Source organism: Actinia tenebrosa, unplaced genomic scaffold, assembly GCF_029948245.1.
Source record: "Actinia tenebrosa isolate PJP-AT-01 unplaced genomic scaffold, QUT_ActTen_1.0 PGA_scaffold3__52_contigs__length_22856419, whole genome shotgun sequence".
NCBI classification, from domain to species: Eukaryota; Metazoa; Cnidaria; class Anthozoa; order Actiniaria; family Actiniidae; genus Actinia; species Actinia tenebrosa.
The window spans coordinates 9,311,084-9,455,262 of NW_028292580.1; the positions used below are offsets into that span (position 1 = coordinate 9,311,084).

The 144,179-nt window shown below is 38.3% G+C and overlaps 10 protein-coding genes, 1 long non-coding RNA gene, 1 other non-coding gene and 2 pseudogenes across 14 annotated transcripts; 5 read left to right on the forward strand and 9 right to left on the reverse strand.

The window, feature by feature from the left end:
• Positions 1-1,318: 1,318 nt before the first annotated feature.
• Positions 1,319-2,398, reverse strand: LOC116288552 (uncharacterized). The gene has a single exon (XM_031695353.2). It carries the CDS (start codon positions 2,396-2,398, stop codon positions 1,319-1,321), a length of 1,080 nt encoding a protein of 359 aa, XP_031551213.2.
• A 2,210-nt stretch (positions 2,399-4,608) lies between these two features.
• LOC116288553 (uncharacterized) lies at positions 4,609-14,136 on the forward strand. Of its 3 annotated transcripts, XR_004196200.2 has the most exons (5): positions 4,609-4,916; positions 5,551-5,735; positions 6,011-6,132; positions 6,584-6,739; positions 13,341-14,136. It is a non-coding gene; the product is annotated as an uncharacterized LOC116288553 (long non-coding RNA). The 3 variants fall into 3 exon arrangements; XR_016120798.1 differs by having other exon boundaries at positions 6,011-6,739; XR_016120799.1 differs by lacking the exon at positions 4,609-4,916 and having other exon boundaries at positions 5,543-5,735; positions 6,011-6,739.
• LOC148908447 (uncharacterized) lies at positions 9,203-9,987 on the reverse strand. The gene is made up of 3 exons (XM_089035208.1): positions 9,953-9,987; positions 9,702-9,850; positions 9,203-9,462 (listed from the first exon to the last, which is right to left on the reverse strand). Exons 1-3 carry the CDS (start codon positions 9,985-9,987, stop codon positions 9,203-9,205), a joined length of 444 nt encoding a protein of 147 aa, XP_088891334.1.
• Positions 14,137-24,098: 9,962 nt separating the features above from the next.
• On the forward strand, positions 24,099-26,487 carry LOC148908448 (uncharacterized; annotated as a pseudogene).
• A 5,403-nt stretch (positions 26,488-31,890) lies between these two features.
• LOC116304504 (uncharacterized) lies at positions 31,891-35,034 on the reverse strand. Its single transcript, XM_089035875.1, has 5 exons — positions 34,597-35,034; positions 34,191-34,282; positions 33,439-33,530; positions 33,082-33,191; positions 31,891-32,452 (listed from the first exon to the last, which is right to left on the reverse strand). The coding sequence occupies exons 1-5, from the start codon at positions 35,032-35,034 to the stop codon at positions 32,423-32,425; spliced, it is 762 nt and encodes a 253-aa protein (XP_088892001.1). The 3' UTR covers positions 31,891-32,422.
• Positions 35,035-35,221: 187 nt separating this feature from the next.
• LOC116296474 (uncharacterized) lies at positions 35,222-39,124 on the forward strand. The gene is made up of 2 exons (XM_089035547.1): positions 35,222-35,507; positions 36,285-39,124. The coding sequence occupies exons 1-2, from the start codon at positions 35,270-35,272 to the stop codon at positions 38,996-38,998; spliced, it is 2,952 nt and encodes a 983-aa protein (XP_088891673.1). The 5' UTR covers positions 35,222-35,269; the 3' UTR covers positions 38,999-39,124.
• A 7,103-nt stretch (positions 39,125-46,227) lies between these two features.
• On the reverse strand, positions 46,228-47,067 carry LOC116289121 (uncharacterized). The gene has a single exon (XM_031696001.2). It carries the CDS (start codon positions 46,957-46,959, stop codon positions 46,228-46,230), a length of 732 nt encoding a protein of 243 aa, XP_031551861.2. The 5' UTR covers positions 46,960-47,067.
• A 2,017-nt stretch (positions 47,068-49,084) lies between these two features.
• On the forward strand, positions 49,085-52,313 carry LOC148908449 (uncharacterized). The gene is made up of 4 exons (XM_089035876.1): positions 49,085-49,204; positions 51,539-51,736; positions 51,974-52,160; positions 52,249-52,313. Exons 1-4 carry the CDS (start codon positions 49,085-49,087, stop codon positions 52,311-52,313), a joined length of 570 nt encoding a protein of 189 aa, XP_088892002.1.
• A 4,613-nt stretch (positions 52,314-56,926) lies between these two features.
• LOC116289108 (uncharacterized) lies at positions 56,927-59,703 on the forward strand. The gene is made up of 7 exons (XR_016120831.1): positions 56,927-57,102; positions 57,578-57,984; positions 58,302-58,465; positions 58,534-58,613; positions 58,744-59,215; positions 59,292-59,363; positions 59,473-59,703. It is a non-coding gene; the product is annotated as an uncharacterized LOC116289108 (transcript).
• Positions 59,704-63,686: 3,983 nt separating this feature from the next.
• Positions 63,687-70,356, reverse strand: LOC116289096 (uncharacterized). Its single transcript, XM_089035877.1, has 7 exons — positions 70,301-70,356; positions 68,758-68,863; positions 68,380-68,713; positions 67,547-67,585; positions 65,104-65,172; positions 64,711-64,776; positions 63,687-64,001 (listed from the first exon to the last, which is right to left on the reverse strand). The coding sequence occupies exons 1-7, from the start codon at positions 70,354-70,356 to the stop codon at positions 63,760-63,762; spliced, it is 912 nt and encodes a 303-aa protein (XP_088892003.1). The 3' UTR covers positions 63,687-63,759.
• A 3,804-nt stretch (positions 70,357-74,160) lies between these two features.
• LOC148908450 (uncharacterized) lies at positions 74,161-75,303 on the reverse strand. Its single transcript, XM_089035878.1, has one exon. It carries the CDS (start codon positions 75,301-75,303, stop codon positions 74,161-74,163), a length of 1,143 nt encoding a protein of 380 aa, XP_088892004.1.
• Positions 75,304-114,978: 39,675 nt separating this feature from the next.
• Positions 114,979-116,475, reverse strand: LOC148908451 (uncharacterized). The gene has a single exon (XM_089035880.1). The coding sequence runs from the start codon at positions 116,473-116,475 to the stop codon at positions 114,979-114,981; it is 1,497 nt and encodes a 498-aa protein (XP_088892006.1).
• A 5,130-nt stretch (positions 116,476-121,605) lies between these two features.
• On the reverse strand, positions 121,606-122,560 carry LOC148908452 (uncharacterized; annotated as a pseudogene).
• Positions 122,561-124,331: 1,771 nt separating this feature from the next.
• On the reverse strand, positions 124,332-124,715 carry LOC116291681 (uncharacterized). The gene has a single exon (XM_031698882.1). The coding sequence runs from the start codon at positions 124,713-124,715 to the stop codon at positions 124,332-124,334; it is 384 nt and encodes a 127-aa protein (XP_031554742.1).
• Between the last annotated feature and the right edge of the window lie 19,464 nt (positions 124,716-144,179).

Here is a 144,179-nt window from a genome sequence, read left to right on the forward strand (position 1 = left end):
AAAGTTAGACACTCTCAAAGGATGAACGATCCCCTCGTAAACATCTGGATTATAGCTGGAAAAGATGGAGCTATATTGTCTTCACACTGCCTTGGGTGTAAAGCTGGTCTGTGTGAGGTATGCTCCCATGTCGCTTGCATATTATTTTATATTGAAGCATATATACGCATACATGGCAAACTAGCTTGCACGCAAGTGAAATGTACATGGATTCTTCCGACCTTCGTGAAGGAAGTCAGTTATGAAAGAGTTGAGGACAAACTTTTCATCAGCTGAAAAGCTGAAAAGAGAGCTTGATGAAAAGATTGAAAAGCTTGGTCACGAGGAGTCAAAGAATCAGCTTAAAAGTGACTCAAAGTCAGCAGTGAAAAGAGTAATTCCTACTGCATCTGCAATGAATGAGTTCTACATAGAACTTAGTAAATGTGAAATTAAACCTGCGATCCTGTCATTGATTAAACCCTTCTCTGCTTCCTTTATAACTGCAAGTGCTAACATTGAAACAATTACAAAACTGTTCGACAAAAAGTATCTTGATTATAATTACCCTGATTTACTCACTGCCTGTAATAATGTAAAGCTCAATCTAACTAAGCAAGAAATCAACCAAATCGAAATGGACACTGTCAAGCAAGCAAAATGCAGGGGCTTCTTCCGTCACAGAGCAGGACGAATAGGTGCTTCTCAAAGTGGAGCGGCATGCAAGACCAACCCTCACTCACCCTCGCAATCATTAATTAAATCAACATGTTACCCTGATTTATTCAAGATCTCAAATGAAGCTGTTATTCATGGTTGCACTTATGAAAAGGAGGCTTTGCTACATTACGAAAACGAAATGGAAAAGCACCACAAAGATTTTAAGATAACTCAGTGTGGCCTAGTCATCAATGAAGAGCACCAATTTCTGCATGCAACCCCTGATTTCCTCTGCTCATGCTCTTGCTGTGGAGAAGGGTGTGGGGAAATCAAGTGCCCCATATCTATCGAGGGCCATAACTTTGATGACTATGCTTTAACTAAGTCATCATGTCTAGAGAAAGTTGATGGGACATTGAAGTTAAAGAGAAACCACAATTACTACTATCAAATTCAACAGCAGCTGTTTACGGTGAATAGAAAGTATTGTGATTTTGTTGTCTATGCTGTAAATGATGAAAAGCAAGGCGCCTTTGTTCAAGAGAGGATTGTTCAAGACACAAATCACTGGGAAACATGTCTACCAATCCTTACCAAGTTTTAGTACACATGTATTTTGCCTGAAATGCTTAAGAGACAAATGACACTGTACCCTGAGGGGTAATGCCAATGAGCACTTTTATGGTGTTATGGTGCTTGTAGTTAGAGAATGTTTGTGCTCTGGCCAGGTAATTGCTTGGCTTGTTAATGAATACTTCATAGCAATCAATAATGCATGTTGCCCTCTTTCGCACTGAGGCATAGTGCTTTGCAAGGCTTCTCTGTCTGGCCAGTAGATAAGAGGGGAAAGCCTCTCATCCATGATTATCATCCAGGCATGAAATATTCTATTCACAGTTCTCCTAGATACTTCAAACCGATATGCCAGGTCTTGCATAAACACATTCAGTCTGAGTCTTATCAGGACCAGCACAAACTCTTGAAACTGACTGAGCCTTTTGCTCTTGTATGTCACATGGGGTGAGACATGGTGGAATGTTTTCTTTAAAATAGAGAAGCAAGGCAAACCTGTGTAGAATCTAACTCTTTCGTCACAATCATCAGATTCGAGAAAGTACCTTTCGCTGAAACATTTGGGTCGTCTCTGTTCGAAAAGGTACTCAAACTCCTCTGTTTGGGACGCTTTATCAACTAGTTTTAGTGATTGTGCAGCTGATGCTAAAATGTCATCTGTACAGTTTGCTGGTGAATCAGAGGCTGCTTCGTTACCGTCTTGCTCAATTCCTTCGACAGATTCTGTTAAATCTACCGTCTCAAAGTCAATATTTGAAACACAAAGTCCTGGTTCATTAATTCTTTTAACTTTTTCGGCGACTTCCATAGCCTGCCATTCTAAGCTTCGCTTCCTTCTTTCATTCGCACGATCTGCTCTTGCTTTCGTCGCTTCGGCGCTCAAAGCGTTTGAAGCAGTTTTTGAGTGTCCCAAGTTTAAAGTGGGCACCCAGTCAACATTATGTCTATCCCATAGACTAGCAGCTTTGCCAGAAACAAAATGTCGGCTACAAACACGTTGGGAATCTAGGATTTTTTCCGTCAAGTTATCCCGACTTATGGCGGATATCCAGCGTGTTCGGCGTTCTCGAGAAAGCTCCTCTTCTAATTCTCCTCTATTTGTGACCACACAAGGCACTCGAAAGAAGGAAAAATCTTTGTCTCGACCAGATCTAGCCGAACAACCAACAATAATACACAAAACCATTGAAAATAGAGTAAAAATGATGATTCGCAAGGTTCACACACGTCTTCGTTCTACTCAAAGCTGTACACCAGTATGGTAACCAGGAATCATATTACAGAAAATTGATCACGTGAGCGCCCACGAAGAGTATCTTTATATGATTTTCAATCAGTCAATCAAATCTTTATTTAGCACCTTATTTACAATTGTTTAACTTAACATAAAATACAAATATGACATCTGTTAAGGTGCCATACTAGCTACAGTAACCAAAGGTTAATCGAGGTAGCTAGTAGGCTTGTAAAAACATTTGCAGAATGTAGTCAGGTAGTGTTCTTAATAGAAAGAATAGTTAACAAAGTATTGTAGGAATTAAATAAAATATAGGGAATAAAAAAGAGTTAAAGTATAGAAGAAAGAAATAATTATATCAAATATTACAAAAATACAGAAAATGTATACTTTGTTGAGGTTTCGATTAAAAGGTTTTGTGCTATTAGGAGTTGAATGCACAATGGTCGCTAGGGGTACCCTGATACCTTAACCTACAAGTCAATAAGTGGTCTTGGACCATCGTACCTAGAGGAGATGATGAAAAAAAGACCCATAAAAGGAACGAGAGCTGATGGAAATAACGATCTTATAGTACCCAAAATCAAACACAAGACCTTTCGTGGAAGATCTTTTGCATTTGCGGGAGCCACTCTATGGAACACTTTACCAAGAGAAATTAAAACGTACTAATTTTGATCACTTTAAAAACTGAACATTTTATATGTAATATGCTATTAATTATAGTTCATAATTTTTCAACTTCTTTTTTTTATTTTTTTTATTGAAATTTTATTTGTATATATTTATTATTATTATTATTTCCTAGTTGTTAAGCGCTATAGAGATCGAGAGTCATTTTACTCGTTTAGAGCGCGACTCCTTCTTTCGCACAGCCGGATTTTTGTTAGCTTCCTCTGCTCTTTGGGTATACACTTCCATTTCCCCGGCGCCCAACGTTTTCCACATGGCGTTTGCCGTCTGCTGCAGTCCACTTTTGCCATCCTCCTGCCCTATTGACTTGCCCACTAGTGGTCAAAAATCGTGTATTAGTTAATTCCTATCACAACCTGCAAACCTAATTCTAGTATAATGAATAGCCTTTGGCTAAGGTAATACGAGCAAAAAAATACGCAAATTGCAGAACAAATGTTGCTCGTTTTACCACCCCAAACGCAAAGAGTTTTCTTTGGTACACAGAATAGTAAAGAGAGCTTCTACTCTTTGCAACAAAATGGCGCAACAAGAATCGGGGTGGTAAGGATGTTGTGCGACAAGTTGCACGATTTTGTTGTTCGTATTATGCCGCACCTTTTACACTGATATCTGACTGAAAATCAAGACATTCCGGTTTCGTGTTGGGGATGTCCAATGCTTTGCTTTTTAAACAAAATATTAAAAAATTGAAATTTTTATGATGATGTATATAAAACGAATTTACAACCTAAACCGTAACGTTGTAGTTTCCACTCTGAATTTATACTTATAAAAATGAAGTTACAAAATGCCCTTACGAGAAGATTTAAAAAAATCAGGTTTAAGCATCTGTTATGCACTGGTTTTTCGGGTTTTGCATGGAACCGAAGGCTGAGCCTTTCTTGTCGAGGTCCTTGTTCTAGATTGGCCCCAACGCTTCCTCTCGTTGCCGATCCATTGCTATACAGTAATAGAAAAAAACAAAAACAAAAAACGTAAGATGCCATTAATTCTCATAGGCTGAACATATCATGAAATCATAAAAAAATTATTTTTACCCACCTTGACTTTTGTTGGGCTTAAAAGCGTATCTTTCGCTGCCTTTTCAATTGTCTTTTTTTGGGAGATAAAAGTCATTCCATCTTCCCAATATTTATTCAAAATATCTTGCTTTTGCTTATAGAGAGCTTTAGGCATCTATCGATGTATCAATAAGATACGAATACATCTCGTAATCCAAATAAACAGTAGTAAGCCAGTAGTTACTGTAGTATATGACGTGTCTTGTGCTGTGTTGTAAGCCAGTAGTTACTGCAGTAAATAACTTGTCTTGTACTGTGGTGTAAGCCAGTAGTTACTGTAGTATATAACGTGTTTTGTACTGTGTTGTAAGCCAGTAGTTACTGCAGTATATAACGTGTCTTGTACTGTGTTGTAAGCCAGTAGTTACTGTAGTATATTACGTGCCTCGTACTGTGTTGTAAGCCAGTAGTTACTGTAGTATATTACGTGTCTTGTACTGTGTTGTAAGCCAGTAGTTAATGTGGAAATGTTGAACAAACATGGAGTACTATACCTTGATATATATAGCTGCGATCAAAATATGTTTGAAAATAAGTTTAGGTAGTTCCAGTTTGTGGCGTTATTGAGAGAAACACGAACTATTTGGGATGATTTCAGCAATACAGGCTGTGTAAAAAGTTAGGGAATACACTATTTGCAGTGGTCAACAGGCGTTCCATTCGGCAAACCCAGAAGAGATTGGGCGCTAGCATTATCGCCTTTTACAAAGGTCAGTAACATCTGGTTACAAAGACTTTACAACTTTCAGTAAGCATTGCGTCACAACGTACGGGACGGGTGGCCTTGTGGCCTTGGGACTTGGCAAAATCCTCAAAATCCATGAGGCAGGTTTCATACCGACGGAGGGTTTCCTCATCTAATGATCTGCCTTGGTTTTTAGCAGCTAATCGCAGAGAGATTGTTTGAGAGGAAAGAATATATGTATTCGTCCCTCCCCGACGATCTTTCGTAACGCTCGACATTAGGACTACGTCCTTTAAAATTGCTTTTTTTCTTAGCTTTTGACATTTCGCTTTAGTACTACACGTGAACAACGTTAGCAGCAGCGCACGCCACCAGTGCTTCTTAGAAGTGATCCCGAAAAATGGATTTCTGTGCGCAGTTCTCCTAATATTTATCCGATTGAAGTAAAACAACAGTTACAACAGTTATAGCTCACTAAGGCCTACATTTTGACAAACAGCGATTTCGATTTTTCGCATTCTGCACGCTTAAGGTGATATATACGAACTACCCCTCTTAAAGCTGCTGCCTTTTATTTTAATTTCAAACTACAGTAAAATTGGCAATTTCAAGACAAAATTGTGTTACTAAGGATTGGGTTTCCTTTTCTTGATCGCTAGATATCCGATTCCTGAAGAAATTTGACTAATGCACTGTTCGGGATGGAGATGAGGCTTTCTTGGTTCTTTTCTTTCTGACACCATGTAAAGACGTTTACTTATTGATGAGGATTGGCGTGGATTGTATGCACAAAGATCCTAGTTTCATCACGATCAAAACACGGGTTCTCCAGTCCCTACCTCAGGTAGCCCATACATGTTTACAAGTAATACCGCTGATCATTACGAGCTTTGCATTTTGTTTGGTGAATATCTTGCTCTTTTCTTAAGATCGTCGTTAGACATTTCAACAATCTGTGGTTTGTCAACAGGTTGTTCCTACATACCCAATTTGAGCATCAAATGAACAACACACTATTAATCACATTTCTCTTAACAATGATTAAAGCTTTAATTAGCTTTAATTTAGATTAATGTTACTTTTCTTTTGAATCACTTTCTGAATCAATCTCGTACCCAGAGCCCACGTTCCTCATGGTCAGCACCGAGAAGTGAGAGGCTCTGGTTGTAACCGATTTTAAGTTGGCGTCCGGTCCGTGAATTTCGGACCGGAAGTTTCAACTGTGCATGCCTAAATCACAGGTAAGCTAATGTTTGGGTTAACTTTCGTCTTCAGGTAATCAATTTTTAACCTTTTTAGTTTGAATATAGTAGTTAAATTATTCATCCTTTGCCTTCTTAAAGTCTATTTAGTAATTTGTTCCCCCGTGTGATTGTTTGTGCTTTTTTGTGAGTTTTTAACACGTTTTTGAATTTCAAATATATCACGACAAATGCAAGAGGGATCGGCCGTTATCGAATGTTATCAAGGAACTAACAAGCGACTACCCATTGCAGTGGAGGTGTTTAAATCATGCCAAAACTACACAGGTGTTCACAAAGAAGCAGATATTCTTACAAAGATTCCAAGTCATCCTCATGTTGCTATGTTATTGTGTGTTTTGACAAAGAAAAAGCCTTTTATTTTGGCTACAAAATTGTACACTGTTGATGGAAGTATGCTATGACATATTTATCAATTCCTTTGTTCCAGTTATGTGTGACATAGTAAGTGCTATAAGCGTTCACAAGCAAGGCATCCTTCATAATGACAGCAAGGGCAACAACATAGATATTCAGGAAAATCAAGAAAGCACGTGTCCTGTTCTTATTGATTTGGGCAAAGCTACCTACATAAACAAATCTAGAGGTATGTAGCGGAGTGTGGTTGTACTAAATTAAAATTACTGATAACAATTGTTTGTTATCATCATAACATGGCCGTGGAGAGCATTTCAATGTTTAGCTTAGTTTATTGGAATTTTGCCACAAACATAATACAATTAAATGCACAACATACAAAGCGAAGAGCGGCCGGAGAAGAAAACAGGGCGATAGCCCCAATTGAAATTCAACTCCTTACGTTAATTAGGAAAATATAAAATATGTCTGTTTAAGGCCCAGGTAAAATGCTGCACCCCACATGAGCCGAACCCAAAGCGGAACGTACAGTCCCAAAAATAATGCTTTTCAGTTCAACCTGCCGTGAAGTATGGTGCCTGACCCGGGCCTAAAACTTAAAGTGCCTATAACCTTTATAGGATTATGATCAATTTTGATTTTCTGTGTGTTGGAGATGAATAAACGAAAAAAATTTTTTCGATTGACTAAATATTCTCGGAGATATAACGCCCTAAAGTACGCAGTTTTGCCACGCCCTACCGATTTGGACGGGATCGCGAGGTCTGGTACCTAGTTTGCGTCGAATGACATCACAACAAGAACGACTTGGCTTCCAATAAGTAAAACAAAGTAGAGCTTGGATGTTCCTTCCAGTGTTTTTACCTGTTTTGGGTCGTTTTATTTGCCTCTTTGTATCTTTGGAATTAACCAGTTGTCAAAGAAAGGCTGTGAGATGGAATCCATTGATAATTCTGATGAATACTTTGATTCAAGCGACGAGAATGAGAGTATTTACGACCTCGAGGATGAAGAACTAGACGAAGCCGTTCATGGATATCCCGAACAGAAATATTCTGACGAAGAAGTTTATGACGGTAAACCATTAGATGATAATGAATGACTAGAAGAATATAACCCCGAAAGAGAAAGTTGTTTGTTTAAATACATGGTCATTGCGTTCGTCCGCTGTGAAATACAGGACTATCGATAGGACAAGATACCGTCAAACAGGCACAGAAAACGAGTAAGTTTTCATGTAAAGCAAACTGAAATCATTTGCCGAATACCATTACTAGTATCGTGCATGTATTTAATGCTTTTATCACTATCCAGATTAATCCTTCTTCCTCCACCTGCTCTTTTATTCTACAAATTTTGGTAACTTAAATAATAACTGTTATCATTTGATTTATTTTATAGATTTCTTCGAGCCACTGCGTTCAGAGAATTTACCCAGCTTAATCATGGTTATTTGGGGTCAGGCAAGAGATATGCACTGCCAGCTTGTGCATATAACGCCATACGAAAAATGTTTCCAGGGGAAGATAACGATTTCACTGGGTTCGAGGATGATGAATAACTGACATTTGCTGAACTGTATTTATTTATTATTCCCCCTTTGTATTGAGAGTGTAACTATGAAGCTGTGGCCACCTATAAGACACAAACACACAAATTAAAATCAGACAAGAATCAGGACAAATATAGCACATTTTTCCATACAATATGACACTTGGGTTTTATCCTGTCAAATAGTTCCATGCTAGTTTCTTTCATTGTTTATAGCTGGCCCCAGTTTTATAGTTACTTAAAAGTAGGACTTACTCCAAAACAAAAACAAAAGCAAAAAACAAACAAACCTCAAAGTAGAAATTTGGGTTATAAAGTTTGACTTTACTATCATCATTCTATGTATTACGAAAGATGCATGCAATAATAAAACTAGTCAATATTTTGCTCAATAAATAGAGGATATTACATGGGCGCGCGGAGATACGAAATTTTTCTTCGAGTGTTGAAAAAATCTCTCACAAGTGAGCGCAGCGAGAAGATACATTTCGTATCTCCAAGCGCCCATGTAATATTCTGTTTATTATATAATTATCCATAAAATCAACTTAACAAGCTTTTTATTATTACAAAAAGTATTTCTTTATAAACTAATAGCTTAAATACATACGGTAACGATATTTTCACATGTGAAAATATCAGTTTTTCGAAAAGGAGAAATATAGGTATTTTATGAATCATTATATGATAATACCTTTTACTTACACAATTTCAGTACAATAATTAAAGTATATGTTATGTTTTTCCTATAAGTTTAAATAAAGAACACTTTTTCCTACAACTATCCACCAATATGTTGTATTAGTTTAAAATTATTACATGGTTTTCAAAACATAATAGTTTAATTTTCACGAAGCTTTGCTAAATTAACAGGGCAGTCTGTAACTCTTGCATGTCCCTTCATAGGTTTCTTGCATACTCTACAGCAGGGTTGGGCCTTTTTTCCTTTTTCTACTTTCTTCAGCCAGGACTTCAGACACTATGGAAAAAGTAACACAACACTAGCTTGAATTTTTAATTTACCACATTAGTCTTAAAATTGTGACTTTTTATAATGTATTTACATTCTTTTGTCACTTGATAGCACATTACTGCAATGATGACTGTGTAACAGCCCAGACAAAAGTTTGCAAATACATTACTACTGGTCACAAATTTGAGTGTCACACTCTACAATATTTAATTGAGGCTCCAGCTTACATGGCGTTGTTGGTGGAACATCTTTCACAACCATACTATCCCTTCTAAGTTTCTTTTCTAAGGCTTTCTCTCTGGATTCTTTGTCAAGCATTGAGTTCATTGGTGGGGGAGCCATTTCTTTCAGCTCTTTTCTTGCATCCTCAAGAGAACCTGGTTGACCAAATGCCTTTAAGTATGTGTTCAAAATATCTTCCACATAATCTGCAGGACAAAAACGAAATAATTGAAGCAACATGCAAAATATATATATATATATATACATATTAAGGTCTATGCTGTGCAGAATGCACGCACTAAACCTGTGAATAATAAATAGTACTGATTGATACAAAATCCTCTGTTCTATTGTTACATTTGGTACTAAAAGTTGATATTGGTTTCACTGGTTTAGTGTGAACACTCTATCACTCCAGTCTAACAAAACACAGTAAATGCATTACCAAAATTTGGTTTTACTCTGCCATCTTTGACTGTTGCTTCTCCATTCTTAAACTTTGGATACACAATTTTAACTTGGTTAAGACCATTTGGCTTTTTCTTGACTTCACGCACAAGGTTGGAATTGAAATGTATGGTAGCAAGTATGTGTCTACAAAAAGAGAAGAAAAAGAGAGGTAGAGGGAGGTGTAGGAAAAGCAAGGTGATTGTCAGGCTACAACATAACCCATAATTCATGCATTATTATACATACCTGTATAACATTCCTGGATGTGAATAGGAAAGCATTTTTGGAGGGAAGTGGTTTAGAACGGAGTGAAACCCTTCTAAACAGCTGGTCTGGTCTATAGGTGAAGCTTGCTGAATGCCTTTGACAAGACTTTTTTTGTTAAGGGCAGAAGTCAGTTTGTCATACACTTCAGAATCTATATTGAAGTAATAAAATAACAAGAGATACATAAATCTTCAAAGACACACAGTAATAAAAAACATGCTATCATAATATATTGGACAATAAAATGATGTAAAATAATAATTAAAAAGTAGTGCAACAAAATATCGTATAGGTCCTATATTTTGCACTGTGGCCCATGCTATCAAATCTTCCATCACCAGAGATTATCAGTGGTTCTTCAGTCCCCTTTAGCTTCTCCATGATCTGTGTCTGATACTTCTTCCAGTGCACATATATAGCAAGGAATAGTCTCCTAATTGATAAATGGTTATATATGTATAAGAACACAATAGAGGCATATCAAAAGGTAATCAAGGTAATGAGAATAAAACTCATTTGGAAGTGCTTTGCATCTTTGTTTGGTTTGCCCACTAGACAATATATTGAAAGTAAATACTGACGCAGTTGGATGCTGAGAGCCATGCAAGGGAATGCCAATCTCTATACAGGTATTAAAGGTTTTAAAAATAAAATAATGTCTTGTTTATGTTAAGGAACTTACCCTCTGATGTTTAAAGTAACTTTTTAGAGAGATGCATGCTAAGCCCATGTGTGAAAACATCTGGAGCACTTTACTAGCACAGCCACCTGACAGTAGTATCGCAAATGAAAGAAGGAAATTTCCTGCAGGAATCCTGGAGCCAGGCATAAGGGGTTGACTGTTCCACACAAACTCTTTTTTGTGGCATTTTGGGTTTTGGCAAACCGTTGTGACTGTCATCATTGTACCACGCTCACGATACTCAACTAATGGGTTGTCAGATTTACACAAGTGACAAAATTGAAACAACAGTAACAACTTTGACACGAACACAATATATTTCCTTTCTGTTCTCAAATTTGTAAACCTGAAAATACACCAATGAAAAGATCATTTGAGCCATATTTATTTCTAGATATTCCTTGATAATTTTTCTAAACCTTACCCATCGTCTTGTTGGCAGGTGTCATCTTGACCATCCTCTTCCCCAGCTGTGTCTGGTTCACTGTCTGGCTGGTAATCATCACTCAACATTCCATCATCTGACATAAAACAATCTTCATCTTCTTCATTTTCAACTCTTTCAACATCATCATCATCGTCCTCCTCGATATCACTCATTTCTGAAGCCACTTCCTCTGTCATCTCATCATTGCCATCATAATCAATTATATCATCATAAGCAACTGCACACTGGATACCTGTGGAGAAAATGTAGGGCTCATATTATTATGATACCTGCACAGAAAGTGTTGCAGTGGATGTTGCAGATTTTGGTTCAATGCATTGGATTTCGAAAGGCACTGAACTGCCCTTTACTTTTAAAACATCATCACTTTTATTTTTAATACTCTAGATAACATATCAAACAAGAAAGTAACATATAAATATAAGCTAAAATCTACGAATATCCAACCTACCGATGGAAGCTGTCGTTTTTTCTTGTTTTAATTTTTCAATCTTTTCCTTGTAGCCTTTGATGACATTTTGAAGCTGACGAGTCTTGTCTTGTAAACGAAGACAACCAATGCAAGCTTTCGTCTGACAGCTGCTATCTTTCGTCTTTTCCTGTAAAACGAGTACACTATCAGCTGTCCAGTTGCCATAACGATAGAAAATACACAACTCCAGTGATCGAGCATTTTTCAGGCAAAATGTAAAAATTATCGCTGAGAATACAAATTGCATACGAATACTTACAAGATGTATGTGATCAGAGTGTTGAGGTTGCTGGGTGTCTGTTGTATTCGTAAAAGAACTCGACTCTTCGTCAGCCGATGGCGGATCACACACCTGTTGTCGTTCGAAACCTTGTTGTTGTTCGACTACTTCTCGCACCGGCAACTCAACTTCTTTCGGTGAAGACACGGAGGCAATGGCATCTTTTAAAACCTTTGGAAAATAGATAGTAAAAACAGTTTGAAAACCAAAATCAGAGGATTGGTACTATCAAACAAGTATTAAACATTCCTGGAGATTTACGATCAATTACGATCCGACAGTTTGGTTTCCTCTTCATGGTTGCTGACATAAATCCTTGGGATGGCAACAGTCCCAACCCCATCTCTAGCTAACTGAGGACGATTTTTTGAGACAAAATCGAATCTCTGATTGTAATCCTCTGGTAGAAAGTGTGAAGAACATATGACGGAGGTAGTCGAGGGGTTGAAATTAGCTCGCTTTCTCTTCACGAAATCAATCCATTGCTTCTTCCTGGACTTTGCTTTTGAGCGATTGTCGTTATGAAATGGTATCTTATGCAGGTATATAGCTTGCGTAAAATCTGGGGTGTTTGAGCACCCAGCAACAACACATCTAGTCGGCATTTTCTCATATTCTGACAGAAGAAACTAGTAAGAATCTTTGCTTATCAAAAAATTCGTTCTTGTTGTGACGTCACCACTCAGTGAGACTCTGCTCGGTCCCAGTTTCCCTTTATCCCGTCCAAATCGATGGGGCGTGGCAAAACTGCGTACTTTAGGGCGTTATATCTCCGAAAATATTTTATCAATCGAAAAAAATTTTTTTAAGTTTATTGATCTCCAACACACAGAAAATCAAAATTGATCATAATCCTATAAAGGTTATAGGCACTTTAAGAATACTTATATAAACAAACTTATAAACTATTACATGAGCATCACACTATGGCGGTCTGTAAGTACTAAGCTAGTTTTGTAGTGCTTGAAAAGTAGACTTTTGAATTGTGAAACAGTTGATACATATTTAAAGGAATGTGGGAGGTTATTCCATAACTTAACAGATCTAGGAAAATAGGAGTCAGTAAAATAATTCTTAGAGTGTTTAAAATGAAAACGGAAGTTGGCGGGATCGTATTTACGAGTAGCATAACTACTTGTTTGAGGAAGAAAAAAGAGTTTAAAATTAGCGAAAATGAGCCCAACCTTAAATTTAAACAAGAGTACTAAGTCATGTATATCTCTGCGGAATTCTAGAGGAAGTAAGTTTAGCTGTATCAGCCTGTCTATGTACGTTACGTCTTTTACTGGATAAAAAAGTATAAATTTAGTTGAAATGTGTTAGGGCTAAAATTCATCCAAGACAAACAAGCATTAAGGGTCACTGTTCCACCATTAGTCATGCATCTTGAACCCTAATAATCCCAACAGAGCACAAGCGAAAAATGATAAGTTCAAATCTACATTCCCAATGTCTTATCAAATGTTTTGTATTAAATTTTCCCAGGATCGATTGTAAACAGCTTTCCAACCATATTGAAAGAGAAGACTACAGACAAAATTATCCCCATATTGCTCCAGATGTAGTACTTGGTGGACCTCAAAGTGTGAGAAGTGATACATATTCCTTTGTTTTTATTTTATTTTGTTCTACCATTAAAGTATTCAAAGAAAGGAAAGAACTTGGGGATAAGAAATAGGATCTGCTAGAGATTGGAAAAAAAGTTACCCACTTCTATTCAAATAATAGGCCTGGTTTAAGTGAGGTGCTTGATGCTTTGAAGGGAATCATATTGTCATCTACATAGTATTTTTTGGTCTACTTATACAGTAACTTGAATATAATTTCAAGCCCTTTGGTCGCAACATGTGAGTTCACAGACTTTGGTGTGTTCTCTTCTTTGGAAGAATTTATCTCTGGGTTCTCAAGTTTTTCTTCCTCTTAAAAAATCAAATGAGTTGAGAGTTGTGTATAGAGAATATTCAAATGTTTTTTTAGTATGGGTATGCGTGTGTGTTAGTAGACTTCTAAATATTAGCAATCCCTGCTACTTACAATTCTAGGTATTTTTATTTACATTAATGTACAAAAGGCAGAAACACAATGCAGTGTGATGTAGGGTATGGACATTTTTTTCGGGAGCTACACTATATATTTTCTTAATTTCATGTACAGTAAATCCAACTACTCATGGTAGTCTTAAGTTAAGGAACTGTAATACGATACCCACTAAATGCTTTTTTACACTGCACAAACTAATAATTGAAGAAAAAGGTATTGTATCCTCATGATTCATTAAACTCCAAACATTTGATCTCCTTGTTTCTTTGTACCACTGCACCATGACTCTACTTTCACCTCTTTCCACTTCTTTCACCAAGCAAAAGCACTGTTGATTCTGTGTTCCCTTCACACAAAGATTGTCATGGGCTCTTGGGAACACTGGTACATGAATTTCTGTTGTAAGGTTCAGATAGTTGACATTGTTTTAATTCTGTTTATGGGTTGGATGCTGTCACGGGTTTAGTTGCAAGGAATAAATTTCGCGGGTTTGTCCATTCTTGATAAATTATCTGGCCATTGTTTATTGTGGGGATATAATATCCACAGGTCCAACCATAAATATGTCAGAAAATTCCATAATCCATTCATTTCATCATCATAATCATCACCATCATCATTAGTATCTGTGGCAGAATTTACAACAATGGCAGTGTTGACATTAGCAGTTTCAGAAATTCCAGAAAAGGGAGAGACATTTTGATCCAAAAGATCCATAATTCCTACTACATACCGGGACCACGTTGTATATGCTGGTTTGTACGGCAGAGTGGACATTTGGATGAGGATAACGATGACTCAATCCATTGCTCTATGCATTGTATACACCCAATAAATGCAAAACATGCAGAGCAACTTGCAGCAGGGAAGTGTGTGCTGTTTGGAGGCATATCGTACACTTCATTATCTCAGCAGCGCTATATTTGGAAGAAGGTCGATCAATCATTCTTCGTATTTCTTCAATGATTTTATCTCTTCCTCTACCAATGCTCTGTCTGACAATGAGACTAGTCAGTACCGAGATTCTAAGATGGGGTGAGATTCTATCGCCAAGAGAAGCACTGAGAATATGTTTTTTCATTTAGCACAATTTTTGAATCCATTATAGCGTACTACTTCAAGGCAAATTCTTTATAAACAATACTGACTAGCCTTGTTTTCAGACAAATTCGTGCCCAGGAAATATTGGTTATCCATGCCTAGTATAATTGCAAAATTTGCTTGGTTAGCTCATGATTTTGTCCACTAGTGTTTTGTACACTAGGTTCATTATTCAGCTGGATATTTTGTCTAGGTATAGTTGTTTTTAAATAATAAAATATGCAAAACTTACAAAACATTTATATAAACAACCTTTCTATATATACTTCATCTAAAAATAAATTCATGAGTCTTATACATTTTGGTCTCATCCTTTCTATGTTTTCCTTTTCAATTTATCAATTCAGAAATCCTGATAGACAAAAATCCACTCTGTGTATACGAAATGAAGTAAGGAATAAATAAAATGTATATAATAACTCCATGTAACTTTAGGTCAAGCTAATCATCTACAAAGTGAAAACCTTCAAAGTCCTCCTCTAGTCCAGGGGGAGGGATGTGTGCTTTGATGCACATGACAGCGCAAGATGGCGATACGACCCGAACTTCCTTTCCAAGAACTCCACAGCACCATCTAGCTAGTTGCCTATATGCAGTGTGTCTGTACTGCTTATGCTCTGGGCCTTCGTACGCATTACTGTACTGCTGTTTGTACTGAGCCAATTCTGTGCGAAATTGCCTATATGCAATGTGTCTGTACTGCTTGTGCTCTGGGCCTTCTTACGAATTACTGTACTGCTGTTTGTACTGAGCCCATACTGTGCGAAGAACATACTTATTGGCACAAACAGGTAAGAATCCAGGCAGGATATTGAGTAATGAGAAATAAAACAATTCTTTGTATTTTTGAACACTCAATGATTGTCCCAAGTGCGAGTATACATTCACAACTTGTGACACAACTATATCCATGTATCTATATTCTACCGTATATAACTTATTGACTATCAAGCGATGTTTTTAAACATGTTTTAAAATTGTAAAAGTTGGTATTGCTTTTGGTTGCAAACTGGATTCATGCATACCAATATCTAAAGTACAAGAACGGCAAGATACGAGTGGCAAGATACGATTTTATATTTGTGTTAAGACAGAAGTACGACTTACCTATCAGAATTTGTAAGTCGATTGTTCTCTTGTTCATTGTCTTTGATGTCTATTTCAGAGACTTCTCTGAACTCTTCATCTGAGGAGATTTCTATCTCTGGTTCGAATTGATATGGCCGTAAACCAAACTTGTCGTCCATTCCTAAAAATTCTTGAGCAAAATCGTCTCCCGAGCTGTCCGAGCCTTAGGAAGAAGAATTAGATTCTGACTTTCCTTTAATTTGAAGACCAAGTCGTAATATTGGGTAAAACGTATAAGAAACTGAGAAAGAAGTCAGGCAAACGCTTCCAAACAACTGGAAGCTTGAACTCTTTGGACGTTGTGACGTCATTACGCTATAAAAGCGCAAGATGGCGGCCACCAGAGAGATATATGCGATGTTTTCAAAAATTCTTTTTAGAAAAATGGACGCTCTATCCCCTTTAAAAACTGGATTTTTAGACTTCTCAAATGATTTAGTTTCTCTTAAAAATGGGTCATTTTGGAGGGTCAGTCGTCCTTTAAGGTGGCTAAAATCAGTAACGGAAAGCTCCGACCAGTAGAATTCAAAGCGTGCTAAAACAGACTTCATCTTTTTCCAGCCATTTGATTTTTAAATATAAATCGTTCAATTGATTGAAGTTTAACATATTGGGTGTGTCATGTCGATCGTCTTTATTATGCAAAAGTTATGGGGAATTCCCGAAAAACAGTTTTTCGGATCGGTCTCAAAAAATCCCTCATGGATTTTGTCCAAACTTAAGGATGTTGTATTTTGAGTCATGCCCTTGGTGATGAGTGAGTTTCAAGGAATTATATCAAGCCGTTTTAGAATTATGAAGCCCCAAAGTTGGTTGTGGATTTTTCAAATTCAATTCCACATCACTCACAGAGAGAGCTCTAAAACAAGATCTGTTCAATATTTCGCCCTGGAATTTCGCATGAGAAATTTTAAATAGGTTCTTTTTTATGGTGTTGAGTTTCGAGGCATTTGCTTATATCTATTTGAAACTACAGTTCGGCAAAGGTAGAGCATTTTCATGACAACATTTCTACATCGTGTCTTCCCGGTAGATATTTATGAGGGATGACTCAAAAGGACCTTATTAAAAATTCAAAATGACGCCTTTTTCCGACCTCATCCGAGAGTAACAAACCGTTTCCGGTTATACTCGACTGGCACTTTAAAAATGGCGGATATTTCGAGGGCTATTTAAAGACGATTCTGAAAGTCAATCATAGCATTTCAGGAGAAATTGACTTTTTCTTTCATAAAAGTAGCTCTTGGTGATGATTCTAATAATTAACTTATCCTCTTGTGTTAGAATATGAATGCTGGATATCCCTACTTGTGTATGTTCTGCATGTACTTGTGTATGTTCTCAACAATACTCTTGATGTTTACCTTTGAACTGTTACAGCCTGAGCTGTACAGTTTTTTGGTATCTTGTTGAAATGAGTACTTAAGCCTGGTTCTCATTAGCAATGCAAGCGCAGTTAGTCTGTCAGTTAGCCCTTATATTCAGTTAGAACAAAACATTCAGTCATCCCTAAAGTACTATCTGCACTTGAGTTGCTAGTGAGAACCAGGCTATATATCAGCAATATTATAAACACAGTGTGCTCCATATTTCTTACTTTTCTTGATATGCCACAAGTCGAAATAATGCTTGATGTCTGGGAGTCTCTCCCTCATGTGCTTTGCGATGCGAATGCACCCAAAAGAAAGTCCATACATTGCTGAAATCCCATGTATTCCATGGCAGGACTATTGCCAGCTTCATTTCTCTATGTAAGAAAATAAAATAAAAATTGCTCACTTCAAATGTCACAAGTTGAAGAAAAAAATAACACAGGCAATGTATGCATCATATTAGACAACAATCTTTTATACACCTAATTAAAAAACTTGCCAGGTTGAATAGATTAAATCATCAAAGCTGAGACCAATGGGTGTTAAAGGTAGTTTATATCCTAGTCATTTGGAGTATGTTTACATATACAACAATTTTTTGTTGGTTAACATGAATCAGATTTCAAGAGCAAAATTCAAATGAATATGCAGGATATCAGCCTCATTTACTGTTTTGATTATTTAACATTCTTGCAACACAATAAGGTTTTTCAATTAAGTGTACAGTATATGAAAACTACATACAACATACCTGAACAAGAGCAAAGTGAATGATTGCTGCAGCACAACAGCAGTAGATTGTATAGGCCCCGTACTTGGCACTATGACCCATGCTATCATGCCTTGCATCACTACCTATGACAACAGGGTCCCCCTCTCCACCAACATGTCCAACAACTGTTTTGATATTTCTTCCAATGAAGAAAAATTGCAGGAAACAGCTTTTTCTGTTGATAAACAAGAAATACTGTTAGTGATTTGTGATTTAAAAGTAATAATACACTATTAATAATACCTACTCTCTGATGTAAAAAGTAGGTTATCAAAGAAAAACAGCAAATGCCCATGTGGGAAAACATCTGGAGTACTTTACTTGCTGTGCTACCAGCAACAAGATGGCAAAACACAACAGAAAGTTTCCAGCAGGCATCTTTGTCCCTGGCATTATGGGCTGGCTATTCCAGGTACTGTCTCTCTTTGGGCACTTGGGGTTTGAACAAACAGTTCGTACTTTAGCCATCGTTCCCAACGCCTCTGCCTCTACCAAGGGATCATCAGATTTGCATACTGGGCAGAATTTAAAAAGGAGCAGCAGCTGACTAAGGAAAACAATAAACTTTGGCTCCAGTCTCAGATTGTCACTTGTGCTGGTCCTAAAATCAAACATGAAACATTTTCCTTAGCAACAGTCTTGAGAAATATGTCAACCCCAACCCCCCTTAATAGTGAACCAATTATGTCAACAGCCTTCAATAATTTTATCATATTTTGTCTCTCCTCAATCACACACACATGGTTCAACCACCCACAGGAAAACACACTTACTTGTTTTCGCTTTCTTCTTCATCTTCTGTGTCAGATTCCATCTTGGCTTTCTTAGGAGTTGGAAAAAACTCACTTCCACTCTCTGCTCCTGGTTCCACTTCAATACTTGTGTAGCTCACATTCATAAACTCCATCTCATCTTCACTGTCAACATCAATTTCGTCATCACTTTCACTTCTTTCTTCTGCTGGCTGTAATTTAAGATCTGAAATGTTCTTGGACACTCTTCGAAAAATATAGCAGGACGTCGTGAGCTAGGATGAAGTGTACAAGGTAAAATATACAGAATACTTACCTTCCTTCGACTGTTGGGAGACATGGCAGCAGGTTCTGTCATCACGGAATCGACGAAGACTGATGGCCATACTGCAATTCCTATATCGTCCATCCTTAGGTTTTTGCGCAAGTTATTGCTGGTACCATCAAGTACATCGTACCGTTTCACAAAATCGGTAGACGTAGTGCCGGCAGCATATTCTACGACTTTGTTGGCTGCCAGTTGGCCATTCTTTTTGAGGTAATGACAAAATTTACCCATCTTTTCCTCCTTTCTATGGCTTCAGGCCTCGGGTCATTTTCAAAGGGTATCTTAAATAATGTTTGCCCTAAAACTTTCGAACTTCTATTAGAGCAATGTTCCACAGAACAGCGATAAACCATACCGAAAAACACGTCAAAAATCACCTTGAAAGCTTGTAAATTATCGTAGAAATAAAGTGTTAGAAACTAGGGCCAACTACGCATGCTCCGAAACGAAGTACCCAATGCGCATGTACAGGTACCCTTCCTGACGTCACGGGTTACTCTCGTTCCTAGATCACTTCTTCACGTTCATCCCTGCACATGAAGCCCAAAATGGCAACTTTAAGCCTCAATATCTCCCCCCGGAATCGCCAGATCGACCTCATATGTATATCATTCGAAATCTGATGATGTCTAGAATCTTTTAAAATTGGTTCATTTTTAGGGGTAATATGCACTTTAAGCTTATATCTCTTAATAGGAATTCACAAATGAACACTGTATTATAAATAATCAATGAACAAAGCACAATAGAAAATCTTAATCATGTTCAAGTCTGTAAATCAGATACAGTCTCACCCTTATTTGCATTCCACTTAATAAACATAGATATTTTGGCACTACGCTGATATGGCTAGCCGTTATAAATGCCCATGAAGGTCTCCTACTTGCATACTATATATATATATTACTCATACATGTCTTATTTTTTCTTGGTTCGTTTGGCATCCCCCCCCCCCCCCCCCCCCCCCCCCCCCCCCCCTTTCTTGAATACACAACTTGCTTTCTTTTTGCTCTATTATTTTGCTTGGGAGGTGGCTCCGCCATTACAGGAGGTACTTCATTTGGCAAAACTTCAGGGACCTTGTCATTGCTGATTCTCTTGCGTGCTTTGCGTTTTGCTTTGATGTTGGTTTGCCAGTATTCTGAATTTTTTGGTATATTTTCTGGGCTTTCTCTCCCTATGCTTCAAAGCATGGATTCTGAACTCAGCACGCAGGATTTCAGCGGGGTCATCAGTGTGATTGCTTTTTCTTTGTATTATTTTCCGAGCATCATCATTGTTTTTTTCCACACCTGCAAGTTTATATATCAGCATTATATTACTTGTGCTTAAAAATTTAATGTAGTTATGTTTAAGAACATAATTATGTTATAAAACATTATGTTCTTATTTGATATCCGAGCCCATCCCACACGGCGCGCTGCCACATCTATCTAGTAGTTATGTTTAAGTTATTTGTACCTTGGCCACTGAACTGTTTTATATTTTTGTGCAACTTCACCATTTGTGGGATGTGGTATGCTGCTGAATGCATATAGCATGTCACACGTTCTCTGGCATATCCAATCCTCTTATGCCCCACTTCAGCAAAGGCGTCAATCCCTTTTTTCATCTAAAAAGAAATTTCCTTTGGCATTAGGATAGCAGACAAATTTTAAATCTTGTAATTTGCAAATTACATTTTGACGGTATTCATCAATGTTAGTTCGTTCATGGGAAGAAATGAAGTCAAAATACATATTGGCAAATTCCTATAAAAAATACAACAAATAACTTTATATCATATTTTGTTAGCTTCAACTGTTTGGATTAAACTTGGATTTAAATTGAAATTTGAATTAACATGGGTACCTTCCACAATTCTACTACTGTTTTTGCAGTATCCTGTTGTATTACAGTCTCCAATTTGCTGGGAAGATCTTTCATAAGTTTCTTCCTGTCATCCCCCATTAAACTTGTCCAATCCCAAGTACCTGATCCTTTTCCATTTGCATTTCTTTTTTCCCAGATTGAGAAAGAAACCCCACAGCTATTGATGGTATTGATGAGCTTGTCAAGATGGATTTTTTGCTTTCCACTCAAATGGCTGAGGAAACTCTCCTTATCATCCCACTGCATTGCATCTTCAATAAGGTTACCAATTGAAATATCTGTTATGCGGAGCATTAAATGTAGTTCATCCAATATTATGTGATCCAGTTGGATGTTAAGGAGAGGTGGAAACACAACAGTAGTTTTCTCCCTTTGATTTGCAGGCACATTCATGCAGTTACTCCAGTGTTCGCTTGAGAGGTGCCTCATTTTAGTAGTTGTCTGGCTTGGTCATGTCACCCCTTAAGAAAACAATACTGTAACTATTATTTACTTTTTTAAAGTTATAATTTTTATTTTTTTTATCAGCATGTGGTTACATTTACTTGTTGTTATCCTAACAACAATGAATAAAATATGAAGGGCAAGCTAGGGTACTTAAGCATATACCTGTCTTTCTTAAAAACTTTGCACCACAAACAAGCATAGTTGGAATTAGCTGCAGTGAGGCCCATAACCAGCAGCAGGAACTGAAAAGATAAACGACTTACACAGATAAGGAAATACAACTTTTTATGCTTAATACCTAGTCCATAAATATAATATTTTATTGCATGGAATATGACTGTATATATGAAGTGTACCTTGTAATTACCTCCAAGAAACATCTCTATCTCTAATTGTTTGTTATCCACAGTTATGTAGCCATACTTTATTATATCATTGACCTCATCAAGAATGTTCTTAAAGCTGCTCTCTATAGTTTCTCTGCTTTCAGGGCCATTTACTACAGCTATGGTGTGAGTACCTATGAGATAATTTGCAATTGTTTAATGAAATTCCTATGAAAAACACTTTAGTTCATCTTATAAATTGTACAAATCTAATAATATTTACCTTTTGATGATAATAGATCATCTGTACTCTGAAGAATTGAAAAGTTGAGCAATATAAAATTACTCGCCCTACTCATTCTGGCACCATCACCACTCAATTTAACTTTCACCTTCTCACCTTCTTGAATCACATTTGACTTTCTCTGTAAAGACAATGATTTACTGATGTAAGTAAATTAGAAGCCTTCTAAAGAGAGCATTTCAAGTACGGCCTCCACAATCTGAAAATAAAAACAAGATACAAATATGTACATACCATTTGTTGAACTTGATCAGTTAGTAATTCTTTGAAATGATGCTGTGCACCTGGGGCCTTGCCTGGGGTAGAAGTAATTATGCAGTTCTTGTTGAGTTCACTTCTACATTGTTTAATCAAGTAGGACTTGGGCAATCCATCTATGGTCATGGACAATTCATCTCCAACCCCAAATTTATCAAGGAGGTAGAGAATACTCTCGACCCCGGCTTTATCGTCCTCATTAAGTTTAGAGAATTGTGTTTGTGGTGAAGACTGATCATTCATATTAGGAGAGCTGGATGTTGATGACGTTTCAGAGCTAGAGGGTGGTGTAGCATGTAAAGTTTTGTCCTGTGTCAGTGATGCATTTGGGGAAGCAGAGGAAACTATATATTTCTTTTCAATGTCAGAATATTTTTCTTTTAATTCCTCTATTTGGCTCTCTGCTATCTGCAATTTTTGTTGGAGGTCGCTGAGTTTTGATTTCCATTTTTCCACTGTTATAATATCATTGTTCAAAATTGAAATTTTTTTCCAGCTTTCCAAAAATTGTTTTCTCTTTTTCAGATTTCCCATTTTGTTGAGGGCATTCCTTTTGTTTTCCGAATCAATAGCAATCCTCGAAAACTGTTTTTCTAGTCGAACACTTTCCTTATTTAGTTGAAAAGCATCTCCAGGAATGGTTAAATTTATGAGTTCGATGTACTTCAGACTTTGAGAAGAACAAACCATGGTTCGTCTCCAAGCAGAAAGGGCCTCCATTTTTATTTTTAACCAGAAAACTACTTCATTGCCGCTTTCGCGTTGCTCCAAGATATAGTGGAGCTTTGCATTGGGGCATTCAGTAAGAGAAATCAACTCTTTTCCTTTTTATACATCAGACATTTCAAAACTTTTCCTGAAGTTATTAGGTTAGTACGCACTTATAGGGATAGAAAATTTAAATGTAGTGCAGGTATATTCATCGCTTCCACTCAGTGACACCCTATACATGGCGTCAAAAACTGTTGGTTTACAAAATTCGTAAAACCGAACCGAAAATACTATGTTAAGTCCCATAAGTAGCTTCTAAATAAACTTTACGTTTATGAGAACTTATCCAGATACACGGTAGCTTGTGTAAATACATATATTTTAATTCACGAAGAGATACAAAATTATTTGCCATACATTTTCTACAAGGAGGGAGTGAAATCCAAGTGCCATGCTTCAACTGCGCATGTCGATTAGAGCTTTCTGGCGAGGTATAACTACTGATATAACGTAGGGATAACTTATGATGTGCCTAACATTAGCTCGTATTGGGACCGTTTTTCCCTGTCATGGAATATCAGGGGACGTGATACGCAAGTGATATGTCTAGTATCCACTTCCTATTCTCAATGATTTTCCATGCTATTTCAAGTATTCACGAATCACGATGTTGTATATTTTCTGATTCCCCTAGTTTATTTTCCGTATTGTCAACGATTTTTCATGCCATATTTCAAGTATTCACGAATCATGTTATCGTATATCGTATTTTAATACTTTTTGTGCCATGAGTCGCGGTCCTAACTCACTAACCTTCAACATTTTTAGTGAACCTGCAGCAGAAGTCTGAAGAAGGAACACACTAGCGACGAACAACGAACTCTACATACTGGAAGATCTGGAAGACCAAAGGTTGAAATTCGAAAAGAAACTCTGAGCTTTTTGCTTGATTTTTGATTAAAAATTTAAATAGCGCGAATGTTCTCTGTCAATGTACGCACTATACTTCGGAAAATGGAAGTGTTCAATCTTCTGGCAAATCTCAAACGCTACTCCTTCATTTCAGATGACCAACTTGACGAAGCATGCCGAGATATTCTTCAACAATTTCCTAGCAGTGGGGCCAGAAGAATGAGAGGATTTTTAGCTGCCAAAAACATTCACACCACTTGGGAAAGAACAATGGCATCCACGAGGAGTCGATCCAGAGGGTGTATCATTACGATCAATACAATTAAATTTTACTCATCGTAGAGTATGTTCTGTTAGAGTTCCTCTAGCATTATGGCATACAGATGGCAACCACAAACTAATAAGGCGAGTTATTATCCAAATCTAGCTGTTGCAATCTGTAGCTAGTGGTTTGTATTGATGCATTGCCCATACCTTTCTGTCTTATGGCATACCTGTTGGATGTTTTATTTTGATTTTTCAAAATGTACCAAGTATCATGTAGTTTAGCTAAGTGCTGATCCAACTAGGTTAGTGGAGCATCAGAAGGTAAAAGTAAATGCCTTTATTGTACAGTAGTACAAAGTAGATGTACTGATAATGTAACAGTAACTGTAACAATAATGATTATGGATTTTATATTTAGCAGGCCCTTCTGACTACAACCTACTGAAAGTAGAACTTAGTATCGTATATGTTAAAATATTTTAACAGTGAGGACACACAATCCATGAACACTTGGATTTATTTAAGTTATTTTTTTGACCTTTCTACTAAAAACAGTAATATTAAACTCGTATACACTGGATGATCAAAATATAACTTATTTCCAATCAATTTACACCAGGCATGTAGGTCAGAAAAGTATTAAAAAGCACAATTAGTGTTCATGGCTAGTGTCCTCACTGTAAGTATAAATGACACATTTTTTGAAGTAAAGTTCTCCTTACGATAAAAATTATTTTTAATTCACTATTATTACGTAGAACTTGGTGATCCATTGTTGCATTGGTGGTGCATGAAGGAGGATAATGTATCTTCATTGCAGTGAGGAAGCAAGCACCGTATTTGTCCTTGTACCTTCCGGCCATTTGATTTTTGAAAATAAAATTGAATTTCGTTCACCAATTTTTTTTGTCGTTTTTCAGTCGATTAAACACGGGGTACAACCTAGGATAGTGTTGCAGCATCTTGCTGCAACAATAGGCGGGGCCACACTTAAGCAAATTTTGCTTTTAAATCCAACTGGTAAAGACATTGTTTTGTTGACAGTTGTGAGATATTTGACCATTTCAATACAGTTTGACAGGTCATATCCCACATCAAATCATCAAATCATCCCATCAAATCATCCCTGAGACCCCCAATACTTGTATTTAATCTTGAAAGTTGGGTTGATATGCTGTATCTCGCTGGCCAATGACATAAATATTACATAGTAAGCTTAATCTGTTTACCAAGCCATTTCCTTTTACCGAACCATCGACGATTATAACGTTTGGCAGAATATTCAGGTTCCAGTGCTGAATTACATTGTGCCAACGTTTTTGGTTCCAGCTGCGTTTAAAATCCACGAAAAACTTTCCAAGATGAATGCCAAATTGTAAAAAATATGAACTGATATGAAACTTCTCTGTTTGATAACAGTGCGGCCATTTTTAGTGAGAATGCACATTATGCGTTGTCAGATAAGGTCCTGGGACCGAGTCACGACTTGTCTTGTTGTACGATTCAATTTTTGTTCTTTCGAAAATTGAAAATTGATTTCAGTTTTTAGATTTCAATCCAAAAAAGCTAATTTTTCATTTTGAAAAAAATTCTATTTTTGGTAATTTCTTATTCTCGAAACAACAAAATCAAAAAAACTGGTGAACGAAATTCAATTTTCTTTTTTCTCAAAAATCAAATGGCCAGAAGGTACACAGACCTATTTACCTTGTTTGAAGGTGCTGTTCAAAGATTCGGATTACCATCCAGAGTGCGTGCTGACTAGTGTGGTGAGAATGTTGAAGTTGCTTGGTATATATTCACCCACCCACTTAGAGGCCCTTATCGGGGTAGTTTTATTTCTGGCAAAAGCTGTCATAACAGCAGAATTGAACGCCTTTTGAGAAGTCTTTTTCTTGGGCGCACATTATTTTGCCATGTGTTTATGTTTTTAGAAGATGAGGGCTATTTGGACATTTCTAATGAAAAGCATTTATTTGCATTGCACTATGTGTACCTCCCTAGAATAAACTGGCATCTTCAAAGATTCACAAATGAATGAGAAAGACATGTGGCAACGTACAGTTTTTCTTGGAATCTTTGAGAAATAGGGCGATAGTTAAGATCTGTATGAGATCCTTTGTTAAAAATAGGTATTACCTTAGCTACCTTCAGACACTTGGGTACAATACCACAAGCATGAGATGAGTTGAAAATTATTTCCAAAGGCTTTGAGATACATGGCTGGAGCATTTTCAGTATCTTCACAGGGACACTAAAGGGTCCTACTGATTTGTCTACTTTGAGACTAGATATTTCTTTAGCTATCTCTTCAGCATCAGTTGGAAAGAGAAAGAAGCTATCATAATAAGAAGGTAAATCTGTTAAATAATCTAGAGCAGAAATACTAGAATGTGGTATTTTATCAGCCAATTGCTTGCCAATGTTGGCAAAGTAATCATTGAATGCATCAGAAATTGATTTTGGATTAGTTAAATCATTATCATTAATGCAAATTTTGCTAATTTGTTGGTAAGATTTATTGGATTTGGTGTTAACTATTTCTTTGATTCCTTTCCAGACTTGTTTGCTGTTAGATGCATTTGCATTGAAATAATCATTATAATATTTTCTCTTGCTAATTCTTGTCAGATGGTTAATTTTATTTCTATCAAGTTTAAATTTAGTTTGATAGACAGCAGATTTAGTTTTGATAAATTTTTTGTATAATTTGTTTTTTTGTTGTATGGAAGTCATAATACCTTTTGTAATCCAAGGTTTACTTTGAAGTTTTGATTTCTTTTTTGAAACTTTTTTTAAGGGAATATGTTTATCTATTATGCACAAAAGTTTATCATGAAATAGATTAAACGTGATCAGGGTCACTGTGTTTAGTTAATGTTTCCTCCCAGTTAATTAGATTAAATTCATCTATTAGGTTTTGTTTATTAAGATGAGAAAAATCTCTTCTATAGATTCTTTCATTGTTTAAGTTATTATTGGGTTTTTTAATTATCATAAAATTTGGAAGGTGATCACTAAGGTCAAATATGAAATTTCCACTTAATGCTGAATAATCTAAAGTATTTATAAAAACATTATATATTAGTGTTGCTGTTTGATCCGTGATTCTTGTTGGTTGTAATGAACTGCACTGATGTGTTAATTTACCTGTCATTTTCCTTCGAGTTTGCACTCATCAGGATACTGCCTATCGGCTGTTAAAGGCCAGGTCACAGAGATCCCTGTGGAAGGCCCCTCTGTACTTGAAGCAGGAACTCGGAGAGGGAAGATGTCATTTGGGGATCATTCACTAAAGTTGGCAATGAACTAAATATTTGTAAATTGTTCTCCTTTGTAAGCAGTATTCATTCTTATAATACTAGATTATCTTCCTCTAATAATTTATATGCAAAATACTTTCGAACTAATCTTTAAAAGAGCTCTTTTTTTTTGGTGTTCAATTGTGGAATCGAATTCCTAATTCTATACGAAACTTATCAAAATCGGCTTTCAAAAAGAAAATTAGACAGCTTTTTCTTTGGTTATTTGAATAAATATAGTCTATATTATCTAAGTCATTAATTTGTTGTATGCATATGAAGGTGAATTCACTGAGTTGATGAGGACTACTATTATAGGGAATAGTTTTCTCACAGTTGTGTTGGTGATCATAGTTTAATTGTGGTTTTGGAAGCGAACTTTAAATTGGTTAGATGCTGAACCAACATATTGAAGCTTACACTTATCACAAGAAATAACATAAATTATATTTGTGGAAGTACACTATTGATAGGCTGTTTGATCTTATAAGTGTGACCAGTGGAAAAACTTCTAAAATTATCCGATTGTTTCAAGAAGTTCTTACAAAGATCACATTTATTGCTGCATTTAGAACAACCAACCCTTTGGTGCCTGCCCCTAAAATGGCCATTTTCTTAGTCACAAAAATATTGCTTTTCCACTATTTAGTCAATTTGCCATATTATACCTCATTTTAAGGCTAACGAACTGAATTATACACACATACTATAATCTTCATGGCATACTCAATAAGTTTATTATTAACAGTTATTAATGACTATATTAACATACCGTAATACATGCAGAATCTGAATACAACTCAGCATAACTCACACCGAGCAGTCATAAATCAAAGATGTTCAAAGCAAAATGATAGCATATTATGTAATGTATTTTCTCTGAAAGTTTCAAACCAATATATAATATAAACACTTATGAATTTATTGACCATGAAATTCGATACACCTAAAATGGCATTTTACAAGAAATATTAGTGTCCTATTGTGATTTTTATATTATTGTATCTAATGCTGTACTCTAAAAAGAACATATTCCTATGACAGCAGTACGATTTATCAAATATCTGCTAATTCACCTAATAGCCGCTCGCTTCTGTCGACCCTATTCCCCTTCCCCTCAACTCCTTCTTGGTCGTATTGTGGACCTTACAGTTTCTCTTGGTATTTCCATATACAGGAAGGTGTGATGTTTCATAGGAGCCGGGTTCCTTCTTTGGAGGCTTGTGGATGGTGGTTGACCAAATTCTTCCAATCCTGCTAGCTGGCGTACAATTTCTTCTTTGAATTCCGAAATCGAAAACTTCTTATTTCTTCGTAGAGATTCATCTTGAGGATGTTCAGAGCGATGCAGTTGAAATAAAATATAACTGTTCACAATTGCAATGTCAATCATGTGGGGAAAAAAGAACCTTCCATGTCATGCATTTTTGCAAAGACTTGTTTTTAGCAATCAATTGTTCAGAACGATCTACTCCATTCATAATATTATTATATCTTTCAATGCTTTTGGGCTTCTTCATGTTATCTTTATTTTGCCATTGACCATTTACCTTCACTTTTCTTGAGACTGTCGCAAACTTGTCAGCTCTTTCGATGGATGTCAGAATTGTAACAGGACGATTGTCCTTCCATTGCTGTGCCAGATACGCATCTCTGGCCCATCTAACACTTCCTCTTTCGATAGGTGTCGCCCATTTCTTACCTTTTATGATCTCTAGGAAACCTTTTCTGTTTTCTGCAGCTGTACCAGTTTCAGGGATACCACGAAGAAACAGATCCTTGATCAGCTGTACAGAAGTATAGAAGTTATGAAAATATAAGTGGTACCCTTGATTCATCAATCCAGCAATAAGTTTCATAACTATATCATCACATCAAAGTTATAAGTATATCCATAAGCATTGTCTGCCAGCACCCACAGTTTGATACCCCATTTAGTTGATTTATTCTTGATGTACTGCCTTAGGCCAGATCTATGTTTTTATCTTATTATACGTTAGTCAATTGAAATATTTTGAAGTGGCTGGTACAGGGCTTTACATTTGCTCTTGATATATTCTATAAATCCACTGACTTTGCGTAAGTAATCGCCGCCAGGATTCTCTGTTAGTGGGTCAACCACATGCAACATAGCCATCATGGCCTTGAACAGTTCACTGCTCATAATGGATCATAACGGAGAGTTCTGGAAGGAACCAGGTCTCAGTAAAAGCAACAATATCAGGCTTATGATCACAGATGAAATCTGTAAATTCTGCGGCTTTGTTATTTAATGATTGCGTATTCATAAGAAAAAAGCTCAGCTCGTTCATACGATTATAGACAAGACAGTCCATTATTATTGATGTTGATGCAGTTCAGTGGATCCCGGAACACGTGCCTATGCGTATTCATCCTTTCAGAAATATGCACGGGAATGCTTAAAGGGCCACTTGGACGAAAATCGTTCCAAAATTAAAACTCTTTTATTCGAGCTGGAACTTTGCTGAAATAATCTTGAACACATTAAGAACCTCTCACTGAAATATCTTTCTAATATTCGAAAGGGAAGGGCCAAAATTTTACGATTTATTTTCGTCCGCCATTAATTTTTTGACTCACGGCCAACGAGTCATTATGTACAGCAGTTTTACGCTGTGACGTCATTTACTCAACACCGTCATGTTAGCGTCGTTTTGACTATACATTTCTTGTTAGCACTGCATGAAATATCGGATTCACTATAGGATTAATATGATGTAAATATTAAGCAAATACCATATTTGCTTGTATTTGCCCATATTTGCGACAGTGCAAATACGATGTTCACTTTATATTTGCTATAGGTTGTGAAGATGGTGAATACCACATTTGCTACACATTTCCCTTAGGGAGAAAATGTGAGGGAAATAATATATTAGCACTATATTTAACATCCATAGAAATATGTAGCAAATGTCATATTCACTTCAGATTTGATGAGCCTCATAATGCAGCAAATGTCATATTCACTTCAGATTTGATGAGCCTCATAATGCAGCAAATGTCATATTCACTTCAGATTTGATGAGCCTAATAATGCATCAAATGTCATATTCACTTCAGATTTGATGAGCCTCATAATGCAGCAAATGTCATATTCACTATAGATTTAATGAGCCTCGTAATGCAGCAAATGTCATATTCACTTCAGATTTGATGAGCCTAATAATGCATCAAATGTCATATTCACTTAAGATTTGATGAGCCTCATAATGCAGCAAATGTCATATTAACTTAAGATTTGAAGAGCCTCATAATGCAGCAAATATCATATTCACTTCAGATTTGATGAGCCTCATAATGCAGCAAATGTCATATTCACTCTAGATTTGATGAGCCTCGTAATGCAGCAAATGTCATATTCACTTCAGATTTGATGAGCCTCATAATGCAGCAAATGTCATATTCACTTCAGATTTGATGAGCCTCATAATGCAGCAAATGTCATATTCACTCTAGATTTGATGAGCCTCGTAATGCAGCAAATGTCATATTCACTTCAGATTTGATGAGCCTAATAATGCAGCAAATGTCATATTCACTCTAGATTTGATAAGCCTTATAATGCAGCAAATTTCATATTCACTTTAGATTTGATGAGCCTCATAATGCAGCAAATTTCATATTAACCTTTGATTTGATGAGCCATGTATTGGAGCAAAAATCATATTTTTTCAAATTTGAAATAACATTGATAACTGATAAGGATTGAAAAAAATTTATTTAAACTTCTATGATAAAATGTTTCAGAACTCAATGAAATTCCATGTTAAACTAACTGTATTATCATAACTAAGTTTAAACTTTCGTTCATTACATAAATCCAGTTTCAGAATTCTTCTAAAATCATAAAATATTTATTATATTTATAAATATTTATATAGTATTTTATTTTTCACAGCGCCTAGAGCAGAACTGTATAAGCGCTTTATAAATTGTAAAAAATATTATTATTATTATTATTATAAAAATACCTACATTGGAACCAGCCCATTTTTTAAACCTCAAAAATTTGAAATGCCTTAAAAATTTAAATTTTAGGGAAAAAATACTATTAAAATATCAGGTACTCATTTACTGAGTGGGATAACCAGAGAGGGAAATATTTGGCTTGAGGCCAAGTCAGGTAAATGACAGATATAAATATTTTCCTTCTCTGGCCATCGTAATTTGTCATACATTAAGTATGAACTCTATTATATATAATATAGAAACCCACATCTGAACAGGGCTGTACAGGTCATATCATATGATATAATCACTTTTGTTAATTTTTTCTTTAAAAATGTTTAAAAAATCACTCCACATTTTCATTGTTTAAGACCCAAGCTGGGGCATTTTCTGGGGCTTTTCTGGAGGAGGTTGGGCCTTGCTTCCTTTGCATCAACATAGATTTCCCCTTTGGGGTTCTTTTCTTTGCAATTCTCCTATCCATTTTATGAAAAATATTAGAGAGCTCTGTGCTTCTCCAGTTTAATTTTTTAACTATGAGCACTTTAGATTTGGAGTGCTCATGTGGCTCATCATCTTCACTGCCAGAAGAATTTTCTACATCAGATGGATCTGACATTGATTCTTCTGATGACATATAGTCATTTGATAAAACAACTCTTATTCTGTTCTTTTCTTCCTCTGGTATGGACGTGGAAGAATTCAAAAAGCCTTTTGCCGTTGCAGCCGTTTCTGAAAGGTAAAAGACATTTTTTCTTCATTAAAAGAGATCAACTGAGGGAGATGGGATGGGGAACACATGTGAACTAACATATCAGGGTTCCTGATCATCCAGTAAAATAAAATTTCCTGACTTTTCTCTGACCAAACACCATTTTTCAATGACCACAGTGGACACTTATTTTATGAAAAATAATATACCGTAATTAATATCTTCTTATGGTAGCTAGACCAAAGGAAGCCCAACTAAAAATTCTCAATTTAAAATGATTTCATGAAATTCCTGACTTTTCACTGACTTTGGGTAAAATGCAAAAATTCACTTATCAGAGTCAAATTTACCTGACTTTGAACAATTTTTTTTTGGATTTCACTGACTTTTCCCTGACAGTGGAAACCCTGCATATCTAGTTATATAGACTGAAGACATTACACCCATAAAAAAAATAGTGTCATAGTCAAATAGACACAAAAGAAAATGATTAGTGTCCACTAAGGGCAGGCAGTCTGATATCTTTTGCAAAGGTTTAATGGATTCACTCTAAATCAGGGACAATATATATAAAACCTTGAATTTACAATTATCCAGGATAAAACTCCATGAAAAATGTGTCAAGCATGAACTAAGCAGATACACTTACTGTGTTGAGTCTGCTTCGTGTTCTTTGGGCCTTTAAATATTGCTGTGAAAGCTTCTTTTTCTCCATTCCGTACCTCCGTTTTTTTGTTTTAAAATGTGTCCTTATTGCAGCTGAAATCCAAAAGGAATCATTGGAGATTACTCAATCCCTGAAAGGTGCTCTTTCTGTGGGGTTTGCTTGAACAGCACTGGTTTTGAAGGAGGTATCTAAAGAAACCAGTGAAAACCTCTTGTGGCAAGGGAGTTATAAGTAATCTAAATTTAAATTACATGCTTGAGACAGTTCTGTAGCAGCACATGCTAGTCAGAAAATGCAACACCAGCCTCCCCCCCCCCCCCCCAATGAAATCAAACAAACCTCTTAACTGTGCTGATGGATAGTTTTTCTCTGTGCTTTGAACACCTCTTGAAATGGCATCATTCACAGATGCATTTTCTTTGGAGTCAAAGCTGAAAGATACAATTATATAAGAGAATTTATAAAACCCAGTTACTAAAAGTCCACTTTCAATAATAACAAAATCAATGGGGATTTTGCACACCTTGTGTGACATTTCAAATATAGCTTCTCTGGTCATCAAAATATCATAGCTGGAAAGAGCATCCTAAAATTAGTAAATTTTGAAATTTTGAAGGAAATCCAATAAATACGGATGAAGTTATGAATTTTTAAAATTGACCTTTTTCATAAGGAAATGTATGTGGTGGGCAACAGCTTGTACACCAAGACGATTTTCCATACATTTCTTTATAGAAAAGGTTATCTTTAAAGATTCATAACTTCATCCGTATTTATTGGATTTCCCTCAAAATTTCAAAAATTTACTAATTTTAGGATGCTCTTTCCAGCTATAATATTTTCGAGACCAGAGAAGCAGTATTTGAAATGTCACGCAAGGTGTGAAAAATCCCCATTGCCTCTCTCTTTTATCTCGCATTGTGTGTCCAAAGCAAAGTCAAAGTCAAAAATTCTCAAAGTCAAAAAGGCATATCGCAGCTAGCAAGCTAGTAATACCATTGTATTATCAAAAAAAAACTTTTTTCTGAAAAAGGGATGAATGATCAATGATATTACACAATGAAAACTATAAAAAAAAATTATTCCTCTACCGTTTTTCAAAATCCCAAAGTTTTACGCTGCCATTTCCGTTCTCCACTGACGTAGCTTCCTCCATGCTCTTGTAAACTGATCTTACAGATTCCTAAAAGGCGGGAAACAAAACAAACAACCCTAAGCACGATTACAGAAGTTTGATTTAATTTATTAACATGCATACAATAAAGGAAAACCATTGAAAGACATTTGTGGTGATACATTTTTCAAGAATAATTTCAACTAGCTGTTTTCAGCTTGCAACTCAAGTTTCATAATCTCAAATACATAATCTACGTCATGTAGCTTGGTACTAGAAGGCGGGAAATAAAACAAACAGACCCTCTTTGTATAAGCCAGCGATACCACATGGCTAATTGAGAAGCGAAAACTTAACTTTGAGGTTATATATCATTAACTTACCGTCAGTTTTAGAGGCAAACGCTGTTTTTTAGCCTTTTCCTGTTCGTTGCAATTGTTTGCTAAGTTGTTCGATAGCAATCTTAGAACACGTTCATTAAATGCCCGTTGCTCCGTGATGAAGGAATCCATGGCCATTGCATTCGTAGCGCTGGTGCTCCTGGATTCCTCCATGTCTTGTTCTTCATTCCGCTCTCTTTCCTCTTCCTGGTTCTCTACAACTTGCCCACTTCTGTTCGGCGTTTCTATTGGAATCGGGGAAGAACTATTCGAGCTACTGGGACTGGTCTGGTTAGAAGGCGGTGTGATTCCAAACGGTACCGGTAGCCTTCTACGAACCGACTGCGGTGTTTCTTGGTTCACACCCCCTGTAGTAGCATTTTCTCGTGCTACTGAAGCATCTCTGATTCTTCGTTGAGATTTATTCAATCCTCGAGCCATAATTTTTCTTTGATGTAGAGTTGCATACACACCAACTGTAACAGCATCCAAAGAGAATTCTATGTGAGCCTACTTTTTAAAATCGCCTCTGTTTACTTTTTATCACATGATTACACCTTATAAGGATTGCCCATCCTCAGTAAGGCCTGGGACGAGCTCAAAGGTCGACATTCCAATGTAGGCAAAATGTAGGCTCTGCTTAGTATTAAATTTTGAAGCGTAAATAATTCTTATTATGAACAGAAAGCGACGATTTTGTGGTCATTGTAATGAATATGTGACTCAAAGAACATATAGGTTACATATTTCATTATATTACGACGAAAAGAATGAAGAATGGCGTAGCCAAGGGCATCAAAGTTCTTCGGACGACGACTCCAGCACTTGTTATGACGTTGGTGAATTTCAAAGGTGTGATGATGTTCCACCCGGTGTTCCAGAAGTTCAAGACCCTAATCAAGAAAGCAATAAAGGTTTGTTTTTCGAATAAGCTTATATCGAGTGGCTAGCAACCGAAAACCATGTAAACCATGCTTCACGTTAAAATCGTTGTAAACAATTAAATATATTTTTATTTACTTATCTTTATTTATGATTATTATTATTATTATTATTATTTCCTCTGTATATATATTAATTTATAGGTTTTTACATATCTCCCTGTTTATTTTTATTTGCCCAAGTCTTGCAGTGATGGGTACCCCCCTTGCAGGACCCCCCATATGTAGATGTAGAAACAATAATCACCCAGAAAAGACATAAACTAACACACGAAACACGCTACGTGGGCCGAGGGACCTGCAATATGCACTTGTGTGTGGTGTAATCTTTGTTTGTTTTGACTGTGTCTATGTCTACTATCTCGCCATTAAAAAAATGGTTCTTTGCTGTTGCTGTCTGAGGATACGTTGACTTCTCATTCAGCTTTGCGTGCTGTGGTCTTGCTTAGACTGCAAGCTATAGCCCAATGTCCTTTCTTGGAATATTTTGAATCCTTGTGGTGGGGGGAGGGAGTGGGGGCGATTATTTGAGTAAGGGCTGTACATAATAAAATGTTTGATAAATCTTCCATTTGGTCTACCAAATAAAATTAATTGAAATTCAGCAATATTTTTTCTATAGGAGTAGTTATCAATGGGGAGTGGGGGCGATTATTTGAGTAAGGGCTGTACATAATAAAATGTTTGATAAATCTTCCATTTGGTCTACCAAATAAAATTAATTGAAAGTCAGCAATATTTTTTCTATAGGAGCAGTTATCAATGAGCTTGAAGATGAAGACAAAAGTCTAACAGGATGTATTTTTGAAAAAGATCATAGTGAAGATTGGATGTACATGGAAAGACCTCCTGATTTTGACCTACAACCTGAGTTATGGAACTTGAATGAGCAAGATATGAATCAAGACTTTACAGAGGAGTCAAGTGTCAGATCTCCCACCTTTTATCATGATGTCAGAGAGGGAAGTTCAATGCAGATCATCAAATGGATGATGATATTCTTATGCATCTGGTCATCATACTGCTGTATTTCAGATAATGCCCTGGATCTTCTGATTAGCTTCATAAGTGTTGTTCTAAAGTCCATTGGTTCACTTTTCCCAGCAGCGGCTGGTTTGGCTTGCCTTTTCCCAAAATCACTGAATTTACTAAGAAGTAGCCTTGGTTTAAACAATGATCAATTTGTAAAGTATGTTGTTTGTACAAAATGTGAAACTCTTTACAAATTTGAGGAATGTTATAAAGAAAGACTTGGAAGAACTGAAATAACGAAATGTTCATTTCAACGTCAAGAAAATCATAGACAGTTGTTTCGCCGAACTCCCTGTGGTCAACCTCTCTTAAAAGAAGTGATTCTAACAAATGGTAAAAAAAGATTTTATCCATTCAAAGTGTTTTGCTACAATAGTGTCATTGAAAACTTGAAAAGGTTAATTGACAGGACAATTTTTTTAGCTAACTGTGAGCTTTGGCGAAACAGAAATGTACCTCAAGGATTTTTGGCTGACATTTTTGATGGTCAAATCTGGAAAGACTTTATGTACGTTGTTGGAGAACCATTTTTGGCAGCACTAAATAACTTTGCCTTTATGTTAAATGTTGATTGGTTTCAGCCATTTAAACATTCTATCTATAGTGTTGGAGCTATTTACATGGTTTTTATGAATTTACCGAGAGAAATAAGATTTAAACCTGAAAATGTAATGCTGGTGGGTGTCATACCTGGTCCACATGAACCAAGATTGACAATAAACACTTATCTCAAGCCACTTGTGGAAGAACTTAATATATTGTGGAAAGGCATACAATATAAACCCTCAGGAAGTGATGTTTCACACACATTCCGAGCTGCATTGTTATGTGTAGGTTGTGATGTACCTGCTGCTAGAAAAGTATGTGGATTCACAGGTCATGCATCAAATAATGGTTGCTCAAAGTGCAAGAAATTTTTTAGTGGTAATGTATCTGAGAGAATTAACTTTTCAGGCTTTGATCCTTGCCCACTTCGAACCAATGAGGAACATCGACAACAGGCAGAGGAGATTCTTAATCAAACATCATTAACTGACAGGGCTTCAAAGGAACAGCAGTATGGCACTAGATTTACAGAACTAATGATGCTACCATATTTCGATTGTGTAAGGTTTCACATCATTGATCCTATGCACAATCTCTTTACTGGAACAGCCAAACACATTATGAAAAATATTTGGTTGGATAACTCTTCTCCACTGATTGAACGAAAAACACTAGAAGAACTACAGAAGAAAATTGACAAAGTGACAGTCCCTTCTACTGTTGGCAGATTACCCAAGAAAATTCTCAACAGCTATGGTGGTTTTACAGCAGATCAATGGAAAGCATGGACAATCATTTACTCCATCTTTGCTCTTTGGGATGTTTTGCCTGAGGATGATTTAGAAGTGTGGCGGCATTTTGTTTTAGCTTGTAGCATTTTGTGTACTCCTGTCATAACTGAAACCAAAGCAAAATTGGGACACCTCTACCTCATGAATTTTTGCACAGAATATGAAAAGTTGTATGGTAAGGACAAGGTAACTCCTAATATGCATTTACATACACATATACTTCAGTGCATATTAGACTATGGTCCAGTATATTCATTTTGGCTTTTTAGTTTTGAAAGATATAATGGTATTCTTGGAGAATTTTCGACCAATCAGCGATCCGTTGAAATCCAGATAATGAGGAAGTTTTTATCTGAACAATTTGTGAAAGCCATACCACTACCAACATTATACAGTGATCTCTTCAAACCAATTATGAGTAAAATGAATCCCATTAATACAGGAACTCTCTATTCAGCAACATGTGGTAACTCCTCAAGTTTGATCATTGAGGAAAGTCTTCTTTCACTTGGCCCAGTAAGGAAGGGATTATCTTGGACAATTGTACAACAGAAACAACATATCACTTGCTTGCCACCCATGTTTAAACACAGTATTGACATACACTCTCTTCCTTATCTCAAAAAATCCTACAGCACATTTCTAGATAAAGTGAATGAATCTTCTATCACAGTCCATTGTGAAAGGATTTCTGGTATAAATGTAGCTGGTGAGCTATTTGGGTCAAGTGGAACAAGAAAGAGCAGGTCTGGGTTTATTTTAGCAGCATGGTGTGGAGTAAATGGAAGGATAGATACCTCTGGTACTAAAGTCCGACCTGGAGTAGTAACACACTTTATAAGACAGAATGTAGAGGTTGATGGTTGTATGGAAACCTGTATCTTGGCTGAAGTCAGATGGTTCCAAGTACACCCAAGAAGAGATGCTTTGGGAGCACCATTGCAAGTGTGGTTCAATAACCACTATGAAATAGAAGGCCCTGCAGATTTTATACCATTGCAAAGAATTCATGCTAAATTTGTACCTGCGATTCAGGTGCTTAATAATGAAAATGTTTTAGTTGTTTGCCCCTTGCCACGCAAATTGCAATGCTGATATTTTCATATCTTGTTTTAGTTACCATTAAATTTAAACATAAGGGGCAGTTTATTTTACTACTGGGGAGGACATGTGCAGGTGAGATTTTGAGGGTTCATAAAAAAATCATGCCTAATGTCAATAGATCCAATGCGGCACTTTGGGGGGAAGCTTATTGTGGGGGACAAAACAATAGAGTTCCAAATGTCATGAGATTTAATTTTTTTTCTTTTCCTTCATATTGAATTGCTTTGACTTGGCATAAAGGGGTTCACTATAACACCTAAGAATAGAGTACTTGGTGTGATGTACCATTCAGTTTTGAAATATTCATATTAGAGGAGAACACAACAATGTCTCCCTTTCTGCCAGTTTTAGGCTGTTTTGAGCAGCAGAAATGAAGGTATTTGATATTATAGCTTGGAAAAGACATACTTTGAATTAATGATTCATTATTCTGAAAGGTATAAGAACAGTTTAGACACTTTCCTAATGTTCTTCTTTTTTCTCTTCATATTTTTGTACTCAAATTGCTAGACCATATCTGACATTGATAGGAGCTTAATCAATAGTCGTCATTATTATACCAAAAAAACAAGCATCACCATTAGAAAGAACTAACAAATTTTCATAACACTGGAAAAATTTAGTACTATCAACAGTATTCCAATATAGTTTATTAGCAATCAATATGTGTTCAGTCTGTGATGTCTGACTAGCCCAATTCAAACTTTGTAAACATATGATTGTGTAATCTACAGTATTATAACCATTATCTTTGAAGTGTGACCCTTAAATTTCAAGTGCCATTCGCGCCGACTAGCATTTCACCGACCGTGAATTCAATAACTGAAATTGAAAAGCAACAATAAATTCTCATTCTGAGGGAGATTTTAATTTTTCTTCTAATATTCTAAAGTCTTTATTATTGTTATCATTTTTATTAAAAAATAATATTATTCTAAAATTATTAATTCAGTTTCATATTTTGTATCAAGCAAGGAATGTATTGTTTATTTTTAATTTCAGTTCAATGATTGACTATTGTTGAAACTAGTCAGCGAACGACACTTCAAAGTTTGAGGGTTGCACTTCAACGATAATGGTTGCAACATACTGTTCAATAAAGCTAATAACAACCAACATTTAAAATCATTGGAGCACCAACAAGCCCCCACTTAATATCTGCTCGATATTTATATTATATAGCTGAAAAAAGATAATTATGAGAAAAGCATCAAAAATATTCTTTTCATGTCTTAACTTTCAAATTGGAGGGTGTTGTCCAGTCCCTCTTTTCCTAGTCTCCATTACCTAAGTTGTGCACAACAAAGGAAAAACAGTCTCAGCAGTTTGAAGGAACAAGTTAAAAGTTAAAAATTGAGTAAAGAAGGGTTGTTGACAGTCTATTGTTATGTCCAAGGACTTAATTGTTTGGTGGTATTTTTTAGGAAATTCTTAGTAGCGGCCCTACATGTGACCCAGGTGTAATAGGATTTGAGAGGTATTTTTTAGCCAGGGAAGCATTGGGTGGTGTAGTGCATGATAAAAGCACTCACTACTTTCTAATGCAACTCAGCTTCAGATCTCATAGGATTGGTTCTTCCACACCTAAAACAACAGCCAAAACTTAATACATCTTTTAAATTTACATTATATTTTATGACTCCAGTATCAAGAAAACCTTGGCAAATGAAGCACGATAATTCCATCCCTTTACTTTATAGCATTCTTTGGCTATTCTCTTCAGTTTGAATGAAGTCTTGCATGTGGTTTTGTATATGTTATACACTAAATAACCAAAAGAGTATATATCACTGTAAATTGACTGCTTATGGCTTCCATTAACAATTTCTGGGGCAATGTGCTTGTGCCGCTGTAGATATATATTTTGTTCTTCAGTTTTAAGGTGCTTTGCACTTCCTTGTTCTCGTTTACAACTCTTTCCAAAATCAATCAAAACTGGCAAAAATTGACAGTTGTTTTCATACAAAACGACATTGTCAGTTTTAATGTCATTATGTATATAACCACAGTTGTGAACATGATCAACTGCTTTAGCAAGACGATATAAAAGAGTATGCCACTGTTCCTCACTTAACATCAATTTGTCATCACATTTGCATAGTGACAGCAATGAGATGGATTGACCTTGAATACCATAAAACTGCATGACAATTTTAAATGGCTTCTCATCAACACTGACACCAAGAGGTGTAGGAATGCTTTCATGACTTTTCAAGTTGAGCACTACTTTGGCTTCATGTAATATGGCTTTAAGTGCAGCCTCTTTGGAGATATGCTCTGATTCTTCTGTTTTCAAGCATTTAACTGCTACACAGCTGCCTTTGTACTGACACAGTTTCACTGTTCCAAAAACACCAGAGCCAATGATACTATTAGTATTCGATTCAAAATTAAGAAGTTCATTCTTTATGTAGAAAGAATCTGGGAGATGAGATGTGGTAATAAAATCTTGTTTTTCAAGAGCTTTGTCCTTTGCCTTTCGCTCAGCTTTCCATTCTTCGTAGTAATTATTAGCAACATGTTCTGCAAATTTCCTTTTTTTGATTTCTCTTTCGTGATATCTTCGATTCTGTCTTCCAATTCTTGTTTTGATTTACTAGTATCCTTTATTCGAACTCCACAGTATATACTTTTTCGTCCTTTTCCTTTTCGTTTTCGTACTGATCGCTTGAAAACGTTACTTACTGTAAATCCTTGTTCATTGTAGCTGACATTACCAAACGAAGAAACTAGCTCGTCACGAACCAAGTCAGTAAAAACACAATCTTTGTGGTGGATATCAGTGCATTTAAACTCTTCAATCTTCAAAGATAACCTGAAGATAATCATGAACAAAAATATAAAAGGGGATTATACATATGAACAGCATATTTTTCGAAAATATTCCATTGAAGTGCAAAGAATAACCTATATATTATAAGTTACATAATCTTTTATACCATGGTATGGCATGCATGTTAGCTTACATGTTTTAATAATATTTTCTGATATCCATTTTAAATATAGATCAACTTACCGTTCAGTTATTAATTCAGAACGTCTCAAACCTTACGTGTCATTAGAGGAATTCATTTATTTTCGTAAAAAGACACTCCGCGTGCTAGTTGTAGTCGACTCGGGATCGGACAATATAAAAACGATCGCAAAGGACCATGGGCAGTGGACAAACGTACCCGGACCAGGATGCTTTGCCGGCTTAGAAGCTTAAAACCTCTTGGCAGAAAGATTCAGTAAGATTTTTAACGAAAACATATCCACCAGTACGTGCTTGTGGTCCCTAAAATGTCTTGTGATATTCCTATTATATAACTTCACCTTCAGTGAATAATTGTTTTAAAATATATAATTATGCACACAAGATCGTAAAAACGTCTTTGGGTGGTTTTTTGGGTGGTGGTGGGGGGGGGGGGGGGGGGATACTAGATCAATTATGCTTTTCATTACTATTTACATCAAATATCATAATATTCTCTTCCTTTTCTTTTAAAAAATAAGTGCGAATTTGGAGCGAAGTTATGTATAGCTGTGTGGCAAAGGTTACGAAACATAATGGATACATATGCAAAGACATCAATTTGCATCAGTTTTACATTAAATTCACAGCGACATCAAATATCATATTCAAGCCATTTTTTCAAAGAGCGCGAATTTAAAGCAAAGTTGTGTGAAACTGTGAAAAACATGATACTAGCAAAGGCTATGAAACATGACGAAAATATGATGCAAAGATATATATTTGCATCAGTTTTTCCTTAAATTCACATTCACATCAAACATCATTTTTGAGTCACTTTTTCGATGAGCGCGAATTTGAGGCAAAGTTATGTGAAACTGTGAAAAACATAATCTTGGCAAAAGCTATGAAACATGATGCAAAGATATATATTTGCATCAGTTTTAAATTAAATTCACATCGACATCAAATATCATATTTAAGCCACTTTTTCAAAGAGCGCGAATTTAGAGCAAAGTTGTGTGAAACTGTGAAAAACATGATATTAGCAAAGGCTATGAAACATGACGAAAAATGATGCAAAGATATATATTTGCATCAGTTTTTCCTTAAATTCACATCAAACATCATTTTTGAGTCACTTTTTCGATGAGCGCGAATTTGAAGCAAATATAGACCGCGAAATTCACTTCATATTTGCACCTATGGTGAATCCATTATTTCATGCAGTGTAGATTACCTGAAGTTTATTTGATGTTTTAAACGCGTTATCGTGAAAAGAATCTCTAAACAGACTTTTTTTAAACCTTTGATACCTCTTCAAATATGATGGAAACTCCTTTCGACGCTCGCTTTGTCAATCCTGAAGAGTTAGAACCATAAGTTATAATGTATGAAGATGAAGCCGAACTAGAAGAAGAAGCAATGCTTGGGAAGAGGTTTTCATAAAAATTCCTTACGTTCATTTCATTATTTGTATTTGCTACATACTGTCCATGATATAAAGATCTTTTGAGATCTAAAAATTTGAAGTTTCAATTTAATCTAATAGTGATTGATGTTATGAAAACAACCGATTGCCTTTTGAATTCTGCGTTGTGATATAAAGATTTGTGACAATATACTTAGATCTATGTGCCGAATAATTTAGAATGTGAGCTCGTAATTCTCCTAGCTGATTTACTACAGTTATTATTTGCTTCAAAATGTTTATTATGCATTGAATAGGTATAAACATACGATTATCTAATATCATCTTTGTAATAGAACATGTCAAAGGTTTCTTATTTATTACTCGCGCGACAGCGGCGTCTGTCACTCGGCTCGTAGATTTTTCTTATATTGTGTCGGATGTCTCGCGGACCCAAATTGTGGGGTTGCTCTTTGCCCTTGTATGTAAATATACCTTGAAAAATTGTTATCCTTAAAATGATTCGAATAAATCCCGAATATCTCAGTCACTTCGCGCGATGGAACCGCTAGAATCTCGTCCATGCGTCCTACTTTGTTTTGATTCTTGGCGTGCCGAGATGTATTGAAATTTTCGAATTATGATCGTTAGTATTATTGAAACTGAAAAATTTCAGCGCCTAGACATTGTTTGGTCATATAGTAGTTAGGAAACCGAATAAAACATTATATATTTTCTGAATAAACCAAATAAACCGAGTTTTACGAACATGGCACATACATTACCCACCAATGTTTTGGTTTGGGTTGAGTAAATGACGTCAAAAGTACTCGTGCCAGTCTTCTTGAGTCGAATTCTGTGATTCAAAGAAATTAATGGCGGACGAAAATAAATCGTAAAATTTTGGCCCTTTCCTTTCGAATATCAGAAAGATATTCCAGTGGGTGGTTCTTAATGTATTCAAGATTATTTCAGTAAAGTTCCAGCTCGAATGAAAGAGTTTTAATAGTCCATTTCACGGTTACCTGGACGCCATCTTGGATTTGCACGAAAGCGAGGCTGACCTTGAGTCGTCTGGAAAGGTGTAGCAAGAACGTGTTCGCCAAAATTGATACTTTTAAGTATCATTTACTTAAAAGAGAATTATTATCTGAAACAAGGTTAATTATGCCGATCACCTTTAGGGGAAAACAACTTCTTTCGCTAGAAGATATCCAAGCTCTAAAGGTCAACGAATTGAAAGAGATTCTGCGGTCATATTCAGAGTCATGCTCTGGCGTTAAGGCAGATTTAATTTTGAGAGTTTACGGCAGGGCTGGGCGGGGAAGGCAGAGGTAAATGCAATCATATAGGAGGACTTATTTTTGCGATAGAGGACTTCTCCCGAAAAGACCTACAAAAGCACGAAGAGCCATTGTCCTGTACTTCCCGTCTTTCAACGTGGGTGGTACCGAGGAATCAAAGTGTTGCTGCAAAGCCAGCTGATCAAGTTCTGATCCGAAAAATCCAGTTTGGAAAGAAAAACATTCGTACTACCACAAAAGTTATTCGTCATGACCCCCGAGCAATGCATCAAAGACAGATAAACCAAGAAAGTTTTAATGCTCTTTGTTATGATTTACAAAACTGCCTTCAATCAAGTTCTTTTTTCTTATTTCATGATATCACTTCTTTGTGTCCTTCCAGTGACAGTACTGTACCACCTGAGAGAGAGGATTTCTTAAATTTACCCTTTGGTGATAGCTATGATATCTCAAGCAATGCATTTAAAGAGATGATTGACATACATGTGTCAAATATGACTTTAAATGATAAAGAAATTGAAGAAATAGAAGCTAATACTAGAGGTCAGTCTCAAAATGAAAATTGGAAAAAGAAAAGAAAAGAGTTTTTAACTTCATCAAACTTTGGATCAGCAGCTAAAACACAAGTTGAGCCATCAAAGAAACTTAAAAGCATGAGCTATTCTGATATAAAAACTGAGTCCATGCAATATGGTTTGGAAAATGAAGCTAAAGTAGTATCCACTTACCTTAAAGTAAAAAGTGAACAGGGTCTTGGTCTTGAATCTAAAGAAGCAGGACTTATGATATCAAAAGAAAAGCCATACCTTGGATCAAGCATTGATAGACTGATCATCAACAAAGACACTAGGGAAATATGGGGACTTGAAGTTAAATGTCCAGTGAGTAAGATGGGTAAAACTTTGGATGAAGTCACAAAAGACAAGACATTTTGCTTGCAAAATCATGAAGGTAACGTTCAGTTGAAAAGGAAACATAATTATTATCATCAGGTACAAGGACAAATGTTTGTTCTCAAGCTAGAATATGTTGACTTTGTTATGTACTTTGGAGAGAACATTCCTCTTTATATTGAAAGGATTTATAAAGAAAAGGAATGGGAAGCACACACACTTCCAAAAATAGAATATTTTTACAAGCAAGCATACCTCCCAGAACTACTTACCAGGCGAGTTCAAAGAAACAGCATCCTGTATCAACATGGGGGATGGGAACCCTATAGCACTAAATAATAGAAAAGAGAGATTTTCCTTTGCTTTCAAAAGTAAAAATGACTATTTGGCTTCAGTTAATCAAGACCAAAAACCAATGGGTTTCAGACGTGCTAATAGTTAGCCCATTCTTTCATAATAAAAGGAAAACCACTCTAGCTGTGCCCTAAAACAAGCACAATTATAGTAAACATATAAATGTTTTTGTACATTGTACATACATCTCATAGCTTCTTTTTTCTGCAACAGAACACTCAAACAAGTGTTATCTTAATACTTATATACATGTACATTACATTAATGTTAAATGTTAATAAAGAGTTACTTTTCAGGTATTAATATCAGCTCTTTCTTAAGTTAGCTGGGGGAAGAAGGGGTGGCCAAAAATTTGTCAGTCTGGCACAAACACTGAAGATGTGGTTGATCCATGGTGCCATAGTGTTAGGTAATGTTCCATCCAAAATATGAAATGACTTGATCCTTTGAATAACCCTCTCAACATGAATGCGAACAGATGCAATACGCATTGTTTGTTCTGTCTCACTTGCCGCCATCTGACTTCTACTCCCAAGAAATGGTGGCATGTTTACTTTTACTCCCAAGGGGACAATGTCATCTATCTCAAAGCCACGATCCACCATGAGGTTGTCTCCTGCCTCTACTAAATTAAGAATACCACATTCTTTGGTGATTTGTTTATCGCTAGCTTTACCACCCCAAGCCTCACTTACAAAGGTCACCTGTCCATTTGGGGATACTCCTACCAACAGTTTCCAGGTATTATGATGTTTGTACTGGGACCAAGTTTGGGACTGCGCAATCATTGCTGATGGTTTTTCTATAAAAACTTCTGTACAGTCTAACACTACTCTGGTGGTGGGATATTTGTTAAACTCTGCAGGCATATTTCTTCTCACAAGGTCTTGAGAAGGGAAAGGAAACAAAAGTTTCAGTTCATGACTTAAAAAGACAATCCAAGTATTACATATGCTTGAAGCTAATGACTGACTAACTCCGAATCTATCAGCAAGATCAGATAAAAACAATCCAACTCTTAATCTGACAAGTACCATGAATAGTTCATTCAAACCATCAAGTTTTCTGGTAGGACCAGGTTTCTTTTTTACATTATTTTCATGATATCTTGTAGACAGCTTTAAATTTTTTTCACCTTTCCAATACTGCAAATTCTGTACTTTAGGCTCAAGATATCTGTAGAAGGCTACTAGTGCATTATGATTTTCAAATCCTGTGTAAAACGAGATGGCGTTATCATCATCTTTATATTTTTCGAGAGAAAAATATTTGCTCTTGTGATACTGACATTCATCGTTTAATGACTGTACTTGTTTCTGAAGTCTATCTACTTGCATCCTCAGCTCTTTTATAAGTTCATCCTGAGAGTTTTCTTGGTAGCTCTAAAGGTAAATTGGAACACTAGTTATTAATCTCCAAAGCTCACAAAGTAAAGTGTGTAAAATTTATTGAGATGTAAGTTACATTGCCATAACACATTTACCTCCATATTATCGATGTTTTCCACTGGAACTTCAACATCCTCTTCGATATTACAACTAGTTACAATATCTTCAGTTCTTTTGTCCAGTGTCTCGACTTCTCTTGATTTAGGAAGTGCTCTTTTGTTGGTATCTTTAGGTTTACTCCATTGATGACCAAGCGATGGTTCCGCGTCTGCATGATGTAGATTTCAAAAGCAATAATAAATCTTTTGCTTGATCCGGTTTGCTTATATCACCAAGAAAAAACGCAAGTTTAGTTCTAAGCTTACCTTTTTTTAGTTTCTTGATCCCAGTTAATGTTTTATAAATATCATTTTCCGAAAAATGACTACTGCAAACCACTGTTGACCTCATGATATAGAAACCATCATGGCCGTGCCGTCTCTTCATAAGATTACACCATCGATTTTGCTTTGATTTGTCACTCGGGAAAGAGCAAAAAATTCAAGTCTGGATTCTTATAAAAAGCGTTCGTACAGCCATAGGCAGCACATTGCGGACCTACGCTTTTTCTCTCGTTTTTCAAACGTTTTGAGCTCATTTTTACTTGAACAGTTACCGGAACTACAGTATAAACTTTTCAAGCCTTTCCAGACTACTCAAGGTCAGCCTCGCTTTCGTGCAAATCCAAGATGGCGTCCAGGTAACCGTGAAATGGACTATTTTGGAGCGATTTTCGTCCAAGTGGCCCTTTAAATTAGAGGTAGAGCTTCTCGTATACTCAACCTTCGTTTGTAAAGTTTTGGATCGATTACCTTGCCATCCAGGGTTTAGCTCGATATTACCAGATAGCAACAACAATCTCCTAGCTGCAAACGTATTAAGATAGTACAGAACTTGGGATTTTGATAGTTTTCGCTTCATAGAATGGACAAACCATGTCGCTCTAGAAGGCACAAAAACCATTGTTTCGGCTCCATTGGACAATAGTAGATAAGTACAGATCTTTGTCTTTCAAATTTCATCAAGTCGTATATGGTGAAGTCATCGAATATGGGCGACCAGCGATGCAAACAAAACGTCCCTGAATAAGTGAAGTTTCTATACTTTTCCAATATTTGAGACGATGTCGTCTGTCTCCAGGACATTAAATGTCTATGGGAGACCGCTGGATGCGCTGGACCACCTCCAAAATGACAGAAAGCGAGAAATGCAAGAGCGCTCAAAAGAGCGTGACTTCTTCCCATGACAGCTTGCTCTATCTTGCTCTTGCTCATCTTAAAGATGGCATACAACTTAAAAACATGGGACATCCCTACCACTTTTGTATGGTTTTTCTGTTTTTGACTTTATTCGACTGAATTTCCTCTACGAAATGTCCAAATATAGAAATCACATTGTATTAAACTGTGAAGGTTTTCTTGACAACAAGAAAATTGGTCCCCCCCCTCCCCCATTCCCCACTTATTTGATATTTACAATTCATGCGTTAACTGCAGTAATGACAAATTCACTATGTTACATCAGTGACAAAACCCACCTTGTGTCACCCATACAATATCTTGGTCAAAAGCAGTGTTGACTGTGGGTGTTATATACGGAACATTAAATGTAGCCTCTGTGATTGCAACGAAAGTTTAGTCCTCATTAAGAGGGCATATTTGTACCCATTTAGGCTCATTCGAGTTACGACAATTTTCAGACAAAATGAATTTCCTCTCTTCAAGCACTGAAGAATATGCATGTGGCTGATGAATGGCTGGTTACTGCAAATCTGTTTGGCTGGCTGATGGGTGCTTGTGGGCTTGTCATTTGCTCTGTTATTATTATTCTCATGACATGTCCTCAACATATGCATGTAGGATATATACAAAAATGCAATAAGTTACCATTTTACAAAGCCTTTTGCAATTGTTAATTTTATGAATATGTGACGCTGTTCAGAACGGTACTGTTTTTTACTAAGTATTGCGCCTTCCTTCCCAGGGAAAATAAGGGAAACACAGAAGTAATATTCTAATGACAGCATTTATTATGAAAACGAACCTTAACGATAAACGATAAACTTAAAGCGCTAAACTAGAAACGTATTATACTAACTTATTGTACTAACTTATTATACTTGATTCCGAGTTCTGGTTCGATGCTCAATGTTCAATGTTCAATAACTCGGGGAGGAAAGCATAACTTTTTCTTTGTAAAACTGGCTTAACAACCCAGCGCTTGTACATCTTAGAAAGCCCTTGCAACAGCGAGGTTCTCTACTCATTGGGCCTTTTTGAACAACTGCTTGAATTCTGTGTTGAAATTGTTGTCAGTGGCAGCAAGTTGATTACGAGCAACCATTCCCCTTAAGAGAAGTGCTCTCTTTTTGAGCAACACTGGAGTATCATCGAATGGTACACTTCCCGGCCTCCTGTGTGGCAAAAGTCAGTCAATCTTGCCAAGCATTAAGTAGCTTTGGTTGAAAGACAACTTCTTCTTAGGCCACATGAGCTGGTGACCATGGCTTGATCCAACATGTGATAGGCACAATTGTGATGGGTTAGGCGAGGATGGGCACACTTTTTGGAAATCTCTGCATCGTTACAGGAATGCTTTTTCACGCAATGGTGAAGAACAGATTTCCACTTTTCTCTCAAAAGTTGCACATCCCCATTGCACGTAGCAGCACACCACCAAAGATGGACGAAAATGAAATGGAATGAGTGCCAGTTCTTAGTATTTTAATTTTGCTAATTGTAGTGGGAACTTTTTTTCGAAAATAAAACAGTATCTCGATGAGAAAAATCCAAATTGAACAGCTCTGGTCTTCATCGTGCTTAGTTTAAAACCATCCATAACAATAAGTCAGGCCTCATGTCTCCATCTGACAATATTGCGTTATTGGTCACAGGAAACGCAGTTCTTGAGTTTGAAACTTAACTAAGGCGGTAGCCAAGTAAGATAATTATTTTCATGTACTAGTGCACGAGCATTCTGGCACTAAACCAGCAACTAATTTGATGTAAGGTGCCTATCGTCTTTCTGGAAGCTTTTCAACATCGAGATCGAAATTGCTACAAATCAACCGCAGCATAGCAATATTTAAATTGTTGATCCTATTTTTGCGTACATTTCACAACTATCATGAGTATAATATGTCATTGGGTGAATAAGCTGGCATTCTTGTACAACAACGGAACGTTTGTCGTAGTAGGAGACCTGGTCCTCAACCGCGTCGTCATCGTCAAATACGACTGAATTTGTTGAGATGTAAGGATTTCGTTGATGGTGAATTTTCCAAGACCAAATTCATTCTTGGCATGTCTTATATCTTGATAAACTTGCTAAGGATCTGCTTTGTGGCCTGTTTCCTTACCAATTTTGAATTTTTCGTCGAGGTACTTTTTTTTGGGCTCCCTGAATCAAGAACATTTCTTTGTTGTCTTTAACGCCCATCCCATAGTCATGTTCCTCTGCATCTTGTTTGGGTACTGCTGGGCCAGCAATCGAGGATTGTGTTCCTGATCCCTCTTGAAGCTTTTCCGCATAAAGTATTTTTGCTTCGTCTAAAAGATTAAATCTTCCTTTGTAATTGTATCACGAGTGTCAAAAAAAATTTCCATTGGAAAGGGGAATTTCGGAAAGACACGGTTTCAAGACCCTTTCAACTGAAACATATAAGTAAAAAATCATTTTAATCTATGAAATTAATATAAGCATTTTGGTCGTCATCCTTCTTTGCTAAACCAAATAGAACGTCAAATGTCTAGAATGTCTTAAGTTGAGATCTGTGATGCGAATAAAAATAGATCAGCTACCTTAACCCTCTCCCTCCCTACTTTAAAAGTGGCAACTTTCTTCAAACATCAAAATGTGAGTACCAGTATGATATTCAATGTGATGCCTATACTTCTATTGTGTTAATGATTGCAAGCCATTTATCGTAACTAATTTCCAATGACCTTCATGCACTGGGAAATCAGGAGTAAATAACTATTACTAATGCTTCTTAATAATTGTACTGGAAGTATAATTCTTCATATCTATAAGTAGAACACATCGTTCATTGTTTGATGCATTGTGCCATAAAAAATCAAACCGTTGTAAATATACTGTAATAAGTAAGACTCTTGTCTTACTGTTACATGATATTTTATTCCATAACAATATTACTAACAATATTAACAATATTACTTTTTCTTTTAAGGAAAAGCTCTTTCCAGCAATTCATCTGTTTTGGAAATCATACCAAGAAAATGTTTTGGAGAAATTGAAATCACTTGCTACCCCTCTTGTGATTGCTGGTGACGCTCGCCATGACAGCATGGGCCACAGTGCCAAATATGGAGCTTACACCGTGTTTTCTTGTACTATTCCTCTGATCATCGCCTTTTCACTTGTTCAGGTAGGTAGCATTAGCAAATCAGCAATATACAGTGTTTTAATGCCCTTGATTTTTAGCACTTAATGGCCTGTGGCTGACAAACTTGTGCCCCTCATTCCATTACTGAATTGGAATTTAGAGGTTGATTTTTGCCCTTCCAAGTCATAAAATTTAGACAAAGCTTTCTCTTGTTGCCAATATACTGGCAATAATCATGTTTTATTTTTGAAACATCACTTTACCACTTTGTTTTTATAGAGAAATGTTGCTGGTAGCAGCACGGCTATGGAGTTCCTAGGCTTCAAGAACTGCATGGGCTATCTCCTTGGTAGTGGTCTTGCTATTGGCACAATAATAACAGACCGGCATGTGTCTATCAGAAAGTACATGAGGGAACAGCTATCACACATCACACACTATTTTGACCTTTGGCATTTAAAGAAAAGTAAGCTCATTTTTATTCATTGGTTCAATATAACAACAAGGCATAGGAAAAACAGTCTCATTAATTACCATCACTTTTAATATTGCAGAAATCCACAAAGTTCTAACAAAAATAAGTAAAGAAAGTGGGTGTTCTGGTTTGGTTGAGATATAACAGATTGCCCTAGAAATCAGAAAAATGCTAACTAGTAAAGTTTTTAAATCATTCAATAAAGTTAGTCAAAGTTGAGACCAACAATGATTATGGGTAGATTCAATACATCTCATATGTTTCAAGTGCTCGATAACTATCTATTAATGACTTACTGTATTGAAATAAACTTGTATATATTGAAACCAATTTTTTAACACTAACCTTATACAGTACTATACAGTTCTTACGAATTAGTGTCAAATAGAAATGATAAAAATGAAAGAAAGATACTTGCACTGATTTTTTGCTACAACATCTATTTCACATATTAGTGTTTCTGTCCTAGTATACTTTTACAAATATTGTCTCAATGATAGAGATGATTATAATTGACATGTAATATTTATTCATCATTCTCCTCAACTTCAAATCCAATGTATTCATTGTCATTAAATTTTATGGAGAAAAATGGAATTTTTCAAACACTCCCGAAAACGCCGTTCGCGACAGTAAATTTTGACTCAACTTTCGCGGCTGCTGGACACAAAATAAGCAACACTGGGAATTAAAACAACTCATATTCTTGAAGAACAATCTATTGAGTACGATATGCGTGACTTTGGGATCAATTGTACAATTTTAAGATAACAAAATAATTTTATTCGCTAGACGTGTGTTTAGAGTATCAAAAAGTAGGTCTTACAAAAATATTCATTCTGAATGTGCTTAACCTCTCAGTCGCGTGAAACTTCGCTGGTTGATTATTCAGATGTTGGTCTTTCTAGTGATGTAGAGAAATCTTTGGGCAAATGATTGTGTGTCACGCAGTATGTCTTCAAACTTTGGTCAAATTACTCATTTCTGACCTCTGGCCGCTTTCTATAACAGACAAGATACTAGTGTTTATAAGTAAAATATAAACTCAAAAACAAGCCTAAAACACTTTTAAAGCCTTAAATAATGTAGCTGTTTAAGAATTCTTACCTGGCAAACTCTGAAACCTGGATTTTTATGAATGTTTTTAGACACAACATCGATCTGGTTTCTTTCATTACCGACTCGAACTTGTCAACGGCCGAGTGCCACAGGGAGCCCAACCTTTCTTGTTGTCGCGCATGATAAACTATAGTTTTGCTATGCGCGGAAACTCCAGCCTCGGCTAGAGACTATTATTCGTGGTCACTGAATGGAACTGTAAAATGGACTGTCTGTAACCATCGAGCAAGGCGTAAGCCTTGACAATGATGTTATCTTCAAAAAGCGTAACATTGTGGTTTGGAGAGCATACGGCGTTGGAAAAGGAAAAAAGATACCCAACACGAAATTTGAAACAACGAAGAAATCGTCAGCTCTAGCCTTACCCACCCTTAGGAAGATGGAGTATTCTGATGACCAGGTTCCAGATTTCTGCGTTATCATACCTAGACAAAGTAGGAAATACAAACCAAAGACCACTACAGATTCCAGCAAGGAAAACAGCGATACCGATGATGACACGCTGTTCACCTGTTCCGAAGAAGGATGCGTAAAAACTTTCCAAAGATTTTCATGTTCTGCATCTACTCCAATAGAATCGTGGGTGCCTCTGTCACATACATTTGTTCGGTACTAATTATGAACCTTAGAGGCCGGTGATCATTTATGATGACACGCCGAGCAGAAAAATTGCATGTAGTGTATACGGTTCAACTTCTTTAAAATCAATTTAGAACTGTTACCATTAGTAAGGTTCTACTGCAGGTTTTCCCCCTCTTTATTAGTCATTCATATTATAGATTATCATGTAATTCAGTAAGTGTTACTGGAATAGTTGTGAAATTTTTTATTGTGTGTGTTTGCATCATCATTAAAACAAATTAAAACGATTTTTTAATCAATCTGGGTTTCCTGAGTTTTGCACCACAACAAGAAAGGTTGGGCTCCCTGTGGCACTCGGCCGTTGACAAGTTCGAGTCGGTAATGAAAGAAACCAGATCGATGTTGTGTCTAAAAACATTCATAAAAATCCAGGTTTCAGAGTTTGCCAGGTAAGGATTCTTAAACAGCTACATTATTTAAGGCTATAAAAGTGTTTTAGGCTTGTTTTTGAGTTTATATTTTACTTATAAACACTAGTATCTTGTCTGTTATAGAAAGCGGCCAGAGGTCAGAAATGAGTAATTTGACCAAAGTTTGAAGACATACTGCGTGACACACAATCATTTGCCCAAAGATTTCTCTACATCACTAGAAAGACCAACATCTGAATAATCAACCAGCGAAGTTTCACGCGACTGAGAGGTTAAGCACATTCAGAATGAATATTTTTGTAAGACCTACTTTTTGATACTCTAAACACACGTCTAGCGAATAAAATTATTTTGTTATCTTAAAATTGTACAATTGATCCCAAAGTCACGCATATCGTACTCAATAGATTGTTCTTCAAGAATATGAGTTGTTTTAATTCCCAGTGTTGCTTATTTTGTGTCCAGCAGCCGCGAAAGTTGAGTCAAAATTTACTGTCGCGAACGGCGTTTTCGGGAGTGTTTGAAAAATTCCATTTTTCTCCATAATAAAACGTTATTTGATCAAACCAACTATACAGCGATTCTTAGGATACATTACCCTAACTAACTTCAAAGTATGAGCGAAATCGATTTTTCGAAGTTTGCCACGTTTTGCTCGATGGTTACAGACAGTCACTCTTAAACATCATTATTGCTTTATGCTCCTTTCTTCTTCTTTGTAAGCTTTTCCAGCCTAAAGAAGTTAAAATATCACTAGCTCTGACATCGTAGCTGCTTTTTGTTATTATTCTTGCAGCTCTATTTTGCATTTTTTGCAATCTTTCAGCAGACGTTACTGGTAAATTATCCCATACCACGTCACAATAGTCAGACCAAGGTAAAACGAGAGCCTCATATATGGTAATAGCTGTCTCCAAGGGGATGTAATCGCGGACTCGTCTTATGCCACTCAATCCAGAAGATATTTTTTTACAAATGTAATCAATATGAGCAGCCCAAGACACCCGTTCGTCAATCACAACACCCAGAGTTTTTGCTGTAGAGACTCTAGTAATTGGTTTGCTATTTAAATATATGTGTGGTTCGGAGGTAATTTTTTTCAATTTATCGTCAGAAGCAATAAACATATGCTCTGTTTTAGCTGAATTTAAGCTAAGTTTGTTAGCTTTCAACCAGTTATGAATATTGGAAATATCAGCGTTCACCTCGTCAAATAGAGTCTTTTGTGATGTGCCACAAGTGGTGAGACTTGTGTCATCAGCATACATTCTAGCATTTGAAAATTTGACACTATTTGGCAGATCGTTTATGTAAATAATAATGGCCCAAGGATTGAGCCTTGAGGGATGCCGCAATCGAGTGTTCTAGAGCTAGATAAGGTATGGTTTATGTAGCATCTCTGACTACGATCTGTGAGGTAAGATTTGAACCACTTTATCGACTTTTCTGCAATCCCATAATAGTATAATTTTTGGAGAAGTATAGAGTGATTTACTGTGTCAAAAGCTTTTTTAAAATCTAGGAAAGTGACACAGTTCAATTTACGTTCATCCATATTGGTAAGCCACTCCGTTGTGGCTTCTAGGAGTGCAGTAGTAGTCGAATGAAGCGGTCTAAATCCCGACTGCTTTTGAGAAAGTAAATTATTTGAGTTTAGATACTCATATAACTGGTTAAAAACCATTCTCTCGAAAATCTTAGCAATAGTAGGTAAGACCGAAATGGGACGGTAATTATTCAAATCATCTTTGTCATTAGCTATATGAATTGGCGTAAAGAGGGAAAGAGAGAAAGAAAGGAAAGTAGAGAGAGAATGAGAGAAAGAGAGGAGAAAGAAAGAGAAGAAGAAAGAAGGTAAGAAGAGAGAGTGAGTGAGTGAGTGAGTGATACTTTATTTATACTCGAAAAAAAATTCTATCAATATAAAAATTGCTTTACAAGAATGTCGAGTTAAATAAGAATACAATTTAGACAGCTAAAAAAGTTTATGAAGAGAAAAGTTTAAGAGAAAGAACGAAAGAGAGAAAGAAACGAAGAAACAAAGAAAAATAATTTGAAAACAAAACAAAAAAAAACAAAGAAAAAAGGCTTTCTTTCTCTATTTTCTCTCTCTCTCTCTCAGATAGAAAAAACTTTTTATTGCTGGTCGTGAACTTCTGAGCTTTAAATAAACGAGCAGAGGTGTGTTATCAGGATTTAAAAACACGAGGCGTAGCCGAGTGTTTTTAGACCTGATAAAACACGATCTGCGAGCTTATTGAACTGCTTCATAAACGCGTGAACAATTAACGAACTTTGAACGGCTTAGAAATCACAGCTTAGAAAGATCAACATATTTTTGGCTGGAACTTATTGCGTTAGCATCAATTTTGTCAACACTCTTCCTACTTGAAAAAACTGAAAATGCCTCCAAAGCGGGTGTTTCGGAAATCAAAAACTGCTTCAGAAGAACAATCCTTTTTACAGAAATCTGTACCTAGGTCGACACGTTACGTAACGAAATGGTCATTCAAAATTTTTGTCTCTTGGCAAACAGCAAGGTCAAATGAAAATCCCGTTTTGGAAGAGATTGGATTCATAGCCGACGTCGAGAAAATCCAAAGTCTCGAAACTAATATTGTAAACATGACGGCGGATTCATTGAATTTCTGGCTAACAAAATTTGTACAAGAAATTTGCAAAGAGGATGGACAGAGATACCCCCCGAGATCTTTGTACAGCATCATATGTGGTCTCCAACGTCATTTGGACGAGGGTAATGGAGCTGAAGCGGTACGATTGTTAAATATAGAGGACAGAAGGTAAAACATTTTTACACTTGGTTTCACTACATATTGGTACATGTGCACTATTCATGATCAGTTATCATGACATGTAAAAATGTTCGTTTCCTTGATTTTAACTCTAGACTGAGTATATTTCGACGCGCACTCGATGCAGAAATGATGAGACAGTCTTCGGAGGATGGAGCTATGAAGAATCAGTATCCAAAACATACCACGGTGGTCTAAAAGACCTAAAATATAAAGCACGTGTTGTAAAGCATGTTTGCTGCGAAGATAATAAGAAACATTTTCTATGTCTACTTAGTTGCTATTCCAAATACCTAGAGAATATTAGAAACTTAGACAAGAACTTGGATGCATTCTATTTCAAACAATCCAGATTCGGCAGTATTTAGTTACCTAAATGTACCTTTGGGAATAAATACTTTAAATAAGATTTTACCGGAAATGTTTGCGGTGAAGCAGGTTTGCCGAAAAAAACTTCTCACAGCTTAAGGGTTACCTGTGCAACTCGACTATTCCAAGAAGCGGTTGATGAGAAATTGATTAGGGAGCGCACTGGTCATCGCTCTAGCGCATTGTTTACATATGAAAAGGCAAGTGTACAGCAGGAAGTGCATGTTAGCAAAATTTTAGGTCCTCCGAAAGATATACAGCCTGTAACAGATACGACAATTGAAGATTTAAGTTTAATATCCGATATAGTCGATTTGGAGATTTCGGATGCATTCCTAAGTAACATGACTCTTCCAAATGCAACTATTACTTCATCTAACCAAGACAAAGATGAGAGTTTAAGCTTAATGCCTGATTTTGATATTTCTGATGATTTGTTAAGCAGCATTACTTTACCAAATGAAACCGTAACTTCAAATGTATCATCTACAATAACCAACCGTGTGTTTAATAATTGTACTTTCAATTTCAAGTAATAATATCTTCGTAAATTCGTATGTTAAATTAAAGTTCTGAATGTTTATGTTTTTTAATTGTAATTCAAGGTTATATCATTGAATGAGTTATCTAGGTACCTTATAACATGTGTACAGTTCGTCTATGGGTTAGGATTGATTAGCATTATATTACAATCTATAAAAAACATACATATGAATCATATATAATTTAGTGATAAGAAAAGTAAATGTATAAGCTTCTATATTGTTTAAGTGATATTTCATAACCAAACAAAGTTTATTTAAACAATTTGCTGTTAGGAACACATACAATTGCTGTAGTTAATGGGTCTGAATCCAGGGGAACATTGGAGAATAGCTTTAGAGATGTATTCAATGAAATAAACTTGGTAAAGGAAAATGGATACATTATGGTGGATGGTTCAAAGGTAGAGGTGGATTTCTTTCTTGGTGGTGATTACAAGGTAAGTGAGCATGCAATTTTTCTTTATTGACAAAAATAAAATAGTATTAATAATATTCCTTTTTTTAGTTTTTACTGCTTGTCATGGGTCTCAGTGCTGCTAATTCAATTTATGCATGCATATGGTGCAAGGTTCACAAGAATGAGAGGTAGCTAATGCATCCACAATTGCATTTCCTTTATTTTTTAAACCAATAACAGTAAATCACATACAAACAGTCACATGAAACTTCCCTACCCTACACAAATGTCACTTTATTTTACTTTTCATAATGCTAGAGGTGATATGACCAAACCTGACAACTACTACGACAGTGGTACTATGCAGCGAACGCTAGATGAACTTAAAAAAATGGCAGAGACTGGAGACTTCTGCTGCACCTCTAAACCTCTCCTGTCGATAGCTCTAAACAAAATCATCCCAGATGAGCTCCATCTTATGCTCAGAGTGTCTGACATCCTGATTGGCAATCTGATCGAGGATGCATTACAGTGGGATGAAAAAGATCAATTTAGAAACTGAGGGAAAAACTTAGGAACCCACCTAAAGAAACTTGTAGAGACCATATGTAGTTGTGGAGTCTCCTTTTCTGTGTGGGAAAAGAACAATGCAGATGGGAGGGGTAGTGGGACCATGGACTGGACTAGTCTAATGGGAGACGACAGAAAGAAACTACTCAATGAGCTCCCCCAAAAGCTTGGTGAAGCTATTCAGCCAGACACTGCTCAGGCAGTGGCAGATTTGTGGAAGGTGTGTATTTTTTGTTAATTTGTTATTGCCAAGAAACAATGTCATTTACTTCTTTATTTTTTGTTTTGTTTTGTAGAAATTTGCTGACATGTACTTTGGCTTCATTTCATCTCTCAAACCTTACAATATTGATCAATACCGTGCTCAGGTAAATATTGTTAAATGCTGCTTACATTTATATATTACAAATGCCAGAGAAAATGATCAAATCCCATCTATACACTCAGTATTTTTTTTTTCTTTTGTACAAAATTCAGATTAAACAGTGGATAGATGATTTTACATCATTAGGACATAAAAGGGTTGGATACAAAACTGAGCGTGTTACTTGCTATATGCACATGGCGGCCTATCACATCCCTAATATGGTTAAGACGCACGACAATCTGAAGCAATTTAGTGGACAAGGTAATTTAATAATTGATATTGAGAATACAGTATCTTGTCAACAAGAATACCCTTCTGAAGTTGAATATCCTAGCTTATAAAAATATATAGGTTAAAAGGTGTTCGATAAGCAAATTCTATGAATAAGATAACTGGATTGTAGCTTAATATGGTTCTTGACTTCTCCTTACATTACCTGCACAATCCGCTTCGTATTCCTCAACTTTTTGCTTCAGCTCATCTAATCCAATCTTCATAGCTAACACTTTTAATAACTTCACATCGTTTGCTCCGATAACACCTTGTTTGTCCAATGCTTCTACAAACTTTTTTACATTATCGATTTCTTCTAGTTCGTTTTCAGTGAGTTCAGAGAGATATGTATGAAAACGATCTTTGAGCTCAGCTAGAGTGCGATTTCCATCTTTGATATAAACATCAAGTTGATGGATAGTTTCTACCTTAAGATTGTCATACAAGAAACGCTTTGTCGAGTCTTAAATTTCCATGGTTGCTAAACTTCTCGTGACATTACCTGAACAATCCGGATCAAATTTCTCAACTTTTTGCTTCAGTTCTGGTAGTTGAAGCTGCTCAGCCAATATCTTTAATAACTTCACATCCTTAGGTCCTATAACATTTCGTTCTTCCAAAGCTTCTACAAGTTTTTTTACATTTCTGACTTTACTTAGTCCTTCTTCAGGTAGCAATCCACGAAAGCAATCTTTGAGGTCAGCCAGAGTGCCTCTTTCACTTGTGATATAATCACACAGGTGATGGATAGTTTCCTGCCTAAGGCGGTTATAGAGTAAAACCACTGTCGGGTCTTGAGCTGCCATGGTTGCAGATCAGAGGCTTCACAACCACCAACTTTCAAATGTCACTCTCCATTGTGTTTAGTTTTGCAAGGTTTTTTCTTGTTGGAAGGGTGTTGTTTATATAACGAATCGTGAAGTTATAGATAGTTTTAGGTAATTTAGACTGCACAGATGACCAGATACTGTTTAGTTTTGGCAAGGAATCATTTACTTGTTTGAAGAAGAAGCCTTGTGAAACCAGATTGGGACATAGTTTATGTTCTTGATCGGCATGGAAATTTTTGATCACGTCTTTAGTTGTTTTGAAGACATCGTATTGGACATTTGTGTGCGAACTAGTGGAGGACCAGAGATCTTTGATGTCTGCATTCGGGGATGACTTGAGAGCTTTACGGAGGACGGTTTGGCATTGAGTAAATTTAACAGAGGGAGGACAGATATTTAAGCCAAATTTGTAATAATTTATAATAATAATAATAATAATAACAATAATAATAATAATAACTTTATTAATGTCTCTATTTCTTCTAGCCGGGCACGACTGCCCTCCTAATCATGAGTTTATGAAGGCTAATGAATATGTTTCTCAGAACTCGATATCCCTAAAAATCACATTCTCAGCATTATCAAGTCTTTATCACTACCATTCCACAATTCTTGGAGAATATTGTGGTAGTTTATGTAGTATCATAAAGAACGGTCAGGGGGAGATCCAGGAGGTGCCCCTAGGTGAACCCTAATATCATAATTACTTTTGAACTTTTATTATATAATGATTCTACAGAATGGGAACGTTTCACCCGATCCCGCACTGGTTCAAGTCGGGGTTCAAGTTCACTGAAGCCAGAATGTATGAGATGTACATATGTAAAGAACTTTGGTTGCGCGTCAGTTCAACCTCACAGTGTGGGATCAGTTGAAACGTTCCCATGATGTACCCGATGTATGTATATACCGATAATCAAGAAATTAGTAGTATGCATTTATACATTTATAAAAATATCTAATGTACGAAAACCGAGAAGGGACTTCAGACTTCAGAGATAATAATTTCAGAGGTAATAATTTCAGAGGTAATAATTTCAGAGGTAATAATTTCAGAGGTAATAATTTCAGAGGTAATAATTTCAGAGGTAATAATTTCAGAGGTAATAATTTCAGAGGTAATAATTTCAGAGGTAATAATTTCAGAGGTAATAATTTCAGAGATAATAATTTCAGAGATAATAATGTAAAACTTGTTATGCAATGACATCAAATCTTTGCTTCGTCTCCATTAGATCGATGTATGCATTACGAACTCCGTTATAACCCTATGTTTCGGGAAGGAGCTATATTATCGGGTGTTCTGCATTTAGATCATACTTTACTATACTCGTTTAGAGTGGATGCCAGTGGATACTCGATAATATAGCCCATATGATATAATTAAAATTCATTGAATGGTTTTTGCTTACCAAAACATAGGGGCTGAACAAGCTCGTGAATAAGGGATTAAAAAAGTTCAAAGTGAAATATTAAGAACAAAGCAAGGACGAGATGTTTAATAAATGTCCCGAGAGATTCAAATAATTTATTCCCTTTATACAAGTTAGTTGGTTACCAACATAGTAACTTTGTTAACTCAGTTAACTATGGTTACCAAGAAGCGTGAAAGCGAACAAGTTAAAGAAATAAAATTTTAACTGACTCGAAGAAAAAGGTTTCAAGTTATGACTTTATGACCCCGAACAGGGGCTATAACGGAGCTCGTAATGCATACGAATCGATCTAAAGGAGACGAAGCAAAGACTTGATCAGTGCAATTGCATAAATAGAGAATATTACATGGGCGCGCAGAAATACGAATTTTATCTTCGAGTGTTGAAAAGATCTCTCACGAGTGAGCGTAGAAATAGAGAAAAATAGATATTTCATTGGTAATTATATAATAAGTTTTATCTCTGAAATTATTATCTCTGAAATTATCATCTCTGAAATCGTTATCTCTGAAATTATTATCTCTGAAATTATTATCTCTGAAATTATTATCTCTGAAATCGTTATCTCTGAAATTATCATATCTGAAATTATTATCTCTGAAATCATTATCTCCGAAATTATCTCTGAAATTGTTATCTCTGAAATCGTTATCTCTGAAATTATTATCTCTGAAATTATTATCTCTGAAATCGTTATCTCTGAAATTATTATCTCGGAAATTATTATCTCTGAATAGTTATCTCTGATATTATTATCTCTGAAATTATTATCTCTGAAATTATTATCTCTGAAATCGTTATCTCTGAAATCGTTATCTCTGAAATCGTTATCTCCGAAATCATTATCTCTGAAATCATTATCTCTGAAATCGTTATCTCCGAAATTATTATCTCCGAAATTATTATCTCTGAAATTATTATCTCTTAAATTATTATCTCTGAAATTATTATCTCTGAAATTATTATCTCTGAAATTATTATCTCTGAAGTCTGAAGTCCCTTCTCGGCTTTCGTACATTAGATATTTGTATAAATGTATAAATGTATACTACAACGTTTCTGCAATCCAGTATATATATATATATATATAGAAAGATTCATGATTAGGCTTTAAATTGGTCAAATAAACATTTTCTGAAAATTGACCAAGGAATAATGTATTTTCCGCCATTTTGGAATAAGGTGTATTCAATCACAAAACAAATGTTTACTGGTGTTGCGTCGTTTAATTCGTTAACGCAATAGAGGGGTACAATAGACCTAAACAAGTAGTAAACAAATTACTTATTTTATTGAATCCACTAAAAAAGGGCATCAGCTCTCATGCTTAGTGCTAAATTTGGTATACATTCTTAGACTAGTTTCATGGAAAACAGTATAATTGAAAGCCAACGGCAATTAGATTCGACGGGCAAGATTATGACCATATTTAATAGAGGGGAGGACCAGAAAAGAAGACCCGGCCTGAGCATTGGGCACGTATTACTGAAATATTTATTTTTATGTTTTTGAAGCCCATCGTTTTAAATTTCGAATCTTTTTTTTTTTGTTACTTTTAGTTATCTAGTTTAGTCAATTAGTTTCTTGAGTTTTTTGTCCTCCTGACCGACTAGGCATCGCAATGATTTTTCATCTTTTTCGCCATCTTCATGACTATGAAATAAACATGATATGGTTTGAAAACATTGATTTTAATTCAAAATTATCAGAATAATCTCAATCAACCATACAAATGCTTTGCATGTAGAGTCTTTTCTATAGCAAGACAGAGTTTGTGTGCACCACGTCACCGCTCATAAACCACAACAATAACATGGCTCTTTGAAGTTTGCCGTCCCCTCTATTAACTATGTTATAATTATGACTTGCTACTTTTTCCTATTTTTCTTTTAGCTCTGTTTCTAATATTGTACAGGCAGTACTTAACTGCAGACCAGTCCCGATGAGCTAAGACGCCACGGCTTTTCGAAATACACTTGAGGCAGTCCTCTTTCCCAGGGAGGCGGTCTATCTTCAGAAACTTGTCAAGGTGTTTCATGACGGCAGCTTTCTCCTCCTTCGTCCATGAAACATGGTTGTTTTTTTGGCGGTTTCCTTTACCTGGAGTTGAAAGAAATATGCCAGTCATCGTCACCAGTAGCAGTAGCGGTAGCAGTAGCGGTAGCAGTAGCAGTAGCAGTAGCAGTAGCAGTAGCAGTAGCAGTAGCAGATAAAGTGTGTTTCACGGGTTTATGAAAACCATTCTAATGCACAGCAAAAGGTGTAGTAACTTGACAGTCGCAGTAGCAATAGTTAAAAGAAAATCTTACCTTTTTGAATACTTGTATTATCGTCATCATCGTAGTCATCATCATCATCATCATCATAGTCATAATCATCACCATCGACAGCTTCATCAGTCTCATTTGCGGATGAGTCACTCAACCCTGAGAGAGACAACGACAGAGAAACAGATCTAGGTTTATTTAACATGTTTACCAATAAACTAAAAAAATCAAAAAAGCTTATATAGAAATTATTTTTTTGTAGATATCACCCCTGATTTATACGTACCTTGTTGCCTGTTGCGTCGTTTTGAGGATTTTGGGCAATCTGGACAATTTAAAGAGATGAATATAATCATGGTATAAATTCTACAAGTATCACAGTGTATTTACTTTGTACACACATGATACGTACAGTAACTTTATGTCCACCCTTCACAAATAATGTTTTCAAAATCATTTGCCCTGTCCTTGAATTGGGGTGGGATTTTTCAAATCTGAAACATAAACACTGATCTTAGTTGGCCTTCTTCGATATCACTGACCTTGGCTCTTGTGAATACCTCGTTCAGTCGTTCTGTTTCTCTTTTCTTTGCTCGCCATCTTGCAGTCTATTGAAATAGGGAAGTGTAATTTTATTATACGTAGGTTTCTTTCAAACTAAAAAATTTGAATCATTTTCATTTTCATTTTAGGAAAAGGATAGGGTTTTAAATGGAGAAGAGACCATAAGAGGGAGAAGGAAATTCAAAATTAAGAGAAAAGAGGTACAGGGACAGGTGTAATGATGTTTAACCCCGATTCTCCAATAATGTTGTGGTATTACATTGCAAAAATATGAATACGACAATACTTCCAAATATTGGCGGCGTTACAAGAAAATATATTCTTGTAAGTCAAAATCGCATTTAATATAAGACATGTATTATATTATTTACCTGGTACAGGGTTTTGCTTTCTCTTCCTCACGCCGACTTTCCCATTTCCTTCTTTGGTTTTAATGTTATCTAGAAATAAGTTCCATTATACAATTTAAGCCGATATGGAGAACAGAGCCGGGTGTCCGAGTTGTTAATTGTTGTGCATTGTAATTTGTCTCTTCAGAGACCGTTTACGTGATGAATTAAATGCTAATACACGCCAATACTATAATCAAACGCCCTTTGGCGAACTCGTGGATACTTGTTGCACTTTTCGAAGATTGGTCTTCCTGTGCCCTCCTTATGCTTGTTGACATTCTCAAAGGATTCCAAATACTTCGCTCGATTTAACATTTTAAATACTCAATTTATCTAGTACGATGAGTAATCGTCCTTTTTATTTTCCTTTTAACACCCAGTTCTTCGCCATTTTGTTTAGTTTGGAAGCGAATTCTGTGATGAATTAATTGTCTGAACTTCAATTTAAATACGAAAGACGACTTCGCGACTTCGATTGAGTCAACTGAGTCAAGTATAGAGTACAATTGGAAGATCTATTTGAAAACGCTTTCTCTGTTTTCAATTTCAAAGACGGGCTGTGTGTTTTATTCCAGGAATCATTTGACCTACGAGCTCAAAACTGAATATACAAGATACTCGGCCGTTTATGATACAATCGGGAAGATCAACATAAAGCGTTGCGTTATGCGTGTTGTTTACATTACTACTTATCTTGACCTTCAAGAGTCACGGCTCCTACATTTGTTTCGAATTAAACTATTTATTTACACCGTGAACTGAGCAAATATCTTATAGAAATTCGTTTAAAACTGCTATTTATTTTGTCTTTATCAAAGTGTGTAAATTAATGATTATTTATTGGAGCGAATTCTCGTTAGACCTTCGCACATTTCAACATACAATCTGAGCATTGCTTCGGCTGTTTGTAATGCGTAAATAATCAATCTACTTTTTATTCAGAACGGCTTATTCAAATGACAAAACTTGCCGCACTTCCTTCAAAACTCCATTGGAATTGTTCTTTTTTTCGTCTTTTGCTAAGTTTTCTACGATCTACGTACATCTACAGTGATTATTTTCTTAAGAAGTCACATCGTAAACAAAACTGCTGATCAGTAGTAAAACTTCCCTCCATCGAGTTTATGAGATTTTTTTGCTGAATACCGCCGTGACTTTGAGATGTCTCTATGGAGAATAAAGTCCTCCAGAGCTTGAAATCAGACTCTTTCTTGAGTTCTAATTAAATAAAATAGCTTTTTTAGATATCCGGCTCGATCTAATCTACGAGTCTTCTGAAAAATCGAAATGTTGACGTTGTACATAAGCGTTTTTGTTTACTTAAATACATCAGAAAAAAAGGTTAACTCATTGGAATTTTATTTCAGGCGTTAATTGTATAATTTTACTTCAATTTGCATCTTTCCTTGATTCTTTTAATATGAATAATTCGAAGATAAAACTATGTGCGAGTATGCGCATGCACAGTGGGCCCCCACGGCGTCTACAAGTGCTAGAAATACGTCCCACATGGAACATCAGCATCTCGTTTCCTCATATAAATATCATAAGTAATCTATATTGTATAAGAGCTTTGTGCTTGTTAGAGTCGTGTAACATTCGTAATCTGATGACGTAAGACGATCGACAAACGTTTAATTATCGATCTGCTAACATCTTATTGAGTGAGTGAGTGAGCGAGTGAGTGAGTGACACATTTGCATATTCAGACCCCTCACAATAACTCGTTTCTACGCTTCGCGTATCCACGAGTTAAAAATATTGGTATTTATATTCGCCCCCTGCCAAAATGGCCGCCGTATCGTCGAATAGTACATTATAGTCACAGGGAGCCCGGCTATATATTTTTTGCTTATTTTAGAAAATTAACTTTGCTCTTTGTGGGTTTCCTGTTTTGTGATCTGTTTCCTTTTACATAAGCTGTAATCAGATCTGCGCTGTAAACTGATAGCTGATTAAATTCAAATCAATAACCGTTGGTAACGCACTCTCTAGTAAACACTCAAAGGAGTGTTTACTAGAAAGTGCGTTACACACCACAGGCAACCCATAAGAAACAAAACACCAAAGGTTATTGAATCGGCTATCAGTTTTCAGCGCCGATCTAACTTTTACAGCACGCAGATCTGATTACAGGTTATGTAATAGGAAACTGATCACAACACAGGAAACCCACAAAGAGCAAAGTTATTTTTTCTAAAAGAAGCAAAAATATATATATAGCCGGGTTCCCTGTGTTATAGTGTGCAATAATATCTTTAACTTTACATCAAAAATTGCAGTTCAAAATACCGTTGCCAAGGAAACGTCAACTTCTATGATAACATTATTGACAAAGAAGTAATCCCTGATAAATTTTAGGAAGTCCACAAGTGACAATACAAGCTTGAGATAAGAAAGAAAAAAGATCCCATAAAATCACCTGAACAATCCTTGGCCTCAGTTTCTGAATCAGAATCATCTACAAGAAAAAAAAGAAATATTATTATCAGTTTAAAAGCGCCAAACTGACGTTTTCTTCATTTTGAGAAAGATTTATGTGAACAGGAAGATAATTGCCTGTTAAATTTTTTTTTTTTCCAAATAATTATGTAAACATATGAACTCTAATTCTATTACGAATTATAAACATACTAATGGTCCATCATCAATCCAGCACTCTGGTTGGCTGAGCTAATAGGGGTCTAGTTTTAAGGGTCGGTTTTAAGAACCAAAACAAAATTATTTAATGCAAATGTTAAAATTTTTTCATTCCTTTTGGACCGATTACTGGGTTTGCACTAAAACAATTACAACTCTCGCCCTCATGGTCTATTAACTCGTAGACCATTCGGATTTGAGGACTAATTGTTAAATAGCAAATGTGGAAGTTAATCACATCAAATAAAAGAAATTCCTGCTCACTATCCATTGTTTTTAATGAGTAACATCTCTGATTGACTTTCAAATCCCCATTCTTCTCTCTCTGTTTTTAGTTGATCATGAATACAAAGCTAATACTTTCAAATCCAAATCCAAATTTCCTAATCACAGCTTCTCGTGCTGCAGTCTCAATCCCATTCCTATTTTTCTATTGTTTTTGCGCTCATGTACTAAATGCATAAAATCCCATTTCCCAGCTTCTAAAAAAAGGGCAAATCCTAGCTTCCATTCTACCGTTTCAGAACCCTTTTCAGAAGTGAAAAAACAAATGATGTTAATTACCAAGGGCTTGTACCATATTCCCTTCAAAATGAATGGTTAGTTCTCACTTACCGTCGCCTTCAATACTGAGTTCTAGTTCATCCAGTGCTTTTCCTGAAAAATTTGCCAATTCACCCTGGTCGACAGCGGAAAGCAGCTTGCTGATTTTGGCTGATTCTATCGTAGAGTCATGTAGGCGATAAAATTCCTTGTGAATATCTATGTTGTGGCCCATGTGACGTGCAAGCCATCCAAGCTCTTGGTCGTTCAGATCTAACACCTGGGACACTGTGCCTGTGTACTTCCTTAGGCGAGTACTGGTTATCAATTCAGGCTTTTCCAGACCTGAACTTTCAGAATATTTCTTCAGGCATTCCCAACCCCTTATGTAGGTTGTCGGCCATTTCTTGCCATTGAGAAAAGGTACTTATTGTCTTTATTGATGCCCACTTTCTCTCTTGTGGCCACAAGCACATCTAGGGCTTGTTTGGTATCTTTGGTTATAATTACAGGTACCTTCCTCCCTCGCTTTCCTTTGATCTCTACCATGTCAAGCCTGTAGACGAAATATACCAATAATATATACCATATGATTTGTCAAAATTAGAAGTTAGTTCTACACGTTCGTGCGCAAGGGGATGTGCAGGGTTATTACATGGGTTTTTTTTTTGGTTTTTGTTGTTGTTTTTTTTTTTTACGAGCGCCCGCTTTGTTAGGCGATAAGCGGTTTTGAAAGAGCGCGCGCTTAAAATTCGTCTGTCATTTCAAACTTTTTTCCTTGATATTTTTCAATTTGTTTTGGTTCCAGAACCTGTTCCTGATTTCGTGTCCTCTAATAAAATAAAAAAAATTAAAATTACAGTGCTAGTTTTTAGTTTTTGTGTTACAACCGGACAATTTTACTCGTGAGCTGCAGGGCTGGGAGAGCTGGGGGAAAAAAACAACTAAAAAACAAAAAAAAACAACAACAACAACAAAAAAAAGCAAAAAACGCCGCTTTCACTCACTCGTAAAATTATTCGGCGGTAACACACAAGTAGCAGCGTAATGACTTCTACATTGTATCCAGGTTCGTACCGGAACCAACTTGTGGGGACCTCTGTAGGTTACATACCTATCTTGTGGGGAGGTTTCAAAGCTGTGGGGACATCTTTAGGTCCCCCCAACTTTTAACTCTCTAAAATCCTCTTTTCGTTGAAAAATACATTTTGCCACCCTAAATCTCGAGGTCCCCAAGCAGCAGGTAGGGGGACTCGCGGAGGGGGTACCGGGGGAGCCGGGTATTACCCCCGCCAAGTACCATTGGTCCGCAGCGGGTATTACCCATAAGGTCGCTATGTGTATTGCCTGTGTAATTCGAATCGAAAAGCTCTCTACGGGTTTTACTGGTGCCCCGCATTACTAAGTTAAAATATTTGTCTTATATACGATGCACGAATGTAAAGAGTTTGTTTATGACTTTTGTGTAAAGTGCTTAAAACCCAAGTTTGTACCTACTAAGCCAAATAAGTATATTTGTTGTGACAAAAAAATGCGAATAGAAGATGACACGTCAGCACAGTGTTACGAGTGTGGTAAGAATATTCGTAATGTCGTACCAAATGCTACCAGAGAGCAATATTACGCCAATGGAGGTCGTTAGAAGAGTGTACGAATGTACATTGTTTCGGCAACCATTTTCGGCTACCTTTCCTACTCTGGTAGACACATTTTTGCACTATAGAGTATTTTTTGTGTCCGCTGTTTTGGTAGCAAGCCCCAGAATTCCCCGTGGGATAGTAGGCAGAGGCGAAACAGCGCCCTCGCAGCAAGGGAGGCGATTCGCTCCCCTTCTACTATCTACGTCGCGGTAGTTGCGCCAAAGTGGCTACGTAGCCTGGTATGCGAAGTCTGTAGAGTCCTTCCAAGATCTCCAAAAGTATTTGTGTTGTCCTTTGTTTTCCTAGCATGTATGCGACCATACCCGCAGCTATGTAGAGACACATCTATATACCTATGGACCCACGGAATACCCCTATGGATCCATAGTGTTTGTCCATGGAATACCATGTTTCTAGATATATATGGCAACACCCAAAATACTATCCGAGGAAGAAATAGCAGGATTGTTGGAAGATCGACGAAATGGCGTAGGGCTGCAGAAGGTAGCCAAAAAGTACGGCATAGGCATACCAAAGATACGCAGGATAGAGAGAGAGAATGGTCTGGAGGTAGCAATCCCCGAAAAGCCACCTACTACAGATTTGCAGAAACATTTCCTAGAAGTGCAGGATTCCTTTGCTATAGTCTTGGACGATCTCCAGAAAGCCAGGGAAGAACTACAGAACGCAAAGGAGGAATTGCTCGCTAGGATGGACCAAAAAGATGTGGAAATAAATCCCGAGTTGGAAAATGCGGTAGAGGACTTGTCCGACGAAGTAGAAGGGGTGGACAAAAAGATAGCCGGCAATGTGCTATTTGCGCTAGTGGGCGTGGCTGCTGTCGTTTGGGCGCGCATGCAACCACCCAAAATTGTCTACTACAGACATCCGGCGGAGGATACGAAACCGCAGAGAAATTCTAGGATTCCGCAGATGGAGTAGAGACGTGCACCAGTCGGTCTTTCTTCTTTGCTTTGGTAGTCTTCTCTCTACCAATTTTGCAGTACAGCGGCGGCTGCTGCGTCCAGTCTATCTTTTGCTCGTCCAGAAAGTGTCCCCAGACTGGAGTAGTAGCATGTTCTACCGTGCAGCCCTCCAAAACGCACTCTGGACATTTCTCCGAAAGGAACAGAATAGTCCTTTCTTTTTTTCTGTAGGTGGTTTTGGCGTATCTCCAGCATTGGTATTCGCCCTCCTGCATGTGCAGTGCCTGCACGCATTCTTTGTTGGGCGGCGCAGGCACTTCCAGTAGTTTTCCTGGATTTTTGGGTATCGAATGGTCTATTTTCCCAGCCAATTCGTAGTACGTGTCCAAACCGGGTCCTTCCGGTACGAAGACAGTTGCTACGTTGTTTTTCCACTCCACCAATATTTCTTCCCCGGGTATAGCAGTGCGTATTCCGCATTCGTCTTCGAACTTTCCAGCTGCGCAGGCATCTAGGATAGCTTCCGTGGCCCACGCAACGCAGGTTTCTTTGCCTTTTCGCAATGCTACGCAGTGTCCTCTCGCAGGCCAAACGGCATCTATTTGCCTTGGTACTGCGTAGCCTAGTATTTTGTAGTCTCCTGGGGGCATTTCTTGCATTCGATGCACTTTGGGTCTCTCGTATCCCTCCACGTAGTACTCGGGGCCTCCAAAGAACAACTTTCGCAGATTGTTTGTTCTTCTTTGCATCCTTTCTACGACTTTCGTATGCTTCGCCAATGCTTCTTCCAAGGCCTTTCTGTCTTCTTCTTTTTGCCGCAGTATGGACTGCTTTTGTTCCAATAGTTCTGCGTGGTATCTTTTCGTAGCTTCGACCCACTCGTCTCCTTCCAAATCGTCCCGTATGTCTTCCAATTGTTGCTGTCGTTTTCTTTTGGACAGGAAGGATATTCTGCTGGAGGAAGGCACTTCCAAAATGCCGAACGGACTCTTTTCTTCTCCGATCCTTTGTGCCTTCTTTGTGCGCCAAACCCACTCCACGTGTTCCGTTGGGGGTAGCATCGTGGCAATGGTGGGGGCATTTGCATGCACTAGAGTTGGAAACTTGGACTCCGCTAGTATGGTTGGGGAGTCCTTCGTGTAGCAGCGTAGTGGAGCTATTTCCACCGGGTCTGTTCCTAGAATATCCACGCGGAATATAGGACATTTTCGGAACCCAAACTCTGCTATCGTCCAAAGTACGCATTGCTCCCACTTTTCGTTGCCTCGAATTCGCACGCCGGCTATGCGTCTTGTTCCCAAATTGCAGTACCACGCTAGGAATACTTCTCCCGTCTCTTCGCAGCAAATGCAGCAGCATCTATCCAAGTGTTCTGCGAGAGCCAACCACATATTCTTTGGCGGCTGTACTACGAATATGTCCTGCAAAGGTTCTAGCGTCTCCGCAATAGCGTTGGTGTGGGATTTGGAGAAGTCTTTGCCGTAGATGGATATTTCCACTCTGGTACATCCTCTCGCCTGCACATCTGGGTGCAGGAATGTCCTACGCAGGTGTTCGTTTGGACAATCCACGTACTCTGCCAACTTTGCGCCTACTGGATTTTGTACTTCTCCGGCTTCGAAGTTGGATACTATTTTGTTGTATATCTTCGTCCGTTTGCCGTCTTCCATCCAAGTGCAAACATGTTCTCCCACAGCATGCGTGTTCTCCAAAATCGTACCGTTGCGCCAACCGCCACTATGCTGCGACACGTATCCCAACTCCCGCAAACGACGTACCAATGCGACTCTATCCAAAGTTCCGGAGAAATCCTGCGTGTAGTCTATGGAGTATATTCCATATCCGTGCGCGCGTAGCAGTCTGGCAAACGTGGAAATCTTCTCGTCTACGACTTCTATAGGCAATTCGGAGGTATCTACTTTGGCTACGAAGACAGCAGCGGGCTCCGTCCCATACAAACTGGACCACTTGCCCCCGGAATCCATGCTGGAAACGCGGTCTACTATGTTTCCCTGTCTGCATGTGTGTACTATGCTGGTTGGCAGGAACGTCCCAAACGTCTCCGCGGCCGCAATGGATATTCTCGACACTATTGACTTTGCGTTCCTGCAAAGTAGTTTCTTCCCATACAAATTCTCTTCTGCTACAAAACCATAGACAAACACGTCGTCTACGAAAGGTGGCAATCCGGATAGCGGCTGCAAACTCGTAGTACCTTCGTTCCCGCGCAAATAGTTGCATTTGGATATGTCGGGCAATAGGTTCCCGTCGCAGGCATTGTCCAACAGCAAATGCGCTAGTAGCCTACTTTTTGCTCGTATGCCCATCTCTTGCAATGTTGTCGAAATACTCTTTTGCTCTTCCATCTTCTATATATAGGGGTCGAAGGTTTTGGGCTACTGGCAAGGGGAACGAATCGTTCCTCTCTATCCACGTCGGCGCTTCTCCATGCAAAGGTAGCAGTGTGTTGCCGCTCCCTTGCTACCAAGAGCGGTGGTTCGCATCCCTTGGAAATGGGAACGGACATTTCTGGGGCTTGTTCCCAGCGCAGTGGACGGAAAAATGGGTCTACCAGAGTAGGAAAGGTAGCCGAAAATGGTTGCCGAAACAAGGGAAAAAAATACACTCTTCTAACACAAAAGTCATAAACAAACTCTTTACATTCGTGCATCGTATATAAGACAAATATTTTAACTTAGTAATGCGGGGCACCAGTAAAACCCGTAGAGAGCTTTTCGATTCGAATTACACAGGCAATACACATAGCGACCTTACGGGTAATACCCGCTGCGGACCAATGGTACTTGGCGGGGGTAATTCCCGGCTCCCCCGGTACCCCCTCCGCGAGTCCCCCTAACTGCTGCTCCCCACTAGTCAAAATTGTGTAACTTTTTTTACATACCGTCCCCACAAGTATTTTTTTTGTGTAACCTTTTTTCTAGGGCAAAACCTTCGATTACAGCCGGACAATTTTACTCGTGAGCTGCAGGGATGGGAGAGCTGGGGAAAAAAACAACTAAAAAAAACAAACAAAAAAAAAAACGCCGCTTTCACTCACTCGTAAAATTATTCGGCGGTAACACACAAGTAGCAGTGTAATGACTTCTACATTGTATCCAGGTTGTTTCGGAAAATGCGGGCAATTTGTTCAAGTTCAAGTTATATTTGAAATTTTTAAGCAGACGTTTTATCCTGATGAAAGCTGTGACAAACCGCCGATGGCTTCTTAAATTTCTCTCGAAAAATGCAAACAAATAAAAACAAATGAAAACGTATATGAAATTCTTTTACCTTTTAAGAAGCTGCTTTTCAATTGGCTTTAATGTGGAAGTTATAACTTCTAGGACCTGGCTTTCCCACTTGGGGCGATTCCTATACGATTCCAGTGGAATTTTAGAAGTTTCCCCTCCCCTTCTTTTGTTGAAAATGATCAGACTACACAGGACTACTTCTGCTAACGCACTCCAAGTTTGTAAGGCTGGTTCTTTTTGCAGCTTTTCTGTAAGTTCTTCTATGTCCTTGGTCATCCTGTTTCTCAACTTTACGAGGTCTTCAGTTATTGGAAGCAGTTGAACCTTATTGAATTTTGCCTTTGACAGTGTTTCTAGGGAATGGTGTGAAATCTTGTCTTCCCATTCTGCCTCCATTAACTTGATCATGTTCTCTGCATCTTGTAAGAGGCATTCATCTTTTCTCCGGAGGGCTTGCCCTCTGATAATGTAAAGGCATTTCTTGATCTGCGGTCCGAGTTGTAAGCCTAGTGATGGTACAGATGCACAAATTTGTTCAGTGGCCGTCACGACATCATCAAAGAACTCTGGTGTTAAATACCCAGAGAGTGGACTGCTGGTTTTGACTTTGTTTAAGTTTAGCTGCATCAATAGACGAGCCAACTGACGCATTCCTTGAGAGACTTCATTCCTTCTTTCAGACCCAATACGGTCAAGCAAGATCGAACCATATTCCTTTATGAGAGGATCATTTCTCGCGTTGATAGTGATTTCGTCGCTCTTCATTTTCGAAAAAACGTCGACAAGATCTTTCTTATCTGAAAAATTGGACAAGAGCAAAATCTTGCTCTGTTCCTGGATTTTTATGTGGTCTTCGTCCTTACCATTTTTAGTTAAATGTGCTGCAGGCTTAAACGGACAGTTATGGGAGTGTTTCCATAAATCTTTCTTTCGAAAAAATCCTAGACAGTGTGGGCACGGCAGAAAGTCACTGTACTGGCATTTTTCATCTTTGCCTGGCCTTCGAACTACAATGAGCTGACCCGATTTTTGCTCAAGCACTTTAACATTGTGGTAGTAGTTGCCTTTCAGCCTCAACTTTTCCAAATGATGATGTCTTTCTTTTCCTTTTTCGGGCAGGCTTTTGATCTTCTCCACCTCCTCCTTGTTTTTGTGGACGGTCAAATAGTGCCGGGCCATTTTGGGATACATTCCGTTACAGTAGAAGCAAGCATGCCTTTTATCGTACACCCTGGTGTCAAACCGACTCTTTTTTACGATCTTTACAAAGACAACTGCAGAGAAATGGATAAAAACCCAAACGAATGAACAAATAAATTAATGAAGGAAGGAAGGAAATGCTACTATCCTGTATTTTTTATTAATTCTTCGAGAAAAAACGTGCATGGCACTTTCACTCCTTTTCAAAATCACATCTACAAAAAAATATGAGTGTCTGAGGCCCAGTTCAGACGTCAAACTTTTGACGCGTTGAATCTAATTGGCTTTGCATCCGAGCGCTGTTTTCCTTGAAAGTAGTAGAAGTATGTAGACCAAACTAACATATTCCGATTTCTGGCGCTAAGCAAAAGACAGCTGATGTTTTATATAGTAGATTTCGATTCGATGCGGCAAACGTTCCACGTCTGAACTGAGCCTTAATGAAGTATACATGCTCCCGGATATGTGCAATTAATTAATAGCAGTTATTACGGCTGCAGCATGCAAATAAGATGTTTAAGTGAATATAACCCCTAATTCAATGTTTTCACTACTGATTCTACATCAGGAGAATAATTGAATGGTAAAATATTTGTATATGATTTTGATTTTGATTAATTGTTTGAGCATTTGGAAGCAATCATGCGTTTGGATAGATTAACTCAAAAAATGATCAAAATTGTAGCTGACAAGGATTGGAACAAAGTAAAAGTACGAATTTTACTGTAGTTGAGAAATACAAAATATATTAAAATTTGAATTTTTTAAAAATGGTACCTTACTTTGTTCCAATCCTGTTCAGCTATAATTTTGATCATTTTTGAGTCACTCTAACCAAACGCATGCTTTTTAAACTTAACCCCTAGCAACAGTGGCTGGTGAATAGTTACGTAAGTCCCCAAAGTAGCCTGCGAATGCAGCCGCCTTAGTAGTATAGGGAATGGGGGTTCCAGCGCAATCTCAACACGGGCAAGACCCGTGTCAAAAATCCACCTACGGACAATCCCCACTCCTAGTGTGGTTGGGGGCAACAGCGCAAATATGTTAGTCTATATATGGAGTGCGAAGAATGTAAGAAGTTCGTTAACGACTTTTGCATAATTTGTCTAAGACCTAAAGTTAACATACCTAAGCCCAAGGGTTTCTGGTGTTGCGACAAGAAAATGCAAATAGAAGACGACACGTCAGCACAGTGTTACGAGTGCGGTAAAAATATTCGTAATGCCGTGCCTTGTGCTACCAGGGAACAATATTATTCCAACGGAGGTCGTAAGAAGACGCCATACAAAAGAATAAAATACTTTAGGGACTGGATGAGTCATATCCAAGGTTATCGACCGGTATATTTAGACGACGAAGTAAAGAAGAAAATTATAGACCATTTAGAAGAGCCAACCCCACAAAGTCTACGGAAGACATTGAAAAAATTAAAGCTAGGGAAATATTACAAAGCTATTCCCTATCTTTTATCTGAAATTACCGGTAAGTCTATTCCCGAGGTTTCTGATATGACAAAAGCCGAGTGGATGTTTTGTCGGCTGGATAAGGATATTCCTTATTACCCTGACGTAATTTACGAAATATTTTACAAGATAGACCCCAACCACCCCCTGTTAGGATGGATTCCAAGGCGACTGACGTAATAATATGACAGCTGCGAGGCGGGGTTTTACTTTCACGTGGCGGAAGTGGCGTGCCTAGGAAGAACAATGAGTTGTTTACGTGTAAGACAATAGACAACATTCCGATCATGCCCCTTCGCCTTAACAACCAGCAAGTTTGAAAGTAGACTCGATATTCACTTTTAAAATCGCTGGTTGTTAAGGCGCTCAGGAATGTGTCGACGTCAATGATAGCTTCAGACATTTGATTACGCATATGACCCAGACAGCCGGCGTTCAATATGTAAATAGAATCCTGTCTTGCTTTTTTCAAAGCAGATGTTTACTGAGCAAGCTTTCTTTGAAGCTCTTCTTTTGCCTCCTGGTAGATCTTTTTGCGAGATTCCTCGGAAAGATCTCTTACGACTGTTTTTTTATTCCTTATGTCCGACTTTAATTTCTCGTACTTTTCCTCTTCGGTCAGAATAAGCGAGAATTCTACGTCGTCTATCTTTCTGTCACGCAAAGCCTTTGAGACAAGGTCAGTGATAGTATTTACTTTAGCCCTTGACAGAGCTATTGTCGTGTCATGCTTGGATATCTTGCTTGACAGCTGTTTCATAATACCCGTAGCAACAGCCGAGATAATACCACAGGCTGCCCCAACGCCGGCCAAAGGAACTCCAACGATTATTCCCGGCCCAGTAAGCGAAGTAGCAACGCCGGAGCCCGTTAACACAACGGATATGGATCCTGAAGTTATCGCAATCTTATGTAGCGTACTCCGGGCTCTAACGTACTTTTTTCTAACTTTTTCATAGTGTTTTGTTTGCCCTTCCAAGTAAGCCAGGATTAAGTTCGCTTTATTCAGACGAAAGTTTTCAGCGTTTAATTCGTTAGGTTCCTTAGGAAGTTCAGGATAAAGTGGAGGCGCTGATGGTATAACATCCATTATATATACTAATGTACGACGCTTTTGGGAATGATATTGAGGAGCAGCCACATCACGACAACAGGGATTATGCCAACTGGAGAGCCTTTAGGAAGATGTTTCCGCATGCAGACCCTAGTAAGTTCGAAAGAAGGCCTGATGGGATTTACTATAACGGCGAAAGAATATACAGCAATACAGACTTGGAGCCGCATGAGGAGAGGAAAAAGGCACAGCATTTGCCAATAACGAAGGAGGCACCCGTGCATAAAGCACCCAATTTTCCTAGAAACTTATTGTTAACCACGGAAGATTACCCATTTTACGATGCTGAAGGTGGTGTAAACAACTTCGAAAAGCTGGTAACGCACCTGAAGATTTCAGTAGGTAGGCAATCATTTGATGTAGTAGTAAGAAATATCTATGGGGATACGATGTTAAAGCATACGTCGGGTAAAGAGGCCAGGGAATGGTTAGCAGGGCCCAACATGCGGTATTGGCCGCAGCAGTTAAACTTTGCTGTCTGGGCCGCCACTAAAGGTTGTGGCGTTGCCGCGGATATGTTTCACGTTCCGATCATGCGGTTTCACGTTGCCTTTACGGTAAGGAGGTTGTTGAAGGAGCTTAACGTACCCCTACCGGGAGATAAGGCATTTAATCCAATGAATAATCGGTATAACGCCGCAGCCCTAGAAAGGTTAATTAATGAGTTCAAACCACAGCAAAGAGACTTTCGTTACAAAGAGGGTAAGACGCATGGGCTGGGTATAGTTTACGTTTGGGGTGCCAATGGTGAGAAGCCGGCTGACTACGGACATCAGGAATACCCAAGTAATGAGTTAGAGTTCGGTGATATGGGCGGCGATAAGGGTAATAATTCATTAATTACCAGAATTCAAACAAACTACCCCGGCACTTGGGATCCGTTCGTGTTAATGAAAGGAAAAGGTTTAAGGAACCTAGCCAGGATTAACCGTAGCATTGAAGCATTCGTGTACTGCATCCTGGGAGCGCAGGTAAATACCCGCAACCCCATTGTTGGATCCCAAGGCGCTTCACAGGAAACGCAACAAGAATTCCTAACTTTATTTGAGTCTGCAATAATAGAGAACAACATATCCAAGTCGGTGCAGAGATATCAATTAGCGGTGCAGCAGTCTAAAGTGCGACTGGATTACGCTTTGTCGCCTGGTTGTTGGTTAATGCCAAGTAATTTAGTTATTAACACCAATTCCGTTGTGGGTTATAACAACAAGCTGCAGCGAGCTACTAAGGATATGAAGTTTGGGGTGAACGACGTGAACTCTGACACTCTTAGGAACATTCCTCACTTCGTAGAGAAGCCAAAAAAGTCACACGAAGCGAAGCTACCCGTAGTTAAGAAACCATCGAAGAAGGCCCATGTTATGCCTACGATACCCGAGGAATACGACCATAACTTACTAAAAGCCGGCTTAGCAGCCGCGGGTGTTGGTCTGAGTTATTATATATGGCGATGAACAACCCCTACGTAGCTGGAGTAGATTGTGTTTATACGACTTACACAGGCGAGAAAAAATACACCCAGGCATCTTGGGTTGATGTCGCGGGCATGTCCGTGAATTTGAACTACTCAGGAAAGAAATTGATCCTCTGCAGTATTTGCATTGGTACGAGTAGTCATGCCAACGTGGGCTTTAGGTTCCTGGATGAGAATGGCGTACTGCAGCCTATGCGCGCGAAGACGAACAACAGGGAGCCTGTGCATTTTTCCACAGAGCCGCCAACGAATAGCGCTGAGAATCTTACGACTTGGACTTTTCACATGGTTGCTGATTGCCATGGGAAGGTAAAGCTGCAAATACGCGTAGACGACACTGGGAGCGTTTGCATGAATAGCGCGGAGGATCAAAGGAATAAGGATTATAACCACATGACCATAAGCACTTTGACGGTAATAAGTCTCTAGAAGGGAATTTATTCCCTGAAATATATGAATCCGCATCGAAAGGAAACCCATTATGCTCACTACTTAGAGGAAAAAATATATGCAGATCCCGGTTGGTTTGATACTGGGATATGGGTCGAAGTTGGGGGCATTGCGTTAATTGTTCTTACTATTGAGATTGCTACGGGGGTGGCCGCAAACGTAGGGTTTAGGTTGGTTGATGAGAATGATGAGCCTTTATTTCCTTATAGAACTTCGACTAATAATCGGAGGGTTGCTCATTTCTCGGCGCAGCCATTTATGTTTAGCGGTGAGGTACTTTATCCGACTACGTTTCATATGGTGGTCAATTGTAAGCATGCTAAGTTACAAATTTACCCCGATGGCGGCAGTAGCGATGGAACAAAAAATGGTAGGGCCACCATAAATGGCACAACGTCGATTTCTACTGGCATTGACGATGCAGCTTGGAGTCATAAGCCCATTAGCACCATGAGTGTGTTGCCGCTAGTTCCGCATTATCAAGGCGGTGCGAATACTATCTTTACTTATCCCCAGTCGAGGACGCCTCGGGCGCCCGACGACGATAAGCCACCAGTAATACACGAGGATAAGATTAACCCTTCATCTTCTTCAGGAGTACCACCCCAATAGCGACAACCAAGATCCAAATGTTGTTGCCCACGAACTTCAACAGTTCGCCGCCGGCCTTCAGCGCCAAGGAAACGACCGAACCTAGCAGCCCAGGCAAGCCGGCTGCCATCTTTTTTCCCAAGTCCGTTAGTCCATTGCCTAATTTCTTTACGCCTGCACCTGTAGCCTTAAGCGCGGATAGGATAACTCCTACTACGGTGCTAATAGCGACCGCAAATGCCAGCGGAATGCCATACTTCAAGAGGGCTCTTTTTACCTTTTCCTTGGTGGTAAGGCCCAACTCCCTTTCCAGGTTGTCCTTTTGCGCTTGTAATTCCGCGACTCTTTCCTGAAGGGATTCTAATTCCCTTTGAGCTGCTTCCCTTTCCTCTTCGGTACGAGTTTGGTCATTGATTATTTCCTGCTTTTCGGATATGTTTTTTTCTAGGTCTTCGATGGCCTGAGTTCTTTGCTGGATTTGATCTTCTTTAATGTTGATTTCGGCAACCAACTGCCGCCGCTCCACCAAAGAACCCTCTATGGTGGTACGTAAGTCCTTGGCTTCTTCCTTGCTTATATCCAGGTCTTTCATAGCAAGATTGAAGGCTTGTCTGGCTCGGTCTCTTTCGTCTAAAGCCGTTTCAGCTTCTCGCTTGAATCGTAGCATGACTTCGTTTTTACCCTTGATTTCTTTCTTTTGAGCATCGGTTAGCTGTTGTATTCGTTTTTCATACTCTGTTTCCCTTTCCATTAACGTTTTTTGCAGTTCGATAGCGCGTTTTTCTAGCGCAATCCTTTCATTCAATGCTTCCATACCTTCTAACATGCTTCGGGCGGCCTCTTGAAAGCCCCTTAATCTTGCCACGTTAACCTTGATCGAGCCATTTTCGTCAAAAAGGAGCTGTGGTTTCGTCCAGCGGTCTTTGTCGGGTTGTCTCAGGTCTCTGACGCTTATGAGGACTTTGTTTCCTTTTTCTGTGAGTCTTATCGCGTCAGTGTCAATGTGGGGATGACGCATCCTTAACTCTCGCGTTGCCCACTCTACAGTTTCCCGCGCGGCTGCCTCAGGCTGCTCTATGTTTTGAAGCTCCAAGTACTCAGGGACGGGGCTGCCGTGGTTTTTCGATTGCCACATGCGATTCAAGGCTGCCTTGAAGCTTTTCCACCTACTACCGTACGCGCTTTCTAGAGCTATATCGTAGATTAGGGGGTCGGTTTCCGCGCCTTTAGTCCATGCGTCGTATTCTTCGTCGTTAATGTCGACTTGACCTTCTTCGGTGGTGGGGCCAAAATCCGTTCCTTCTACTTCCATTATATATGATAAGCTCAAAGTTAAACCCCAACGTATTACCTAAGCAGGTTGGCGGACTGAAAGCAGAACGCACCTTTCACCGTGTTACATTCACCCCCAGCAGCGCTAGACCTGGGGAAACCCTGTACGTAGGCGTACCCCGCCTAACGGATAACCTAGTATTGGTTCCTGGCACCCTGGCGCTAAGGTTTGACCTAGCGGTGCAGCCAAGCACTGCGGACGCGCGTCACGTCGTCAACGACCTTGGTCGCAACATTGTCTCAAAGATGCGGGTGAAGTTCGCAGGGGAATCCCTCTTGGACTTAAATAGGTACGATCTGTATACCACGTACAAAGACTTGTGGTTGACTGCATTTGACCGCGCGCAAAGGATAGAGCAGGGAATCGCCAGTGATGCTATACGCAAGGTAAGAAGCGCAGCCTCTGGCGCCTCAGGAGAAGACGAAATAAAGGCGGCTTATGGTACTAAATATGTCATTCCATTAGATTTCGAAGTTATCACGAACCACGGTGCATACTACCCAAGGCAGCTAAGCGAACTACAGTTCGAAGTAACCCTAGCAGACACTACGAACATCCTACAGGGAAAGGACGTAAGTTCAGCAGCCGTCCACCCATACTCCGTTACTAACTTAGAGCTGCAGTATGAAACGGTATACAGCGAAGACTTAGCACGTAGCGCCGGTATGGAATACAGCTCCGGGAAGGCTTTCCTTTACGATCACGTCGTGATGTACAAGACGTTCAGCTTTACGAATAACGTCGAAGAGGTCATCAACCAAAGCATTAACCTTCCCAGGCGCAGCCTTACAGGGATAATGTTGCTGTTCGCAAAGACATACGCGGCAGGATTGCGTGACTCCGAGGCGTTCTTTAATCCTAACATTACCAACGTAGGTGTTAGCATCAACGGAGTGCCTAATAAGGTTTACTCACAAGGGATAAAGCCCGCGGATATGTACCGGGAAGTCGCACGTAAGTTTGGCGACCAAATTAGCCCAAAGGAATTCTTTAAGGATAAGTATGCGCTGTGGATCGACATGCGCACGACGAACGACGAAGACCTACATGGACAGGGATTACGCCTGGTAAATACCCAGGACGGCATTACGTTGGAGATCAAGCGCACCAAAGACGCCAGCGACACTACTAAGATAAATGCATACATTTTCGTAGTCTCAGACGCGCAGCTAAGCGTGGAAATGAATCAGCTAAAAAGCGTTGCGTACTAGGATGACTGAGGATAAAAATATCCCTTACGTATAATATGCTCCGCGTATTCGAAAACAACGAAACTAAACTGCAATGCATAGTGCAAAGCGACAAGCTGTACTTTAAGGCGAAAGAGGTAGCAAAGGCATTAGGTTACGCAGACACCAAAGATGCTATTAAAGTCCACGTGCGGGATAAGCATAAGAAGAGGCTTAGTGAATTTAGAATAGAGGTGAATCGCCTCCCTTCTGGTTCACACCCACAATCCCTGTACGTGACGGAATCTGGTTTGTATCAGTTAATATTTAGCTCCAAGCTACCGACAGCAGAGGCATTTCAAGATTGGGTCTTCGAGGATGTCCTACCTACGTTAAGGAAGACGGGAAAGTACTCGTTGGATGGTCCAAATAAGTTGGTCTTCAAGATCGAGAATGAGTTTGACTTACATAAGAAGGTCATCGATTACGTACGCCGGTTTCACCCTACACTGTTATTAGCACCTGGACTCGGGGAATTGCAAGATACCACCAGTAAAAGGATAACGTGCTGGCAAAAGGGCTACCAGGCAGGTCAACCCGACATCCTAATTCTTAACTCCCATAAAAAATACAATGGGTTATGTCTGGAACTGAAGACGCCAAAGGGTAACGGCGCATTGTCTGACAAACAAAAAGCGGTATTGACGCAATATGAAATGAATGGTTATCTTACGATGGTTTGCAACGATTACGATCTGATCTGCAGGGAAATCGACCGTTACGTCGACGGCATTCGCATACCTTGTCCTGGCTGCGTTAAGGCTTTCAAGTCACAGGAGACGCTACAAACGCACCGAAAGATATTTCATAAATATAATGATAGTTGAACAAACTCACTGGCGCGAATTAATACAAGGCATTTCATACAAAATAAAAAATTACGTCGTCTTCGAGGACATTAACCGCTTAAGGTTGGTCCTCTTAGACGGCAGCCAAGAGTGCAGTTTATGGGCTCCTGACTGCGTACGGTACGTACTGCAAGGCGAAGAGTACACTCACATACGTAGCTATGGTAAAGTCAACGGTCGATGGAAGTTCGACGTTGAAAGAAAGGCGGAGGCTAATCCATTGTGTGATTAGTCATCCTCATGGGCTTCTAGGTATTGGTCTGCTACGTCGGACCTCATTTTTTCCGACATGAAATCAATCGATATCGTAATCAAGGCTCCTCCTGCGAACGCTGCGACGTAAGGTAACATCATATATTAGACCATTCTTTTCGTATTGCAAGGTAATGGTCTAAAGGCTTGGGACCTTCGTACAGGCAACACCAAATATGTTGACCGCTGCGTTGACAACCACATTTATCGCAGATGCCGTCCCAGTGTTCTCGGTTCTCCCATCTTACGCCTTCGTAGTCGTCAAAGCATACGAAATCTTGGTCTATTTCTTTTTTACGCAGCACTAAAGCCCGGCTGGTTTCAAGGGGGCAACATCGCTCTGCTAAATCGCCGTGGGTTTCACAGACGACTTCTTCGAGGTGGTAACGTCGGCAGCGGTATTTATGCCAGTTTTCTTCGAAGAGGGGTTCATCGCATCGGCGGCAATGACCTTTAAGGCAGACTCTATGCTCGCGGTGATATCGTAGGGTCTGTACGGTGGACAATTCCTTACCGCAGTCGCCACAAACAGTGCTGATGGTCTTCTGACAGACTTTCTTGGAAAGATGGTATTGCAGTCGCTGCTTGCTACTAAAAGCTCTATCACATTGCACGCACTTCATTATATATACCTTATTTTTTATTGTTAAATTGTTAAACCCTGTAAGAGGGTTTTAGGATAGGGTCTATTATTTCTTGTTATTTTGTTAAGCCCCCCATTAAAAGATGAGGTATCATTCTTTCTCATTGTTGAAGCCAGCAAAAAGATAATCATGTTAACCATTCTTCGATTTAACAAAATAACAATAAAAAATAGGTCCTTACTTGAGACCTCTTTGCAGCATTTAACAAAATAACAATAAAAAAGAAAGACCTATGCTAATTCCCCTTGCCGGGGCTTAGTAAGATCTTCTTTGCGACCTCTTACTCTTCTCGAGCGTCGTCTAAAGTCCTTTGTGCTTTAGTATCCGCGGGACACCAATGTCCAACGAAGTCTTCTTCAGAGAATACCTTATTACAGTGACGGCAGGTGTATTTTTTACACGGTTTGGGTATCGGTTTTTTGGGAGGGATTATGCAGTCAGCAGGTAGTTCGCACGTAATGCAGTCCATATATCTATGGGGGATATCGAATGAAGTCCTTAATGGACTCCTTAGCCCACGTCGCCATTGTCAAAAGCGCACCAAACCGTTCCGCGCGCTTCAGACCACACATTTCATCGTACAATTCCTGTACGCGCTCTTTTAACCGGTCTATCTCCTCCCTTTGCATTTCTATGGTGTCTCTTTTATCTTTTGCGTCGGCGGCAATCCTTCTTACTGCTTCCACTGGGTCCATCTATATATGAACCCAGATCACATGCCTTGTAACGTTCTGATAGTAGGACCCACCGGCTGCGGAAAGACCCAGTTCATCGTGGAGCAGCTATTAGGACCCTTTAGATACCGCTTCGACTACATAGTACTATTATGCCCCACCTACGTGAATAACCGCACCTGGGAAGGCATAGGCAGGAATGATGACGACTTCTTTGTAGATATCTTAGACCCTAACGAGTTATCCAGCCATTTGAAGTTCTGGCATAAGCAATTCCCTAAGGATACGCAGACGCTCCTCATATTGGATGACATTGCCTGTGGGGACGACGTAAAAAGACGCACTTCCGAGCTCGTTAAACTCGCCTTTAGCGGTAGGCATGACAATATCAGCGTTTGGTTGCTTTCCCAGCAGCTTACCAGTGTCTCTAAGCCCTTTAGGGAAAACATAGGCTCTCTCGTAGTATTTTATACTCCAAGTAAGTCTGACCTGGAAACCATCTTAAGCGACTACGGCGGCGAGATAAGCAAGGAACAGCTGCACGAATACATGCGGCATTTAAAGACGCACCAACATTCCAAAATGGTCTTCTCTTTGAGGTTTCCGTATGACGTTAACATATATGGACATTGAGCAGCTCATAGATGAAGCCCCCACGCAGCTAGATGAAAGCAACCTTAAGGAACAACTTAACATCCTCGTGTCTTCGGGGAAGTGTAAAGAAATGATAGGCAAGGAACTTACCCATGAGCAAGTTAATAAGTTGTCAGAAGAGGAAGTTAAGAAGTTCCATAAGAGGTACGAGGCCGCCCTTGCAAGTAAGACCACGGACGCCGTAGCAGACTCAGCCATTAAGCTAGCCACCAAGCTCCTCGGACTTGCGCTGCCCATAGACGACGTGGAGCGACTACAGAAGGACATAAGAGATGACTATGTCATATCCCAAGAACTTAAGATAACCTGCGGGTGGTTGTCTTTGAAGTGCGGTAAGTTAATGGCAGTCGCCTCTGCGGCACTTCACGTAGCTCAGCACGTCGACTTGAAGGAGGTACTAGGTTCCTTTGGAACATCTTGGAAGGACTTCAAGAAGGGCAGAGAAGTCGAAAAGGTCTTTCAGGTAGCACTTGCTGAGGTACCTGATCAAGTCGCCTCAAGTACTTAGTCAAGTCGTTGTCAAGTCACCTCAAGTACTTAGTCAAGTCGTCCTTAAGTCATTCTCAAGTACTTAATCAAGTCGCCTCAAGTACTTAGTCAAGTCGTTGTCAAGTCACCTCAAGTACTTAGTCAAGTCGTCCTTAAGTCATTCTCAAGTACTTAGTCAAGTCGTTGTCAAGTCGTCATCAAGTTACTTGTCAAGTCCTTCAAGTCCCTTAGTATAAGATGAGTGGTACCGAAGAACAACCTCAGGAGGAGCAGAAGATTACCAAGCCTAAATCTGCGGGCAGAGTTGCCGCGGGAAAGAAGCTCGCGGAGATGAATAAGAAGAACAAAGCAAAGAAGGTGGAAAAGGTGGAGGACGAAAAGGAATCCTCCATTAATCCTGGGTACGTCATTGGTGCGTTAGGAATTGCTATAGCAGCGGGCAGCCTTTACTTACAATGGTGGAATATGAAGCCAGAAGTAAAGTGGGAGGCCGTGCATGTGCCGCCAACATATCACGCACCTGTAGAGACGAAAAAGAGTAAGATCCCTGAAATGGAGTAGATTTATCACCCGTGGCGACCTAGATTTTCCTTCTCGCTTTGTAATATAATGTCGACCGCGTTGTTGAAAACTGTTGAAGAAGCAGCTATTATTACTTCTATTGTTGCGGGTATTGGTTGGGTAGGTAAGAAAGTGCTCAAAGAAGACTTTACTGAAGACCCAAGCAAGAGCTTCGCTAACTTTGCTAAGATGACCGCTGCCGTTGGCGGGGCTATCATGGTAAAGGATTACCTACGGAAGGAAAAGTACCTACCTAATGTATAATGGTTAGCTTAGTCGCAGGTGGAGTCATTGCAGCTTTAGCATTCACTGGAGCTAATTATGGTGGTCAATATTTAGATAGATTAGTTAGAGGCGACAAAAGCGGTGCCGCCGAAAGAAAGAGACACGACTTAGCGCTGGAGAAATATCAAAGGGACGTTGCGGCTTGGAATGAAAAAAGACAAGCTTACAGGGATTGGTTGGATAAGAATTACCAAGACAAAATGCAGGCGGATAAGAACTTCGAAAACACAGACTACGCCTTCAAACTTTATGCGCAAGCGCATCCCACAGTGGCGTTAAGAAAGCCTCAGTTCAAGAATTACTACCAGCCTTCTAAGAAACAAAAAGATAGTGAGCTGGTCTTCGTAGGAGTCGCAGGGCTGGCCGGAGGCGTGGCTTTGGCGTATCTAATATAATGATCGTCTTTTTGGAAAGCGACAAGAATAACTTTACTACTTATCTGAATCCTCCCATCCGCGCGGAAAGGGCTCGGTTGGTTAGTTGCTCTTTGTACAATTCTTGGTATAATTTAATTAATGGCTTTGTCATCGGAACTTCCGGCACCAAACCAAAAATACCAGATTCCCATTACACCCCAATAACACTGGCTAAGGAGCTAGCGAAGCATGGATACACTCTTACCACAGGATTACCCCATGAAATGAAATTCAAGAAAAATAGTGGAAGCGCTAATTTAAAGGACAGTTCATTGGTAGAACTCCTGGGCCTTACTAGTACCACAATAAATAGCGGCAGTACATATGATGTGAAATGGAAAGTCGCATCCTCTTACGAAGTCTATTGCGACTTGGTCCATAGTTACAACGATGGAGAAAAGTCTTCTCTTATGTCCAAGTTTCTGCCCCAAGGTAATCCATTTGACCCAGTAGAATACACTCCCATTTCTTTGAGCTATGACTTATCTAATTTGGTAGAAAGCATAAACATCACCATTAAAGTGGACGGAAAGACGGTGGATTTTAACGGACGTAAGATCAATCTTGTTTTGGAATTCATATAATGGGCCGCGTAGAGGACAAACTTAAAAGGATTTACTATGGGCCGGAAGGCTATTGGAGAGGAGCGTCAGCTATCAAGAAACTCGCGACCGCAGCCAGGGTATCAGACGAAACGGCTAAGAACTGGTTGAAAAAACAAACCCTCTGGCAGGTTTATCTTCCCGTGCCTAAGTACATTCCCAGGCCCAGCTTCACCGTAAATACCCCCAATGAAGTTCATCAGGCGGATTTGCTTTTCTTACCGCACGATAAGGTAAGAAAAAAGACTTACAGGTACGCTTTGACCGTAGTCGATATCGCAAGCAGATACAAGGACGCCGAACCCATAACCAGCAAGGATTCTGGGGAAGTCGCAGAAGCCCTAGGTAGGATTTATAAGCGCGTCTTGAAATGGCCTAAGCTGCTGCAAGTGGATGCGGGGACAGAGTTTATGGGCGTGGTTACTAAGACCCTGAAAGACCACGACACTAAGATTAGAAGAGCTAAAGCAGAGTACCACAGGGGTCAAAGCATTGTCGAAAGATTCAATAAGACCCTGGCCGAGCGTCTCTTTGGGTACCAGTATTGGAAAGAGCTGGAAGATCCCTCCAAACGCAACAGGGAATGGACCCAGAGGCTCCCCCAGGTCGTCGCGGCTTTAAATAACGAGGCGGCCAGGGCTACGGGAATGAAACCCAAGGATGCCATAAAAAAGAAACACGTGGAACACAAGTCCTTCGTCAGAAGTTCGAGGGCGGTCTTCCCCCATGAAAAGAAATTAGGTAATGTCACGGTTCGATATCTCTACGAGCCGGGTGAATTAGAAGGAGGATCCAAAAGAGCTACGGATCCTAATTGGTCTTTGGAAACTTACCAGATCCGAAGTGCGATAGCTAAGAAGGGTCAGCCCATCTTGTATTATCTTCATGATGGTCCCACGCGTGGGTTCGTCAAAGAAGAACTGCTTATCGTGTGATGTCCGAATGCTATCGTATGCACTCCGTCATCACACATCCATCGCTTACCGTCAAATGCAGACAGCGACACCTTCTCCTGCGTGACGTTATGTATCTGATGACCATAGCTGCGCAGGCTGTTCATCTTATGCCGCTGTTCCTTGCGTGTTCGTAATACGTTGAGGTAGGACTCGTGCGTAATGTCCTTCTTAACCACATACTTTTTTACGCCTTTAGCTTTCTTTTCTACGCCGTCTAACTTTAGCACGCTGTACATCTTTGGTTTCAGACCCACGTATTCCACGATGGGTTTTCCTAACATTTCGTCTTTCATCTTCCCAATTACCTTCTTATTCTTCGCAGAGTAAAGGAAGTGCTCCTTCGGGTAACCGCTGGTGTCGTACTCGTCTATGTCGGGGAGGCAGTCTTTGTAAACGTCTTCCGTTTGCACTTCTAGAATTAGGGAGTCGGTGTCTGTGTACAGAAGGCGACAGCGGTCTCCGTACTTTGGCTTAAGCTTATCGTAGTAGAACTCGTACATAAGCAGCTTCGATAGATCCAGCACCGTAAAGCCTGTGTAAACGGGCTTGTTTAGTAAGAGGTTTGCCTTTTTCATGTGAATCACGTAGAAGTTCAGCATTTCTACGTATCTAACGAAGCCTGGCTGTGACACGTATGCTTCTGCTTCCTCTTTGGTGCTGACTATTCTTACGCTTACGCGCTTGCGGATGTTCTCCATTGTCTTTCCGAACACGCTGTTGTTCATCAGTTTGAATAGGTTTTTCTCGAAGTCATTTTTCGCTGCGGTACGCTTTTGCGTGTTAAAGTCAATGTAGGGGCGCATCCAGGGCTCCTGCGTGAATTTTAGGACTCTGTGGATCTTCTCTACGCGCATTCCGTGTCGCACGTAGAACTGTAGGTTGCGGTAATGCACCACATACTTCTTCTTATCCATCAGGTTCATAGTTAGTTTCCTGTACGGTTTGTAACCAGGGCACATTTCCCTCTGCAGCGGACTTAGCTGCTTAAATGGTATCTCTATCGCTTCTGGTGCTAAGGGGAACTCATTGTGTTCGTCGTGCAGGCGCTCTGGGTACTCCAGATCCACTTCTAAGACGTAACCCTTGTCTTCCTCCTTTCCTACCTGCATGTAGAAGTCTATCGGCTTCACTGGATCCCATTCGAAGTCTCTCACAGGTAGGTACTGTGACATTGCCCAACCATAAAGGTTATTCGCATCCAGGTAGTAAATGTATGTGGTTGGTTTCTCTGGGTCGTGCTCTACTAAGGGGTTGTTTGCGCGGGCGTAACGTCGGCTGGGCCCGCATACGCCGCCGCGGATACCGTCTTCCATAAACCGATACATGTCGTACTCCGTTAGGAGATCCAACTGCGCATTTGTCTTCTTTAACAAAGCACTCCAGCTGAGCCCAGGAGCCGTGTAGAAATTAGCGGGATCCAATCCGTAATATTCCATAGCCATCTTTCTGAAGCTTTGGAAAACATCTGCGAGCAGCACTACGTCAGACCTTAGGTAGATGTCGTGGTAGTCACCCATGTTCTCACAGGAGTACTTTTCCCACACGTCTAACGCATGCTGGTACTCCTCATCCTTTATACCAGACTCGTTTAGGGTGCTGTAGAAGCGATCTTTGGGTGGTAGGGGTTCTTTGAATCGATCCCAGGAGTCCATGTATTCGTATGGGTAGACTCCTTTCCTTTCCGCGCCGTATTGACTGGAAATGGGGAACTCCGTGTTGTATTTAACCAAGTTTGCTAAGGAGTCCGCCATGAACTGCTGCGAGTCTAAGAACTTCAGCTTGCCCACAGTTACGGACATGTACCTTTCTTTGTTGTTGGGTATGCACTTTACTTCGGAGCCGTCTGTTCCTTGTAGTAGCAAATGGGAGTCGTAACCCCTTAAATTGTGAAAGAATACGGGTATTTCCATTTCTGGATCTACTTTGAAGTTTATATTGCATTTCCAATGAGCCGCTCCTCTGTATTTACCCGTGATGTGGCAGTGATCCCTAACCTTATCCACATAGAAATCCTCAACAAATGCTTTGTGGCAGTGAATGCAGTGCGTGGAGGGCTTTCCCGGCTTCTCACCTTTCTTAGCATACTTCCCGCATTTAAAATGAGCTTCTCCTAGATACTTTCCATCTTCATCCCACGCTTTCTTGGCTCGTCTTCCAAACTGAAGAAGCGTATGTTGGCAAATGTGGCATTTTTTTGCCTTGTTAAAAGCCTCCTGGTTCTCTTTGGTAAATTCCATCTTCTTTGGACGTCTTAATTGTTCTCTAATCTCCCCCTCCTCTTCTCGCAATGCTTCTAGAAACTCATTAGCTGCGTTCTTACCTCGGTAAATCACAGGAGGGTTTGCTTTACCGTCTGATCTGACTACTATGTAACCAAAGGAGCAGATCTCGTGTAATCCTACCTTATTCGTGGCGCCACGTTTCTGCTCTTCCTTAGTTATCAACGCTTCGAAGTCTGCATATATCACGTAAGGCACTTGCATCTGCTTTTGATGGTCTGCGTATGAAAGCTCTTTGTTGGTGGGCATCTGGATCCGTTGCGCCACTTCTTCGACTCCGCGGCAGATCCCATCGTGTTTCTTTAGGGTATTTAAGGATGTAAATGACAGCAAGCAGCAGTCGCAGAAGTACTTTTTACCTTTGTGCTTAGTATGTCTGTAGAATAGTCTGCTAATGTGTTTAACCCATGAGTAGTGTCCGCCGTGGTAGAATAAATGTACGCGCTCTCCTTTACTTTTTGACAGAACTAACGGTACTATCGTCTGCTCTCTGACTCCGTAAACGTTAATTGCTAGATCGTTTATTTCCTCAAATATGGGGATGTCTATCAACTGCATGGGAAATTCCACACCATCCCACTCTAAATCATCTGTGGGATACTTACTTGTCCTACAGGGATCCTTCTCTGCTGGATACAGTGCAGACCTGATTGCCCACATAAAGCATCGATTGTCTTCATTCTTCACGTTTACAATAGCCTTCTTCCTTTCTACCCACGTTGGTAGCGGTACGTAACTCCCCCCTCGTATGGGTACGTACCTGGCCATACTTATCTCTATTCCTTCAACCTCCTCTACTGTCCAACCCGATCCTTCTTTCGTGTAGTTAGACAGCGACTCCATTATTGCTTCTAAGGCTTCACTGAGTGACCTATCCAGATTCGTGGATTCTAATATCACTAACGACTTTGATCGCAACATTGCTGTCGTCATTACCTCGTCTTTTGACAAACTTACTTCTACCATTATGCTCGCTTTCAGGGCTCCTAATTCTTCTATACCTTTTCGGAGAGTCCTTTTAACCTTCCTTTCTGACTGACGCCAAAACTGTCTAACGTCAATCTCACCGTTACCGGGTATTGACACCGTGCTGAAGTTGCTTTGGGATTCCATCTATATAATAGGAAATATTTTATACCTAATACCAAGCACTTTTTAAGTCGTCGTAGTCGTACTCACAGTCCTGACAATGCCAAAACAATTTAACCTTAGTCTCAAACTTCTTACCACATCCACAATCATAACTGCTCATACACTTCGTCTTCATTTTCAAATGCTTTTTCAAATCCGCTTCTTTCTTAAAAGTTCTCTTACAATCTTCGCACTCCATATATAGACTAACATATTTGCGCTGTTGCCCCCAACCACACTAGGAGTGGGGATTGTCCGTAGGTGGATTTTTGACACGGGTCTTGCCCGTGTTGAGATTGCGCTGGAACCCCCATTCCCTATACTACTCGCCTTGCAGGCTAAAGGCACGGACACACGGTCCAACATTGCGTGCAACATTGCGTGCAACAAATATCAATAAGGCTCACACACGAGGTGTAAAAAATCACGCACCTAAATCGTCTTTCTTTAACCCACACTTACTACACCAACACGTTAATAAATTTGGAGCAACATTATTGCATGAAAAAGTCAAAATGTTGCAAGCATTGCGAGCAATTTAGCAGCCATGTTCACACGATGCAGTTTGTTGCACGCTATGTTGCATGCAGACCTTAAGTATTAAGAAAATATTCAAAGTTTGTCAATCAGAAACGAGGATTTAATGTACAGGGTTTGAAGTAATGGCCAATCAACGGACATTCTCAGGTAAAAAAAATATTTTTCTGGCCAAATGCATTGTAGTCACAGGGGCGTGTCCAGACGTTTCTTGAGGGGGGTTTCCAGATTTCTTATGGCAGTTAATCGCCATAAGAAATCTGGAACCTTGAAAACTAGGTGATGGAGACCGATCGACTGCAAAATTATACAGGAGATTTGGTTTTGCATTAAGTGGAACAAGCTGTTGAACTATCACTAACTTGCCAAATAAAGGTTCATTTCTCAAAGAGTTTGTTTGCCATGAAGGGGGGTTCCGGAACCCCTGGAACCCTCCCCGGCACACGCCCTTGAGTCATACTCAACAGAGGTTTTTTTAAAAAGTGTTGTCCGGCCACATTTTTGGATTGTCCGAGCAAAAATTATTTCAAGCCCTATGTAGGTAGGGTATTAATGAATTACTGCATGACGATAGAGTGATCAATTTTGCTAATTATCCTCTCTGTATCCCCGTTTTTACTTATATCTAAAATTTGCACCTTCAAATTCCTCGTTGTTGTGTTCCATCCCTTCTTCATTTTCTCCTGCATCGCTCTTTGACTCTTCTTGCATTTCTTTTGCATCTTCTGTGTTTTCATCTTCGTCCCGTATTTTCCGAATAATGAAAAAAATTGTTGAGTGCATAATTTCGGTTCCCCTGTAGTCTCGTTCCATTGTAAGAGAAGCTGAAACTGCCGTACAGTTATCAATTTCTTTTCCCATAACTCGTAAAATAAGCTAGAAAGTAAGATTCTACTAACAGAGCTAGAATCCAATAACCATTTGCGACTGTTCTTGTTCTTGCCAAAAACTATGAAGTGGAAAAGGAAACATTCATTGCTCAAGAAAAAGCTCCAGCAGAATCAAGGACAGAATGTTCGCGTTTTAGCATGTGTTGCGTTCATGTTAAAATGGATCTTTCACTAGACATGCTTAAAATAAAGGCCTAATGTTTAATAACTTACCTTTGTTAACAGGATTAGGTTTCGTTGGCTGATAACAACAATAACAAAAGTAATTACAATTACAATACTATAATGCAAAAAGTTAGTCGGCAAATGATATCGAAAAACAAAAGGAAGACTTGAGTTTGGGCTTGATTTGCAAACCTGATTTTCCAATCAATTTGAATTCATTCATTTGCTCTCCTACTTTCCGTTATTTTCAGCAGTTGCGACCTATTTCATTGTGCAGTTTTGAGAGCTGAGATTTGCTTTTGTTACAGGCTGGGAAATAGGATTTCATTCACCGGGAATGGAAGTGGAACTGGTATTTGAATAAGACAGACTGGCAATGATGATTCAAACAGATCTCGAAAAGTCAAATCCAAATGCTTACGATTTCTCGAATACTTGCCGATGTTTCGAATACGTCTGATTCTTCAGAGTCCGAAACGATATCTTCTCCTAGATAAAACAAAACAAATCGATTGAAGCGCAAGTGAAACATTAAGATTGCATTGTATTGTATTGTACCACACTAGAAAACATGAGTATGCACTATAGTATTTACACTGAAAATGAACATTTCCTGATTAGAAATAAAATGACAAAAGAAAAGAAATCAGAAAAATAAACAAACAAACAAACAAATAAATAAATAAATTGCGATTATAGAAAGAAATTTATTATTCTAAAATTATATTTTCTAATGTGTCCTTAGCTTACTTCCCGTAATTACCCTCAATGCATTTTGGAGGAGTATTTGTATTGCCGCCATTGCATGACAGAAAAAAGGTTCAAGATTACGTGATAATTTAACTTGGATATTTTTCTGCTAAATGATAATGAAGAAATCTTTAATTCTGAGAAGCTCAATCGGAAATCAAAACACTAAGGTGAGACTAATATTAGGAACATACATATAAGTCAGGGTCAAAGAATAAATGCGAGTGGTTTAATTAATTTCATTGAAGCCCGTTTTCATTCTCTGACAGTCACAAGAACAGTCAGCTCGAGGAACTTTCAGAGCTCTATATTATGTGAAGAAAGGCATTAGTATTCCCTTAGTAGAAAATGCTAATAAGGCTACAACCATTGTTTTACGTAATATCAGGGACGGCATAACAGGGAAGCCGAGGGGGCACCAGTAGTCTCCCAAGAATTTTTATGGGAACCTTTGCTCTGCTCTACTGTGCTATATTATAGTTATGTTACCCACCAGGCTGCTGTTCTGTAGATTCATCTTCTGAAAATAAATAAATAAATTATTATTATTATTAGGGACCATTCATTATTTATGCCAGGGAGGGGGCTGGCAATATTTTGAAATAATAAAAAAAAAATTCCCAGCCCCAATATAGTGTAATGAAAAAAGCTCGTGACCCCTACGGAGGTTATTGGAAATCTACATAGCCCCCCTCCTTCCCTTAAATATTAAATATTAACTAAAGTACAAGTTTTCATCAACATTCTTCTATTTAAATAGCTCAATCAACAGTTCTTTTAAATAACAAATGAAATGAATTGGTTTAGTAACAAATAAAACTCCTTTCTCTTCTCCAAGATCCTCCTCCTCTTCCTCAAGCTCCTCCTTCTTCTTCCTCAAGCTCATCCTCCTCTTCCTCAAGCTCCTCCTTGTCTTCCTCAAGCTCATCTTCTTCTTCCTCCTCTTCTTCTTTTGACTCTTTTTCTTTGTCTATCAAAGCCCACTCAGTAAGCTTAACCATAACACACTTCCTTGCATCAGCATGCCAATTATAATTTTCAAGTAACTTAGTTAATGCTTTTTGGTGTCTATCTCTTCTTAATGTCTCTAATTGTTCAATCTGCAGCATATCCTTTGTGATGCAGTCATCTAACTTGTCTAATGAATTTGCTTTAATAAGTTTTGACTTCAAAAATAATATGGAGTTTTCTAGCCGCTTTGCCTTTCTTCTTTCTGCTTTTTTCTTGTTCTGCTTAATTTTCTTTGCCTGTTTGAAGAAGAGGGGTTATTTTTCAACCAAGCTTTTTTAAAAGAATATTCCTCAAAGAGTAATGAGCAGAAAAAGGAAGTACCAGGTGCTGCGTACATTAAGAAAATAATTGATTTTCGCGACAAACATTACCAGCAAGGTGACTGTTCAAAAACTTCTTCTGATGGAGAACCATGTAAAGAATGCAAGGAAAGAGAATGGATTAGTCCTACAATGCGTCGCATTCCTAGACCAGTGCCAGACACATCCAAATTACCTACGTTTCACTACAAAGATGTGTTCGACTCTTATGGTAATAACGATCATGATGATGAATCTCGCCCTCCAGATGACTGGCAACCTAGGCACAATATCAAAGCAGCATTCAAGGATGGCACATTAAAACTTGGTGACGAAGAAGCAATATCGCTGTTTTCTAGCAAATATATTGTGGAAAAGCAATTAGTAGAGGATTATTTACTTCATCTAGCTACTTTAGCAAGAACAAAGAATATCCGAGAAAAATGACAGGAAATAGCAGCGTCAGAAGAGGGAGCAGAAGCATTTTGAGGAATATGATTGGGACGTTCTCGTTAAGACTGGGGCAATCCAAAAATTAAAAGTCAAAGAGCTAGAAAAATATTTAAAGCACTTTAATCTCTTACTTAGAGGAAAAAAACCCGATAAAGTTCGAAGGGTTTTAGCACACGTCTGCAGTGCCGGAGGAGTAGGACTAGACAATCACACTGGTACTCTGCCTGAGAAAGATCCCAAAGACGCTGAATCATCAAGAAGCAGTAGTGAAGAGAGTGACAGTGATGAGGATAACCTTGTGATTGCATATCAAAGTAGTGAGGACTCTATAGAAAGCAATAGCAACGATGAGGAAGGCTTTCAGCAAGTTATCGACGTTATTCCACGTCGATCTAGACGAAATATTCGGCCGTCGCAATCAAGATACAATGAACAATTTTTATATTTCTAACCATTCTACGCCGGCATACGAACAGTCAGAAGTATTTGAGACTGAGCTTATACTATTGATTTATGATTTACTACTGATTAAAAATTGTATTTATGTGTACTTAGTATAAGCTAATATAGTTAAGATTTCTACTAAAGAAAGTGATTGTTTCCTTTTACTAAACTTTTTTATTAATATTATGCTGACAACAAAAACTAGATGACCCCTCAAATTTGCTGCCATATTTCTGCTGACCCCCCTCTTGAGTCCTCTGAATTTATCGTGACCCCCTCCCAATTCTTGCCAGCCCCCTCCCTGGCATAAATAATGAATGGTCCCTTACCATGAATTATATTAGTTTAAGTTAGATTACAGTGTAGGGCCCTATACTGTGCATTACTGTGCTATACTATAGGTATGTTACTCACCAGGCTGCTGTTGTGTAGCTTCATCTCCTGGAGAAAAAAAAAATTAATGGATTATATTAGATATGGTGAAGTTAGACTAGTCTCTGCAGTGCTTTACTGTGCTCTACTATATAGTTATGTTACCCACCATGCTGCTGTTGTGTAGATTCATCTGCTGAAGAAAAAAATTATTATGAATTATATCAGTTTAATTTAAATTACAGTGTAGGGCCCTATACTGTGCTCTACTGTGCTATATTACAATAGGTATGTTACTCACCAGTCTGCTGTTGTGTAGATTCATCTCCTGGGGGGGGGAAAGGATTGTATTAGGCCTAGGGCGAACGTCGAACTTTCTTAGCACCGAACTTAATTACATCAAAGAACGCCGCCTCATTATCACCTGGTATCCATTGTTTTTAGTGACTTCAGTGCATGGAAAGTTCGACGTTTGCCCTAGGCCTTAGGTAAGGTTAAGTTAGATTAGGATATACTCTGCTCTACGGTGCTATACTACTGTATAGTTATGTTACCCATCAGGTTGCTGTTGTATAGGTTCATCTGCTGGGGGGAAAAATGGATTTAATACCTTGATTTGCACTTGGTACTACAACAAAAAGTACATACTAATGGGAGTGCAATACTTTAATAGCATTAATAGGATTCAAATTGTGTTGAGAAATAAATAAAATTATTAATAAATTTATCATTCTTTGTTTGATTCCTTCAGATGCTTTATCTTTTATGGGTATTATAGTTTGTTAACTTCTTGATTTGCTTTGGAATTTTTGCCTACATGAACAAAGAAAGGTGAAGGTTAGTATAACTTAAAAATAGGGTGGATACTCCACCAGGATTTGGATAGGAGTGTTCAGCTAGGATCCTACAACGTTCACCCTGTTTATGACAGAAAAATCCAATTCATATAACGTTTTTATATCACACATTTTGCATTGCCTCATAATTAGGAAAGCGCTATAATAATAATAATAATAATAATAATAATAATAATGTCTTTATTAAAGAAATGATAAAATACATATCATTAACATGATTATAATCATAAAACTAAAACTGATTAAAAGATTACTAATTACTAAAGATTATTCTATTTACAAATGAATTTTTAAAACGTTGAGAATTAACTCTAGGTCTAATAAAATATGATTTCCTTAAATTATATTTGGACGTTTGTATTTTAGGCGCTATGCTATGCAAAGGATGGTCACTACTAACCGATTTCTTATATAACCTTGTGTCAAATTTATTTAAAAGATCCTGGATATTATAATGGTATGTTGTATAATTTCGTTTGTAACAGCGATCTAAAAAGTTTTGTACGGTGGTAAGCTCCGGAGGTGATGCTCCATAAACACTAAGACCATAAATTAGTTTTGATATAACAATTGTTGAAAATAAATGGTCACCTTCTTTTTGTATATATCCTTCCTTCCTAAGGGATCTTATAACAAATAAAGATTTGTTTATAGCTATAATGGTATCTTTTACATGAAGGTCAAATCTACTATCACTCTGGAAAGTAATACCTAAGATTTTAAGACTGCTACACTGAGGAATATTAGAAATAGGCTGAAAACTAAATTGGTCCATTCCTTTCTTAGTAAAAATTATTTCTTTGCACTTAGTAGGATTGCATGACATACTATTATTTGAGGACCATAACATGAAAGAATTAACATAACTGACTGAATTATCAGTTAGATTTCCATTAACACAGAAAACAGGAGATACAATAGTACTATCGTCTGCATATTTGATTAACACTTCCTCATCAGGACTGGAGGAATCAAATATCTCTAAATCATTAATAAAAATACTGAATAGATATGGTCCACTAACTGTTCCTTGTAATGTCCCTCTATTTATGTTTTTCCAAACTGTTAAATGATTGTTACATATAGTTCGCTGTTTCCGATTATATAAGAAATTTATAAACCAGTTGATTAAGTATGGGTTCAGCGGCATTTGTTTGAGTTTTTCAGAAAGTTTATGATGATTAACGTAATCAAAGGCTTTGGAAAAGTCCATACTAAAGACTCTCACAGCTTTACATGTTGTATCATCTAAGGCAGCTAAGACACGATGTTGTAATTTAATCAAAGCGTTAATACAATTTCCTCCTCTCCTGTAAGCAAATTGGTTATTATTCAGATATTCTTCAAATGTATCTCTGCAAAATTTTCTGTAAACCGCTTTTTCAAACTGTCTTGCAATGACAGGGGTAATGTTGATACCTCTGTAGTCTGCATATAATGCATATAATGCTATAATGAGATGAAACCATATCTGCATCTCGGGCAAAGGCTTAACTTCCGGCCGGATATCTTACCGAACCATTCAGAGGAGGCCGAATTGCATTGTTCAAAATACTGCTTATCGGCTTGATGAAAAACGATGTCCTGAATATGACAAGAAACTCAGAAAATTTGGAAATGAAGTAGAAATGGATACCCTGTTTATCACAAGAAACTCCAAAAACGATGCCCTGTTCAGCGGATCATCTCCTTATAGTCCATATATAGGAGTACCCCCCGGGTAGCAATTAGTGCTTATGTTAATTTCAATCCCCTTTTTCAAAGCTGTATTATGTTTTGCATGTTGGTCGCCTCCCTTTTACCATGGCATTTCCAGTCACATTCCATTCCATTTTTTATTCTTATTCTCCTTTCTTCCTCTCATTCCCTTTCATTCAATTATTTACCTGGTTCCTGATTGGCTTTGGAGTTGTGTACTAGAAGTGGAATGAAAAATGAAGCTTAGTAAAAAGATAAATATGCTGTGGTTAGGCTGAGAGATGAATAGCGCTGTGCGCGAGTGACATCACAACTCAGACAAACAAACCAAACATCTAATTTTTTTAAAGTTTGATTACTATCATTTTGTTTTTCTATTTCTAAATTTTCCTAAAAAAGTAATTTCTCATCAATGAAATTACGTTTCTCAACCTTCTATCCATTAAGATCGCAGATTAATATTGTTTGTCTGAGTCATGCATTATAATGTCTATTTTCAGATGCGGTGCGTAGGGCCATTACTTTGCAGTTAAAATGGCTCATCAATGAATTCATTATTGGAATATTAGATTGTGATGTGCATATTAAATGTAGAGTTAAATCATTTCTTGCAAATAATTTCCACATGAAACAGGCGAAAGTATTGAGTGTTAGCAGGTCAAAAGTCAGAACAAAACCGGTATTAGAAATAGAGATTTTTAGGCATAATATGGAAGTTCTTGCTCAAAGTTCACATATTTGCAGTAATAACAATTAAGCAAGTTCATGTGCAAATTGCAGATTCTTGTTTTCTGATTGGTCAACTTGTGAAAAAAGTAAAATAGGCAAATGCCTTAAATGAATGTCAATTAAGTTTTGAAAACTTCAATGTTGTTGTTCATTTTTCAAGTGTACAATCAACTCAATATTTGAATAATGGAATCATTGACAAACTGTGGGGAGCTAAGCTTCAGCCTTTTGGACCTCTTTTGGGAAGTTAACTCACCTGCACATCCACTATTAATTTTCAGTATTTACATAGCATTCTGTTGATTCAATGTATTCACAAAACCTATTGTCTTCTATTATTGTTCTATATTTATTATTTATTTATTAGGTTACAGGTAGCCCAAGATCACTGTTAGTGCCTGTTTATATAGTAAATGTATGCGAAATAGTAAAATTCCTTGAAAATAAATAGAAAATGAATCAAACATCACCATTTACCTATATGTCAGTGTTTTATTTCATGCCTTGTGGTTTTGTAGCCGTTTGGTTGCGATTTTAACAGTTCTGGATAATTCCCCATTAAAACAAGATTCTTTTTTTAATGGGGAAATCCAGAAAAACAGGCACTAAAAGTGAGCTTGGGCTACCTGTGATTAGGTGTGACTCATCGTACTATATTTATGAAAATACTACGTCAACTGCTTTCTATGTACAACACCGAAGTTATTATTATTTCATGGGACTTATTGAGTGTGCGGGTTGTTCGGTTGAGCGAGCCAAGTTCGAACCCGAGTCAAGTACGAGTCACGAGTCAACCACGAGTAAGATACTATTTTCCACAAAATGTATTAATTCTTTTCAAAACAAAAGTTGAAATTAAGAAATTTTCATATGATTTTTTTTTTAAATACACTGTAAGCCACTTCAGTTGACCATAACACCATTACAAGATGGTTTTCCCCCAGTTAGTATTTATACTGCATAGTAGCTAAAGTCCTAAATTATGTTTCAGTACACTTACTTTTTGATATCTTCTCAGCCACAATAGAAAGTTGACGACAAAAGCACAGTTGGGTTTATGATTTATGTTTGTCATTAAAATTACAATACATTCTTCCACCCTTATTTATTACTACTCCTCCGAAAAACAAGCAATCCTGTAGACTCTTCCACAGTCTCTCGCTCGTCCGTTCCGTCTCCACACTTAGAGACTGTAACGGTACAATGACCGAAAGGACTTATGGGTCCAGAAAACTTGGACCCAGCGTGCTTTGGGAACTAAAATACTCGTCCACAGTCTCTCTCGTTTCTATGACGCGAAATACAAGTCAAAATACATGTATAAATACGTGTATCAAATACAAGTAAGCTATTTTTTTCAACAATAGAACTTGACACTTTCTGTGACATTGACTGCGCATGTACAAGAATATGGTCAGGATGCTTCGACGTCAGATTTCTACGTAATACTATGCTGAATGTTAGAGAAATACTATATCTCCAACGATAATAGATGTAAACAATACAATCTATTTGGGGGAAATTCAATGGAAACAATAAACCAGTAGAAAAAAAATTAGATAGAGCTCTCAAGTTCCTCCAAGTTCCTCCATAAACTCGTAAGTCTGTTCCATCCCGGTATATCTCTTTCGTCGCAAAAATATTACAAAGTTATGATCGCAAGTCCGTTGATTGCCCCCGTGTTATTTTTATGAAGACGTCTCACAGTTTGACGAAAGTTCTTTAACCAGAACGGCAAGTTGGTTGCACATCGTCATTTAATACTGAAGGAAGCTGTCCTTCGATGTTTAGCTGTGAGACTATAAAGCAGCATATTTCATAGTGGGCTTAGAGACGTTCTTGGTAATATAATAGCTCATCAACAATTTGATTCCGTGTATTTTTTTACCTCAGCAATTAGTGAAGAGGTTACTTCAAGAAACTTTGATATTTCTTATGAAAAGCCACTCATTTTGCAGTCAGTAACGACTAGTATACTTTACTTAGTAGTTATTTAATGCCTGTTCGTACGATGGCCCACAAGTCTCACGGCAAAACAAAAACTCACGGCAAAACAAACTAAACTCACGGCAAAAGGCAATAAATTCACGGCAAAATAAACTTAACTCACGGCAGAATAAAGAAAGCCACGGCAGAACAAAGAAAGCCACGGCAGAATACAATAAAGGTTGTGATGGGAACGACCGTGGGTTCCCTGTTGATTTTTTTACCGCGAGCAATTTGTCAGCGGTTTTGATGTTGTAAATACAAATGGCGTCTGGTTAAATACTATTAAATTTACAGTGCAAAGTTTATCAATTTATCATAACCTTTAAAAGACTTTAGACTTCAATATTGACCCTGAAACAATAAGAACGCTTTATAATTATTCCAACAAAAAAAAGTTTCAATGATAAGAACCTAAGCTTGACAAGAAATAATTAAAAATGAATGTATGTAATGAAATGAATGGTTTTAGGAGACATTTTTGAAGAGAAAAATCGTTTCAAGGTTTGTCATCTTAGTCGCCGGGTATGTGATTCCAAGCCAATCGGTTTTTGGATGCTCGATGTTCTAGCTCAATCAATCGCGTTTGAATAAAGTTATCAAATGAAATATCCACCACTTAACATTTTGAGGCAAGTAACAGCCCTTATGGTCAAAGGCCACCTTTCGTCATTTAGTTCTCAGATGTTTTGGCAGTCAGGAAACAAAACAATCCTTCGTTCGCGAGGGTTGCCAGTGAAGCTAACGTGGCCCCCAACTAGTTTTATTTTATCGACATAAATGGCAGAGACTTCACCGTACAAGTATGTAGAAATTGAAAGTATACACAGTGTAGATATAGGAAATCACCAACTGCACGAAAATCCACACCAAACCGGTGAGACATATTTGGCATTCATAATACTCTCTCACCAGGAGATGTTCACACAACGACGTTCAAATGCAAATGAAGCATAATGAAACTTTTACCCCACAATGCTTCACGCGACTTGATCACCCTCCTCTGATTCTGCCGTGGCTTTCTTTATTCTGCCGTGAGTTTAGTTTATTTTGCCGTGGCTTTCTTTATTCTGCCGTGAGTTAAGTTTATTTTGCCGTGAATTTATTGCCTTTTGCCGTGAGTTTAGTTTGTTTTGCCGTGAGTTTTTGTTTTGCCGTGAGACTTGTGGGCCACCGTATGTTCGGACCTGAAAAGCCACTCATTTTGCAGTCAGTAACGACTAGTATACTTTACTTAGTAGTTATTCATGCCTGTTGACCTCTGTTAGTTATTAAAAGGTTTTCAACATGGTCAAGTATAATAATATCTGTCACTTTCAACCCTCGCTTGCATTTCATTAACTAAAACAGATTAATAAAACAACCAATCATGTCCTGTATTCTCGTTACTGTGATACATGTACCAACCAATCACGTCCTGTCTCTTTGTTTTCAATACATGTATCAATAACGTGATACATGTACCAGACACATGTATCTTGTCACTTTCTTTACAAATACATGTTTAACAAACCTGTATTTAATTGAAAGCATGTATTTAAGTACACGTTCCAAACGCCATTACATGTATGATACTTGTATAATACATGTATACTACACGTATTTTTGACCGGTATTTTAGCCCATACGTTTCAATATTTTCAAGATGGCGGCGAAAACGAGAGAGACTGTGGACGAGTATTTTGGTTCCCAAAGCACGCTGGGTCCAAGTTTTCGGGACCCACAAGTCCTTTCGGTCATCGTACCGTTACAGTCTCTAAGCGTGGAGACGGAAAGGACGAGCGAGAGACTGTGGAAGAGTCTAGCAATCCTGGCGACATCCTGGGCAGCCATATTGACTGGCCGGGTTGGGACTAGATACTAATAACTGGTGACTGTGGGGGAGGGGGGGCGGTTTGATTTGGATAGTGTTTGTGTGTTGATATTAAAAATGACGATATGATGTTTCGATCGACTTTCTTTTCATAAAGACAAAATTTAATATCTCTAAGCGGCGAAATGTTCCTGAGAAATTCTTTAAAATTTCATCAAACCAGTAAGAATGCGGAATTTTGTAAAAACTTGGCTATTAGGATAACCTTCATATTTACTGTAGGTAGGCTGAAGCCTTGATGAACGCCTTCCTAATACGGTAAGTGCCAATTGATGATGATAAAAAAAATCATATGAAAATTTTTCAAATTCAATTTTTGTTTTTAAAATAGTTAATAAATTTAGGTACAATTGTATCTGACTCGTGGTTGACTCAGGCTCGAACTTGGCTCGCTCAACCGAACAACTATGAATAGTTATGAATATGCACATTAGTGGTCTTTTTCCTTGTTTCCCTTTTTTTTCTTTTTTCCCCTCTAGCATTCCTATTATTTCATTTTATCTCTGATTGCTCATTTCTTCATTTTGTTTTTTCTCGATTTCAATCTTTGTATTATTTATAGATGTTTTGTATGTAGTAGTTACTACTTTCAAAGTTAGCACACAGTAGTTTTGAGAAGTGGGTTGTCATTGGAAACCTCCATGCTCAGCCACTATACATGGCTTGGTTTTGTACCCTGTTATAGATAAATGCATGGACTGGAGTTATATTCTGTCTAAAATTCCATTTTATATTTTGGAATTAAGAGTGAAAACATACCTTTGATTTTAAAGGGCTTTTGGGTGCTTTTATCTGAAAACATAAATTACGGAGGTCATTTCAGTTCATATTAATATAAAGCTTATCACATTTTGCATCTTGTGGTTACCTTTCTTTTTTCTCCACGGCAGGTCTTGTATGCCGTAGTCATATCTAAGCTCCTCGCCCTTAATGATATTTCTTTTTGCAATAATGCAGATATGCATTTGATTAATAACTTCCTTTTTTTCCCTTTGCAGTTTGCATACCTCGATGGACTGTCATTGACTAGTCTACCAAGCCCATCTGAGTATGTGGCGTCTATGCTGCTCATCCACACAATTTAGGGAAAGGAAGAAAATGACGTTAGGGTAATGCAGTTCATCACAAACATCGCTTTTATATCATAAGCAAGTAAGGTATATATTATACATTATGATTTATAGAATATTTTAAATAGAACGTGCGCTCTGATTGGCTGAGAGGCATTCTCTATAACTCAACAGAGCACGGAGCATTCACGTCATGCGATCTCCTAATACTTCTCTTGTCCTCTGAAAATTCCAGCATACTCTATAACTTGATAGAGCATGTTGCCTCATTTTCTATTCCTTCAGGGTTGAACTAACTTGAGGAGGCAATTTTTCGAGTGGTGAACGATGCAAGCATTTAGAAATATTAATGAATGTGAACTCACCATATTTGAATTCCACGATTGTTTCTAAAGAAAAACATAAAACTTCCCACGCCTGGTACAGTTTCATACAAACATTATCTTTTTTCAGTTTCTTTCGTTGAAATTACTTCCCCCCAGTATTCCAATAGAAAAGTATCCTTTTCAAAGTTGTCTGTGGCGAAGACTCCCCTTCCTTAAATGGAATAAATTTTGATAAACATACATTTTCACATGTTATAATTATGTTTCTTAAGTTTGAATTAACAAATCAAAAACAGTTTTCCGTGTTTGATACTCTGATCAAAACACGCGGGATGTTGGGAGAACACAAGAGGAGCGTAGGAAACCACGACGCGTAGCGGAGTGGTTTCCAGCTTCTCGAGTGTTCTCCCAACATCCCAAGTGTTTTGATCAGAATGTCAAACACAGAAAACTGTTTTTGATTTGTTTTATAAAATAACAAACGCGCGAAAAGATCGAAAAAAAGCAAAGTCTAAGTAAATTCTCCCTACGTGCCGTCTTATTCAAACTGACCAATGAGCGCGCACGATAGATTAAAAATGACGATAGCGTGTTTTGATACTCTCATCAAACATGGTTTTCGACCAATCGACCAATCATAGTGCGCGTAGCATCCCAATTATTTTATAAACTGCCTATAATGTATGAACTTGGAAAGGAGTGAATGATTGATATCATACCAATTTGATCATTGATATAGTGAGCCTCTAGTCCAGGTCTCTCTTCACAACGTAAAATCCATTCCAAAGTGTCATCAGGGGCTGGCACCCCACGATGCTAAAGAAAATATTAATTTCATCACATTACTCATTTCCAAAAAACGGTTCAATATTTTTCTAGATATTTTCCATGATCATCACAAACTGGTCATACTGCGAGGATACTATGGAAGTTATATGTGTTTAAAGTTTCAGAAAGTAATGTCGGAATAAATTGTAAACAGCAAACTTACACTGGACATCATCTGGTAATTGATACCACTAGGAATAAAGTATCAGATGGTCTTTGCTGAAATGAAAACAAAAAATTATTATTATTTTCTCCACATAGAGTATGATTTTTTTCCATTAATAAATCATATTGCTTGATAGTTAAAACAAATCACATTTCAAAATCACTTTTTAGTACATATTAATAACACTAGCACATCGGACTTGCACAGCCTGTTAAAATACCAAGGCAGTTAAGACTGCTTTTAGCTTGATGTTGCAAAAAGTAATTATAAGGCTTGTCAAGCAGGGGCGGATCCAGGGAGAGGCTGTAGCTCCCTTCCCTCTTCACCCTCGTTTACCCCCTTTGCACCCACAATTCCCACCTAATCTATTATGATTTCGATCCCCCCTCCCCTCAAAAACTGATGTCTTGCAAAATTTGGTCAAGCCCCCCCTATATTTTTGGCTGGATCTGCTCTTGTCAAGTGATTATAAATGAATAGGAATAAAAAAACATAGAGGGTTCATTATTTATGGCGAGGTTACATATTTTTATGTTGGGGTTTCAGAGAGATAAAAAAGGCACTTGGTGTGTTAAGTGATTTCGATGTTTCTTGTTTATCGTTGCTATGGCAACGCGTAACACAATAAAATGTACATGATGTCAAAATTCGGACCATAGGTAATAGTGTGTGAGAGTTTCATCTTAATCGAACAAGAAAAAGCTTATCTAAAGGCCGTTAGAAAAATCTTGGTATGGCAATCTCGAAACCATAGGCAAACACCTTAATTGAGTGGTTCGAGCAAATTGCCGGTCTAATCTGATCAGTGAAATGTCTCGTGCTACTAGAGTGAAAAACAATATCGCGAAACCTTTGATAAGTGAATGACAATCAAAATATCAAGCGTTTCTAATGAAGATTATATTCAACGAAATTTAATTTTAGATTTTCTACCTCTATTTCAATCTGTGTCATATAATTTCAAACTAAAGTCCTTGGCTCCAAGAATTGAATGCTTTTCATCTCTGAAAGATCGAGCCAGAAATCTTGTTCGATCGAGACTGCATGAATTTTCATTTCTATCTAATATGTCATATTTACTAATTTTATTTTTGACTTCATTTTTTCTCCCTAGAATCACCTTAGAAAAAAAATTGAAAGCTTCCGAAAGACAAAGACAAATTAATGTTAAACAAGTTCTTAAAAGCAAGGTAAATTATTTCTTTGCATGCATGTCTTTTTCAGACTCTCATTAGCGATTAAAAAAACAACAACAACAACAGTACAATTGGAATTGCATACCAAAAACTAACAAATGCACTAATCAAGTATTTCATAATCTGTGCATAGTAGAAACTAATCTGGTTTAAGCTTACTTACGCTTCAAGTTCGTTCGTAGCTTGGTCACAAGTCTTAAAAATAAGGTAAATTATTTCTTTGCATGGATGTCTTTTTCAAACTATCTTTAGCGACAAAAAACAAAAACAAAAACAAAAAAAAAAACAACAGTACAATTGAAATTGCATGCCAACTAACAAATGCACTAATCAAGTATTTCATAGTCGGTGCATAGGAAAGTAATCTGGTTTTAAGCTTACTTACGCTTGAAGTTCGTTCGTTCATTGATCATCACTTCCAAAGATGGGCTTAAAAAAATTTTAAGCGCGAAAAATACTTAACTGCGATTGAATATTTTTGCGCGCGAAAACCTTACCTTTGGTGCGTCACCTGTTCTCAGATTCATGTAACCGACCCTATTCGTAAAAACTGGTAGCTCCCTACTTCTACTGAACGTCCTCGCAAGTCTTTGTGTAAGTTTTCGACTACTGATTTATTAGTACGAACGGCATTTTAACACTAAAAAGGTCCCCACTACCCCACTACTGAACGTCCTCGCAAGTCTTTGTGTAAGTTTTCGACCATTGATTTATTGATACCAGCATGCTTTTTTTTCGATTATTTTTTCCTTATCATGCTAATCACTTTGAATGAAATACTTATTTATCAAAATCTAAAACATGTTCTCAGATTCATGTAACCGACCAGAGTGGGTATGATTGTGTATTCGTAAAAACTGGGAGGTCTCCACTTCTACCGAACGTTTTCGCAAGTATTTGTGTAAGTTTTCGACCACTGATTTATTGATACCAGCATACATCTTTCGATCAATTAATAATTCCTTTACCTGCTGCTCACATCCAATGAATTTTTGTCCTCAAATTAAAATATAAGCTTAAAACCTGTTCTCAAATTTCTAGATGGCATTTTTACGGTAAAGCCAGGTCCTTGTACAGTTCTTCTGAGCGTACTGTCAAGTACGGTTTTTGACGCTGTGTAAGATGACCATTTTATCTATCACCATTACGAACACGATTCTTTCAAACAATCATTTTTTAGTGCAAAATCAAAGTTAAAAAATAAACAGCTTTTCGCCATATCGAGGCTGGGAAACCGAGTAGCGAACTCGTTTGTTTCAGCTGAGCGGTGAATTTTGTTTCAGTCAATCACAGAATGTTTAGCTGTTTTGCTGCCAGCCCTCATGTAACCAAAATTTTGTTCAGTCGAACGCTGTCATTTTTTGAAAGATACAAACAGTTGCTATCAGCTGGGCAAAAAAATACTTATTTAACAGGTTGTACCATAGAATTACCTCATTAAATATTTTAAAGCATTTGATTAGTAGTTGTGCCAGGGCCAGTGATTTTGTCCACTCACTTCTCGGTCAGATTCACTGATAAGCTGCCCGTGGTGTGTGCCTCATTAGTTTAACAAATGTGGCTGCAAGGGTTATGACTTCATGGTGGAATACCATATAGTCGTCCTGTGTGTTGGAATACCATATAGTCGCCTTGTAATCATGTGTATTCACTGTAATCATGTGTAATCACTGATATCATGTGTGTTCACTGTTATCATGTGTGTTCACTGTAATCATGTGTATTCACTGTTATCATGTGTGTTCACTGTTATGTGTGTTCACTGTTATCATGTGTGTTCACTCTAATCATGTGTGTTCACTGCAATTACTGTATTCAATTTTATCATGTGTATTCACTGTGATAATGTGTGTTCACTGTTATCATGTGTGCTCACTGTTATCATGTGTATTCACTGTAATCATGTGTATTCACTGTAATCATGTGTATTCACTGTTATCATGTGTGTTCACTGTTATCATGTGTGTTCACTGTTATCATGTGTGTTCACTGTAATCATGTCTGTTCACTGTAATCATGTGCATTCACTGTAATCACTGTAATCAATGCAATCACGTGTGTTCACTGTTATCATGTGTGTTTACTGTGATCATGTGTATTCACTGTTATCATGTGTGTTCACTGTTATCATGTGTATTCACTGTTATCATGTGTGTTCACTGCAATCACTGTATTCAATTTTGTCATGTGTATTCACCGTGATAATGTGTGTTCACTGTTATCATGTGTGCTCACTGTTATCATGTGTGTTCACTGTAATCATGTGTGTTCACTGTAATCATGTGCATTTACTGTAATCACTGTAATCAATGCAATCACGTGTGTTCACTGTTATCATGTGTGTTCACTGTGATCATGTGTATTCACTGTTATCATGTGTGTTCACTGTTACCATGCGTATTCACTGTTATCATGTGTGTTCACTGTTATCATGTGTATTCACTGTTATCATGTGTGTTCACTGCAATCACTGTATTCACTGTTATCATGTGTGTTCACTGTAATCATGTGTATTTACTGTTATCATGTGTGTTCACTGTTATCATGTGTGTTCACTGTAATCATGTGTGTTCACTGCAATCATGTGTGTTCACTGCAATCACTGTATTCAATTTTATCATGTGTATTCACTGCGATGTGTGTTCACTGTTATCATGTGTGCTCACTGTTATCATGTGTGTTCACTGTAATCATGTGTGTTCACTGTAATCATGTGCATTTACTGTAATCACTGTAATCAATGCAATCACGTGTGTTCACTGTTATCATGTGTGTTCACTGTGATCATATGTGTTCACTGTGATCACTGTCATCATGTGTATTCACTGTAATTATGTGTATTCACTGTTATCATGTGTATTCACTGTTATCATGTGTGTTCACTGTGATCATGTGTGTTCACTGTTATCATGTGTGCTCACTGTAATCATGTGTATTCACTGTCATCATGTGTGTTCACTGTAATCACTGTATTCACTGTGATCATGTGTATTCACTGCAATCATGTGTATTCACTGCAATCATGTGTATTCACTGCAATCATGTGTGTTCACTGTGATCATGTGTGTTCACTGTGATCATGTGTGTTCACTGTGATCATGTGTGTTCACTGTTATCATGTGTGTTCACTGTTATCATGTGTGTTACTGTTATCATGTGTGTTCACTGTAATCATGTGTGTTCACTGCAATCACTGTATTCAATTTTGTCATGTGTATTCACTGTGATAATGTGTGTTCACTGTTATCATGTGTGTTCACTGTTATCATGTGTATTCACTGTAATTATGTGTATTCACTGTTATCATGTGTGTTCACTGTGATCATGTGTTTTTACTGTTATCATGTGTGTTCACTGTTATCATGTGTATTCACTGTCATCATGTGTGTTCACTGTAATCACTGTATTCACTGTAATCACTGTATTCACTGTGATCATGTGTATTCACTGCAATCATGTGTATTCACTGCAATCATGTGTGTTCACTGTGATCATGTGTGTTCACTGTGATCATGTGTTTTCACTGTGATCATGTGTGTTCACTGTGATCATGTGTGTTCACTGTGATCATGTGTGTTCACTGTGATCATGTGTGTTCACTGTTATCATGTGTGTTCACTGTTATCATGTGTGTTACTGTTATCATGTGTGTTCACTGTAATCATGTGTGTTCACTGCAATCACTGTATTCAATTTTGTCATGTGTATTCACTGTGATAATGTGTGTTCACTGTTATCATGTGTGTTCACTGTTATCATGTGTATTCACTGTAATTATGTGTATTCACTGTTATCATGTGTGTTCACTGTGATCATGTGTATTTACTGTTATCATGTGTGTTCACTGTTATCATGTGTATTTACTGTTATCATGTGTATTCACTGTGATCATGTGTGTTTAAGGGTTCAACGGTAATCGTGGTGTTATCCAACTTATTTTATTATAACTAAAACGTTTTACATACGTTGCTCCCCGCCATGTGGTCACACACCGCAATCACGTGACCACCACAGGTAGCCCAAACTACATAACACTCCTTCCTTCCTTATGAAAGTCAATGTTCTAAACAATCAACAACTGTTCCAATAATATAAACAAATTAAATCATAATGTCAAATGTTCCTATCACTCTGTGATCAAACGCGGAGGTGGTTTTCTCGCTCGTAGTGGGTAACGTCGACCTGATGAAGGTGGTTTAGGACTTGGTTTCCCTGCTGCATCTCTTGTTGATATCACCTCTGAGGGGGTTTCTTGGAGGGTCTGCCCTTTCGCTTCAGGTTGGACTGGTATAGGTGGGATTGGCAGAGCTCTATCTCTTTGGGGTACTGGCAGCTGTTGTGTTGGTGAGTTTACATCCCCTGTGGTACAGATGGGTTGACATCCCTTTGAGGTACAGGTGACAAAGAGTTTCCCAACGTCTCCGGGAACTCTTCTCTCCTGGGTGGCCACACATTTTCTGTAAATTCTTTAAGTTGGTCAATGTGGCGTTTCCAAATGAACTCTCCCACTTGGACTTGATAGGTTACTGGGCCTAGCTTGGTCAGGACAACGCCTTGACTCCAGGATTCATTAGTATTAGATCGGTAATCTTGAACTAAAACTGGATCTCCAACACTAAAATGTCTTTTTGGTGTTGTACTGCAAAGCCCTTTTTGTGGCCTTGCAACCTTCTTTGCCATGTCAGGGTGTAGCACATCTAGTCTAGTGCGTATACGCCTACCCATTAGCAGTTCAGCTGGGGTATATCCAGTAGCCGTGTGGGGTGTAGTTCGGTAACTCAAAAGAAAAGAGGCTATCTTCTGATTTAGGGTTCCTGGCTCCTTTCTAACAGTTTTCATTGCTTGTTTAAAGGTTCGAACCGCTCTTTCCGCTTCCCCATTAGAGGCGGGATGGTATGGGGCACTTAAGATGTGTTTGATCTTGTTACATTTCAGAAACTCCTTGAATTCTTGAGCAATAAACTGTGGACCGTTGTCTGAAACTAGTTCTTCAGGTAAACCATGTGTTGCAAACACCATACGCATTGCAGCAATGGTTGCTTCAGCAGTAGTGCTAGACATACGTAGGACCTCTAACCATTTACTTTTAGCATCAATCACAATCAGGAAGGATTCCCCAAGAAATGGACCACAATAATCAATGTGAAGTCGCTGCCAGGGTTTATGGGGCCATATCCAGGGATTATCTGCGGTAGTTGGTGCCCTACTATTTGAGCTTTGACACTGCTCACAACTTCGAACTAGCTGTTCAATGTCTGTTTCTAGGCCTGGCCACCAAACATGTATCCGGGCCAAAGCTTTCATGCGTACAATTCCTGGGTGGTTCAAGTGTAATTCAGCTAACACCCGATCTCTGCATTTTGCTGGTATCACCACCCATGTCCCGCGCAACAGGCATCCATCTTCTACACTGAGCTCCTCTATCTTGGTGAAATAACTTTTCAGATTGTCTGGCACTTCATGTTTCTCTGGCCATCCATGCAATGTCCAATACAGGACTCGGGATAGTAGAGGGTCCCTAGCTGTTTCTGTGCGTAGGAGGTTGACATCAATTGGTACTCTTTCAATCTGTACTTTGTTGACTGCTCCAGCTTCATCGAATTCGAAATCCAATTCGGTTGATCTGGCAGCCTTGACAATGCATCGGCGTTTGCATTCTTCTTGGAGGACCTATACTTGATATCATATTGATAGGCTGACAGTTGTATCGCCCATCGCTGTAATCTTGATGCTGCAATAGCTGGGATTCCCTTTTTTGGACCGAACAATAATGTGAGGGGTTGGTGGTCGGTCACAAGTGTGAACCTACGCCCATACAAGAACTGTTGGAACTTCCTTATGCCAAAGATTATGGCTAAGGCTTCCTTCTCTATCACTGAATAGTTCCTTTCTGTTGATGTTAATGCTCTAGAGGCGTAAGCAATTGGACGTTCCACACCTTCTTGACTGACATGAGAAATCACCGCCCCTAGGCCAAAAGGAGAGGTATCTGCTGCTAATTGTACTTGCAGTGCTGGGTTGTAATGGACTAACACTTTGGATGACGTTAACGTGTCCTTTAAGGCTTGAAAAGCTTGCAGGCATTCCTCACTCCAAACCCAGGGAACATCCTTAGCCAACAGCTGGTTGAGTGGGGCTGACAGCGAGGACATGTTAGGAATAAACTTTCTGTAATAATTAACTAATCCTAAAAAAGATTGCAGTTCAGTTTTGTTCTTAGGTTCTGGCACCCTCTGCACCGCTCGTACCTTTTCTGGCGAGGGGTGGATTCCCTCTCTGTCAACTACGAAAGCAAAATACTCGATCTTGGGCTGCATGATACTACACTTGGATGTCTTCAGTTTCACTCCACGTGATTCCATTCTTTTCAGAACTGCATGCAAATTTTTTGTATGCTGGGGAGTGTTCTCTCCTGTGACTATCTAGTCATCTAGGATCCCTCCAGTGTGACTCAAACCATCTAGTAGCTTATCCATGATCTGTTGAAATAATGCCGGTGCCGCTGCTACGCCAAAAGGAAGCCTTGTGTATCGGTACAGTCCTAAATGAGTAGTGATTGTCACATAGGGCTGTGATTCTTCATGTAAAAGAACCGCTGATAGGCATTACTGAGGTCTAGCTTTGTGAAAAGCTCACCCCCATTCAACTTAGTAAACAGTTCTTCAGGGGTAGGCATTGGGTATTCAGGTACATCCAGGTATGGGTTTAATGTTACCTTAAAATCTCCACAAATTCTGACTGAACCATCAGGTTTCAATACTGGTACTATTGGTGTAGCCCAGTCAGAACTTTCAACTTTCTTCAGAACTCCCTCTTTTTCTAACCGACTTAGCTCTTCAGCCACCTTATCCTTGAGAGCATAGGGTACAGGGCGTGGCTTGAAATATTGAGGTGTTGCCTTTTCTTTCAATTGGAGTTTGGCAGTAACTCCTTTGATGGTACCCAGTTTCCCATCAAACAAGGTTGGGTGCTGTTTCTTTAAATCAGCTAATGTAGGCTTTGGACAATTGACTCGATAGATATTACTTATCTCTTCCCAGTTTAATCTCACTTTTGCCAGCCAGTCTCTCCCCATTAATGCTGTTCCCTTACCTCTAGTAATGATTACTGGCAAATCAGCTTCTTGACCAGAATACTTGACATGAACTAGGGTCTCCCCTACTACTGGTATGATATGACCTGAGTAGCTTTTTAAAATAACAGCTGATCTCTGTAGTGGTTTTGCTCCGAACTGATCTTTCCACATCTTCTCTGGTATTACAGTGGCTGCAGCTCCCGTGTCTAATTCTAGCTCGCAGGGAGTGTCATTGATAGTAATTGGGACCATAATTGCATCAGGTTTTCTGGTTTTATCTAGACTGAGGTTCCACATGGGCCGTTCATCGGGAGTATATTGGTCACTATCACCACTTTCAGACTCACTACTTTGTTCTTGGTGGCCAACCAACTTGATCCTAGAATTTTTCTTCTTCTTCTTTTTCAACTCCACTGGCTTCCTCAGATCTTGTGTTTTGACTCTTGTTCCCTTCTTGCCTTTTTCAGGGCATTTTGGCTTAATGTGCCCCTTTCTTTTGCAGGCATGACATTCTGCATCTTTGAAAACGCATTTCTCTGGGGAATGGTTACTTCTTCCACATCTAAAACACTCTTCCCTTTGGATATAATTTACTGGGGATGATTCAGTGCGAAATTCATTCATTTCTTTATTTGCCAATTCCATTCCCACAGCAATTTCTATGGCTTTCTTGAGAGGTAAATCTTCTTCGCCCAGCAATTTCCTTTTGATGGACCTGTCTCTCAGACCACAAACTAACTTGTCTCGCAGGGCTTCGTCACGAAACGCTCCAAAAGCACAAGTTTCTACTAGTTTCTGAATCTTAGCTAGAAAATCTCTTACAGACTGACCTTCCTCTTGCTCATACTTGTGAAACTTATACCTCTCAGCAGTGACAATGGGTTTGGGCGTCAAGTGTCTCGCCATGATTTCCACTATTTCTTTATAGGACTTCTCGGTTGGCTTGGTTGGGGCTGTTAAGTTCTTTAACAACGAATACATCTTACCTCCCATTAAGGTAACTAAACTTGCGACTTTTTTGCCCTCTGGGACATTATTGACTATGAACTAGACGCATATCTGCGTGAACTCGGGCTTCAAAGCAGAAAATCGAAAGAGTTCTTCGTGAACACTGTCATCCTTTTAGATGGTGCAAAGTCTGTTAGACTTTCGGAAAGGTATTTGTCCTTGTAAGTCAAATATTTTGAACCCACATTACCATTACCATTACAATAGATAGCAACTGCAGTACTTCCTATTGTTTACACAAAATTGGTGTAGTTCTCAGCTATTAGTGATTCAAAGGGTCTTTGCAAAGAATTACAGTACTGATATCCTTCTATGGCAGCCTCTTGATGTATAGTACCAGTGTAGCTTTCACTGTATTGCAGTTCATAGTCAGTGTCAAACACATTTAGCATTGGTGGTAGTTCTGAGTGCATTAAAAAGGACTGTCTGGCTAATTGAGATAAACTTGAATACAACTGATTTCCAATATCCATAATTAACATGAGGTCATTGGTAGAATTAACTCCTTGCTTGTTGTTGTAAATCAAAGAGCACAAACTCATTGCAACACACTGTTGTCCAGAATTTTGTCCAAATACTAGTTCATTACCTTGGCTATAAGGTACTGTTATTGTTTTGCTAGGGTCAATGTACATTGGAGCAGGACCAGGGTTCTTCTCTATGTCTGTACTCAGTTTAAATTTACAATAATTTGGTATATGGATCTTAGTCTTGTAGAGACACATCAAACTATTACAAGTAAACAATGATAAATACCGACTAGCTCTATGATATTTCGACTTCATTATTCCTTTATAAACCCTGCTAGAGCAATTAAACAAAAGCTTCTTTTTATGTTGTGTGACTTTATTCAAGCTTATTCTTTTAGTATTCAGCTTACATTCATCTTTTGTACGTTTCCTAACCTTCACATAACAATAATGAAGCTTGGAGGACTTCGGTATACTTGGACGAATACGTTTGAAGATAAACTCTTTCAGCTTTCTGCTTTTGTTTCTCAGACTTTTCAGAGTTCGTACTGGTATTCTGCTGGGTTCACGATCATGTCTACGTAGGTTTACATGAGACAACTGATTTGGTATAGCATGATTTTATAGTCAGCGACGAAACCTTGAAAAAATCCGCCATTGCTCGTGTCCATGTGCTTATGTGGCGCATACTACGCATGCGCATAGAACTTGCGCATGCGCTTTGAACGCAACTGCGATTTGTGACTGAACGCAAAAAAAAAAAAAAAAACGAAGCCCAATTTATACCTCGGGCATTTCTTTGAAAGCCCGAGTAAAAACATTTCCAACCGCTCCACATACGTCAACCAATCTTCGTTGTCGGGATTGAACTCGTTCATTCTTCCAAAACAACTCGCCATTGCTGGGCCAAGACTGCTTATTCCAGGTTGATTTTCGGCACTTGCCGTCGCTTTTTCGTTCATTTCTACCAATCGATTACTCCGCTCCTCGTCGCCAATGTTATGTTTAAGGGTTCAACGGTAATCCTGGTGTTATCCAACTTATTTTATTATAACTAAAACGTTTTACATACGTTGCTCTCCGTTATGTGGTCACACACCGCAATCACGTGACCACCACAGGTAGCCCAAACTACATAACAGTTATCATGTGCGTTCACTGTAATCAATGCAATCACGTGTATTCACTGTAATCATGTGTATTCACTGTTATCATGTGTGTTCACTGTGATCATGTGTATTCACTGTAATCATGTGTATTCACTGTTATCATGTGTATTCACTTTTATCATGTGTATTCACTGTTATCATGTGCGTTCACTGTAATCACTGCAATCACGTGTGTTCACTGTTATCATGTGTGTTCACTGTATCATGTGTGTTCACTGTAATCATGTGCATTTACTGTAATCACTGTAATCAATGCAATCACGTGTGTTCACTGTTATCATGTGTGTTCACTGTGATCACTGTCATCATGTGTATTCACTGTAATTATGTGTATTCACTGTTATCATGTGTATTCACTGTTATCATGTGTGTTCACTGTGATCATGTGTGTTCACTGTTATCATGTGTGTTCACTGTAATCATGTGTATTCACTGTCATCATGTGTGTTCACTGTAATCACTGTATTCACTGTGATCATGTGTATTCACTGCAATCATGTGTATTCACTGCAATCATGTGTGTTCACTGTGATCATGTGTGTTCACTGTGATCATGTGTGTTCACTGTGATCATGTGTGTTCACTGTGATCATGTGTGTTCACTGTGATCATGTGTGTTCACTGTTATCATGTGTGTTCACTGTTATCATGTGTGTTTACTGTTATCATGTGTGTTCACTGTAATCATGTGTGTTCACTGCAATCACTGTATTCAATTTTGTCATTTGTATTCACTGTGATAATGTGTGTTCACTGTTCTCATGTGTGCTCACTGTTATCATGTGTATTCACTGTAATCAAGTATATTATCGTTTGATTAATTTTTATAAGATGTCTAAGACTGTAACAATTAATGTAAGATGTCTACGACAGTAATCGAGTGTATTTTTCAAGAAAGTGTGATCTAGCTTTTCCTCCAAGATATATGTAATTCAAAAAGAGCACTAATATTAGTAGAATTGATACTAAAGCTTCAATGAGGTTTTTAGATTTTTTACATCTCACATTTCGGTACGAAGCTTTTGACAACTTTGTTCAGGAAGAAGTTTTCGGGCGCCGAATATATCATGCATGAAATTAAGATTCCGAAACTTGCCAATCATTATTTTTTCGTTGTCAATCAAACTATAGTTAGTAAAACAATTTTTTTTAATTGGCTGAGCAAATATATCATGATTGTGATTGGATAGCTTTACACACCTAATACCTAAAGAAGCATTTGGTCAGTGTCTTCTTTGATCAGTACCTTATACGGAAGACTGCTATTATATCAAACAAGTCATAAGTAGCTAGCTACCTTTTAACAATAAACTGACCCGGGACAGACCTTTTGGCCTTGCTTTACTCCATTTCTTATTACTCTACTTTTTTCTAATTACCGTTTTTATTCCTACGATGGACTAACGTCAAAACTTATTAAACGGTTTGGTTGAATGAAGCCAAGGGAATAACTGATTTGCTTGTGGTTCAAATTCCACTATGTCGGAAATCCCTAATTCTCGACTTTCATATCCCCATAATGCCTTGCGTTTTTTGGGGGGTAACCAATCAAAAAACTGTCCCAAATTGAAAGGTTAATTGAATTTATACAATATCTGCTTTTATCTGTACAATACTGATTATCAGGTGTTTAGTAAGTTGCCGGGTTTTTTTTCTTTTTACTTTTTACATATTTGCCAACTAAAGATTTTAGAAAAAAGATATTATCTGTTGTATTGTAGTTCGACCTGAAGCCATCTTGTTCAAGTTGTAATATGTTATTACTTTCGACGAATTCTACGAGTCGTTTATTTAGTCCGTATGTAAAAAGTTTGCCCAGAGATGATAATAATGTTAAACCTCTGTAGTTGTCGGCTACATGTTTATCTCCTTGTTTAAAAATTGGAACTATGAACCCGAAACTCCATTCTTTAGGAAATTCTCCTGATTCAAGAATTAGATTAAGTAACTTTTCAAGAGGAAGAACAATTAAATCTTTTCAGGCTTTTATGAGCTCATTCAGTATATTATCTTTTCCTGGTGATTTATTGTTCATCAAATTATTTATAGCCGTTTTGATTTCCTCCTGGGTAATTTTACTATTTAGTATCCTATCAGAGTTATTCTCAGCATCATTCTCAGATGTACTAGTACTACCTCTGGAATATGGACGGAGCCCCCACCCCCTGCCGTAAAAAAGTTTTGTTTGTTTGTTTGTTTTTTTTTGGCCGTTAATAGACGACTTGCACTAAGAGGTCACGTGATCAAATCGGCCATTGTGGCTGGCATTCTACTGGATTTTAGCTATGCGAGAATGTAAAAAAAGATGGCGGATTCGGTAGTTTTTTGGATGACAAAAGGTAAGTTAGCGCACTAAATAACTATAAAAATCCCCTTTTTTTTCAAGAAATATATTCTTAGTAGATATCTAAAGTAGATTTTTGCTATTAACTCGCAAAAAAGAGAAAAAATATGGTATATTTTGCGCTACAATGTGAATACCTACGAAGTGTTTAGTCTTGTTTTGCCGGCTTCATGACCTCAAAACAACGACTTCTTGTCAAAATATTTCAAGTATATTTTAACTTCATTCTTGAAAACTGCATTTTTCTTGCAAGAAATATACTTTTGATAGATATTTTAAGTATAATTTTGCTATTAATTCGCCAGGAAATGGAAAAATATTGTATGCTTTGAGGTCATGAAGCCAGAAAAACCATACTAAGCACTTCGTAGGTCTTCACATCCTAGAGTGATTTTCATATGATCGTGAAAGAATAGGCAAACTAATAGTTAGTAGTAGACTCTAAACCAATGATTTTCTTTTGTTCTTTATCAACTATTACAAACTAAATGGTCTATTTTCTTTCACGGTCATATGAAAATCATTCTATTGCAAAAAATACCATATTTTTGACGTTTTGACGAGTTAATAGCACAAATCTACTTTAGACATCTACTAAGAATATATTTCTTGCGAGAAAAGGGGATTTTTATAGTTATTTTTTATTGCGCTAACTTACCTTTTATCACCCAAAAAACTACCCGAATCCGCCATCTTTTTTTACATTCTCGCATAGCTAAAATCCTGTAAAATGCCAGCCACAATGGCCGATTTGATCACGTGACCTCTTAGTGCAAGTCGTCTATTAGTTCTATCCTTCTGTGTTACACCAGTCATCATTAATTGTAACATATTTGATTTGATTTCACATCTTGTAAGGCATACATAAGCCTAAGTGAATGATAAAAACAAATTATAAAATTTAGAAAAAAATTAACTATTATGAACAGCAACTTGACAATAACATCCTGGAGCAATCTTTAGACATTCAGCAATACGTGAAGCTATAAGTTCCTTTGTCGTGGCTTCAATAATTGCAATTTCACAATTTCGCTGTAATGTCGTAATTAGAATCATTTCACAAACAGTATAATATTGGCAAATTCACATATCCATTTACTACATTTAACATTTAAGGAGATCAATTCAAAGAATGTATACCAAGAGCAATTTTTTTTAGGGCTTCATGTTTTATGTCATTATGGTCCAATTTTCCAAGGACTTGTTTCAGTGATTTTTTATTAGCTGCAATTTTCAGTTCCTTAGCAATGTTGCTTTCGACTACGTAACAGTACAAATCGTGTAGGTTTTTCTTATTAGGCAAAACACTCGTTGCCAGCAGAAATGATTCACATGTCTCCAAAATGCAGCTTTCTAAAAGAGTCCAACTACCTTGCTCTACTTGGGCACCCGATTCAACGAGATAATCTTCTCGTTTTCATTTCAGCGAAACAGGACTTGATGTGCATTTCGGTTTCCTTTTCTTCTCGGGTAGATTATAGGAAACATGTCTGCTTCCAAACTCATTTTCACAATTGTAACATTTGCATTTTACATTGCACGCCATTCTGTTTGAGAAACACAGGCACTTGGTTTTCCGTTTTCCGGGCTGATCAACACACGATAAAATAGTCGTATCTTTATGGTTCTTTTTACTTTCACCGCATCTACAAAACATATCCGAAGGTGGAGTTTTGTTCCCACATTCTTGGCATTTGCAGTTTGCACCACATTTTCTATTGGCTTTCAAGCAAGGGCATTTTTATGGGGCTTTGCCCTCCACGTTCACACATGAGTGTTCTCTTGTCTTCTTTTTTTGCCCACAGTAACAATGACCTGAACCAGTGATCCTCTCTTCTTCGTGGGCTACACTACAAACAGATAGTAAAAAAAATGACACAGTTACACAAAGTGGGATATCAGAAATTGCAATCGGGGCCATGTACACAGATACCAGGGGAGAGAGTTGGTGATACGCGGCATGTCTGAAACTCAGCTTTATACCGTTTATGTGTATCGCAACTTCAAAGGACTGAATTGGCACCAAACTAATTTGCTGTATCTATTCCTCTTTGCATTTACAATGGATCAGCTAAATATGAAATAATATGGAATCTTGGATATATGAGAAGTGATACCATGGGTGCCTTACCAAACGAAGTTAAGGGGGTGAATAATCCCACCCAAAAATGTTTGCGGTCATCTAAAAGCCTAACAGATTTGTTTTGTTATTCGCATTTCCTATGATTACCACTCTGAAAAATGAGGCCTTCGCTCTTTCTCTTGGGAAAATCCTCTGTAATAACCGCAATTCCTCTCTTCCTCTCTGAAGAAGAAAACTTCATCATCACCTCACCATTATAATTCCCGTTCGGTATCGATCTTTTTCAATCAAATAAATAATAAATTAGAAAATGTTTTGTGTATGTTCATTAAGTAGAAACACCCTCTACTTTTTGCAACAAGGGAATTTTGTTGCACGTGAGGTGGTAAAACGAGCAATATTTGCTCTACAACTTTCGTCGCGAGAATGTTGCAAGACAAGTTGAGCCATTTTGTTGGTACATTTCATAGTTGGGTAGAGGGGTAGGAGATTTTGGCTATTATTAGATAGCCATCGACTAAATGACTAAACACTCAAACATTGAAATATTCAATAATCACAAATTGTAATCACAAAGTTTTGCAACCTGCAACACAGAAAATCAGAATCAGATCAGAATAATTTAAATCAGTCAACTAAAAGCACCTTGACAAGAAAAAGCTTTCATAAGAGCCACTTGCAAGCTAAGGCAGATAAATAAATGCTTTAGAAAACCTTTGTAGTTATTTTGCATATGTCAAGGATTTTTTTCTGCTTTATTTTTGAGCATCATAATACAAGATCTCAGAAAATTTGTGCGATTGATTCAAAATTGCTCTCATCCAACACTCTAATCATTAAATGATTAACTTTACCTGAATGTGAATATTTTAGAAAAACGTATTTCAGTTATCTTTGTTTTATGTTGCCATAGCAATGCCAATTGTATATCTATGCTTGGTATTTGGTGGATAAGACATTTAGATCAGATCAGGAAAAGTTGACCAATTTGCTAAATGAAAATGGGAAGTGTGTTTTGAATAAATAACTATTTGAAGCCACCTTTAGTTGTTTTTATAGAATAGGTGATTGATTTATCCCTTCTCACTTTAAAATAGCATATATAATGCGCACAATGACTATTTTAATGACTTTAGCTTTAGCTGGTGTTTCTTGTAGTTATAATGATATTTTCTACTTGATACCCTGAAGGTAACTGCGTAGGTGAAAAGCTGGGTAGAGTAAAGAAAATGGTTATTAAATGAATCAAGACTAAAACTTTTCCATTTGATGTCAAGATGGATGACCATTTCCTTTCCTTCTTAAATTTAAGACAATCGCTGAAAAGTTTTTTATTTTGATCCGTCAAGCATTCGTTTATAAAGATTTTGTTTTCGTCAGCAAACCCAAGGTCTCGTGTAGAGCAATTTTTAAGTTGAGCTCTCACCTGAACGACGAGTAAATTTTACAATCAATGGAGGAGCGTTTCAGGTTCCCTTATAATCTTTGCCAACCGGTAGACTCTAGTATTTGTAGGGCATGCTTCATTGAATATACTGGTGAGTTCATGACATCTTCAAGAGAAGATTGTACAGCTGTTATCAACAATGTCCTAAATTAACTCATCAGAAAACCCACGACAAGAAGCCTTGCTGAACAGCAGTTCCCTGCCTCTTTCTGATCACTGCACCTCCTTCAGAGCATTATATAGATCTATTTTATCCTCCTCTGATACAGGCCTTGTAAATGTTAGAACACTGTCATATGACTGCGAAAAATCTTTTTCAATTTGCAGTTTGGATGCAGCACGTGTCTCCTTGACACAGACAAGATTCCCTGCAGTTGGTACAGCAGTCATGTCCTTGTTCAAGTGGCTTGATACTTTCATCAAAAGCTTTGTAGCTTGCAACCCTCAGACATCCCGATGCCCTAAGAAATGACTTAACATCATCTTCACATTGTGAAAGCTGCTGTCCATGAAAAATAATTACAACATCTGATGTGACATTATGTCTTCCAGCACGCCCAGCTTCTTGATGGTGATCAAGTATATTTCTAGCAGGGCCCCAGTTTACAACATAACGAATGTCAGGGAAATTCACACCCATGCTCAGGGCATTTGTAGCTGCAATTATCTGTTTCTTACCATTGCTTTTCAATTCTTCCATGACACTCTCCTTGCATCTTTCCCATTAATTTGAATGAAAAATGCCAACCAGGCAGTCACTAGGTTTTTTGGATGACCTGGGTAAGTATGCATTATTTCCCAAGTCAAGTAGTAATCTGTTACAACAGTTGCAACATCTGTGATGGTGTTGCAAAAAATTATAGTCTTTGGCATTGTGTGACCATTTTCTTTTGCAAGTTCACTAAGTTTTCTCTAGTCGGACTTATAAAAACAACGATTTCAGGATTCACCTTGTGTCCACTTTCTTGGCCGATTCTGAATTTACCTTCCAAGAACTTTTATGCTTTTCATTAAAACGCGACTTTTTTCCTACTTTTAAAGCCCAGCCAGCAGGAAGAGGGTCAAATTCAATGGAATACGTCACTGATGTAGAGCTTTGAATCCTGGGGTAGACACCTGCAGCTCCGGTTAGCTTGGTATTGTAGGCCACTTTGGCTTTACCCATAAGGGTTAAGTTCTCTGGAGTTAAATTATATTTTCCTTAAAAAATATGGTTTTCCAAATCGGTATACTGCTGGCACACTTTCGTATACCCTTCATTGGGACAGAAGAAAAGGGCACCATGGCTCTCGCTGCTGGAATTGGGACTTTCTTCTTCCTTCGGTTTTTTTGTCTTCGCCTGCTCTTCTTTCTGGTCAGCCTTCGTTACGACTGTAAAATCTCTCAAACTCGTAGGTCTTTAGGCTTGGTATAGTACTGAAAACAATTATGATGCCGTGAATACTAACTTAAGGTGTTTCGATACAGTTTCGTGATCACCAAACTGAACTTTTTCAATCGTCGCTTTGACAATGTTCTGTTTGCTGGATCATTTTAGAATTTCTACCAGTTATTGCTCTTGGTTTGAAGTTTGTACTAATGTGTATTTCATTAAAATCAAAGTCTTCGACGCAAGAAAATCGAGAAAAATCGAAAATTGGAAAAAATAAAAGTGCGCGCGATTTAGATGTTATGTAAGAAAACTGTTAACACCTACGAATCTCCAATTCATGACAAACAAAATGTCATTTATTTAAAGAAATTCTTATATTAGATTTGGAGAAAATCGCACCAACTTTTCATACTCTCAGTTTTGTTTATCGCTTTTGCGCATTCGGTTTAAAAAATTACTATTGAATTAAATGATTCAAAAATATCCTAAAGCGTTGCTCTTGCTCTAGTTTTTAAACTGTGTAAGTTTGGTCAACTATTTACTTGCTGCTCTTGAGAACGAATTTTGTTTTTGGAAGAGCGTTTTAAGTAAAGATTTAGCAAATCTTTGAAGTTTTGCGTTTACCACGATTTCTCATAAACGGTTCAAACGATTGTTTTTTTAAATTTAGCTACGTCTTCTCAAGGATAGATAATCTGTACCTGTTTCTTTATATTTAACTAGACCCTGATTACAGGGTGAACTCGTGCCTTGCTAACGTGATTTCTGGGAGTGACGTTAAATATTGTGAAGTGAATTTCGATTTTTTTAGTGAATCACCACTTTCTGAAGGAAAATTAAATTAGGTTTCATAACCATTCCCCTCTTTTAACAACTATTGGATTTAAATTTTTACCCACTGGTTTTAATCCATATGCTACCATTGCAGCCTTGACTCCGTTTGTTAAATCTCATGAACTGATCTCTGATCGAATGGTATGGGATTTACTGTAATGGCGGTGCAATATGGCTTACAGGATCGCTTTTCATCAGACAGAAGGATTACTAGGACATAGCTTGTTGCCACTTGCCTCTTCTTAACAAATGCATTTCTCAGGCATTTGAGCAACTCGTGGTGGAAGTTTTTGAGGGCGGCCAAGACATCTGCAGGTCGCTGATGGTTAGGGTGCACGTGGGACAAAATATTTTTTCCAGATTGCTTTTGATAGAGTGGGCTTCAAGAAGCAGGGTATTGTATTCCATTCTCCTCCAACACAGCGTTTTCAATAGCTCCATAGAAGAATTCTGGCTGTCAAGCTTTTCTTGATAGTCCTGGTCAGCATTGGTAAGCCCTTGAGCAAGGAACTGGATATCTTTCTCTAAATCATCAATCATTTCCATCACTCTTCTCTCTAAATTATCTCTATTGGCAGGTACTGGTGGTGTGGTCTCTTTTCTTCTTCTTTCATATTCTTTGTAAAGAGCTTTTACTCTGCCATCTCCAAGATCAATATCCCCATTCCATTGATTTCTTACCGACTCTTGTAGTGCTGGCTTGAGGTCACAAGCATCTACTTTAAGCCAGAATCGTCCCGTTGGATGTGATACTTTTAAGCTTTTCAAAATATCCATCTACATTGGAAATTAAATCAAAATGCATCAAATTTATGTTAACACTAAAGTAAGATATTCTTTTTATTTTTGGCTTTGATATTACAGCCAAATTAATAATGAAAATTCTAATAGAAAAACAAAGCCTGCAATTCTGGGTTTTTGCTGAATTGTGATTTTGAAGTTCTTTTCTCTACCCACTTTAAGCTTGGGGCTGCCACATTAACTTTTGCCTAGGAATTTAATATTTAAATAATAAAACATATACACAAAACACTCCTTTCTAAATGCAAAAAATTCAAAACCCACAGTAAAATACAAGTTCAACCGTACTGTTTCATACCAAAACTAACTGAAACGTAATATGTTAACTTTTTGCCAATGTACCAAAATAAACTAATTTTTTTCTAGTATATGATGACTAGTAGAAAAGTATTAGCGTGGACTGTGTCGGTGTTTCTTGATAAAATAGTAGGAACTATAGGATAGCTTACATCACAGTGAAAAAGTAGATCAGCCTGACGTTTCAGAAGTTAGTCCTTCGTCGGATAAGTAAGGTTTTTTCTACCTTACTGTTAAAACATCTTTATGGTGTTCAGCTGGAAAGGAGCTCCACATGGGTCCTCTGAAGAGGCGGTTGAAGCATGATGGGAACTCTGAACACATAATTTCATGCCACTCAGCATAGTCATTAGGTGATCTAAATTCAAAATAAATTCAGTGGGCGGCTTTTACTGAGACAGCCTCTTAAGCATTGGTATTTTGGAAATATTGTGCTGTCCCAGGTCGACAAACATTTTCCCAATTCCCGGAAAAAAATACCCCAAATTAATTTTGGAGTATCTAAATTAAAACTCATGAATAAATAATGAGTGAAACACAATAGAAAGTCATAACAGTATTTGAGGTTGAAGTCTGATACAGAATCGTCTTTATTTGGTTAGACTTTAGCTTAGATTTTCTCAGTGAAAATTACTTTTTGGATCGTAAAAATGTACATGAAAATAAAATGAAAATTTAGTCCAAGACATTTCATAAGAACTTAACATTATATTTGCATCTGATTCGTATGGGATTTACAACAGTTCACCTTTGGCTTGACATTGTAAATCCCATGCAAATCGACCGCTCATGTTGTAAATGCTACTTAGTGGAGTATAAGTTCTGTAACCAATAATAATCTAAAATGGTATTTATAAGCTAAAAAAAATCATGGAATGATTCTAGAATACCTTAGCTTGATGTTTTTTGAGAAGGGCATTTACCCTTTTCGCTTCATCTTTCAGCATAATTTGTTCTTTCCAATCTTAAATGAAAATCAAATATATATTTGGCTTATGAAAAATTTCATTATTTAAGTTACAGGTAAATTTAATCATGCTCAAAGGCAACAACAAAAATGCTGTTATATTTATGATAGAGGACATGATAGCATTTAGGCTGAAATAATAAAGGCTATATTTTGTGTTTGTTTTTCTTACCACATATTCAGATTCTTCTTCATCATTATCTTCATTTGTTGATTCATCTTGACCTTTACCATTAGCATCCAAAGTATCTACAATTTTAATAAATTACATGAAACTTGTTTAAAGTACCTAATTTTTTTCATTAGTTATTTGGCATTATTCTAAAATTATGTATATTATTCACTTCTGCTCTGTCTCAGAGTAAGATTGACTGTTGACTGTAGAATTAGTGCATACAACTGATAAGTGGTTCAGGGTTCATCTTTTTCTTTTTTCGCGGTGGTTCCATTTCGTCATTTGCAGGCTCGGAATCCTCTGCTGACTTTACTGTGATTGCCTCAAGTTACAATACAATACAATACAATAAACTTTATTTGAGGGTGACACGATTAACCCCAAGAGTTATCTAGCGCGTGGCCTTCACACTACTGAAACGATTCAAAAATAAAAGAAACTAAAAGTGCAAAACTTACATCATATTACTGGAAATTTGAATGAATTACAATTTTAATCAAATGGAAAAGAAAAATTGACAACATTTATAAAGTGCTGCAGGAACAACGAAGTTTAAAGAGACACTCTAAACAGAATAATTCTTCTAAGTGCGAGGCACTTGAAGAAAACTGAAGAAATAAATAAAGGCTTTTAAACTTGAAATTGGACAGATTAGATGAAAGAGAGTAAGAGGGATTAGGATGACGGAGTGGATGTTTCGAATCAGAATCAAGACAGTTGAATATGGAAGCTGAACTATAAGCAAATGTACGTTTTCCAGAGTTGGTACGAGGAAGCAAAACATGAAGATTAGTTTTAGAAACGCCAGTAATTTCACCAGCTGATTTTAAGACAAGTGGGTGGATTTGGGTTGTTCATGATTTTAAACAGAACAACAAGCTTCCTAAGTTGCTGCTGCTTCTTGTAGCAAGCCTCTTTAGTTCCTTGTCAGCAATATTTAAAAAAAATTGTTGGCAATTTTCATTAACTCTTTGACTATTAAAATAACTTAAAAACCTTTGTGCGAAATCTTTTTCTTCAACAAAATGCGCGTATTTTTCGTTTCATTAGAAATTATTGTGAGATGCTGCTATGCAAAACTTTCAGCAAAGTTGTTTTTCGCTATTTTAAGAATTATTACAGAAATTTTCACAATTTTGTCCGTGGCTAGGGACAAAACATCAAATTTCAATGAACATATTTTGAGTTATTTCACTTTAAGATTTGAAAATCGGATGAAAAATGTCTATAATCGTATGCATCTTACAGTAGCCTAACATTCATCATAAAGCCGGCGTACATTCTATGACTACCGTTTCATAGAACCATTCTAACTAAACATTTATTTTATTTTATAGCTTACCGTAATTTCACAAAGGACATTTCTTTAAAACTCTTCTCTCTACTTTTTGAAGAGTAATTACGAGAATGAAACTCAAATTTTTAGTGAGAAGAACTGATGCACGTATGCAATCATGTGTAGTAAAGAAGTGTGAGGTCCAAAGACTAGTTTCTCTCTACATGTGTACGCAAAGATGCGACTCGATGTGTGTGTATTGTCCCTCTAGCTGATAGCCTTGGGCCTCTAAAGTATGCAGGGGAAATCAGGTGTACTTTTTTAAATGTCACCAAATCGCGTTTAAAAAGCCCTTTATCTGCCATTACAGCATCTCCCTATTCTAATACATAAATTAATCCACTGTGTTTTACAATTTCCTTGTTACTAATGCATCCTGTTGATAGATGGGGGATAAATGAAATTACATTGCAGTGTTGCAATGTTTGTAGTTGCTCCATGTAATTTTTTGACTTGTAGGTTGCTTGGGCTTTTGCAAATACAACTACACACAATCTATTTTCACTCTGACATTTGCAAAGTTCTTGAACCTCTTGGGCAGATTTATCTGAATTTGTGCCTTACTCGGCCAGGGAACTAAAAATGATAACTCCTCAGAGAGGAATATAACCCAGGTGTTAAATATTCTTGAAACCTGGCCAGCAGAAATGCTAAAAGTATCTGCCAAGTAGTGAACGTCAAAGCCTTTTTTCAATCTCACCAGTGTAAGGATAAACTTCCAATTTTGATAGTATTCTAATTCTATAACCATACGCTAATCAAAGTATTCACTCCCTAGAACATAATGCTGGTATGATTTAGTTGGATGTGCCTGCACCTCCAATATTTCTTCCGTCAAATGATCATTCTTTGTCTTGAAGCGATGGCCATCGATCTTAAAGCACCTCCAATATTTCTTCCGTCAAATGATCATTCTTTGTCTTGAAGCGATGGCCATCGATCTTAAAGAAGATCCCTTCTCCTCTCACACTTTTCAAAAACCGGGGCATATCTGGCGCGATCGCGACGGATGATTTTGACATTTTTAGAACTAGTTAAACCAATGTTAATCAAGAAAGTTATACCAAAGAGGATGGCTAAATTTATGGGTGCGTCATTTTATACTCCTATGACAGGAAATACTACAATAACTAAGATTGTTTTGTCATTCTGCGTAAGATTGTTTTGTCATTCTGTAAGAAATAATCGTAGTATTGGTATATATTTATTCTTCAGCGTTTTGGTTTCCTTCTTGTAGAATCAATCGATTATTTGATGTTACTTGATTTTATTTGATGATGTGAGTTCAGCGACATTGGGTGAAGAGCTGAATTTGTGATGCAAGAGAAGGAATAGTGTGCACATCATTTCTCAAAACTTGTCTGGATATGCACGAAAACATCTGATCAACGTCTTCATGTGTGTGACCAACCATGAGAAATGACAACTTGATTTGGAAAATCGAATAACAGGTTACTGTTAACTTTCTTTTTGAAATGTAAACGTAAATATTAAAAAATAAAATGCTAACAGTGTTATCATTCCTACCTTATCAAAAATACCCATTTCCATCAAAATAGAAAGAAAGGCCAAGATATATTTATTTTAAAAATTCCTGCAGAAAGCCATTTTACGAAAGAACATACTAAGGTCAGGAATGTATGCATCTAAATCGGAAAACGGCTCTTGTTTTTCGTTAGCAAGAACGTTACCTTTTTCTAAACGGCTATTAATTATTCTAAGTAACACAAGATTTGAGTCGTGTGGCCATTTGGTCTTGCGACAATCATTGTTGCCGTTAAGCAAAGAAAGACCGAAAACAATGAAGTCAGAAAGAGAATGGTTAGCTAGATTAAAATGGCGGGAAACTGGTTTGGTGGGATCGTTATTGCGAATATCATAAAGATGATTGCAAATGCGATCACCAAGACGGCGGCCAGTCTCGCCCACATACAAAAGATTACAGCGGGTACATTTAATACAATATACAACATTAGAAGTGGTACAAACAAAATGGTCAGTGATTTTAACAGTAGATTTAGGACCGACAACAGAAGTGTGAGAGGCTATGTGAGGACAAGTATAACAACGTTTACGAGAACAGCGAAAAGTACCAGGTTCTTTGTTAGAGGGAAGAACTCCCTTGACCAAGAAAGAACGGATATTACGATCACGTTTATAGGAAAAGAGAGGGCGGTTGTTGAAAATAGCAGAAGTGCGAGTATCAGAGTCAAGCAGAGAAAAGTTGCGGTTAATAATGGGTTTAATGGAAATGTTAATAGGATGATACGTAAGAGTGAAAGGAATGCGGTCATTAGAGGGACGAGTGTGAGGAGTGAGAGCGGTGGTACGATCAATAGTAGAAACTTTACGAATGGCGCGATCAATAACATGAGCAGGATAATTACGCTTAAGGAAGAAGGAACGCATCTCAGAACATTTAACAGAAAAATCAAGATCATCACTACACAAACGACGAAGACGAAGAAATTGCGAGAACGGAATAGCGTTAAGAGTGTGCTTAGGATGTGCTTAGGATATGTTGTTAACATATCGAAGTGCTCAATGCTTAAATTATGGTTGTTAGGAGCCTACCTACCCTTCCCCACCCAAATCCATATTTGTCCCTTACTTGAAGGGGGATGGATATAATGATCCCCTGGTCCGGACCCCTCTCAATACTCCCTGTCCTTCCAAATACTGTTTGCATTCCAAGGACACCACATAGAAAGAATGCTTATTCTTTTTAATGAACACCTACCCTGTTATCATAAACCAACTCAGTAGGGCTGTAACAGGACAGAGGTTTGAATCCAAGGGGTTTGACCAAAGAGTCAGTGTAACACCTGAAAATTGTAGCATTAAACAGGGTGGTAATTTTGGTACAATGACAGGGAACTTTACACTAAGGAAATGGTGGGGAGTTTTGCTACATTAATTAATGCTTTCCACTTCGTTTAAAGTCTCACAAATCATCCCAATCTTGATGCAAAGGAATTGCAAATAGCTTCCGACAAAAGAATAATGTTCATTTTTAACTGGTTGAGCATTAGACTGCAGAAGGTGGAAAAGTTAAGAACAATATATTAATGAATCACAACTAGTTGCTCACGCTTATAGTTTAATTTGATCAGAGCGATCCACCGCATTCATATACATATTATATCTTTTTATTGCATGTGGCTGTAGCACAGTGATTTCTTGCCATACATTGTTTGTTTTGGTCTTTCTTGTGGCCTGCCCATGTTCATTAGCATTGTCAATTGTGGTGAGCATAGAAACCACTTTGTCTTTCCACTGCAAAGCCAGGCATGGACCATCCCTCTCCCATCTCATACTGCCTCTCTCTAATTTCTTTGCCCACTTCTTGCCATTCTCTAGTGACTGAGGAAATCCAATGCGATTCTCTGAAACTGTGCCTGCTGCTGGTGTTCCCAAGACAAATAAATCTTTTATAAGTTTCACTGATGTATAAAAATTGTCAAAAAACAAGTGGTACCCTTGGTTGACAAAGGGTTGAATCAAGTTCATGACAACATCATAACCAAGACCATTAACACTGACTTGTCTTCCTGCTGTCTTTCCAATGTACACATCAAAATCAACTGTGTAGCCATTGCTGCTATCAACTAAAACCCATAACTTTATGCCCCATTTGGTTGGCTTGTCTTTGATATACTGCCGTATACCTGACCTGTGCTTAGATTTTACCATTCTTTTATCGACAGCAATATTTTGTTTGGGCTGATACAAACTCTTGCATTTTGCTTTGAATGAGTCAATAAAGGACTGGACTTTTCTTAGCTTATTACCAGGTGCCTCAGTTGCTGGATCAACTACATGCAAGAAGGCCATAAGTGCCCTAAATCTTATCCTTGGCATGATTGACCTTGCCCAAAGACCATGGTAAAGGGTCTTTGTACTCCAGTACTTGTCAACATGCGAGCCTACTCTGACAAGGCCAAAGTAAATAATAATTGCAATCAATCTCTTGATTTCTTCAGGAGTCGTTTCTTGCCAGCTACCATCAGGACTGCAGTAAGACTGGTGAGTTCCTGCAGTTATATGCTCATAAGCATAGCTATTTGTGTGGTTGCAAATTTCTGTAATCATCTCTAATGAAAAGAATAGCTGAAAAAACTCTAGTGCTGTTGTCATGCCGTTCCTCAGAAGAACTTGACCAAAGTGTACTCCTGGTGGACGATTAGGTGCAAAAGGTGGCATGACATTACCTACATCAGGGTCATTGTAGCTTTTTGAAGGCCGTTGTTGGTCTGCTTGCATTACATGGCCACTCAGCCTACGTCCACCATTTCGACCACGTCCTTGTCCATAGCCTCTTCCACGTCCTCTGCTTTTGCCACGTCCACGTCCACGACCTCTTCCATGAACCTGATTTGGACGATTTGGACCACCTTGAGAAGTTTCATCACTGGAAACATTGCTTTCATTACCACTTGAGGACCCAGGATCGCTAAGAGAATCATCAGCATTTGTATCGGGTTCATAGTCACTGTCTTGTCCTCCATCGCTAAAAGATTGAAATTAATAACCTTAGTTTCAAACATCAACAGGAAAACATTGCTCTAGTAAATACTATTTGTACTTGTTGCATTCATAGGTAATGAAGATAATTTTTTGCTACTGACAAGATTGCTCATGACTGAATATGTTATCTATAGTGTCAAAAGAGCAAATTATTTTATACTAGCAGCAGTAAGGGGGACTCGCGGTCACCATTCGGAATCGCCCGGGAATTACCCGTGTTTACGCACTAGCGTCCCCCGCGGGAATTACCCGTGTTCTGTTATGTGTTGTGCGCTGAGCCCCTTACTGCTGCTGTGTTGGGGATTAAAGGTAGCCGAAACGATGGGCAAGGTCGCAAACGGAGGATAAAATATTCCTTAGATATAGATGGACACCATCAAAAGCATTAGTAACAAGACTGTGCGCCGACTGCGACCTCAGGTGCTGGACCGCTTAGACGCCGACTTTGCCTTCACGACATTTATGGAGGGAGATACAGACGAGACGATGGACGAGGAAATAGCAGAAAGGATAATTGGCTTGATGCCCGAAGGTAATTACCGTTTGGAGTTGACGTTTATAAAGTATTTAGACGGCGAGTGGATAATAGAAAAGGGCAGGAATCCAATACGGGCGTCTGGCAAGAAGGACCTGTTCGTTTTAAACAAGGACACGCGTCCTGGGGCGCTGGTGGGCATCGACATGTTGTTCTACGAAGTTGCTTACCCGGTCACCGTGGTTATTTACGGTGCGTATGAAATTAAGAACCCGGACGTTAAGAAGCTCAAACCAATGCGGCATCCGGGTAACTGCGTGGGTAAGCTGGTTAGAGAGTTCTTTGAGGATTCCTCTAGGGGAGGTAAGCTTACGTTGAAGAGAAGAGAAGCCATCAGGAAATGGGAGCATGCTACTCGTAGGGCAGGAGCCACCATTGAAAACATCAAGAAGTTAGAGGTTGCTTTAGAAAGGCGCATACACGTTAAAGACATCACCGACGGCTTCATTTACTCCGGGACGCACAAGTATGGGGGCCGGGGTGCGCCTATCGTAATTTACCAGCATAACGCACATGCGTGGAGGGAGTTAAGGTTCCCAAAGAAGAAGGAGACGCGCGTTTACAAGGAGTCGCCGCTTGCAGAACTAATGCGCGAGAATTCTATTTGGTTAATGGATGCGGAGGGAAGTCAATTTATGACCCAAGATGGTACTTTGTATCGTCCTGAAGTGGAACAGCTGCGCATTCAAAGCGCCTGTGAGACTTTAGGAGAAGACTTCTCTGACGAAGTGCTTAGCAGTCGCAGTTTGGACTTCTTAGCCGCAAAGAAAAGAAACGGGTGGAAATCCACACCGGAGGAGTTCAAAGATATAGCTAAAGCTTGTGTAGAACACGGTCACGGTGGTCTGTGGAACATGGAGTACGATGAAGACGAATACGTGTCGCTGGATATGAAACATTGTTACCCCGCAAGCTTCAAAGGCCTAGGAGATTGTAAGGAATATTATGACCGTTACGGACATCCAGATTCACAGTTCTTTCGTGTTGCGTTGGATGGTCACTACGACGCCCCAGCAACGGGGTTTGTACGGTTGACCACCTGGAAATTAGCAGCGGGTCTGCACCCCATAATCTATGCGTGGTATGGGAAGCACCTGCAGGAGAAAGAATGGATACCGGTGCCCCTATTGAAGTTCTTTGAAGAGCGCAAACTTTTAAAATACACAGCGCATGAAGCCATACTTTGTCACAGCGCCTTCACGCAATGGTTATCGGAGCATAACCCCACAGCGCGTGTGGTCATAGGTAAATTCACGCAGGGCGCTAAGGAAGGTGAAAAACATATGCAGCGGCGCCTGATAACGGACGAAGGCGAGTTAAGCTTCCTCATCAAGCGCGCGCATGACAAAGGAACGATGGTGTCTGTAGAGAAATGGGACTACCTTGTCGACGATAAACTGCACGAATGGAATGCGCTGTGTTATTACCAGTACCATCGACCGCAGTATTACCATCTGCGTGCCAGTATGCTTGCATATGCGCACATTAACCTTCTCGCGATGCTCCTGCGGTTTGACAAAGAAGACATTCCACGCGTAGCCACGGATTCCCTATACGTGAAACCGCACGTGTTGGAAAAGTAATGATGAAAAGGTAAATTATACACCGTGAAAAGATGAAAAAACTTACTGACGTTTCGGACGCTAGTCCTTCGTCGGAGTAAAAGAGAAAGAAGTGGTAGAAAGGAGTGTATATATGATAGAATAAGACAAAAGAAACCAATGAGAGCAAGGTAGGCAAGGAAACAAAAACAAACAATCAAAAGACAAAAGAAAAGGTTAGTTGAAAATAAAGCGTTCATTAATCCCGTTGGGACTAAGAGTGCCCAATAGGTGAATAAGCCGCATTTCTTTGGTCTTGCGACAATCATTGTTGCCGTTAAGCAAAGAAAGACCGAAAACAATGAAGTCAGAAAGAGAATGGTTAGCTAGATTAAAATGGCGGGAAACTGGTTTGGTGGGATCGTTATTGCGAATATCATAAAGATGATTGCAAATGCGATCACCAAGACGGCGGCCAGTCTCGCCCACATACAAAAGATTACAGCGGGTACATTTAATACAATATACAACATTAGAAGTGGTACAAACAAAATGGTCAGTGATTTTAACAGTTGATTTAGGACCGACAACAGAAGTGTGAGAGACTATGTGAGGACAAGTATAACAACGTTTACGAGAACAGCGAAAAGTACCAGGTTCTTTGTTAGAGGGAAGAACTCCCTTGACCAAGAAAGAACGGAGATTACGATCACGTTTATAGGAAAAGAGAGGGCGGTTGTTGAAAATAGCAGAAGTGCGAGTATCAGAGTCAAGCAGAGAAAAGTTGCGGTTAACAATGGGTTTAATGGAAATGTTAATAGGATGATACGTAAGAGTGAAAGGAATGCGGTCATTAGAGGGACGAGTGTGAGGAGTGAGAGCGGTGGTACGATCAATAGTAGAAACTTTACGAATGGCGCGATCAATAACATGAGCAGGATAATTACGCTTAAGGAAGAAGGAACGCATCTCAGAACATTTAACAGAAAAATCAAGATCATCACTACGTGTTGGAAAAGATGAAGGAATTCTACACTGCCGATGAACTCGCAGAAAGTGGCCAATGGCGCGTCAAAGATGAAGAAATAAAAGCCTGGAGAACGCGCGTGGAATATCATGGAGAACACACCCGGGGCACCATAACGCCCACTGTGGAGCCGCTGTTTTCTGTTGCCGATCCTATTTCCTACCAACGCTTTTCCTATCTGTACGGTACGGGAGGCAGCGGTAAGATGACGCGTGTTAGAACTCTTTCCTAAGATAAAGGTGCTAACGCCAACGCACCGTTTGGAAAGAGAACTCTGCGAAATGGGCCACGACGCTCAAACGTACCACAGCTTCTTTCGTTGGAATGGCCAAAAGTGGGTACCGGAAGCTATCCATGACATACCACCGGTAATACTTTGGGATGAGATTTGCACCGTTCCTTTAGAAATCCTGCAGGAGTTCGTAGAGTTCCTTCGCGGGAAATGTTAAGTAATATTCGCAGGAGATCCCTGCCAGCCTCCTCCAATATCCGGAGAAATGCCCCACGAATGGCTAAAGGGGTTCGTAGACCATGCGGAGGAAATTAACACCGACTACCGCAGTAAGGATCAAATAAGAAACCTGAAAGCAGAACTTCGGGGCCTCAGTGATGCCGAGCAATGCAAAACACTGCGCAAACGCGTACGAGCGAAGTCCTACGAGGACTTTCTATACGCCTGGCATCCAAAGGATCTGGTGCTGAGCAGCAAACGCGCAGCACAGTCTCGCATACAAAAGGATTTGCTAAATATACACCGAGAGCGCTTCCCTACGCATCTCGTACCTGTTTGCTACAAACCCCACGACACCCGCATGCAAAAAAGAGACGTCTGGGTACCTGGTACCGATATCCAACTGCAAAATGCGGTAACGCATGATAAAGCCTGGATGCCCATAGAAAAGGTGGAAAGAATTACCTCCCATCCAGACTGGCGCTTGGGCTATTGTATGACAGTCCACAGCGCGCAAGGGCTTACCATAAAAGAAACCTTATGGATCATAGACCAGCGGCTGTGTTGGAGCAACCTTATCTACACCGCCGTAAGCCGTGTGGAGTATGCCAAGCAGTTAAAAAGAGCCTGGGGGCCGCAACTGCGTTACGATAAGACGCCAGAGGACGTAGCCAAAGAGAACATTGCTAAGAAACTCCTTCGCTACAAGCGGCACGACGAAGAAAAAAATATGATGTTCGACCTATGCGTGCACGACGTCTATAAGAAAGGGGCAAGGTGTGCCAAATGTAACGTACCTCTAACTATGGAGGTTTGACCCGAATGACGATCAGCAGTTCTCCGTGGATCGCATAAATGATAAACGCGGGCATTGCAGAGGCAACGTAAGACTGACATGCCTAGAGTGTAATCGGGCGCGTGGAGCAGCACTACTCTGAGTCTTTGGGGACTATGAGCAGCTCTTCCTTGACGAATCCGCGACTTGGGCCATTTAGGTAATACAACACGGGTTGCCCTTCCTTGGTGACGGACTTCGAAATCTCATACGTTTCCAGGGACCAGTTAGGATCCGTGGCTCTCTTACTGCCACCTTCGAGTTCCCCCGGCTGATAGAGGTATCTGACCACTATGTTGCGGGGAAGCTTTTTTTCCTTCAGTCCGACCGCCCTTGAACTTCTGACGTAGGACTTGTGTTCCACGTGTTTCTTTTTTATGGCATCCTTGGGTTTCATTCCCGTAGCCCTGGCCGCCTCGTTGTTCAAAGCCGCGATGACCTGGGGGAGCCTCTGAGTCCATTCCCTGTTGCGTTTGGAGGGATCTTCCAGCTCTTTCCAATACTGGTACCCAAAGAGACGCTCGGCCAAGGACTTATTGAATCTTTCAACAATGCTCTGACCCCTGTGGTACTCAGCTTCAGCTCTCCTAATCTTAGTGTCGTGGTCTTTCAGGGTCTTAGTTACCACGCCCATGAACTCTGTCCCCGCATCCACTTGCAGCAGCTTAGGCCATTTCAAGACGCGCTTATAAATCCTACCTAGGGCTTCTGCGACTTCCCCAGAATCCTTGCTGGTTATGGGTTCGGCGTCCTTGTATCTGCTTGCGATATCAACTACGGTCAAAGCGTACCTATAGGTCTTTTTTCTCACCTTGTCGTGCGGTAAGAAAAGCAAATCTGCCTGATGAACTTCATTGGGGGCATTTACGGCGAAGCTGGGCCTGGGAATGTACTTAGGCACGGGAAGATAAACCTGCCAGAGGGTTTGCTTTCTTAACCAGTTCTTAAGAGTGGCTGTCCGTAACGGTCGAGAATGGCGGGACAGCGAAGGAATTTTCAAATTTCTCATATTTTGTCAGAAGACAACCTTTGGTAAGCTCTTTTAAAAAATCCAGTTTAAAACTTCGAGCGCTTTTTTATTTTGGCGAATTTTACGAAAATCTAAAACTCGACTTCCGGTTCGCTCTGGACCGGTGTGAACAGCCCAAAATATTACCCATATTTAAGAAGGCCTCACTCGTTCAAAAATACTCCTAACGATCTGATACTTTTTCAACATTTTAACTAACTATCAGACTCCAAAAGGGATAAATAATATTTTTGGGAAAATATTTTGTTCTCGCTTTTTGGGATTTTTTTTTCGATGGCATTTCAAGCAGCTACGACGCGAAGCAAATTTTAGCCTAAGTTGAATGCCCTAAATCATCACCTGGTATATATTTTATTTTCACTAAAACTATATGATCTGAAAGCTTGTTTATTGTAATTCTTTTCCTGAAAGTATCAGCTTTGGAACGCAAATACTTCCTCGCGATTAATCGACTCTTCTATGTAGCATACGGCGGTCTAATTTCGGATTCAGAATCAAAGCGCCTGCTTTATAAATACTCAAAAACTTTCTTGGATCACCCAGAATGAACATTTTAATCGTAAACAACATTAGTTTGATGACTGTAAACTATACTCCAGCTATATATTATTGACTTATTCTTTTGTACTGGAATGTTTTAGAGAGTAAGGACTTAAGCGTACGAATTCTAAGTTAGAAAAAAAACCTTTAGACCCCATCAAACGCAGGGTTTTTTTATTTTTCTCTTTTCTTTGTTTTTGTTGAATATACTTGCTCAAAATCCTCCCAAATTTCAATTAGTTCCACGTTATTCGTAGAAAAAACAAACTCATTTTCGTACTTTCTCAAAATTAATGGAATAAGTTAGAGGACATTATGATTGAATAAACAAACTGAATTAGTTGAGAAGCGTGGCACGTGAACGTCGATCACTTGTACCTTTCTTGAATTATATGAACTAAACAAACAACCTTTATGTTTTGTATTTTTTGTCTTTATCTCTTGTCAAAATTAATAATAACTAGTGACTAAAGTGCGTGCAGTTGCTTTCGTACTATTTCATTTAAGCCCCTTTCCCGATAACGTCACACATTTGATCCGCATCAACACTGCCTACTCTGCTTTTTTCCCCTTCTCTTTTGTTGCTGTTTTTGCTTGTTTTTATATGGGGTTTCAGAATTGATTGATTTAACTTGATTCTAAATGAAAAAACCAAAAATCGTCCTTGTTTCATTAAGAGAAGTCAGTGGCTAACAAACCTGTTTCCTTTCCTATTCATTCGCCTAGAATAAACTGTTTGACAGGAACAACAAGTATCTTTTTACCAATAATAATAACATATTATATATATATATATATATACAGCCATTTGCAAAAACTATGGCCGCTTCCAATACATATACGAGTATATCGAAAGCATATCAAGTATTATGGGATATCTTCCACTATATATTTTTCAAGTTGTCTATCATTAGGGCTTTCTGGAAAAAAATATCAAGAATGATATCCCGCCCTGTCTGATATACTTTCGATATAGTTGTATTTATATTTGAAACGGCCATAATTTTTGCAAATGGCTGTATATATATATATATATATAACAAAGTATGTAATGTGGTCTATACTGGTGAAACAGTGCTCGATGCGTAGGGATGCAGAGCAACAGATATATAGTAAAGATTGGATTAAAGACGAGACATGTTCACTGTAACTCCGAGTTTCGTGCTTACGCACTCATCAGACAGACGTTTTTTTCAGAATGAGTGGCCGTGTTGTATCCGATATACAAACACGAGGCGTAGCCGAGTGATTGTATATCGAATACAACACGGCCACTCATACTGTAGATTGCTTATCAAACGTCTAGGTTAGTTCCTTTGTGTTTCACTAAAATTTTCAAAATTGAAGTGAATCTGGCCAAGAAAATCCAAGTTTAAGTTTATGCAAATGAAGACGAATCTATATCAGATATAAAACCTCCTTCATGGTCGTGATTTCTATTGTGTTTTCCTCATGAATTATTTATGAGTTTGATAAAAAAAAATATATATATATATATATCAAATTATGCTTTACAACATTAATGTTTATAGCCAAGATTCAGGTAATAGCTGCTCAGTAGGCAAGCTAATCGTCGAGCTGAGCAGCCGGTTTTTTTTTTCTTTTTCTTATTCTTTTTTTTAACATTTTGACAGGAACAATTGTATGGTTTCTATCAATTACAGCCGCAATAGTAAACTACATTCTTAATTAAATGAAGGTATGGTGCTCTGGCGGCGGCTGCGTGCGAGTGCGAAGATTCTCTGTTCTTGAAAAGCATTTTTCTCTTGAGAGATGGTCGAAATCTCTTGAGAAACAATCGCTATTTGATCTTGCTAAGGCCGTCAAATACAAAGCTTGGAAGAGGGGGTTGGGGTTTCTACCGACCCTAAAATTCTCGTCTAGTAATATGAGGACCTCGGATTTATCTGCTGAAGAGGCTGGGCTCTCAAAGAAAATAAAAAGTCTGACCGCTTTATCAAAAAACAGAGAACCTACTTGGTCAACAAGCTCAACATTGAGTAAACCTTAGGAAGAAAGTTAAACCCAGAATTTGTAGAAAAGGTCATGAGACGTGCTCGAGGTCCCGACGGCTTGCGTCTTTTCAAGTACTCGGCCAGACCGTCCCTGAAGACCTTGCTATCTCCCCAAACGCAATAGAGGAAGATGATAATTTTCCCAGTACAATACTGTAGAAGCAGCTATCTCGACTTTCCAACCAGGGCGGTAACCAGAACTTTTACAGGGAGGGTGCACATCGAATAAAAAAATCGGCGGACCTTAAGCTTTTATGTGGGGGTGCACGTGCACCCTGTGCCCCCCCTGGTTACGGCCCTGCCAACTACAGCACCCTGTCACTTACGACCAATACGATATATGTTCCAATGGTGAAAAATGACAGACTTAAAAACTCTCTAGGTAACAATGCTGCAGATTTTCTGTGAGGCTCTAGAGTTACATGTTCCTGTTCCCCTAAAAGAGCAAAGCACCAAATACCTTGAATGTAGTTTACGATTGCGGCCGTAATTGATAGAAACCATACAATTGTTCCTGTCAAACAGTTCATTCTAGACGAATGAATAAGAAAGGAAACAGGTTTGTTAGCCACTGACTTCTCTTAAAACAAGGACGATTTATAAAAAACAGAGTAGGCAGTGTTGATGCGAATCAAATGTATGACGTTATCGGGAAAGGGGCTTAAATGAAATAGTACGAAAGCAACTGCACGCACTTTAGTCACTAGTTATTATTAATTTTGACAAGAGATAAAGACAAAAAATACAAAACATAAAGGTTGTTTGTTTAGTTCATATAATTCAAGAAAGGTACAAGTGATCGACGTTCACGTGCCACGCTTCTCAACTAATTCAGTTTGTTTATTCAATCATAATGTCCTCTAACTTATTCCATTAATTTTGAGAAAGTACGAAAATGAGTTTGTTTTTTCTACGAATAACGTGGAACTAATTGAAATTTGGGAGGATTTTGAGCAAGTATATTCAACAAAAACAAAGAAAAGAGAAAAATAAAAAAACCCTGCGTTTGATGGGGTCTAAAGGTTTTTTTTCTAACTTAGAATTCGTACGCTTAAGTCCTTACTCTCTAAAACATTCCAGTACAAAAGAATAAGTCAATAATATATAGCTGGAGTATAGTTTACAGTCATCAAACTAATGTTGTTTACGATTAAAATGTTCATTCTGGGTGATCCAAGAAAGTTTTTGAGTATTTATAAAGCAGGCGCTTTGATTCTGAATCCGAAATTAGACCGCCGTATGCTACATAGAAGAGTCGATTAATCGCGAGGAAGTATTTGCGTTCCAAGGCTAATACTTTCAGGAAAAGAAGTACAATAAACAAGCTTTCAGATCATATAGTATTAGTGAAAATAAAATATATACCAGGTGATAATTTAGGGCATTCAACTTAGGCTAAAATTTGCTTCGCGTCGTAGCTGCTTGAAATGCCATCGAAAAAAAATCCCAAAAAGCGAGAACAAAATATTTTCCCAAAAATATTATTTATCCCTTTTGGAGTCTGATAGTTAGTTAAAATGTTGAAAAAGTATCAGATCGTTAGGAGTATTTTTGAACGAGTGAGGCCTTCTTAAATATGGGTAATATTTTGGGCTGTTCACACCGGTCCAGAGCAAACCGGAAGTCGAGTTTTAGATTTTCGTAAAATTCGCCAAAATAAAAAAGCGCTTGAAGTTTTAAACTGGATTTTTTAAAAGAGCTTACCAAAGGGTGTCTTCTGACAAAATATGAGAAATTTGAAAATTCCTTCGCTGTCCCGCCATTCTCGACCGTTACGGACAGCCACTCTTAACCGTTTCTTCTGATACCCTGGCCGCGGTCGCGAGTTTCTTGATGGCCGACGCTCCTCTCCAATAGCCCTCAGGCCCATAGTAAATCCTT

What these genes read in the sequence shown, in the direction of transcription:
- LOC116304504 (XM_089035875.1), bottom strand. Translation starts at nt 35,034, where the DNA reads ATGGCTCGAGGATTGAATAAATCTCAACGAAGAATCAGAGATGCTTCA. An exon ending in TCCATCAGCACAGTTAAGAG is followed by an intron (nt 33,192 to 33,438) that starts GTTTGTTTGATT and finishes TTTGGATTTCAG; the next exon opens with CTGCAATAAGGACACATTTT. An exon ending in CACGAAGCAGACTCAACACA is followed by an intron (nt 32,453 to 33,081) that starts GTAAGTGTATCT and finishes TTTACCTTTCAG; the next exon opens with AAACGGCTGCAACGGCAAAA.
- LOC148908451 (XM_089035880.1), bottom strand. Translation starts at nt 116,475, where the DNA reads ATGTATTCGTTGTTAAAGAACTTAACAGCCCCAACCAAGCCAACCGAG.
- LOC148908449 (XM_089035876.1), top strand. Translation starts at nt 49,085, where the DNA reads ATGCATGTGGCTGATGAATGGCTGGTTACTGCAAATCTGTTTGGCTGG. An exon ending in CATGTCCTCAACATATGCAT is followed by an intron (nt 49,205 to 51,538) that starts GTAGGATATATA and finishes TTTTCTTTTAAG; the next exon opens with GAAAAGCTCTTTCCAGCAAT. An exon ending in CCTTTGGCATTTAAAGAAAA is followed by an intron (nt 52,161 to 52,248) that starts GTAAGCTCATTT and finishes TTAATATTGCAG; the next exon opens with AAATCCACAAAGTTCTAACA.
- LOC116289121 (XM_031696001.2), bottom strand. Translation starts at nt 46,959, where the DNA reads ATGGTACTTGTCAGATTAAGAGTTGGATTGTTTTTATCTGATCTTGCT.
- LOC148908450 (XM_089035878.1), bottom strand. Translation starts at nt 75,303, where the DNA reads ATGGCCCGGCACTATTTGACCGTCCACAAAAACAAGGAGGAGGTGGAG.
- LOC116288552 (XM_031695353.2), bottom strand. Translation starts at nt 2,398, where the DNA reads ATGGTTTTGTGTATTATTGTTGGTTGTTCGGCTAGATCTGGTCGAGAC.
- LOC116291681 (XM_031698882.1), bottom strand. Translation starts at nt 124,715, where the DNA reads ATGGAAGAATTGAAAAGCAATGGTAAGAAACAGATAATTGCAGCTACA.
- LOC116289096 (XM_089035877.1), bottom strand. Translation starts at nt 70,356, where the DNA reads ATGGTATTCCATGGACAAACACTATGGATCCATAGGGGTATTCCGTGG. An exon ending in AAAGCAAAACCCTGTACCAG is followed by an intron (nt 64,777 to 65,103) that starts GTAAATAATATA and finishes CTATTTCAATAG; the next exon opens with ACTGCAAGATGGCGAGCAAA. An exon ending in AGGTATTCACAAGAGCCAAG is followed by an intron (nt 64,002 to 64,710) that starts GTCAGTGATATC and finishes TTTCAACTCCAG; the next exon opens with GTAAAGGAAACCGCCAAAAA.
- LOC116296474 (XM_089035547.1), top strand. Translation starts at nt 35,270, where the DNA reads ATGAACAGAAAGCGACGATTTTGTGGTCATTGTAATGAATATGTGACT. An exon ending in TAATCAAGAAAGCAATAAAG is followed by an intron (nt 35,508 to 36,284) that starts GTTTGTTTTTCG and finishes TTTTTTCTATAG; the next exon opens with GAGCAGTTATCAATGAGCTT.
- LOC148908447 (XM_089035208.1), bottom strand. Translation starts at nt 9,987, where the DNA reads ATGCTTTCCTATTCACATCCAGGAATGTTATACAG. An exon ending in CATCCAGGAATGTTATACAG is followed by an intron (nt 9,851 to 9,952) that starts GTATGTATAATA and finishes CTCTTTTTGTAG; the next exon opens with ACACATACTTGCTACCATAC. An exon ending in CAGAGTAAAACCAAATTTTG is followed by an intron (nt 9,463 to 9,701) that starts GTAATGCATTTA and finishes TTTGTCCTGCAG; the next exon opens with ATTATGTGGAAGATATTTTG.